The sequence below is a fragment of the Hypanus sabinus genome, chromosome 1 (genome assembly GCF_030144855.1).
Source record: "Hypanus sabinus isolate sHypSab1 chromosome 1, sHypSab1.hap1, whole genome shotgun sequence".
NCBI classification, from domain to species: Eukaryota; Metazoa; Chordata; class Chondrichthyes; order Myliobatiformes; family Dasyatidae; genus Hypanus; species Hypanus sabinus.
The window spans coordinates 154615288-154720058 of record NC_082706.1 but is presented as its reverse complement, the minus strand read 5'-3'; the positions used below and the strand labels follow the sequence as shown (position 1 = coordinate 154720058).

At 40.8% G+C, this 104771-nt stretch overlaps 1 protein-coding gene and 1 long non-coding RNA gene across 3 annotated transcripts; one reads left to right on the top strand and one right to left on the bottom strand.

The window, feature by feature from the left end:
* Positions 1-5574: 5574 nt before the first annotated feature.
* On the bottom strand, positions 5575-50356 carry snx16 (sorting nexin 16). Of its 2 annotated transcripts, none has more exons than XM_059979375.1 (8): positions 50172-50356; positions 40020-40475; positions 17655-17741; positions 14549-14697; positions 12236-12305; positions 10119-10255; positions 9157-9273; positions 5575-6990 (listed from the first exon to the last, which is right to left on the bottom strand). In XM_059979375.1, exons 2-8 carry the CDS (start codon positions 40398-40400, stop codon positions 6885-6887), a joined length of 1047 nt encoding a protein of 348 aa, XP_059835358.1. In that variant the 5' UTR covers positions 40401-40475; positions 50172-50356; the 3' UTR covers positions 5575-6884. The 2 variants fall into 2 exon arrangements, with proteins under 2 accessions (XP_059835358.1, XP_059835351.1); XM_059979368.1 differs by having other exon boundaries at positions 50188-50354.
* A 473-nt stretch (positions 50357-50829) lies between these two features.
* On the top strand, positions 50830-61794 carry LOC132381057 (uncharacterized). Its single transcript, XR_009507914.1, has 3 exons — positions 50830-50933; positions 56377-56530; positions 57086-61794. It is a non-coding gene; the product is annotated as an uncharacterized LOC132381057 (long non-coding RNA).
* The last annotated feature ends 42977 nt before the right edge of the window (positions 61795-104771 follow it).

Genomic DNA, 104771 nt, shown 5'->3' with positions numbered 1-104771 from the left:
GGCCCACAGGTTAAAGTCCTGAACAGAAACAGGGCCAACTTTGAGGGAACTAGTGGTTAACTAAGTGACCCTACTTGCAGTCAAAGGAATAGCCGACAAGTGTGAGGCTTTAAAAAAAAATTATATCAAGAGTACAGGGGAAGCATGTTCCTCTTAGGATGAAGGATCGACATACCAAATTCAAGGAGCTCTGGCTGATGAGAGATGCTGAGGCTCTGGTCAGGAGAAACGAAGGAAGGATACATTGCTTTTAGGCAGCAAGGTGCAAATTAATCCTTCAACAAATATAGAAAGAGCTAAGAGGGAAATCAGAAAGGCGAGGAGGGTATCAGGCAGACAAGGTTGGAGATAATCCCAAGAGGTTCTTCAGTTATATTAACAGCAAATGAATCTAGGTGCTCTTAAAAGATCACTAGGGCTACCTAACTATGTGTGGAATCACTTGAGATGGCTGAGATTTTTAATGCCTATTTCTCTTTAGTGTTTACCAAGGAGAAATATTGTATGCAATGAAATGAGAGAAACAGTAGTGAGGTCTTAGAACATATGCACTTTGAGGAAGGAAGCATTTGCAGCCTTGAAGCTCATTAAGGTGGGCAAATCTTCAGGGTCGGACAGGTACACCACACCACCCCTCCCCAGACTTTATGGGTGGCCAGGGTAGAAATTGTGGAAGCTCTTACTGACATTCCAGAAGACGGGAGGGTGGCTAATGTTGTGCCATTGTTCAAAAAGGATAGCAAAGGCAGAACAGGAAAAACAGGCCAGTGAGCCTGCCCAATTGTAGGGAAATTCCTTGAAGGGATTCTGAGGGACAAGATCTACCATCACTTGGATAGTGAAGCTCTGATCAGGAATAGCCAGCATGCTTTTGTGTTTGAGAGGTTACACCTGGAGTTTTCCAGAGAGGACAGATGAGGGTAGTGGATATTGTCAATATGGACTTTGCATAGCAGGCCTGTCTTGAAGATTAGGTCACATGGAATTCAGGGGAATGAGTGAGGTGGATGCAGAATTGATTTGATGAAAGAATCAGTTTGAAGGTTGATTCTCTGACCAGAGGCCTGTCCTGAACAGTGACTCCTGGGGCACGTGTTGGGACCTCTTATTCATTATATGTAAATTATTTGGATATTAAAGTATAGTTACAAGAAAAAGTTTGTGAACCCATTGCAGTTACCTGGTTTTCTGCATTAATTACTCATAAAATGTGGTCTGATTTTCATCTATGTCACAATAATAGTCAAACACAATCTGCTTAAATAACACAGAATTGTACTTTTCATGTCTCTATTGAACACATTGCTTAATCATTCACAGTCCAGAATGGAAAAAGTATGTGAACTCTTGAATTTAATAACTGGTAGAACCTCCTTTAGCAGGAATAGTCTCTACCAAACATTTTCTGTAGCTGCTGATCAGATTTACACAATGGCAAGGAGGAATTTGGACCATTCCTCTGTACAAAACTGTTTCAGTTGATCAATATTTCTGGGTTGCCTTGCTTGAACGGCCCGCTTCAGGTCATGCCATAGCATCTCACTTGGGTTAAGGTTTGGTCTCTGATTTAGCCATTCCAAAACATGGATCTTCTTTTTAAAGCATTCTATTGTCAACTTACTCTTGTGTTTCGGATCATTGTCCTATTACAGCAACCAACTTCTATTAAACTTCAGGTGATGGGCCTGCTACGCTGACATTCCCCTGTAAAATGTCTTGATACAATTTTGAAGTCATTGTTCCCTCAACGATTGCAAGCTGTCTAGGCCCTGAGGCAGCAAAGCAGATGCTCCTTCCACCATGCTTTGCTGTTGGGATGAGGGATTGGTAGTGGTGTGCACTGTCCTTTTTCCTCCAAACGTAGCGGTGTGCATTTCTGCCAAAAGTTCAACTTTTGTCTCATCTGTCCACAAAATATTGTCCCAGAAGGGTTGTGGTACATCCAGGTGGTCTTTAGCAAATTTGGGATGTGCAGCAATATTTATTTGGGAGAACAGTGTTTCCTCCATGGTGTCTTTCCACGAACACCTTTCTTGTTCAGTGTCTTTCTTGGCACATGAACAGAGACTTTAGAAAGTTCTAGAGATTCCTGCAGGTCTTTTGTATTTACTCTTGGGTTCTTTTTCCACCTACTTCAACATTGCACATTATGCTTTTGGTGTGATCTTTGCAGGATGCTTAGTAGACAATTTCTCTTATTATGGACAAATGAACACTCAGGTCTTTAGAAATGCTTTTGTAGCCTTTTCCAGCTTGATGCTTCTCTACAATTCCTCTTCTAAGAGCCTCTGAAAATTGTTTTGATTGAGGTATGGTGCACAGAAACAGATCTTTCTTAAGAGCAGGTTCTGTCAGCAACCCGACTGTCTTTTTGATAGGATAGGTCACACCTGTAATCTCATTACATTGATTGGAGCACCTGACTCCAAATAGTTTTTGTAGAAGGCATTACCCAAGGTTCACTTTGTTTAAATAGTGTATTGCGTATGACGAGACATAGTACTATTGTTGCATGCTGTTAGGCAAATTGTGTTTGTCTATTATTGTGATTTAGATGAAGATTAGACCACATTTTATGAGTAATTAATGCAGAAAACCAGGTAATTGCGACGTGTCCACAAACTTTTTCTTGCAACTGTACATGGCATGATTAATTAGTTTATTGATAATGCCAAATTAGGGGGACTCATTGAGGTTACAAGATACCCTGACTGGTTAGGAAGATGGGCTGAGGAATAGCAAACAGATTTCAATTTAGTTAAGTGCAGTGATGCATTTTGGATATTCATATCTCTGGAGTGAATGGCAGGGCACTAATGGGTGTTGTGGAGCAGAGGGCACTGTGAGTCACTGAGAGCAGTTGTGTAAGTAAACATGGTGGTGAAAGCAACATTTGGCAGTAGGAACGTTATGTTACAGTTACACGGTATACATCATTGGTAAAGCTGCACTTTGAGCAGTGTACTGTTTTAATCAGCCTATTATAGAAAAAACATTGTCAAAATGGAGAAGATGCAAGAGGGATTGAATAATACTACCTGGATTAGAAGGTCTGCATTATAGTGAGTTGGCTATAACGGATCTTAATAAAATTATCCAGGGTACCAATAAGCTCTTTTCCTCAAGGGTAGGGAATCCAAAGCCAGAGGACACAGATACAAGGGAGAAAATTAAATAAGAAATCTGAGGGGCAACTTCTTTACATAAAGGGTAGCAAGTATCTAGATTGAGCTGCCAGAGAAAGCAGGTATATTTCTAACATTTATGAAATAATTGGTTTGACACATGGAGAGGGAGGGCTTGGAGGGTTATGGGCCAAAACAGGCAACTTGAACTAGTTCACACCGACATCCCTACCAGCACATCAGTCTGGGGCAGAGGCACCCAATACTCCCTCAGCACCAACTCTTCACCTCCTCCCCCCTCCAATTCAACACGCAGACGAACACAGGTTACAACTATCTGCATCACATCCTTGCCCTGCACCTACCATCCACACCTCCATATATCAACTGCTAGCATCCCAATCTTCACCTCTCCTCAGACCCCACCTTCCATCAACTCCCCAGTCATCATGGGCTCACCTTCACTCCTAAGCAGGTGTGAAGAGCTCAGGAAACTCAGACATGGCAAAGCATTTGGAGTAGATGGTGTGAACCCTAAGGTCCTGAGTTGTGTGGAGTTCTCCAGCACATTTTCAATCTGATTCACAGCCTAGAAAGGGTCCTGTGTGGAAAACAACATGTGTGGTTCCAGTAGCCAATCGAAAGTCTTGAATTCCAGTGGCCCTGACCTCACACATCATAAAGACCCCAGAGGCTAGTGCTGGCTGACATCTGATCCCTGGTCAGATCAGCCTTGGATGCCCCTGCCTTTTACTTACCAAGAGCACATTGGAAGTTAATGATGCTGTCATCTATCTGCTGAACAGAACCTACTCCTATTTGGATAAGCAGTGCTGCACTGTGAGGATCATGTCTTTTGATTTTTCAAGTGCCTTCAATACTATACAGCTTTCTTTGCTAGGGGAAAAGCTCTGTTCAATGAAGAATGGCACATCCATTGCATCCTGGATAATGGCCTAACTTAATGGCAGACCAGTTTTTGCAGCTTCAGAGCTGTCAGACATGGCTATAAGCAGCAAAGGGGCTCCACGTGGGACTGTATTGGCTCCTTTCTTGTTTACCCAGTATATCAGAGACTTTAGATAAAACACCAAGTCAGGTCATCTGAAATTCTGACTGCAATTGTTGGGTGTATAAAGGGAAGATGGGATGAAGGACCCTGGTGAAGGACTGTCAAATGGTGCAAACTGAATCATCTGCAGCTCAACCTCAGTAAGAAAAAAGGAGATGGTGATGGACTTTAGGAAGACTAAGCCTGCTTGCTTCCTGTTACTATTGATGGTGAAGACATGGATGTGGTGAGGACTACAAGACCTGGATGACAGACTTGAGTAGAGCACTGACAGAGGCTTTGTTCAAGAGGAGCCAAAATCACCTCCACTTCCTGAAGAGACTGAGGTCCTTTGGAGTATGTAGGCCTCTCCTTCACATGTTCAGCCAGTCTGTTGGCACCAGTACAATCTTCTGTGCTGTGGTGGGCTGGGGCAATGGCATCACAGGCAATTCCTGTATACTGATTAGAAAGGCTGGCTCTGTTATAGAAGTCAAACTGGGGACACTGGAGGTTGTGGTAGAACAAAGGACCCTATGGAAAAATACTGGTAATTCTAGATAATGTTTCTCACCCTCTGCATGCCACCTTGGCTGAACAGATGAGCACATTCAGTAATAGACTAAAATGCACTGCTCCAAAGAGTGCTATGAGGTCTTTCCTATCCTCACCCATTAGGTTCTATAATGAGTATATCTATAGTTAGGGATGACCCCCTCCTGTTAGAACTATTAGACTGTTTGAAGCAACTTTTATTCTATTTCTCTTCTAATATTTATATCTATGCACTTGTAATGTTGCTACTGTAACACCAATTTCCTTTGGGATCAACCAAGTATCAGGAAGGACACTTGTCACCAATGACTAGTTGAACTGAAGGACTCATTTTGGTGCTGTGTTACTCTGAAAGGTCTTTCTTCTTTCATCTCCAGGCTGATTTTACAAGCACCAGATTTTTTTTTTTTAATAAATGCAATGATAATTGTTACAAGTTTTGATCATCTGAAAGAAAATCAGGTTTTCAAAAATCAAACAACTTCAAATTGCCTTAGTACCTTCAACATAACACTAATGTTAATTAGTGAATTAGATTGGCCAAGTATCTCAATAGGCCATAATATTCCTTTCATTTCAGCAGATTATTTATAATATTTACAAGTGGTGGTTTCTGTAACTTTACCTACAATGGCTTTCAAAAATTCTAGGTAATAAGCTTTTTGCATTTCTCTCCACCCTATCATATTCATTTGTAGCCTAGTTACCATAATGATCCAAGATCAAACTATCATCTATAATTAATCTAAACCATCACTTAGCAATGTCTGATAAAATGAAGTTTAAGTAGTATTAAGAGGGTACACCTGAGGTAGTCATGATTATTGAAAGGATTACCAAATATCAAGTGGCAAAAGAATCTTTATTTTTGAAATAAAACAGCATTTTCTTTAATTCAAACATGCAAATTTCAGAAAGCTTTGTTTCTACACAAAATGTTCTTAACATGGTGGGTAGCCACATGATTGCCTGTACTTTAAGTCATGCAGTAAAATCTTCACAAATTTGGCACACAATGTATAACAAAAACATTACCAAGATTTTCAGTGGAAGATTATACCCACAGTCCAGTTAAATATCCATCTTTAATGGTTTTGTAACTTAATCCAAATTACTAGCATAAATTAAAAACACATTCTATTAAAAAAAGGCAGTTCTGACATACTACATTGAATTCTGAAATAAAATCAATTGACAAATGTGGTCACCACTCCTGCAAATCCTGTAAAACAAGGCACTTTGCAGAACCAAGACATGCAGCTTAATGAACCAACATTAGTGAAGCAAAACTCGTTGCTTTGATTTCAACAATAGTTAAAAGGCACCATATATTGAAAGCATCTTCTACCAATGATACTTGGACACTCAAAGACAACATGCACCATGTGACCTGTGAATGTTGTTTCCTTGTCAAAACTTTGCAAACACAGCCATACATTTTGGGATTGTCAAATCAAATCTTTAGATTAATTCTAGCTACTTTGGAAAAGTGACAAATTTGAATGTTTGCTTACAATAAAAATGTAAAATGTTTAACTGAGATAACTAAAAAAAAAATTACATGCTGTGCTTGTGTCCATTCGCTTAAACAAACTGCATTGCTTGAGAACATTTAAGCATTCAGCTTAAATTAGTCTACTCTATAGAGATCCATTAAAATTCAGCACTTTAGCTTTAAAGAAACCCAATATCATTGTATGTAGAACATTCAGACTTGTCTATTTATTTAGTTTTGGAAAGTTACTTTGCCTGCATGTTGCAGGGCAACTATGGCTTGGATTACTTTGCATCACTGTGTAATGCAAGTTATCAAAACTTATTCCTGCATTTTTCCAGATGCAAACTGAATGCAACTTACAGAAAACTCAAATGCTACAAGACAGAATGCATCCACAATAGAACCAATAGCCCAATTTGTAATTAAATTATTGAGCTCTTAATTGCACAAGGTAGCCAAGCAGGGCAGATTAATAAATCTGTTGCATCAAGCAAAAATATTTCAATATTTAATTGTAGAACAGCAAATCCTAAAAACGTATACAGATAACAAATAAGAGACAAAGCCTTTTGCTGTATTCCAGCTACAGCTATTGTTAAAATATATTATCAGCAAGGTTAAACATCAGCATCAACAAATACTAATGCTTGGTGTTCTATTTGTCTTCTTCAGCAGCTTGGGCTTCTTCTACTGATGAAGTTTCAGTTACAGGACTATTCTGGCAGGATATGGATTGTTCTTTATCAGACTCCATCCCTAAACTGAAAAATTATTAAACAAAGTTGAGAGCAGAAACACAAATAGCAGCACCTTCCCCTAAAAGTGGCATTAAATGGAATGAGACAAAGTTCACAGATGTTTTCCTCTCCACATGTACTACTTTGGACCTTTTTTCCATAAACTTACTCCTATTCAGCAACTACATGAAACTTCAAGGCAGAATATTGAGGACAGACTGTATTGGCAGAACCAAAGCTCTTTACAACCAATGAAAAAGACACTTTTGAAATGAGATTGCACTTGTAGGAAATGCAGTAAACAAAAATTCACTACACAGGAATTTCTTTCATGTTAATGTTAAATGGTCATTCCTGGTTTACAACCTCCCCACACATACCAAAATCTAGGCAAAGAGACAAGTATAGTCTGCAAGAAAAATAATACATAAGTGAGCAAAGATTAAGATCAACATTGATTGGGCAAAAGTCATAATGCTTCACAGGGGGCAGCAGTCTGTCAAATCATGAGTTTGGCTTTCATAATGCAATTGAGAATCAGACTGAAAATAGTTTTTCACCAATGGAATTAAGTGAAAAATTCCAAAATAAAATGTGAATTCAAACAACACTCAGGATGACTGTTAAGGGTCTGAACAATCTTAAGCCTCTGAGAATTCACTACCTTTGAACTTTTAGATGACAGCACTTGAAAGACACCGGACCAATCCTTATTCTAAGAACTGACAGAATAGTTCATTTGAATTCACTTTCAGAAGAAGTTACACAGCATGACAAGTTTCCCAGGGGCTCCACAAGGTCAGAAGTGAGCATGTCAAATGTCATCTGGTGAGTCAGATATCAAATCATTTGAATTTCTGAACAGTACAAAATTGCAATTTTGTACTTTGTGGAATTGGTGCATTTAGAAGCGTACAGTACTATACTCTTGGCTGGAAGCACGTCAGAATACACAAGTTACCCTCCTCAAGCAGTAGAGAAGGGAGAGGGAGGAAATCAATATATAACCCTTTCACTACTGGCAACTTGTGCTGTAGGGTGCAGGGGAAGGTGTTCCAGGTAGTATGGCTGTATTATTATTTTTAATATACAAAGTGAAGTCAATTTGTGGATACATCAAGAATTGAGTTAGAGCTGAATTGTGTTATCCTTTACCATTTCCCCCCACTGACCCCACCTCCCCAAATAAATTTCGACAGCAAATTATGTATATAGTGAATTGTGAAATAGTTAAGGTATAGAAAACTGAGTAACATGTTTTTAACAAAATACAGAACAAATTAGAACATTACCATAAAACTGAATTAGTTCCCAACAGTAATCAACGGAAAAGTTAATCCAGTATATTCTATGAACAAAATCAGCAATGCCTTCATACATCCTCCAGGTCTTCATTTTCATTGTAATATTCAAGATTATTGATACCTTCAAATTGTTCATAGTTCCTAACTTGTAGTGAAATAGTTTCATTTTCACTCCCAGACATTTCTGGCATTTCCAAGTCTGAATGCTAGAAACTGCAATGAGCAAATAGTGATGAATTTGCTTACCGCTTACTCCTTGCCAAATATCAGTGCAAAACACTGCTTTTTGAACACAAACACGCATCTGACGCCATTTAAAAATTGATCGCTCTAAGCATGGCGTAGCATCTAACTCCACACACGTGCCCACGACTGCAACTAGTTAGAACCTGTTCAGCAATGGTCTCCTGCCTCAATTAAGCGGTACAGTGTCCCAAATAATTGAAGGAAATCCTAGTAATTTTCTTGATTAGCTTTTGTTCTTCATGAGTTGTCCTAAATAAACGAATGCTCTGATTAACTGATAGCCCAAGTAACCAGAATCCACTGTGTGCCCAGAGTTCTAGCTAAGATGTTCCGAACATCTGAACATCCATAGCTCTTTGAAATTCAAAGATTCATAAGCCCAAGGCATTTTACATCTTATTTCTAAATGGCCAACCTTTTATCCGGACACTACATTCCCTTACCCCAATCTCTGCAAGTAGCAGAATACAGTTTCCAGACCTGTTTCTCCAAACCTTCAGGAATCATCAAGATATTCTATTACAACTTCCAGAGTATTGGGACAGTCTATTTTATCTGTGTGAAAGATTGTTGAATGTCATTTTAAGTGTATATTTCTAAGGAATTAAAACCTAAGGAGGAAGATCAAGCATATTGCTACCTGTTATCCTCTGTTACAGCTTGGTCAGCTTCTATAGCCGAGGATTCAACTTCCCCGCTACATTCACTGTCCTGTCCAGAGGGCCTACGGGTGTTTTCTTGTTCCAAGCTTAATTCCCTAGAAAAGAGAATACAACATTTCAATATAGAAATACTACTTTGAATTTGTGCAACTAGTTCTACTACATATGGTGCATTTTATACTGAGTCTGGCACAATGTGACAAATATAGCAGAAAAGCATAACATCAACTCAAACAAAAAGATCTTGCAAACCAACCAAAATGATTGAAAAGGCTTTTCTCTGAATTTGAGAAGTGTGTACAATGCCACTTGTTCAATTATTGATGCTCAAATAGGGAAAGGAAAAAAGTTTAAGCTTTCACCAAAATAAAAATTAGACAATTGCTGAAGATTCTGCAATTCTTTTCAAAAGCTGTCAAGAATCCACTTGAACTGATACACAATCCAGCATTATTGTACAACAATGGAATGGTCTTCAAAAGGTTCCTCACATTCCAATTGTCATTTTCAGGCATCAATGGCAAGGCCAGCATTTTATTACCCCCCTCATATTCCTTAAGATGGTTATGAACAGCTACAGTTCTCTGCTGAAGGGATCCCTCAATGCTGTTAGGTTTTGGGGTTCAGAACCAGTTAAGACAACAAAGCAACAAACACCTACAATGACACAAAGTGGTATTCTGAGGCTACATGAGGAAGCATTTAAAAAAAAACTAGTTTCTGTAATTGTAAAATTAAGGGAAGGTGAACCATGTTCTTGCACCATTGCCGGAGTTTTTAAACAAAGCCACTGGAACTCTAATGCTAAAGCAGTAGTTTTCATGATTTGATCTTGAAATTCCAGAAACTACATCCAATAACCTGGTTAAGGTTTAAAAAAAATGGCTGTTTATAACATTAAAATTCACAAAAACAAAAGACTCCATTAAAGTTTTAATACCTTACTCTATTTTCTAAAAATTCTATATGAAGATGCTTTTCTTCCAATAATGTCTTCAAAGATTCAACTTCTTTCTGTTTGTCAGCAAGTTCCTTTTGTAGTCTGTAGTTAGTTTCTTCCAAGGTTTCACAAAATGCCTGTGAAGGGGTAAAAAGAAATTTAATATTCTACATTTTTCATTAAATTCTGCTCTTATTACAACTGCAATACAAAATTTGAAAATATGATGAACTGACAATGATTAATCTAGAGGATTAAGGACCTTTTAATGAATGCTATAGACATGAGCTATTCTTAATTGTAGGAGTAAACTGGCCATGCTGACTGTGCTACCCAATGAGCTCACTGCATTAGGACTACAGGCCACGAAAGCACTTCTATCCACAAACTTATCTAGATGGCTTTTAGCATTGCTAATGTGCCCACATCAACCATTTCCTGGCAGCACATTACTTTGCATGAAACTGCCTTCCCTGATACCAGTTTTAAATCGCGCACCTCTGAACTTAAACCTATGCCTTTTATTTCCCCAACCACACCCAGGAGCTGACAGAGGTTAAAAAGCCCCTCTCACTGTGAAAGCACAGGGAGAAGATGCTTTAAACCTCTATCAGGCCTCTCCATTTCCAGGAATAAAGTCTAGTCTACACAACCTCGCTCTCTCTTAACTCAGGACCCCAAGTCCAGGCAACATTCTGGTCAATCTTTTTGCACTCCTTCTAGTTTAACATCTTTCCTATATCAAAGTGATCAAAACTACACAAAATTCCTTAACAATAATCTTAGAAAACTACAGCACAGAAACAGGCCTCTTGGCCCCTCTGGTCCAAGCTGAACCGTTTAAACTGCTTAATCCCACGACCTGCACCTGGACCATAGCCCTCCATACCCTCCCATCCACGTACCTATTCAAACTTCTCTTGAATGTTGAAATTGAAATCACATTCACTACTTGCACTGGCAGCTCATTCCATACTTTGGCCACTGATGTTTCTCCCCTCATGCTTTCCTTAAACATGTCATCTTTCACCCTTTAACCCAAGACCTCTAGTTGTAGTCTCACCCAATTTCAGTGGAAAGAGTCTGCTTGCATTTACCCTTTTAATACCTTCACTTGCCCCATCATTGAGATGCTCCCTCAATCCAAGGGCTCACTTTCAAGGATTCTTCATCTGATGTTTGATATTGTTTATTAGTCCTTTCTTTTTGTATTTGCACAATTCACTGTCTTTTGCACACTGGTTGTATAATCAGTTGGTGCAGTCTTTCATTGATTCTATTATGGTTATTGGAGTTATGAGTATGCCCACAAAAAAACAAATTTCAGGATTGTACTTTGTGACAAATTTACTTTGAACTTTAATGGCAACATTAGCATATGGTCTAAGGAGCACAAATTTGTGTTTCACTGGAGAACATTTTGTAAACTTTAATGGGGAAATCAGCACAAGGGAGCAGATTTAGTAATAGAGCTAAAAAAAAATCATACAATCAAGGTTCCTAAAATTCAAATAGATCAATCTTCTGTATATACACTCCTAGAAAGAATAGAAACAAACAACTTTGTAAATTACAATCCCAATGTTGGTACTCTAATAGGAAGCATCAAATTATATCTAATTTTGAAACCATTCAAGATATTGATTTCAATAGTTTTAAATTTCCATAGAAGACAGCTACAATTTAAGTCTGAAATGTAAACAATTGATATCCATTAACCTCCCCATATTCACATAAAGAGCATGAGCAAAACCAACAAATCTGGAACCCACATTGACAGGTATGCAAATATAAATACAAAATCCTTTTACTCCCAAATTTAACCATGCACTATTTTCAACCAACTTCTGCAGTATTAGTGAAAAATGTCCAAGCACTGTCAATGGAACCAAGATCGAATAACAGTACAGCTCAGTTAACATTTTCAGTAAAACTTCAGTCTTACTTCTCCACTAAAATCTGGCAATGTTTCTGACTTACATAATCCTGTCCAATGTTATATTAGAACCAGTTGTATCAATATCAGTCTCTCCTAACAATCTTCAATGTCTACAAAAAATAAAATGGCATTTGTACAAAGCCCATTCACACACCCTGATCATGAAACAAAAACTTACCCTACTCTCTTCTAAACTGTCAAAGGGACCTGGTGGATCATCTAGACACAAAAACTCCCTCACTGAAGTGCTGGAAGAACAAAAAACAATGTTAATGTATTTTATTAAAGTAGCTTTTACAAGATCTAGTTTTGATAGTATTTGATTTTAACTCTGAACATATCTCAAGGCTACCAGTTCAAATGATCCAAGATGACAATATTGACAATACATCACAATGTATTAGTGTTCCTTCCCTTAGGTCAAAATAATGGGACTCACTACCTGTTCCACCCCTAGAAGCACTGTTCATTTTGCACGGAGTTCTTTTTGTGTCAACATCACTTCCTGCACATAAGCTGTTTATTGGCATGATTTCCTGCACAGGTTAATTTGGATTTTGATTTCGAGCAAACAAGGTAGAAAAAGTAGATGATCAACCATGATCTCAGAATGGCGGTGCAGGCTCGAAGGGCCAAATGGTCTACTTCTGCACCTATTGTCTAAAAACATCTCCATCCACTCTTTATGTGCCCTTGAAACAGCAATATCTGTGAGTCTTAAACTTTAATATTGGTAAATAATTAGTACATGTACATTCAAGGAAGGATGTTTATAGCTATCAAACTATTGCAGCTCCACAAGTTCACTCTAACCCATGGCATAGCTGTTGAATGTTGCATGTGCGTATTACCTTGCTTAACATTGACCGTGAGAATAATCTATAATTTTTTTATGCTAAGGTGCGTGACAATTCTGTACTGAATCTAATATGCATTTTACTTAACTGTCCGCAGTTTCACAAAGTTTTCTCATTAAAACCTTGGAGAGCTTTTGAGCTCAGATGATTTGAGGTGTTTAACACTCTGCCTAGCTTTGCAAGCAACAAACTGTGAGGGCAATAGATTGCACAAGCCCAGAAGTCCCAAACATCAGTGCATAGTGTAATTTCTTCTACATGGAATAGCCAGGGCTCACTAGCTACCACAGGAGTTTTTCTGAAATCCTGATCCAGTAACAAGTCCAAAGCAACTGGAGAACAGGCTTACTGTTTTCTATGCTGAGCACAACATGCAGTTTGAATTATATTTTATTAACTTATTTGCGGTAATATTTTGTTTTAATTGCTGTGTGCAATATATGTATTATGGGTACACTGTGGTCTGAAATGCTGTTTCATTTGGTTGAATATGTGTACTGACAGATGACACAATTTTCGGTATACCAAATGAAGATGGCAATCAGCTTTCCCCTTCAATTAGACGAATGATTGCCTTTGTAACATTAATTGCCAGAAGGTCTATATTACAAAACTGGAAAGAAGTAAATCCTCCTACTACATTTCAGTGGTTCTCCCAAACCATTTCTTATTTGAGTTTGGAAAAAATCAGAAGCACTATCTTTGATTCTTCAATTAAATTTGAAGAAACCTGGGGACCATTTATTCGACATTTTCATATGAATTAATTTGGCCTATTTCAGATCCTTTTCTCTACTTATCCTTGTTCAGGTATGGAGTTCCGGAGTTCTTTTCTTGACACCTTTATATATTTATAAAGTGCTATTATTGCCCATGTTAGTTTAGTTTAGTATTTTTTTTTCAATATATATTTTTTCTCATATATAATTTCAATTTTTTTTTCTTTCTTTTTTCAATGATTATTTTTGTTTTTTTTTTCATATATATTTATATAGACTTGATTGATTTATGTACCTTTTGTCGATTGATGTTTAATAGGATATTATTATCCTATTACTAATGTAATTTCAAGTTTATTGAATTTGTAATCTGTTCATTATTATGTGTTGTTTTTTTTATATATGAAATTTAATAAAAAGATTGAAAAAGAAAGAAAGAAAGAAGAAAGACAGATGACAAACTTTAGCTTCTGCTACCAATTTGCAAGAGCTCATTGTTCAGCCATCTTGCAATGGACCAAGATGTCACTTTCAAGCAATTGTGGCTAAAAGCAGCATGCGCCAGATCATGCACATTTACAGATTGCCTGTTTTTGTGCCTTTATTTGTAAATGTGGTGTAGAAAGAGTGGATGAACAAATTCATTACTGATTTTCTACTTGTCTGTCATTTCCAAATGATTCTGAACATCTTGAAACACTATTGCAAATTGGCAGAACTCCCTGTTAATCCTGGTTTCAGAATTGATTATTCTTTAATCACTTGGCAAAGCAAATTGGCAAATAAGCTGGTTAAATTAAAGCAGAGTTAAGTTATGCCTTTCATCTATTCAGAGGAATAAGTATCATGCCGCAACTTGTCATGTTAAAATCAAAGATCCAATCGTGCACATGAAGTTTAAACTACTTCACATACCTGTTAGCAATATCTTTGTGTGCTACTAGATTTTGCAGAAACGCTTGAAGGCCAAGTTGACGTTCTTCAAGAAAATTAGGGTCATAATTATCCTTGAACCAACGTTTGGGAGGAAGTGCAAGACGAAAACCAGGAAACATCTCCTTCAACTGAAAGAAATTTGAAGAACAATTTTATTTCTCCAAATGCTCTTTAAAGCCCAACTCAATGATCAAGCTTTTGTCATTTATTCCAGATATTGCTGGAGATCCTCTGTCAAACTGTGGTCAATGAAGTAATTTACATATCTTACAAAAAAGGTGATATATATATATATACACACACACACACATACATACACACACACACACACACACACACACACACACACACACACACACATATAATATATCTCCTGTTATAATACTTATGTTGCTTTGGTAAGCAACATTTTGATAATCTATGAAAAATAGTTTATATTAGATGTTAAATCTAGAATTTGCATTGACTACAAAATGAACTTAAAATTAAAAGATAGCTTGTATTTAAATTTCTTGAATCACCTCCATTTCATAAATGCTAGCAACATTCCAACTTTTCTATTAAACAAAATGCCTGAGTGATTTAATAAATGCAGTCACTTAGTAAGACTTTCAGCCGTACAGAAAAATAGTTAACTCTAATTGACAAATTTGGTTTAAAGGCAATGTAGAATCAAACTAACTGGCCAAATGCCACAAGTCTTCAAAATAAATGTTTATGACTGTCAGTTTTTGAAAATTAAATGGCATTTTAAAGCCTTGTAGATACACAAGCTACATGTATTTTTGATAGGAGAAAATAATGCAAGCTCACAGAATAATTGAAATAATGAATAAATACATTTACAACACTATTAGCAATAGTAATAATTTTCAAATAATTTAGTACTGATTGATGCTGAACTTCTTGATATTATGGACAATGTGCTTATAATTCCATTAGTAACTTGGAATTAATCATAATTACATGGATAGTCAATAGATCTTGAAACAGGTGATCACAAAGGTAACCAGCCTTTGCCCATAAATATAAAGGTGCAGTTAAGCTCAAGGTCAGAGTACTTATGAAGATACTGGCAGCTGATTGGTAGATTAAGAATTGCAGTTGTATTTCAAGGGAAGATGGTTTTGTTGTGTTTAAAATCCTTATCTGGTATATTTGCTGCAGGAACACTACTGGCCATTCTTGAAGCAAACCTGAACGTTAACCAGATCTTGCTGCAGGTCAAAATATGCTACTTCGTCATTAGAGATGTTAAAAGACATAAGTGGAATAAATCAGTGAATAACTGCTTTACAAGAAGTATGACAAAGATTTTTGTGCCAAGGACAATTTTACAACTAAAAACCAGGCCACCACTAGGCCACTGGTCTCCACAAGCCAGTCTTCCAAATAGCCAGACTTCCAAATGGCTCTTTTCTCACTTGTACTTAATAGATCTTAGTTCTGCTAGGGATTTAGAATGCAATGAGTTTTAAGGCATTTTGATGACAATGGTAACTACACTTGCTTTCTTTTCCTCTTTCTTTTTACAATATTTCTATTCAGAAGAAAAAACAAGATTTACAGAGTGCAACACATATACATCTCAACATAAATTGTGTACATTCATATATTGTAATAAAATTGATCAAAATGTTATAGCATATCACATAAAGGTATACCACTCTAATCAAAAATTTATATAGGTCATACATCATAAAAGACTTTTTCTATATATTAAAATAAAAATCAACCCCCTACCAACTACCAAAGAAAAAAGCTGATGGATGATAATGGATAATTAGAAAAAAACATTTACTTAAGAAGAGAAGATAAAAATAATCATAAAAGTCTGTGCATTGTTAAACTTTATAAATTGGAAAAGTAATTTAGGAATTTGGAAGTGTGCCACACCTCGATCAAAGGAGATTTCTGAAGACCTCCGGGGAGAAAAAAAAGTTTTGATGCTTAGCAGGCTAGAAAAGGATACTGAGCCATTTCTAAAGAGTTTGGGATCCACCAATCCACAGTCAGGCAGATGGTATACAAATGGAGGAAATTCACTGTTGTTACTCTCCTGAGTAGCAGTTGACCAGCCCAAAAAAAATCTCTCCAAGAGCATGGCATATAATATTCCACGAGGTCACAAAGAACTGCAGCATGGAGTCATAGGCCTCTCTTGCATTGGCTCATGTCAGTGCTTACGAGACTACCATCAGGAAAATACTGAACAATGGTGTGCATGGCAGGATTGCAAAGAGAAAGCCACTATCCTCCAAAAAGAACATTGCTGCCTGTCTAAAGTTTGCCAAGGACCACATGGATAAGCCAGAGGGCTATAGGAAGAATGTTCTGTGGATATAAGAATCCAAAATATAACATTTTAGCTTAACTGAGAAGTGTTATGTTTGGTGAAGATGAACCTGTGGCAGTGTCATATTTTAGCCTGGTTTGCTGCCTTGGAACAGGATAGCTTACCATCATCAATGGAATTACAAATTCTGAATTATACTAGCAAATTCTACAGGAAAATGTCAGGGTATCTGTCCGTGAACTGAAGGTCAAGAGAAAATGGGTTATGCAGCAAGACAATGACCACACCCCCTCCCCCCCACCAACAAATGGTTAAAGCAGAAGAAATTTCATGTTTGGAATGGCCAAATCAAAGTCCTGACCTTAATCCTACAGACATGTTGTGGAAGGAGCTAAAATTCCTCCAAGCCTATGTGCAGGACTGATCAAGTTACCAGAAACATATGGCTGAAGTTATTGTATTGGGGGGGGGGGGGGGGGTGTCACACCAGTTACCAAAAGTTCACACACTTTTCCAGTAAATATGTAATACTGGATAATTTTCTCAACAAACAAGTATAATGTTCTGTGTTATTGGTTTAATTGAGTTCTCTCTTTAGTTTTAGGACGTGTGAAGATCTGATCACATTTTAGGTCATTTTTATGCAGAATTATGAAGTTTTACATGGTTCACAAAATTTCTAGAACCACTGCAAGTACATGCACTTACTCAGCTGCTAATGAACTTAAGAATCATCTATATTTCCATTTTATTGATAGCAGATAAAAACAGGAAAATAATTGTACAAACCTTATCATTTAGCCGTGAAAAGTCTGTGTATCTCCTGAAAACCACCCAGCTTTCTTCCGGATGATTTTTCACAAGTATTTTATAAACCTATAACACAAGTGTAATGCATTACACCTCAGTATTTAATAACATGTCAAACACCAAGTCATCTTAAAATCATTGCTAAACAAAATTAAACAAGTCTAATTCACTCGAGTGTAAGTAAAATATAGGAATGAAATTATATCACCAAGCACCATCCCCTACAAGGTGGGTATCTGGATTTTGAACAAATGCTTAGACTTATTTATTTATTTATCTGTCTATCTATCTATCTATTTATTTATTTATTATCTTTATTTCTTTTATAGGCATCAAATATATTGGTTACTCAAAGAGAAAAAGCAAATCATTTTTTATTAAAAGATCAAAATTTGGGTTTTGTAGTAAGACAGAGCTAAAACAGTCCAATCCTGTTCCTACATCTTATGGTCTTATTAGCAGAGGGGCAAAAATCTTTGTACAAGTATAAAATATCCTCAAATGTATCTTCCATTTTCACCAAAGGTACTTTCAAAATTATGACTTATTTAATCAAAATCCAATTTTCTGTATAAGTATTTAGCAACACTAGAGAGAAAAAATTTTAATTTTAGTTTAGGGAAATAAAACAAGCTTAGACAGTTAAAATATTCTAAGTACAAAACTTTCAAAGACTGAGCATGTCCCAACTCATGCATAGCAGCTGAAATACATTCCAACTGCTGTGCAAGATAAACACATTACACAATGATACTTCACATTCAAGCAGAATTAAGAATTTTTTTTCTCTTCTAGTGTATTCTCTTATGTTATGAATGCACCACAGCTCTGAGGGGCCGAAGGGGCAGGGGAACCCCCTCCTTTGTGAGAATCGCAAGAGCATTATTGGGTTGGCTCAGAGGACCCAGGAAATGAGAGAGACCTGGCCATTGTCTCCTGGAGAACACGTTTGTGGATTGGGGACTATGCTACGTGCAAGCCCTCGGGCAAAGTGGGCTGGGTGAGAGAGGGATTGCATCATCCCAACCTGATTGACATCTGAGACCCCATGAGGAACTATAAAAGAGGGTCTGGGGGAACAACCCCTTTCAGACGCACCAGAAGAAATGCTAGCGATCCTGTAATAGCGGGAAGCCATTTGAAGGAAGCCACGTGCGTTCGGTTCCCTTGCCTGGGGGCTGGTGGCTGGTACCACGGAAAACGACTTGGAACTAACAACAGGGAACCAACTCCCCCGACGCAACGGATTGGCCTCATAAAAGTCCCGGGCAAGTTTAAAACCCAAAAGCTGCAGCTTGAAAGGCCAGTGACTTTTATCTTTCCATCGGACAATACAATATCCCCTAGACAAACGACAGAGCTATTGCTTAATTGATGATTATTATTATACCCGCGTTTTTAGATTGAGTATTGACAATGTATTTTATCTGAATGTCTGTATTAATCTTATTTTTGTGCCCCTTTATAAATAAAGACTTTTAAAAATAGTACCATCAGACTTCAATGGGCCTCTCTATCTTTGCTGGTAAGTGACCCAGTTACAGGGATCGTAACACTTAAAGAGTAATTTGTCTCTCCAAAAATTAAAAAAAAATCCTTATCAGATAACAGGGTTGGATTAAAATGCCAAAATCTGTTTATTTTGGAGACACCCAGAAGATTTAAAGATAAAAACACAGGAGCATAATCTGAAACAGCAATTGCTTTATATTCACAGGATCGAACCAATGGAATCAATTGACTCTCAACAAAAAAATAAAACAATCCTGGAATACGTGTGATGAACATGAGAAAAAAGAGTACTCTTTATCTGTTGGATACAAAAAGTGCCAAACATCAACAATATCACATTTCATCAGAAAAGATTGGATAAAGGATCTAGATCTACTAAAAGTCAATGTTTAAAAGATAAGCGATCTAAAACAGGGTCTAGACCAGGGGTCAGCAACCTTTACCACTGAAAGAGCCACTTGGACCCGTTTCCCACAGAAAAGAAAACACTGGGAGCCGCAAAACCCGTTTGACATTTAAAATGAAATAACACTGCATACAACGTTTTGTTTTGCCTTTATGCTACGTATAAACAAACTATAATGTGTTGCATTTATGAAATTGATGAACTCCTGCAGAGAAAACGAAATTACATTTCTGCATGCAACAAAAACATTTTGAACTCCGAAAAAAAGACGTTGGGTTGAAAGTTACTTTTAAGTAAAATATTCAATGTCTATTTGAGTCCTTCTTGTATTTATGAAAAACGCCGAACTTAAATTTTCCGCCAGCAGCAAACCAAAAATAACGTCAGCCAGCTGTCATCCTGAAAAATGAAAGGACTATTTCACTGAACAATGAAAAAATATGAATATAAGTAAAATAATAGGCAATTAAAATATTTATCATACTTGGTTAATGGGATTTCTGCTCCTGGACCTCAGCGCACAGCGTCTGCACATCAGGGCTGTATGATGTCACCTTCATCTTTACACAGGATCGCAAGCTGTCATCTGTGAGGTTTTCAATATCACTCCATTTGTGTTTCTGAGCAAGAACGGCCTTCTGACGGGCAACATCTTCAAGGTCTGCTGTCAAGCGTCTAAACTTGGACACCCATATGTCTTTGTCGGCTATGTCGGCCAGTTCCATCTCAAGATCAGGTTGACTCACACCTGCCAATGCAGTCGTATTCAGTAGGGAAGGATCGATGCTTAAGGGAGTGACCGGGAAGGATAATGTGTTTTTTTCCTCTCTGAACTCACAGAAGCGTTTCCCAAACGATGTTTGCATTGCGATGATTGCAGAATGTAAATACTCCGAAATTATCATGTCGTGACCTTGTTTGAACTCTCTCAAATTGGGGAAGTGAGACAAAGTGCCTTTCTGTAAATCTCTGGCAAGCACTGTCAACTTGCGCTCGAATGCCAAAACATCCTCCAACATGTGCAGGGCTGTACGTCCTTTCCCCTGAAGAGCTGTGTTCAGCGTGTTCAGGTGTGCTGTCATGTCTACCATGAAGTGTAGCTTTTCCAGCCACTCTGGCTGTTCCAGCTCAGGAAAGGTGAGCCCTTTGCTGCGCAGGAAAGTTTTCACTTCTTCCAGACACGCGACAAAGCGTTTCAGCACCTTCCGTCTGGACAGCCAGCGATAAAAACACGTTGTAGCGGTGTCAGTAAACTGCAGTCAAAGATAGCTTTATTCGAACTAAACAGCCTTGCTTTTAAGCCTCCCTCAACCCAGCCCCCATGGACGCAGATGCTGCAAAAGACGCGTACTCACAAACCCCCGTAGGCTATCTCCCTTAGCCGGAATGCTGGCTAATTGTGAGCCGTTTCGGATGTGGCAGGAAATGTGTCGCTACACTTAGGTTGTACAAGATCACCATAATTACATTTCAAAAGCTAACAAACTAACATAAAATACATTTTAATTAAATACTGACCAATTATTTCCCAAAGCCACAGGGAGCCGCAGCACAGAGGTGAAAGAGCCACAAATGGCTCGGGAGCCGCAGGTTGCCGACCCCCGGTCTAGACAATAATTGAAGTCTCCTCATAAAACCAGAGAATACAGACTTAAATCTGGTAAAAGTGAAAAAGAATGTTCAAAAAAAAAACCTGGATCATCTATATTCAGGGCATCCAAATTAGCAAAAACCATGAATTTATTATCTAATTTCCCTGAGACTGTAACAAAACTCCCATTGGTATCAGACACTACATTATGTTGAACGAAAGAAACTGAATTGTCACTAGGAATCGAAACTCCTCTGGCCTTAGCCTGAAAGGAGGAATGAAAAGATAAGCCCTTCCAACAGCTGAAAAAAAGTAAATTATCGAATTACGAACAGGTTTCTTGTAAAAAAAAATTGAGACATTCAATTTCTTAATATAATTAAATATCTTATTACATTTCACAGGATAGTTTAATCCTTTCACATTAAAACTAAGTAAATTAATAGCATGATCAATATTAATTAATTTAATAGCCATGTGACAAATTGTAGAGGTTACAAGGCTACAGCTTGAGGTTAAATACTTTATCATGGTAAATGAGTACTCTGCTCACAAGAGACTGCAGGTGCTTGAATCTGGAGTAACAAGACAAGCTGTTGCAGGAACTCAAAGTGGCCATGGAGCATCTGTGGGAGGCAAAGGAATAATGTTTTGGGCTGAGGTCCTGCATCAAGGGTGGTTGGGAGAGAGGGAGGGAAAGGAGAAATGAGGAGAAAAAGAAACAGATGCAGGTTGCCTGACATTGGAGAATTAATATTAAGCTATTGGTTTGTAGACTACTCAGGCAGAATACAGGGGCTGCTTCGTTCGGACTTTGGACATTCTACTTTATCTTTAGTCACTGCATTTTGCCAGTATCATTTTGACATACACAAGGAAAGGGAGGAAACAACAACAAAGGTGGTTACAAGGGGCAGAAGAACAGCTACAGGATTGCTTTCAGTCAGTTTACTTGGCCATGTTCAAGAACTCAAAAGGATCTGAATGAATACACCACAGATGTCACAGAATTTATCAAGACCCTCATGGATGAGCATGTACCACAAAATCATTTGGTCTTCCCCAACCAGAAGCCCTGGATGAACCAAGAGATCCGCATTCTCCTGAGGACCAGATCAGTGGTGTACAGATCATGTAACTAGGAAAGTACAAGAGAATTTTGTGTGCCTGTTGACTTCCTCTAGTATTTGTCGTGGGGGTCGTCTATTGTGTCTGATACTCCTGATGCGGCCTCCTCCACACTTTTGACACTTGTCATAAATTGGGGGACCACTTCACTGATCGTCTCCGCTCCATCTGCCAAAAGTGGAACTTCCTGGTGGTCAAACATTTTAATTCCGATTCCCATTCCAACATATTGGTCATGGCCTCTTACAGCAAGATGAGGGCACCATCAGGGTGAAGGACCAATATCTGATATTCCATCTTGGTAGCCCCCCACCTGATGGCCTGAGTATAGATGGCTCCTTCCAGTACAGCCGATCCTCTTTATATGCGGATTCACAATGTGGATTCACAGTTATGCGAGGAGTCGATTTCTACCATCTTCTCCTTATATGCGTCCAAAACTCAGTTATGCGAGAAGCACCACTTTCCCACCAACACAAGTCATGTGCGCATGCCTCACAGTCTCACTCCCACCAGTCTTGCACTGGATTTGGCAACATGTGGATGTGTGATTTGCGCTCTGAAACTTTTGGTGTTTTTACCTATTGTACAGTGATTTTGTGCTTGAAATATTTAACTATTCCTCCTAAGCGTCCAAAGCCATTAGCCAAGCGGCAGAGAACCACTTAAACACTTGAAAAAATGTTGGATATTATAAACAAGGTGGCGTCAGGTGAAGATAACACAGCTTTGGGGTGCTACTTTGCAGAAAGCCCAGAAAGGCTTTACTACTGACCTCAACAATATATCAACATACAGAATTATAATGCATACTTTCTGAGATTTGAGCCATTAGTTAATTGGGACAGCCACTTACTTGGGACAACTCTTAAAGAATAAAATCTTAAATGAGAAAATAGCTGGGATTCCCTTTATTATGCCACTTAATTGGGGCAGGAGATAATTGCCAAATAGTTTTTAAACTAGCGTCAGTCACATGCTCTTGCACGGCTGTTAGATAACAGTGCTTCGAACAAACTGTGTCTGTGCATGTTCAAAAGCAGGGATTTTTGGTACTGATAGTTGGCAATGAATAAGCAGTCCAAGACAATTCAGAACTGATTTTCCTGTGGTTTCAAAACGGAAAATAAAATTTACCAAAGTACATGCACGTCACCAAATACAACCCAGAGATTCTTTTTCTGCAGGCATACTTAGCAAATCTTATAGAACAGTGACTATAAATATCAGGAACTGTTAACTGTAAGCAAACTGTAAATGTAGATATAAATGAATATAAATAATGAGCAAGAAATAACAAAAAGGAATCCATAAATGAGTGTAGCTATCTCCTTTAAGAACCTGATGGTTGACGGGTAGTAACTGTTCCTGAATCCTGTGATGTGGGTTCTGATGAGTACCTTCTACCTGATGGGAGCAGCAAGAAAAGAGCATGGCCTGGGTGGATGAAGATCTTTGATGATGACACTAACATTCCATGTAGATGTGTTCAACGGTTGGAGGGTTTTACCTGTAATGTATTGGGACAAATCCACTACAATTTCTAGGATTTTCTGCTCAAAGGCATTGATGTTGCCATACCAGGTCGTAATGCAACCACTCAGCACACTTTCTACCACACATCTGAAGTTTGCCAAGATTTCAATGATATGCCAAACACCACAGAGGAAGCAGAAGTGCTATTGGGCTTTCTCCACGATATTTATATGATGGGTCCAGGACAGGTCCCCTGAGATAGTGACACCCAAGAATTTAAACTTAATGACCCTCTTCACCCTGTTCACTGGCTAATAGAACTCTAGTTTCCTTCTGAAGTCTACAATCAGTTCCTTGGTCTTACTAAAATAGAGCGAGAGGCTTTCAGTGTCCCTCCTGTATGCTAATTCATTACCCCCTTCGATACAGCCTACAATAGTGGTGCCACTTACTGTGTTGGAGCTGAACTGAGCCACAGTCATAAGTGTTGAGCGAGTAGAGCAGGGAATTAAGTACACATCCCTGCGGTGCCCCTGTGCTGATGGAGATTGTGGATGAGATTTTTTTTTGCCAATTTCAACTGACTGGTGTCTATAAGTGAGGAAATCCAGGATCCAATTGCACAAGGGGCATTGAGGCCTACGTCTTGGATTTTACAGATTCATTTTGAGGGGATGGTGTTAAATGTTGAGCTGTGATTGATAAAGAGCATCCTGATGTTGCAGGGTTGGATAAAGAGCCAATGAGATCACATCTGCTATAGACCTGTTGCTTCAGTAGGCCAACTGGAGCAGATCCAAATCACCATTCAGACAAGAGTTCTATGCTTCAACACCAGCCTCTCATCACTGTGGATGCAATTTTCACTGGGTGAGAGACATTTAGACAGGTTACCACACGCTTCTTGTGCACTGGTACAACTGAAGCCTGCTTGAAGCAGGTGGGTATCTCACACTGCTAGAGCAAGAGGTTGAAATTATCTGCGAGTACAACAGCCAGTTGATCAGCACAGGTACTCCATCCGGACAGGATGCTTCAAGCTTGGAGATGCTAGAAACGGTCAAGAGTGAAACTAAAATTTTCACTACTTCAAGTTGGGAACTACAAAGAATAAGGTATTGACAATCAGCTTGAATGTTACAGTGAAAACGAAGGTCTGGAGGATGCAATTGTCAACAGCATTGTATGAAGGCAATCCATTATTTGCACTGGGTATCCATGCCGATTTTGCTCATTTACAGTCAAAAGAAAGCGACTTGGATGAAGTATGAGGAACTAATATAGTTTACGGAACCGTAGTAGCATTGGTAGTATTCTAATTTGTTCTATATTTCATTTAAATATCGAATTTCTTACTCGGTTGGTCTTTTTTTAAAAAAAAACCTTTTAAACTATTTCCACTAAAACTTCAGCAAGTTGGAGCGACCACTTAATTAGCCGCAAATGTACTGGTCCCAATTAACTGGAATCTACCTTAATCCAAATGTACTATTGCCAACATGAATGCAATCAAATGACCAATTATTGCATTTGTTCACAGCTAATTTCAGAATAGAAACCACAGCAAACTTCAACCAGTTAAGCAGTACATGGAGTTCTTACACATTTGATTCCAGCATGTGGGCCACAGTGAAGACTTTTACGTACCTACAAAGTCTGGTTTGAATGAACTGAGCAATCCAACTTTTCCAACTCACTTTCATATCTATTTTTAAGAGCATCTTTATTTGCAACAAATCTTTGACTCTTGCTTTCATTTATGTCAGTAACAAAAAATATTAAGGTTCTTTTAATATTCAGTCCTAACATTCAAATGGAAACAGCAACTGAAAGTGTGCAAAAATTAGAAGCAAAATTTTCAACTTTAGCTTTTACTACCATTCTATGTTTGGCTCGTCTGCATCTCATCTCCATAGCCTCCTTCCATCATTTACCCACTTAAATTTAAAACCTATAAAAGAACACAAGATTAGGAGCAGCACCAGAACCTTCACCCCATCAAGTTTGTTCTACTATTCAACTGTGCTTGATTTTTGTTTTCAACCCCATTATTCTACCTTCTCCATGCATCAGAATCAGGTTTTTGAAGTTCTTCAGTTTTTGAAGAACCCTCTCCAATAACAATTCCACACATTTCATATCCTGACACCTGGAACATCTACTCAAAGTGCTAATGTCTTTCACAGTGAAGACTGATTCAGTTTGTCTGCCTTGTCCCACATTACTACCCCTCCAGCATTAATTTCCATGGTCCGATATCCATGTAAAGGCTCTTCCTCTTCAAATATCTCAAGAAACTTTTGGTAGCCTCTAATTATTACTGGCTAGCTTACTTTCATAATCCACCTTTACTTTCTTAATGACTTTAGCTGCTTTCTGTTGGTTTTTAAAAGGTTCCAAAACCTCCAACTTCCCACTAATTTTTGTTAGTGTCTTGTAAGACCACAAGACATAGTAGAATTAGGCCTTGGCCCAACAGGTCTGCTCCACCACTTAATAATGGTTTTTTTGTTGCCCTCTTTGACTTCCCTTGGTTAGCCACAGTTGTGTCATCTTGCTGCTAGAATACTCTTCCTCTTTGGGATGTACTATATTCTATGCCTTCCGAATTGCTTCCAGAAATTCCAGCCATTGCTGCACTACTGTGTAGTGCACTACAGTCTTCTTTTCCCAGTCAATTTCAGCCAACTCCTCTCTCGTGCCTCTAATTCCCTTTATTCTACTGTAATACTGATACATCTCACTAACTTCTCAAATTTCAGGATGAATTTAATCATATTATGATCACTTTCTCAAAAGGGTTCTTTTACCTTAAGCTCTCTAATCAATTCCAGTTTGTTGCACTACACCCAATCTAGAATAGCCGATCTCCTAATGGGCTCAACCACAAGCTGCTCTAGAAAGCCATCTCATAAGCATTTTAGAAATTACCCCTCCTGGAATCCTGGAATTTTCTCCAATCTACATATTGAAATCCCCCATGACTATTGTAATATTGGCCTTTTGACATGTATTTTCTAACTCGCGCTGTAATTTGCAGACCACATCCTTACTTCTGTTTGAAAGTCTGCATACAACTCCCATCAGGGTCTTTCTACCCTTGCAATCCCTTAACACTATCCACAGTGATTCAAAAGTGACTGACTGACTGACTCACACACACACACACACACCCCCCCCCCCTACCTTTGTAAGTGTTCTGAATAGTGGGAAGTTCATATCTACAGATGCGCTGGACTGTCTGCACCACTCTCTCCATACCAGGCAGTGATGCAGCCAGTCAGGACGCTCTCAATCGTGCCCCTGTAGAAAGTTCTCAGGAACTGGGGCCCATCCCAAACTTCAACTGTCTGCCTTTTTCCACCACACAGCTGGTATGTAGCGACCACATGAAATCCTTAGTGCTGTGTTTGCCGAGGAACTTAAAGCTATTCACCCTTTCAACCCCAGATCCATTGATGTCAAGAGAGATTAGCCTGTCACCATTCCTCCTGTAGTTCTCAACCAACTCCTTTATTTTCACAACATTGAAGTAGAGGTTGTTTTCTTGACACCACTGTGTCAGGGTGATGACTTCTCTGTAGGCTGTCTCATTATTTGAGATTAGGCCAGTGTAGTATCATCAGCAAATTTAATTAGCAGATTGAGAGCTGTGTGTAGCGACACTGTCATGGGTAGGCAGAGTACAAGAGGAGGCATAGGACACAGCCCTGAAGGGCACCTGTGTTGAGGGTCAGGAGGTGAGGGAGCCCACTCTTAGCACCTGCTGGCAATCTGACAGCAAGTCCAGAATCCAGCTACACAAGGTAGGGTGAAGGCAATGCAAAAAGTTAATCTACCTCATTCCGTACACAGCGCGCTTTCAAAAATAGCACCTTGAGTCCTGAAGTCACCCTTTTCAATTTTGTCTGCCTTTTATGTGGCAACTTATCCTGGTGACTGGAATTTTGCACTTACTACATATTGCCTCTGTTAGTAAACTAGCTATGCCATCTTCAGCATCACCATCCATCTTTCCTACGATACATCTTGCATTTAAATATAAGCAGCTCAGGACACTAGCTGCACCATGCTCAACCTTTTGATTCCTAACGCTGTCTGAGGTCTTACCAAAATTTGTCTCCACAACCTCTCAACTAACTGTTCTGGCACTCTGGTTCCCATCCCTCTGCAACTCTAGTTTAAACCCCACTGTACAGCATTAATAAACAGCTAGGATATTAGACCCCCTCCAGTTTAGGTACAAATCATCCCTACTGTACAGATTCCACCTTCCCTGGAAGAGAGCCCAATGATCCAAAAATCTTTGCTCTCTCTCTTACACCAACTCCTTAGCCAACACATTAAACTGTATAATCTTCCTCATTCTGGCATCACTACCAGATGGCACAGGTAGCAATTCTGAGATCACAACCCTGGAGGTCCTGCGATTTAACTTAGCACCCAACTCCCCATGACTTCTGAAGGTTCACCCTTCAATTTAAGAAGGTGAGGACTTGATCAGAGATGTCCCAGACCATGGCACCCAGGAAGCAACATACCATCAGGAATCTCATACTTGCCTACAGAACCTCCCATCCATTCTTCTAACTAATAAATCCTATCACCAGTGTGCCTCTTCTTCCCTGTCCCTTCCAAGTGACAGTCAGTCAGACTCAGTGCTAGAGACCCGACCACTGTGACTTTCCGCTGTTAGGTTAACACCTCCAATAGTATCCAACGAGATATACCTGTTGTTGAGGGGCGTGACCACAGTGATACTCTGCACTGGCTCCTTAACCCCTTTCCTGTCACTTAGTTTCCTGCAACTTGGGCGTCACTACCTTTCTACCGTAAATTCTGGACTATAAGCCGCTACTTTTTTCCCACGCTTTGAACACTGCGGCCTAAACTACAGTGCGGCTAATGCACGTTTTTCTTTCATGCTGCCAAAAACATTTTGCCTCAACAGTAGACCAATAAAATTGATGAGTAGTTCACAGAGGTCCAATGAAATTGTACAATAAATCAAGTGCACTTTCACAATTAAATTATTGTAAATCAGTCATTTGTACTCACCCTCATCAACATGGAAAACACTCGAAGAAAAGCATATGATGCAGCTTTTAAGTTAAAGGCGATCAATCTGGCGGTTGAAGAAGGAAATCGAGCTGCTGTACATAATCTTGGCATAAATGAATCGATGGTGAGATGGTGGAGACGCCAGCATGAAGAACCGAGTCAATGCAAAAAGACGACAAAAGCTTTCAGAGGTAATCATAGCAGATGGCCCGAACTTGAAAACTTTCTTGAAGACTGGGTTAACACACAGAGAGCAGGCGGCCGCGGTGTTTCCACCGTGCAGATCAGACTGAAAGCTAAAGCAATTGCCACCAAAATGAAAATCAAAGATTTTAGAGGTGGGCCATCGTGGTGTTTTAGATTTATGAGATGAAAAGGCCTGTCCGTCAGGGTACGCACGACTCTGTGTCAGCAGCTCCCTCCCGACCACGAGGAAAAGCTTGCTAACTTCCGCACATTCACTCAAACAAAGATAGCGGAGAATTCCATCGGGTCAGATGATATCATAAATATGGATGAAGTACCTTTGACGTTTGACCTGCCTCTCACTTGGACTGTTAATAAAAAAGGTAACTCGTCCATCACACTGAAAACAAGTGGCCATGAGAGAACGCATTTTACTTGTTCTGAGCTGCACAGCATCCGGACTAAAGCTTCCACCGATGGTGATTTTTTAAGCGGCTGACAATGGAAGTTCAGTGAAAGCTGCCATCAAGAGTACAAACTCAATTCCAGCTGTGATTCCTGGAAGCACCACGAAGTATTTGCAGCCACTGGACATCAGCGTGAACCGGGCATTTAAAGTGGCGTTGCGCGTTGAGTGGGAGGCTTGGATGACGAGTGGCGAGAAATCCTTTACCAAAACAGGACGCATGCGAAGAGCATCTTTAACTCAAGTCTGCCAGTGGATCCTAAATGCGTGGAGCCATGTCACAACATCCACCATCACCAGCGGGTTTCGAAAGGCTGGACTGCTGCGTGATGAACAGGACCGCGTGCGCTCAAGTGAGAGTGACAACGAAGAGACTGAAGTGAGTGACGAGATCCTGAGGTTTTATTCAATTCGGACACCGAAGGACTTTGATGGTTTTAGTGCGCAGGAGGAAGATGAAGGCGGCGATCAATAACTTTTCCTGGTAGGCTGCAGTATATATTTTTTTACCAGTCGTTAGGAGATACTGGAATGTTGTTCGTGCACTGTTCAGTAAAAAAGTATACGCAACGTAATTTGTGTGTTACCGATACGTATGTATATTTAAAAGTAGCTGTGTTACAGGCACTGTTCGAAAAAAAGCATTTTGCAATATGTATTTGTTTGTTACCATACGATTTAATTAAAAGTTAAAAAATCCTCACGTGTAATATCTGTGTAAATATCTCATATTACAACGTGGGACGCCTGCGGCTTAAAATCCGGTGCGGCTTGTACAAGTACAAAATTGATTTTCTTTCTAAAATTAGTGCGTGCGGCTTTTAATCAGGTGCGCTCTGTAGTCCAGAATCTACGGTACATGTCCTATGTATCACCTCGAGCATCCTCAATGATGTAGAGTTCATCCAGTTCTAACTCCTTAACGGGAATAATTGGACGCTGCAGCTGGATACTCTTCCCACAGTTGTAGACGTCAGGGACACTAGAGGTCTCCCTGCCTTGCCATGTCCCAACAAGATTCAACTATCCTATGTGGCATCTCTACTGGCGTAACTGAACAGATATTGGTGGGGGAGGGGGGGGTGGAGAGAGGAGGAAGGGGGAGGAAAGAAAATATAACTAGAGCTTTTTTTGTCTCTGCTTTCTCTGACTGAAGTTTCTCTTCGTTGGTGTGAAGATCACCAATGACTAATCTGCGTATGAAATTGATTACAGAAACATAGAAAACCTACAGCACAATATAGGCCCTTCAGCCCACAATGCTCTGCCAGAAAAAAAAGATGTCAGCCGCTGCTCATTGGACTTGCTGCACACTTGGAGACTGTGTTACTTGAAAAATAAGACAGGTCGTCAAAGGCAATCTAGGATCTCTCCCCCTATCCTGAGGCCGCCGTCACTTCCTGCTTCCCTGTGGGCCACCATCTTCTTGTGTGCACCGATCAATTAGCCAATTTAAAAAGGCACTAATTAGTTATAAAACAGACTTTGCAATTAACAAAAAAAAGCTAGCACTTGTCACAGATGACCAAAGTGAAACCATCAAGATTTGGATTTGCACATTTGAATACTAATATGCAGACTCCAGTTGATTTCAATTTGTCAATGTGTTAACACAGATAGTGGTTATTTTCTTGATAATCTTCTTGTCTTTGTGATGCAAGTTTCCAACAAAACCAGCACAATTGGCCAACTGGTCAGTGCATACAAGAAAATGGCGGCCCACAGGTAAGCAGGAAGTGGCGGCAGCCTCAGGATAGGGGGAGAGATCCAAGATTGCCATTGACAACTTGCCTCATTTTCCAAGCAACACAGTCTCCGAGAATGCAGCAAGTCCTGTGAGCAGCAGCTGACATCTATTTGTTTTCCCCTGGCAGAGCATTGTGGGCTGAAGGGCCTGTATCGTACTATAGGTTTTCTATGTTTCTCTAATCAATTTCATATGCACAATGGTCACTGGTCAAAGCTGCAGCGACCTGCTGCTCCCTTTTCTACTCGAGCAGCAGACCCAAATCCCTTCCTCTCAAAACTTCTGATGTCCATATTGGACGATAGTCAAAACTCTACTCTTCCATTGGGAATAAAGATGCAAATATACTATAACAATAAAAATTCAGCTTAATTGAATATAACAGTGCTTGGTATTGGCAGTGATTCACTTCCATTTTTCTGCTCATACTGCAGAACACTTCCATATATTAGGCTCTTCCACCATTCACAATATTTTCAAAACACTGTACAGTAAACGCCGTCCAACATACCTGCTTGTCATTTTCTTCCTTCCAGGCAGAAAATTTTCACTAAGTTGCTGATAAGAATAAAAATACCCCAATAAGTTGATCTATGAAGTAGATTTGCCTCAGCCTTCCACACCACATTGTATACATTTACAATGGCACACACTGCAGTGATAAATGCATAGAAAACAAAACACAGATCATCTAATAAATAAACTCTTCTTGTGCTTCAAGTTGAACTTGAAGCCTGAAAAGAGCTTATTTATCACATACGCCGGGAAGCACTAGATTCTTTATCTGGCCATCTGTATTATCAATAGTTGGGAAATTCAGTGTACATGGAGACTTTTGTATCTGTTAACTAAATGTCACTAAAATAATATTTACTTCATCACATTTAAGTATATTTGCTCATTCCAGTATTTATCGAATATAAAGCGCTGTTAATAATCATTTCTGACATACATAGGAGTTTGATTAATCCAACCAAATATCACAAAATTAACTTGCTCAATTGTTTCAAAACAGTGAAATCCTGCTATATTTCTGTTGAGAAAGCACCAAGGTTAAAACACACAAAATAAAGTTCAAAATACTTCTTTTAAAAACACTAACAACTTCCTCCCAACATATCAGGGGTTTATAATCTAAGCATACAATGCTCTTTTACCAAGTGCTTGTTTTCATAAGTCAATCTGCAAATAAATCTGATCATCCCCTTCTATCAGCAGAGGCAACTCAAATACACAATTCAAACTGTGTCTACACCAGTCTGCCTAACAAGTGAAAAACAAGTACAACACTAAATAATACTTGAACAAGGTAGATAATAATGCGATATCTATTACTCAAATTTGAGATCCAATTGTCAATTGTTTGCGTAATACATCGTCTCACAGTAACACATTTAACATTTGTTTATTTCAATCAGCATGTTAGTTTCCTAAAGTCAATTGTCTGGGCTGAGTGCATGCATTTTGTTGTTTGTAAACTAATATACAAAAGCCAATTCTGAGTGACTGAGTAAGCTCCATGTAGTATGACATTACAGCTTACCTACAGCCACCATGTTGAGGGCCTAAATAAACCCACGAATTTGCTATTTACTTAGCTACTAACTGGCACTTTCAATTTAAAAGAATCAAATCTAAGTTATGCTTCAGTAGTTCCTTTATGATAATTGTGTCAAATAACTTGTGCAGTGGTACTTGCACCTGATAAACCCTCCCCCACCGCTTGATCTTTCTCTGAGCACCTACCAGCCTTCTTCTTACCCTCCCACCACCTTCTTTATGGGGCCCCTGCCTCCTCCTTCAGTCCTGACGAAGGGCCTCGGCCCGAAACTTTGACTGCTTATTTCCACGGATGCCGCCCGACCTGCTGAGCTCCTCCAGCTTGTTTGTACGTGTTGATAAACTGCACTAGTAGCTTGCACTGTTTGTCTCAGAAAGAGAACATGCACACACATTTTCACAGCATCTCAATGCTCAGGTCCTGAAATTCAAACTCAATGTGCAACTTTATTATAAGGGTATTACAAGGGTACAGCGGTGTTAGAAAGTTTGTGAACCCTACAGAATTTTCTATTTCTTAAAAATATGACCTAAATTGTGATTTTAAAACCTAAATTCAGATCTTCATGCAAGCCTTAAGACTAGATAAAAACCTAATAAATCTTGTTTATTTATTTATTGAGCAAAATGATCCAGTATTACATGCATTTGCTGGAATAAGTATGTGAATCTCAGGGGCAATGCCTTCTACAAAAGCTATTTGGAGTTTGGTGTTCCAATCAATGAGCTGAGATTGGAGGTGCGGGTTGTAGAGGTGCCCTGTTCGAAAAAAATACAAAGTCAGATTACTGACAGAGCCTACAAAATAGAGAAAACTCAGTACTGCTAAGTACTTCACTACCAGATGAAGTGAGCAGTAGCACTCATATCAACAGTGATGAAATGCTTTGAGAAATTATGACCAGACTGAACTCCTGCCTCAGCAAGGACCTGGACTCATTGCAATTTGCCTATTGTCATAATAGGCCAACGACAGACGCAATCTCCTTGACAGACCACCTAGACAACACAAACATCTACGTCAGGATGCTGTTCATCAACTATAGCTCAGCATTTAATACCATCATTCCCACAATCCTGATTGAGAAGTTGCAGAACCTGGACCTCTGTACCTCCTCTGTAATTGGATCCTCGACTTCCTAACTGGAAGACCACAATCTGTGTGGATTGGTGACAACATATCCTCTTCACTGAAGATCAACCCTGGAGCACCTCAGGGGTGTGCGCTTAGCCCACTGCTCTACTCTGTATACATATGATTGTGTGGCTAGGCATAGCTCAAATACCATCTTCAAATCTGCTGACCATACAACCATTGTTGGTAGAATCTCAGGTGGTGACAAGAGGATGTATAAGAATGAGATAGACCAACTAGTGGGATTGTGCCACAGCAACAACCTGGCACTCAATGTCAGTAAGCCGAAAGAGCTAATTGTGGACTTCAGGAAGGGTAAGACAAAGGAACACACGCCAATCCTCAAAGGGATCAGAAGTAGAGAGAGTGAGCAGCTTCAAGTTCTTGGGTGTCAAGATCTCTGAGGATCTTACCTGATCACAACATATCGATGTACTCATAAAGAAGGCAAGACAGCGGCTATACTTTATTAGGAGTTTGAAGAGATTTGGCATGTCAAAAAATACACTCAAAAACTTCTGTACAGTAGTTGTACCGTGGAAAGCATTCCAATAGGCTGCATCACTGTCTGGTATGGAAGGGCTACTGCACAGGACTGAAAGAAGCTGCAGAAGGTTGTAAGTCTTGTCAGCTCCATCGTGGGCACTAGTCTATAAAGTACCCAGGACACCTTTAGGGAGCAGTGTCCCTTATTAAAGACCTCCATCACCCAGGGCAAGCTCTTTTCTCACTGTTACCATCAGGTTGGAGATGCAGAAGCCTGAAGGCACACACACAGCGATTCAGGAACAGCTTCTTCCCCTCAGCCAACCGATTCTTGAATGGACTTCAAAGCTTTGGACACTACCTTACTTTCTTTAATAACAGAATTTCTGTTTTTGCAAATTTTTTAAATAATCTATTCAATATACATAATTGATTTACTTGTTTACTTATTACTATGTTTTATTATTTTTTTCTCTGCTAGATTATGTACAGGTGGCCCCCGTTTTTCAAACATTCGCTTTACGACACCTTGCTGTTATGAAAGACCTACATTAGTTACCCATTTTCGCTATCAGAAGGTGTTTTCACTGTTACGAAAAAAGGCAGAGCATGCCCTGAGCAGCCAAGCTCTTCGCCCGGATCTGCATTCTAGCCGCCATTGTTTAAACACGTGCCTCTGAGCATCTGTGCTTTATGTCGATTTATTTTGTGCATCAGTTAGCAAGATGAGTTTTAGGGTATCAGAAAAGCCTAAAAGAGCTCTTAAGTGTGTTACACTTTGCATAAAACTAGACATAATTAAGCGTTTCGATCGTGGTGAATGAAGTAAGGACATTATCTGTACGTTGAACCATTCGCACTATTTATATGCGGAGAGAAAGAATCTTGAAAGCTGCCGATGTTACTGCTGGCTCTGCTCGTAGCAAAGTGGTCTTCCTTTGTCGGCATCCAATAATTGCTTGAGTGGATTGATGGGTGTACAAAGCGTCGTGTTCCATTAAGTTATCTTATACTTAAGGAGAAATCAGTCAGTCTTTTTAATAAACTGAAACAGCAAGCACTGGACGATGGTGATAAAAGTGTTGTGAAAGTGGAATTTAAAGGTAGTCATAGGTGGTTTGATCAGTTTCTGAGGTGAGGCAGCTTCATAGCTTAAAGTTTACTGGAGAGAGTGCTTCGGTTGATATGGAAGCTGCCGAAAAGTTCCCAGCAGAACCGAAGAAAACAATTACAGAAGGCGGTCATTTGTGTAAGTGTTTAACTGTGACGAAACTGCAATTTATTGGAAAAAACTGCCGAGCACCCCAACCTCTGACGACTCAGCCTAACACATCATCATCAGTGTACTCGTTGTTTTCCCGATTCCGGTAAGTGAAACTATACTGTACATACATTATTTCTACTTTATATTGGCTGTGTATTTTGAGTTATTTGGCATGATTTGGCAGCTTCATAGCTTAAAGGTTACTGCTGAGACTGCTTCCGCCACGTAGTGAGATTATATGTTATGCTAGACAGTGCTGCAATGATTGCAGAGAAGTATTTCTACTTTATATAGGCTATGCATTTATCATATCATTCCTGCTTTTACTATGTTACTGTTATTTTAGGTTGTGTGTGTTATTTGGCATTTTTTTAAAGTTATTTTTTGGGTCTGGGAACACTCACAAATTTTTCCCATACAAATAAATGGTAATTGCTTATTCACTTTATGACATTCTGGCTCATAGGAATTTCATAGGAACACTCTACCTTCGGGTAGTGGGGGCCTGTATTACATTGAACTGCTGCTGCTAAGTTAACAAATTTCATGCCACATGCTGGTGATAATAAACCTGATTCTGATTCTCTCCCTAGGAGTGGGCATCCTACAAGGATTACGCCAATAGCACAATGTGCACTGCTGAAGGAAGTGAAAAGAACCCAAAGATAACAGCAAAAGACCTGCATAAAAACTCCAGAACTGGCTAAAGTCTCTATTCATATGCCCACTATAAGAAAAACACTGAACAAGAATGGTGTTCATGGAAGGACACCATGGAGGAAACAGCTCCTCGCCAAAAAAAAAATTGTTGTATGGCTCAAGTTTGCAAAAGATCTGAATGTTTTGCAATGCTTCTGGGACAATATTCTGTGGACAGATGAGAAAAAAAGCTGTAAAACTTTTTGGCAGAAATGCACACTGCTATATTTGGAAGAAAAGGCAACTGCACACCAACTATGAAGCATGGTGGAAGGAGCAACATGGTTTGGGGCTGCTTTGCTGCCTCAGGGACTGGACAGCTTGCAATCGTTGGCAGAACAATGAATTCAAAATTGTATTAAGACATTTTTGCTGGACAATATCAGGGCAGCAGTCCATCACCTAAAGCTTAATAGAAGTTGGATAATAAGAGTAAATCAACAATGTTTTAAAAAAAAGGAAATTAGTGTTTTGAAATGGCTAAGTCAAAGTCCTGACCTTAATCCTACATAAGTGTTGAGGAAGGACTTGAAGCAAGCAGTTACCAGAGTTGAAGCAGCTTTGTAGGGAGGAATAGCCTAAAATTCCTCCAAGCTTATGCACAGGACTGATCAAGTTATTGGAAACATATGGTTGAAGTTATTGCTGTACTGGGTGAGGAAGGGGGTTACATTAGTTACTGAAAGCAAAGATTCACATACTTTTTCCAACAAATACATGTAATATTGGCTCATTTTTCTCAATAAATAAGTATGATTCCAGTTATTTTTAATTGGGTTTGCTTCATCTAGTTTTAGGACGTCATCTGATTTCATTTTAGGCCATATTTATGCAGAATAAGGTAATTCTAAAGGGTTCACAGACTCTCTAGCCCCGCTGTACAAAGATTACTAAAACCCAAGCAGCCTACATCTTGAAGCCTGTAGATTTTTAGAACTCCACCACACGCAAAAATTCTCTTCAAAGCACTGCTGTCTTCTTGCCAGGTTTCCAAATCAAACCATCAGCAAAAATAACAAATTCAAGAAAAAAAAAGATACAAGTGTGTTCATACGTCTGCAGAACAAGTTTCCAGCTGCTATCAGATGCACTATTTTTAAAATCCTTCTCCCTTACACCTCCCCAGAGATCAAAACAGGTGGGGAGCTTTGGGGACCTGCTGTACATTTTAAGTCAAATCAGTAGGAAACCAGAGCTATGGTAACGATTGTGAGCCAACCAATTAAAAACAAGTTTTGTGAACAAGTGGGTGATACAATAACATATCATATAAGCACCCAAACCAGGATATGAAAGCTTAAATATTACAGTAAGCATTTTCAATTTATGCACCTAATTCAGAAATGTGTAATTAACTCACTCCCCCCTTGGACTATGCAAATACTGACATATCCAACAATCCCATTTGCACTCATTAGGATGTATCTTTCTATGACATGCCTATTTAAATGCCTGTGTTGATGTCAAATAAATAATTACAGTGGATTTTGGTTAATTGGAACACCAGGACCAGTATACTTTGGCCCAATTAAGCAGCTGTCCTAATTAGCTGAAGTTTCTTGGAAATATTTAAAATGGTATAAAACCAGCTACCATTTAACTGAGTAACAAATTATGCATTTAAATGAAATACAGAACAAATTAGAACACTACCAATACCTCTACAGTACTGCAGAAGTCTTTGCTCCCACTAGTTATTGACAGAGGAATTCAGTCATGATCATTTGATTAACTGTAAATGAACAAAATCAGTGCAGACTCCTAGTGGAGATAATGGACTGCCTTTATACAATGATATAGACAAAAGCATCCTCCAAATTTTCACTTTCATTGTAACATTCAAGAAGATTGTCAATACCTTTAATTCCTCACTTGAACCATTGAAATCATTTCATCTTCACTCCCAGCTGTTTCTAGCAGCTTCAAGCCTGTATGCTTGAAACCACAGTAAGCAAAACAGTTCCAAATATCTTATTGCTTGTGAAAAAAAATCACTTTTTTGAACAGAAACACACACAACTGATGATATATAAAAAAACTAATCGCTCTTAGCACGATGTACTGTGTTTAATGGCTGCACAGATGCACGCAACTAACAGTAGTTAGAAACTGTTTGGTAACATTTTCCTGCCTCAAATAAGCAGCTTAATGTCCAAAGTAAACCAGAGAATCCCGGTTATTTGCTGATTTAGTTTGTTCTTCAAGAGTTGTCAAATAAACAGCTGCCCAAATTAACCAGAATCCATTGTATTTTCAAATCTACCACTCCCAGCAGAGAGCTCCAAATATCAACCACAGTAAAATCATTCCCCCAACTCCCTTCACAGAAGTCCAATGTTGCTGAACCAATGATTTGTAAACTTTCAATACAACATCTCAGCTTTTATATTCTATGCCTGACCTGTAACCATTTGGCCACTTGTAGGGAAATAGAGTATGGATTTGAAACCCAAGGTCCCCCAGTTCATCTCGGACCATACCTTTTGTGCTGTAATGTTGTCCCCTTACAATTTCCTCAAATGCATCACCTTACAGCTGTCAGATTAAATTTCATCCACAAATTCTCCTCTTTGATCTATTTGATTTTTTTAGCCAGCTGTAGCCTCAGACAATCTTCCTTATCCATAAACATCCACAGTCAAATGCATCACAGAACATCGAACAAAGGCCTTTCCACCCATGATATTGTGCCAACCTATATAAAGCTACTTCACTATCAATCTAATTCTTTCCTCCTACACAATCCATAACCCTCCATTTATTTTACATCCATGTACACATCATAAGAGTCTCTTACTGTAAAGGTTTCTACTGTATTACCCTCTACCACATCCCCAGTTGTGTTCAGGTACCTAGCGCACAGTACAAAAGACATCTCCCCTAAACTTTACTGCACTAACCATATACTGACATCCACCAGTATTGGTTAATGCCACCCTGGGGAAAAAGGCACTGGTTATTCATTCTATGAATCTCAACTTTACACACCTCTATCAACCTGCCTCTCAACATCCTTCACCCCAAAGAGAAAATCCCTAGCTTATTCCTCATAATATGTGCTCATGAATCCAGGCAGTATCTTGGTATATCTCCTCTGTACCTCTTCTAAAGATTCAACATCCTTCCTATAACGAGGCAACCAGAACACAATACTCCAAGTCTAACCAAAGTTTTATAGACTGCAACATTAGCCCGGAGCTCTTTAAAAAAAATCAATGCCCCAACTAATGAAGACTAGCACATCATACATCTTCTTAATGACCTATTGATTTGAGTGGCAACTTTGAAGGATCTATGGATTTGGACCCCACATTGCTAAGAATCCCCTCAAAGCCAGGCTGACTATTCCTAATAAGAATATACTTCTCCAAATGCTTGTAAATGCTGTCTTCCAGAGTCCTCTGCTTAAGTTTGCCCACTACTGATGCAAGCCATATTGGTCTATGATACCCAGGATTATCCCCATTATCTTTCTTGAACAACATTGTGGTACTACTCCTGTATTCAGGAAGGACACAAAGATCACCAAATCCCCTCCAATCGCTTCCTTTACTTTCTTTAGTCACCTGGGGTGTATCCTGTCCTGGCCCAGGAACTTGCACATCCTAATGTTTTTCAGAATCTTACCGTGAATTTTGCTCTTTCTTCCATAACTTCATATCCTAACATAGTAGGTGTGGGAGGTCTGTCTTCCCAATTTGCTGAATCAGTTGTTCTGTCAGATTCCACAGGTCTGGACAAATATTCAACTGCTGGGTTTGATCCATTGAATCTAGTTCTTAATGAAGGACTGTTATTTATCAAGTTTGTAGAAGCCAAGTGCTCAGAAGTGACAGCTTTTCTAAATCCACCAGAATGTAAACTGTCCGCTTGACCTTTTGATGAGTTGGAACTGGTGGATGCACTGTCCAAAGACTGAAGTGAAGAACTCCTCCGACTTCTATTTGCAGGTGTTCCAGCAGAGGGATTCCCCAGAGGTAAGGGTACAGGTACAAATGATGTCGTCATCCTTTAACCAAGCAGTATTCTGTAAACAGTTTCTCTCTACCAGGCATCAGAAGGCAAATCAAAGTGGCCTCTGAACTATATAAAAAAAGAGAAAAAAAATCATAAATTTAAGTATAATGTCCATTATACAAAGACCCTTATAAAAAGCTTTGATAAATTTATATAATTCTCATATTGAAAAAAATCAACTTAGTTTTGTACATGACATATCAAATTTATTAGCATTTTTATCTCAAAGCACTATAAAAATGTTAAATAATGTCAAAATGTTCATAATTTTTTTACATGTAGTATTTTGCCATTTTTTGATAAAAGCAACAATGGCTCTTCTACAATAATGAAACACAAGGACACTTAAACACAAGGATGTTTAAACCCAAAGATCAATGATCTGGGAGATTACACTCTGCGATGCTCAATATGTAGAAGGTAGTCTGGGGTCAAGCATTTTCACTTTCAAATACTATTCATGTTTATAAATGCCACAATGGAATAAAAAAGTTAACATGCACATTATCATTGATCTTAACCAAAAAAAAAACACACCTTCAGTCCACATTTTCTATACACTTACACGAATCTCAACATTAATTCCAATTGCTTAATTACAGACACCATCAATTCTATCACTAATCTACAAGCTCGAGTAATTTATACTCACCAATTAACCTACCAACCGATACATGCTTTAGCGCATAGGAAAAACTTGTGTAATCAGTTAAAACTGGCAAACTCCACAAGACAGCACAAGATGAGGTTTGAACCCAGCTGGGCAGTGGCTCGACTAGCTACATTACTGCGCCACCCACATACTCTACACATACAGATGGCTGCAAAAACCTTAAGTTATCAGGTGAAAGTACTTTACAAATGAAATCTAGTTTAATGATTAAATAAAGAGCACTGAACTTATGTAGCAAGTAATAAAATATTACATTGCTTTCAACTATTGCTTATCCCAACATAAATTGGGAAAGATCATTCACCAGGGAAAAAGTTAAACGGGATGCATTGTTTATAGCCTTGTGATAAGGTCAACAATTATTACAATTCACAAATTGAATTGATGTGACCAAAAACAGCCTGTACTTTAGTCAAAAACAGCATGCTTGATATACTCAGATCAGGCAACATCTGCTGCAGGCCAACTTTACCACAAACTCATTCCTCTATTCACAGATGCTATCTGAACAATTTGTAGCACCTGCACTGTTATTGTTAACAAAGTCAAGCGTTAATCTAGCACACAAATCAGTTAAGGAAATATAAAGGGGTGCAATTCAAGGTGACAAGGGACCACCTCAGAGACACTAAATAACATGAAAAAATCCACTACAATTTTAATTGCACAATTCTCTTTCTGCATTACCTGTCCTTATTTTCAGGATATACTCAGATCAGACAACATTATAGGTCAAGACCCTACAACAGGTAGTAGAGGGAAAACAGTCAGCATGAAAAGGTGGAGGGAATAGGGGAAACAGGTGATAAGTGGATCCATATGGGGGTGGGAATGACATGAGGGCATAAGTCAGAGGGAGAAGAGCAGAAGTTAGAAGGGAGATGGTAGAGGAGTGACAAAGGGCTTAGGATGTAATCTGAGAGGAGAGAACAGTGCACAAGATGAAGAGAAGGACATAGGGAAGGGAATCAGGAAGTATAGGACATGGGGGAGGGGCAGCAGTTGAACCAGGAAGAGAGAGAAGAAAATAATGGAGGAAAAGGGGACAGGTCAGTAGCTATTTGGCGTTCTGGAGACTATACTACATGAATACAAAATGCTGTTCCTCTAATTCACTTTTAACCTTGACCTGGCAGTGGAAGCAGCCATGGATAGACATCAGTATGGGAATGGGAGGTGGCAGTAACAAGGCTAGTAATGGGGATACCCGGCTGTCACAGTGAATGGACTGAAGGTGCTCAGTGAAACAGTCCCCTAATCAGTTCTGCACATTGGTGAATGTCAGTAATATTGTTTAAACTGGTTTAACAGGTGGACTACTTTGGGGGCACGGCTAGTTGACTTTGCACCTCCGAGTATTCTGAGCGGAAGGCCAGCAAACTGGCTTTGGGAATCTGCAAACAATAACTGCATTCCCTTATTGGGCAAGAGAGGGAAGGGCAAGCAACCTCCCAAATAGACAATCAAGTCAACTTGAGTTATTCAGCAAGACTTCCCCAGCCACTTTAGAGCACAAGAAAAAACTAACATCAAGACAAATGATTAGGAAGTCTTGCGCAGGATCTCAATCAGTTCTGTCTGAGGAATTGAGTATATATAAAAAAATCACTTTGAACCTATGTAACTTCTGGCTAAAAGAATAATTGGGACTGAATAGGAATCTTTGTACTGAAGTAAACTGTCTTCAGCAGTTAGCTATATATAAAAAAAAGCTTATACTAGTTCTCCTTTGGCATGCAGAGAGAGACATTGAGAGTTAATAACATTATACATTGTAGAGGAGGAGGACTCACCGATAAGGACAGGAATGAACATCTGTCTGTAACTAAGTCAGGGCATTGTAAAGGGAATAACTGATAAGGACTGGGCAGTCCATCCATCTGTAATCAAAACCTTGATTTAACGAACTCTCTTATCCGTAACTAAGTTTTGCACCAACAGACTCGGTGGGAGTACCAGTTCTAATAACATCTGCAGCAGTAATGAATGAGACTTACTATGTACAAATATATGGCTGTAACCTGACTAAGGGGTCCACTTGTTGGATGGTGGCAGTACTTACGTGCCTTCCCTTTGACAACTGGGTCTCAAACTCTGCAGGAGGGTGCACAATAAACTGCTGTAACTATAAGAAGCTGGTCTCTCGAGTTTTATTCAGATTCTACTTTAACATGTCAACCATTCAGTTACCTCCACAAATTCTGCTTAATGCAGAGTTCTTCCAGAAGTTTATTTTTTGCTCTGGCATTTGCAGTCTCGTGTCTCTGAATAAAAGTTCAGTTAAATCAATGGCTCTTTGGCAAAGATACTACCATAAAGGTCACTAACACAAGCCCAAATCTCCAGCACCCTTGAATTTTATCTTGCAGTGATCCTGGACTTTTTTTATTTCCCTTTCCTACTTCTCACCAATTCCGAATTTCTCTACTCGTCAACAGCTCTCAGGATCAGAATGAAGTAGTATGGAAACAGGTCCTTCAGCCCAACTTATCCATCAAGGTATTTGCCAGTGTTTGGGCTATATCACTGTCAACTATTTTCTTAATCCAATTATCAGTTTAAGTGTCTGCTAAAAGATGTAACTGCACCTGCCTCAATTGTTTCCCTTTCCAGCTCAATTAACTCACCATCCTCTGCATAGAAAAAAAGATTTTCCTTGGGTCTTTCCTCTCTCACCTCGAATCTACGTCCTCTAGTTTTAGACTTCACTACCCTGGGAAAGTTGACAATGCACCTTGCCTACAATACAAATGATTTTATACAAATTTAAAGCAATTGGTAGAGGAATTGGAAACAGGAAGTTGAGGTAGAAACCCTCACACTAAACACATTTTTAGATGTGTATATGAAAAGACATCCTACAATTCCTTGTAGAGACACGAGAGACTGCAAATGCTGGAACTCAGCAGTATAATACAGAATACTGGAGGATACAGTGGGTCAGGCAACATCCATGAACAGAAATGTAAGTTCATGTTCGAATCCTGATGAAGCATCTCATCCGGAAACATTTATCGTCCATTTCCCTTCATCAATGTTGCCAATCCACTCAATTCCTCCAGCAATGTGCATGTTTCTTTTAACTATAATCACATGGGAACTGTATCCAGGAAGCACTCCAGTCTCTGTAATGCCCACCAGACCAACAGGTTTCCAGCTGCTTCTGTGGCCTAGTCAAATGCACATACAGTCTGCCCTCCTTATCTGCGGGGGATTGGTTCCAAAATTTGCAGATGCTCAAGTCCCTTATTCAACCTCTCTATGTGGTGGACCTTAGGACCCAGTGGAACCCCGACCTTTTTAACCTGCTTCAGCGCAGTGGACATTAGGACCCGGCGTTTCTGCAGTGTTTCTGTTCACGAAAATAATCACGAACATGATTGAAAATAAAGTGGAAATAATAAAGCGATCAGAAAGAGGTGAAACACCATCGGTCGTTGGAAAAGCGTTAGGCTACATCGGTCAACTATTGGAACAATTTTAAAGGGTAAAGTGAGAAAGGCTCTGCCCCGATGAAAGCTACAATTATTACTAAGCAACACAGTGATTTAATTATTGGGCTTTGGGGTTTTGGGATTTTAGTCCTCCACATCAACCTGGCACTGTGGAGAGTGCACGCGGCAGCGGTCTGTCACTCAATCGAACTCGGGAAATTCCATTCCCGAGTCCAGCGCTGAAACATACGTTAAGTGTTTTATATGCATATAAGGGTAAAATATATATTAAGACAAACGTTTGACTAAATGACGCTAAATAATACTGGATGTACCTGTTCCAACTTACTTAATAAGAGAACTTCCGATTTTTTCGATCCCGATCCACGATAACCCACGCACATCCTCCTGTACATTTTAAATCTCTAAATTACTTAATACAATGTAAATGCTATGCAAAATGGCTGTTATACTGCATTGTTTAGGGAATAATGACAAGAAAAAGTCTGTACATGCTTGAACAACAAGTGCTGGAAGAGCACTTCCAGGTTTTCGCGATTCGCAGTTGGTTGAATTAGTGCATGCGGAATTTGAAATAAGCAAGGCCAACTGTACGCATAAATGAAATTCATGAGGTTACAACTGAAGTATCTGAAGGGGTTATTCAAGTTCTGCCTGTACTTCAACAATAGACAAAAGACAGTAGGTGCAGGAGTAGGCCATTCGGCCCTTCTAGCCAGCACCACCATTCACTGTGATCATGGCTGATCATACACGATCAGTACCCCATTCCTGCCCTCTCCCCATATCCCTTGACCACGCTATCTACAAGAGCTCTAACTCTCTCTTGAATGCATCCAGAGACTTGGCCTCCACTGCCTTCTGTGGCAGAGCATTCCACATATGTTTCTCCGCATTTCTGTTCTAAATGGCCTACCCCTTATTTTTAAACTGTGGCCTCTAGTTCTGGACTCACACATCAGCAGGAACATGCTTCCTGCCTCCAGCGTGTCCTATCCCTTAATAATCTTATATGTTTCAATCAGATCCCCTCTCATCCTTCTAAATTCCAGTGTATACAAGCCCAGTCGTTCCAATCTTTCAACATATGACAGTCCCGCCATTCCGGGAATTAACCTTGTGAAACTACGCTGCACTCCCTCAATAGCAAGAATGTCCTTCGTCAAATTTGGAGACCAAAACTGCACACAATACTCCAGGTGGGGTCTCACCAGGGCCCTGTACAGCTGCAGAAGGACCTCTTTACACCTGTACTCAATTCCTCTTGTTATAAAGGCCAACATGCCATTAGCTTTCTTCACTGCCTGCTGTACCTGCATGCTTGCTTTCATTGACTGATGTACAAGAACACCTAGATCTAGTTGTACTTCCCCTTTTCCTAACTTCACTCCATTTTAGATAGTAATCTGCCTTCCTGTTCTTGCCACCAAAGTGGATAACCTCACATTTATCCACATTAAACTGCACCTGCCATACATTTGCCCACTCACCCAACCTGTCCAAGTCACCCTGCATTCTTATAACATCCTCCTGACATTTCACACTGCCAACCAGCTTTGTGTCATTGGCAAATTTGCTAATGTTACTTTTAATCCCTTCATCTAAATCATTAATGTATACTGTAAACAGCTGCGGTCCCAGCACCGAACCTTGCGGTACCCCACTGGTCACAGCCTGCCACTCCGAAAGGGACCCGTTAATCACTTATCTTTGTTTGCTGTCAGCCAGCCAATTTTCAATCCATGTCAGTACTCTGCCCCCAATACCACGTGCCCTAATTTTGACCACTAATCTCCTATGTGGGACTTTATCAAAAGCTTTCTGGAAGTCTAGGTACTGGCTCTCCCTTGTCCACTTTCATAGTTACATCCTCAAAAAACTCCAGAAGAGTCAAAAACTTCTTGGAGGGATCTACTTTTTGGTGTATTCTTGGCCTAATCCAGGCAACACATAATACAAGTGTCTCTCAATGCGAACTGCCCAACCTTTAAGAGGATATTTTTGCTCATGCATTCTTGGCAAGCGTAAAACATGCCCATTGGTGTTTGGAAGCCTTGAGTAACATTGAACATTCCATAACTAAGAGCCTTGACAAAGTATTGAAGGCTTAAACAGGGTTAAGGTCTGTTTTGCAACTAGCAGACATTTGGCTGAATGGCATGCTTCATACATTTTCAATAAACATTTACAAACTAATGTCTGCCAGCTATAAAAGAAATCTGCCCTATTCAAACCTTGCACTTTCTTTGTCTCTAGTACACCAGCAGCTCTCCTTCTCAAATACTCTATTCTCCTTCTTCACATCTGTTGACCCCTCTCCCCACAGGGAAATAATCCTGCTTCCATTTGACACTGAGCTTGAAAGTAAATCAAGCTCCACAACTCCATTTGTTCAAAGGTTAATTTATTATCAAAGTATACAACTCTGAAATTCTGCCTCAAGATAGCCACAAAACCAAAAACAGAAAAGAATGGCAGCAGTCAACACCCCCCCCCCAAACCCCAAATCCCATCTCCACAATACAAAACCAGAAACATCCAACAAAATATAAAAAACTACAAGACTGAAAAAAGTCTAGAGTTCAAGCCCATATCCAAAATGCAGAAAATCTGGGTAACATTCTCTGGGCACAGCAGCAAGGTCCTCCCTCTCTAGCAGCAGAGCGATCCCACCAGCTATCAAAAGGCAGGCAGCTGGCACTCACCTTCTATATTTGCCTCAATGTTTCAATCTCCCTCATCACTTTAATCAAACACTGGAAGTTTCAATCAGAGAAATGGAGTCGAACACGGCACTCACCCTGTCCCACTGGCTTCTCACGATGAGGTTCACACACACTGCCTGTCTCTGGGAATCCTCGCGGAGAATGCAGAGTACTGAAAACACCCAAATGATCTCCAAACTGCAAATCACAGGTCCCAACAGTTCCAGAATCAAATTCAAGAGGAAAAACAGAAGACAAAGGCAAAATATATGGTTTCATGGTCTATCCAGATGTTGTACAAAGATACCCTCTTGACCAGAATCAAAACTTTTTGAACATTTTTCCTCCCCCTCTGGAAAAGCTTCAGAATCAGAATCCTTCAACCCTGCCAACAAGAATCAAAAATTCAGGCAACCAACCTCATTAGAATGCTGAGGTCCATCGAGGCATTGATTAGTCTGCACTAGTGGGAACCGCTGAATCCCCACACAGCTTTTAAGTCAAACTACCCTTTTCCTTTGTAGATTTTCAATGGGTGCGAAATCAGTGCCCCATTTCTATTCTTCTGTGAAGCAACATTCAGAATCAACTACAATGGCTTTTCTTTCCATTTCCTCAAATGCCTCACAGGATATCTTTGACAATTTTTATATCTACTTGTTTTTGGCTGGTTATTCAGGTATCATTTCAGTTGCTGCAAAACCACTAACCAACACCCTCTCATTAGTGACAGACAAGAAATCTCCACATTACAATCAAGGATAACAAATTCTTTGAAGTTATTATTTTCCTTTCTGAACCAAGTAGTTCAGAATTTTGCTCTAGACAAATTCATGCTTCAAGATTGTCCACTTGCTCACCGAATTCTTATCCAAGCTTTGGTTCAAAGATGCACTATTTATAACATCAACATGCACATCTTTGTCAACATTCACTGTACAAACTATATTGCATCCCATCAAGTTGACTATTCCAATATGATCCATGCTAACCTTCCACCATTCACTCATGCCTGAGATTAGTTAAAATTCCAACACAAACAGTTCAGTTCACTCAATTCTGTTCTCCCTAAATTTATATTTTCAGTTCAGCAAGTGCAAGTCTTGAAGTTTACTTATTTTGAAAAGTAATGACTTGAATTATCTAGACCCTCCCCAACTGTATCTTTGTAAAATAAAACATAAAAGCCCCAACATTCACATTTGGGCCTTCTGCTGTTGAAGTCCAAAGCTTTGGAAGAAAATATAAAAATCATCCACAATATGAAGCTCATCTCCTGATCAGCCTTTTAGTCATGAATCAGTGAGAAAACTTTGTAAAAATCATGTTAACACTCATTTCGAGAGGACTAGAATACAAAAGCAAGAATGTAATGCTTAAGCTTTAAGGCACTGGCATGGTCTCACTTGGAACACTGGGGGTAGTTTTGGGCCCCTTATAAAAGAAAGGATGTGCCAACATTGGAGAGGGTACAGAGGAGATTCATGTGAATGATTCTGCAAATGAAATGAGGAGCATTTGATGGCTGGAGCCATTACTCGCCAGAAATTAAAATGTGGGGTGGAGAGGGAGAGTCTCATTGAAACCTTTTAAATGTTGAAAGGCCAAGATACTATTTCAAATAGTGGGGGGGGGGGGGGGGGGTCTATGACCAGAGGATACAGCCTCAGAGTAGAGGGACATCCATTTAGAATGAAGCGGAGGAATTTCTTTAGCCAAAGAACTGTGAATATGGAATTTATTGCTACAGATGACTGTGAAGGATGTCATTGAGTAAACTTAATGCGGAAAATGATAGGCTCAATTAGTCGGTGTGTGAAAGGTTACTGAGAGAAGGCAAGAGAATGTAGTCAAGAGGGAAAATAAATCAACCATGAAGAAACGGTGGAGAAGACTCACAGGGCCGAATGGCCCAATTCCATTCCTTTGCCTTATAGAGTAAAATCATTACTACACTAAAGAAATTTGTATTGTGACAGCAAATATTAGCAGTTGAAAAGCACAAGTATGAAGACATGCCAGAAAATACTGGAAATACTCAAGTCTTTGCTCTGTTGAGACACCAACAATGTTAACTAACACACTTCACCACAGAGCTGCTACCTAATGAGTACTTCTGCCATGTCCTGTTTTAATTACAAAGCTCCATACTTAGGCAGGTGTAAACAGAACCACCAAGAAAATAATAATGGAAATCAGATTTTTTAAAAAGTCTCAATTGAGAATAGATTATAAGAATGGGAAGTTATGAATGCATTATCCAATGTTATTTTTTTCTGGGGAACTAGGACGAAATCTATGGCTTGGTTTTAAGTACCTCAATAGATGGTAGATCTAACAGAACAGGATTGAAAACTTTCAAGATCTTTGACACGACATCTTGACCCAGGTATAAACGAAGTGGTAAACAAGATGACATTATTTATCCCTTTGCACCAAGCTACCTGTATTATCTGAAGTTCAAATACGTCAATACACGCCATCTTTTAAACCCATAATGCTTTTGTGAAGTCTGAGGTCGGGAAAACTCGGGGAAAAAACACGCACTTTGTTGGGGACCAAATCTTTTCATGAGTACCCGAAAATACCAAACTAAATTTGTAAGATTACACGTGTTAACACGCCATACAAGCAGATTCCCCACGTCGAACGTGTGAAGTGCGATGCACCCCACAACCCGGCGAGTTTCTCACTCTGGTAGAGGGACCCTCTAGTCCAGCGTGTCGCTGGAGTAACAGAGTGCTATACGGGGCTGGCATCATCTCCCGGCCCGAGGGGCCGGCGGCCGCGGCGCGAGCCGTGGAACGGGGCGTGACCAACGGCCCAAACAAACGGCATCACGCGGCGTGACCAACGGCCCATCACGCGCTCCGCCCGGGGCGGCGGCGGCTAACTCCAGCCTCGGACCACCGACCCCTCTTACACTTACTAGCGCCCGCAATTACCTCCCGCCGCGTCAGCACAACCGCCAGGTCTGCGTCGGCTGGCTTGCGAGTCCATTCATCATGGGCCCTGCCTCCTGCTCATTCGTTACAAATTAATAAACTGTGCCAGGGAGGTGTGCGAGCGAGTCACCGCCCACTACCGGCCCATTGGACGCAGGGAGCAAGGTTATTTATCAACCCTCCAGTATTTTCCTGGAATCTCTTGGATTAAAATTATGCTCCCAGACGTGACTGCTAGCGCTCTTTGAAGTCTATCATGAGGACTTTTTTTTATTATTAGCGATTATTCAGAGATAGTTGGAAAGAATTGGCTGGGCGTGGTGTGGCATGCAGAAGATCATGTGATTAAACCTCCAGGCACATATCCAATCACTCGTGGTAAATTAAATTAACTACCGAATCTCCTTAACAGCAAACATATAGCCATGTGTTGTATAAATGTACTGCTACGAAGCAGTGCAGGAAGTATGTGAGTTTACTAAAACCAACGACACTGGCTTTTGAAGTAACTGACATGTCTTTATTACGCTTTGCACGATTATCCTCTTGCCGCTTCAATTAATCCTTTCTTCCGTGTACATGGGTCGAGGTAACCACCTTCCGCCGGATCACCTGATTAATCGTGAATTCACACCCCAGACTTTCACCTGCACTGATAATGCCCTCAAAACCTGCCTATTATGACCGTGATAGCGCCCTTGTCTCCATCAATACCCACTGTTCATCTCAACTACTTAAAAGGGGACGTACGTATTTTTGACATTCTTTTGAAGAGTTTTCTTCCGAATAGAAATATTAAATTAATTAGTTGCTAATTTGCACTTATAACCTTTAGTTTTGGATTTCTCTATATTTTAAAACATTTTCCCTTCATCGGGATAAATCCTATTATTCAATAATTTAAAGGATCAAATTAGAGCTAATACCAGGGTGCCATGAAATTCCTCGCTCCAATGAAGTTCACAGAGTAAACAGTAATAGTAATAATAAATATGGCAGTAAATATAGTGATGGAAGACCAACAAATCTTGGATAGACAAAATGGCATATTTTGCATATCTTTCCCCATTATCCCAAATAAAATCATTTTAGTCATCCTTCATCTGGACTTGTAGAATTCAGATGGAGCATCTTGCACCAAAAAAATTAAGTGCCCATTTTCTTCCACAGGTGTTGTTGCCTGAGCAGCTGAATTCCTCCAACATTTTGTGTGTTGTTCAAAATTCCACTCTCTGCAGTCTCTTAAGTCTCCAATTTGTTGTTTTTACTGTGTAAAACTGATAAGACCTCTAATGCATCTAGCATCAAAGAAATTTCCTTTTTGGTCTCTGTTGTAGGGTCAAATAGGAAATAGTCGAAGCACTATTTGGGTCTTGCTTGCTAGATATGTACCCTCACAGCCTGAATCCATATAAAAATTACTTGACTCACAATCTGCCCCATTATGGCCCTTGCACCTTATTATCTACCTGCACTGTACTTTTTTTTATAACTTTAACTGTGGTACTGCAATCTGTTATTGTTTGTCCCAGTCAAATGATGTGTATGGTTGGCAAGCAGAACAAAGTTTTTCACTCTATCTTAGTGCATGTGAAAATAATAAACCAATTACAAGTTTCACTGTATTACAAGTGTTTTCATGGAGACTAATCTCCAAGGCTTTATGGAATGCCAGTGATGTAAGCCAAGTTTATCATATTATCTTTCTTATCCCAGTTTCTGTCCCTGGACTTCCTCAGTTCATCACAACAATGGCTGATACAGATACAGTTCTTCATAGATAATGTATGGGGCCCTTTTTACAAAACTTAATACAAAACACAAAACTCACTCAATATTGGAACCAGACCTCCAGAATTTTGCACTGATTGTCATCAAAAAGTGCATAAAACTGATAAAATGATTGATTACTAAAAGTGAAGAGAGAAATTTCTGCTGTTTGTAGGAATGAATGCATATCATGTATGCATATCAGATTCTTGAATTTAAAAATACGGGAGCTTATTTTGATATTGGGATATCTGTAAGTCAGGCATTCTTAACCTGTGGACAGCTTGTAACAGGCTGTATAGAAACCAACTCCAGGGATGAAGCTAGCAGTAGCTGCAATCTGGAACTTTAGTTTTATAAGAACACACAATAGCCTTCTTTTACTCTAAATTAATCCTCTAGCTGCACACACAATACCAGAATTAGTAAAAAAGTAATATATTCTGAAGATGCAAAATATCAGGGAAGAACAGGGTGTGTTCCCCTTGAACATTATTGTAATCATAAAAAAGTTTCTCCCATCATCTGATCCTGGTCCCAGAGGAGCTGCAATACCCCTCTCAAAAATGTGCAGAATATGTCCTGAGATCATGGGCTTCTGAATTTTTCTATGGCAAGTTCATGGTAATATTAACTTGCCTTCATAATCATTTTACCCATGTTAACAGTGCAGTTTAACTTCTCAATCAAAATATTTATGTTTGTTGAGTATTGAATAAGAAGTATTGCACAGGAGAGCAGAAGATTCCTTAACCATCCTTACCTCCACCCCTACATCCTCATTCTCACAGCACTTATTACAATATTCCTGTTACATCTTCTGTCTAAGTGGGCAGACAATGCTGCTGCACTGCCATACGCAACTGTTGGTGCTCATGTTTCTATATGACCTCGGAGCAGAATGAGACCATTAGAGTTTCTCTGCCATTCCATCATGGCTGATTTATTATCCTCCCAACCTCGTCCTCCTGCCTTTTCCCCGTAACCTTTGATGCCCTGATTAATCAAGAAACAATCAATTTCTGCCTTAAATATATACCCAGTGATTTGGCATGCACATCCATCTGTGGTAAAGAATTCCACAGATTCACCACCCTCTGGCTGGCCAATTAAATCTTTCCTTATCCCTGTTCTGAATGGATGTCCCTCAATTCTGAGGCTGTGCCCTCAGGTAGTCCTAGGCTCCCACACTATAGGGAACATCCTCTCTATATCTATCCACACCTTGCGATATTTGATAAGTTTCAATGAGATTCCCCCACCCATTCATCTAAACTCCAGTGAGTACAGACACGGAACCATCAAACATGCCGCACATGTTAACCCTTTAATTCCCAGGACAATTGTCATGAATTTCCTCTGGACTCTCTCCAATGGCAGCACATCCTTTCTCTTAGATAAGGGGTACAAATCTAATCACAAAACTCCCAAGTGCGATCTGACCAATGCCTTGTAAAGCCTCAGCATAACATCATTGATTTTGTATTCTAGATCTTTCAAAATGATTGCATTGCCTTCCTTACCGCAGACTCAACCTGCAAATTAAGTCCATCTGCACCTCAGAATTTTCTGTCAAAGTGTATGACCAGCAGCCAGCCAAAAAAGACTCCCTTTATTCCCGCATTTTACCTCCTGGCCATCAGCCAATCCACTCTCCATGCCAGTGTCTTTCCCGTAATATCACAAACTCTTATTTTGTTAAGCAGCCTCATGAGTGGCACCTTGTCAAAAGTCTTCTGAAACTCCAAATAAACAACATCCACTGACACACCTTTGTCTTTCCCACCTGTTATTTCTTCAAAGAATTTGAATAGATTTGTTAGACAAGATTTCCCCTTTTGAAAACCATGCTAACTTTAGCCTATTTTATCATGTGCCTCCAAGGATTCTGAAATACAAAGCTAAATAAGAGACTCCAACACCTTTCCAACCACTGAGGTCAGACTAACTGGCCATCATTTCCTTTCTTCTGCCTCCCTTCTTAAAGAGTGGAATGATATTTGCAATTTTCCAGTCCTTGGGAACCATTCCAGAATCTAGTGATTCTTGAAATATCATTCACTATTTCTTGAGCTTCCTCTTTCAGAACCCTACTGTCACCAGGTGTGCTAGCAAAGTTGGAACCCAAGTGTGGAGGAAAGATAGACTTCAATGGCAACAAGAGTTTATTCACAAGAATTAAAGCAATATTGGTGGCTCAGCCCAGCGAAAACTCAAGATGTAACAATCTCAGAACTTTGATTAGTGTAAATCAGGCCTTCACTTTAATAATACAAGTAACATGGAATCCCCATGCTTTTCAAAATAAACCCAGTAAGTTTAAACAGAAAGCACCAGGAGACTGCATTACAAAGAAAAAAAAACACAAGGACCTCTAAATGATTAATGACTCTTATTCAACAACAATTAACTAATTCAAGTGCTTTTTAAAACTTCAGAGCCCAACAGTCTCAGGCTCCCTGCACAAGCTTGAAGAGCTCATTACACCTGTGGTGTAGTCTGTCTGGTCCAAGTGACTTACCTACCTACAGACTTTTCAGCTTCCCAAACACCTTCTCCTCAGTAACAGCAATGACACTCACTTCTGCCCCCTGACATTCTCACATTACTGGCATTCTACTAATGCATTTCACAGTGAAGGCTGACACAAAATACTTATATTTCTCTTCTATTTCTTTGTTCCCCCACTACTACCTCTCCTGTGTCATTTTCCAGTGGTCTGATATCCATTTTCATCTCTCTTTACTCCTAAAATATCTGAAAAAACCTTTTGTATCCTCTTTTATATTATTGTCTAGATTACCACTATATATTTTTCTCTTTATGGCCAGTTACGTTACCATTTTTTTATTTTTAAAAGCTTTCCAATCTTTTACCTTTCCACAATTTTTGTGATATTATATAGCTCTTTTGCTTTGATGCTGTTTTTAACTTCCCTTGTCAGTTATGGTTGCCTCATCCTTCCTTTAGAATACTTCCTTATCTTTGAGATATATTTTTCCTGTGCCTTCTGAATTTTCCCCCAGAGACACCAGTCATTGCTGTTCTGCTGTCATTCCTGCTAGTGCCCCTTGTAATCAACTTTGACCAGTTCTTCCTTTGTGCCTCTGTAATTCACTTTACTCAAGCTATAGGACTGATACATATGATTTTAGCTTTTCCTTCTCAAGGATTTAGTGATCACTGTCTACGAAAGGTTCATTTACCTTAGGCTTCCTAATCAAATCTAGATCATTACATAACACCCAATCCAGAATTGCAGTTCCCCTAGTGGGCTCAACCACAAGCTGTTCTAAAAAGTGCTTTCATAGACATTCTACATATTCTCTCTCTTGCTATCCAGCACCAACCAGATTTTACCTACATACTGAAATCCCTCATGATTATTGCAACATTGCCCTTTTTACATGACTTTCCTATCTCCCATTGCAATTTGTACCCCACATTGTTTTCAGAGGCCTGTATATAACTTCCATCAGGGTCTTTTTACACTAGCATTTTCTGAACTGTACCCATAATGATTCTACATCTTCCAATCCTATGTCACCTCTTTCTAAGGATTTGATTTCATTTTTTACCAACAGAGCCACAACAACCCCTCTGCCTTCCTGCCTGTCCTTTTGATACAATGTATACCTTTGGATGTTGAGCTCTCTACTAAGATCTTCTTTCAGCCACGACTCAGTAATGCCCACAACATCATACCTGCCAATCTCTATGCGACAAGACCAGCTACTTTATTCCATATAACATGTGCATTCAAATATAACACCTTCAGTCCTGTATTCATCACCCCTTTTGATTTTGGCTCCCTGTTACACTTTGTCTCATCCCACTGACTTTAATTTAGCTGTATCATCTGCCTGTCCTTCCTCACTGTCTCACTACACACTGCATCTACTGTCATCAACTGTAAGCAACTGTCCCGTCCTCAGCCCTATCACTCCAGTTCCTACCCCCTGCCCAATTAGTTTAAACCCTCCCCAACAGCTCTAGCAAACCTGCCCGCAAGGATATTGGTCCCCCTCAGATTCAGGTGTAACCCGTTGTTTTTGTACAGGGCATATTTTCCCCAGAAGAGATCCCAGTTATCCAGAAATGTGAATCCCTGTCCCCTGCACCAATTCTTCAGCCACGCATTAATCTGAAAATCATCCAATTCTTATTCTTACCCTCACTGGCAGCAATCAAGAGATTACTACCCTGGGGTTCCTGCTTTTCAGCTTACTGCCTAACTCTCTATATTCTCTCTTTAGGACTTCCTCCCTTTTCCTACCTACGTTGTTGGTATCAATAAGAACCATGACTTTTGGCTGTTCACCCTTCCCCTTTAGAATGCCGTGGACCTGATCTGAGACATCCCTGACCCTGGCTCCAGGGATGCAACTTACTATCTGGTTGTCTCTTTCATGTCCACAGAATCTGCTTTCCGTTCACTACTGCAGAAGTGGCAATTAAACACAGGATCTGTTACAACAAAGGCAAGGCTGCACTTCACAATAAAGGAGGAGAAGAAGACATTTTGCAGCTATTACTGGCTGGTAACTTGTGAAACACATATGTGACAAGTAAGGTATGAAGCAAAATGGAACATAGCTTCTTACTTAAACAATGGCACATTTGCATGAGTAATCTGAGCAATGTAATTTTTGTAACTTAAAAGTTCATATTAACTTCAGAAGCAAGAATTCCTGAAAAGGTCAAATAAAATACCAAGCATACTCAACAGATTAGTCAGAGTGCATGGAGAGAGAAAAACAAAGTTAACATTTCAGGATCAGTCATCAAAGCAGGTTCCAGATGCTGCACTTTTTATTTTGGATATCCACAATAGTTTAATTGTTTTCTGACAGAATCAGAATTAGGTTTAATATCATCAGCATACATCATGAAATTTGTTAACTTTGTGGCAGTAATACAATGCAATACATGATACTAGAGAAAAAAAGAGAAAACTGAATGACAGTAAGTATATATATGGTATATTAAATAGTTAAAATAAATAAGTAGTGTAAAATAGGAAAGAAAATAAGTAGTGGGGTAGTGTTTATGGATTCAATGTCCATTTATAAATCAATGGCAGAGGGGAAGAAGCTGTTCCTGAATCATTGTGTGTGTGTGCCTTCAGGCTTCTGTATCTCCTTCCTGATGATAGCAATGAGAAGAGGGCACGTCCTGGGTGGTGGAAGTCCTTGACGATGGGTGCCACCTTTCTGAGGCACAGTTCCTTGAAGATGTTCTGGATACTACAGAGGCTAATGCCCAGGTTGGAGCTAACTAATTGTACAACTGTCTGTAGCTTACTCTAATTCTGTGCACTAACCCCCACCACCCATACCAGACAGAGATGCAGCTGGTTAGAATGCTCTCTACGGTACATCTGTAGAAATTTGTGAGTGTTTTTGGTGACGTATCAAATCTCCTCTAACTTCTAATAAAATATAGCTGCTGTCTTGCCCTCTTTAAGGCTGCATCGATATGTTGGATTCAGGTTAGGTCCTCAGAGGTACTGACACCCGGGAACTTGAAAATGTTCACTCTGTCCACATAGAAACATAGAAAACCTACAGCACAATACAGGCCCTACATCCCACAAAGTTGTGCAGATTGTGTCCCAATCTCAGAAATTACAAGACTTACCCATAGCCCTCTATTTTACTAAGCTCCGTGTACCTATCTAAAAGCCTCTTAAAAGACCCTATCGTATCCGCCTCCACCACCATTTCTGGCAGCCCATTCCACGCACTCACCTCTCTGGGTAAAAAACTTAACCCTGACATCTCCTCTGTACCTATTCCCCAGCACCTTAAACCTGTGTCTTCTTATGGCAACCATTTCAGCCCTGGGACAAAGCCTCTGACTATCCACATGATCAATGCCCCTCATCATCTTGTACACCTCTATCAGGTCACCTCTCAAATCTTCTGATCTCTGTATGAGGACTGGTGTGTGATCCTTCATCTTACCCTTTCTGAAATCCACAACCAGTTCCTTGGTCTTACTGATATTGAGTGCAAGGTTATTGCTACGGCACCACTCAACTCGCTGGTATATCTCACTCCTGTATGCCCTCTTATCACCATCTGAGATTCTGTCAAATCTGGTTGTATCATCAATAATTTTATGGGTGATACTTGAGCTGTGGCTTACTACACAGTCATGGGTATAGCGAGAGTAGAGCAGTGGGCTAAGCACACATCTCTGAGGTGTAACAATATTGATTGTCAGTGAGATGAAGTTATTTGCAATCCACACAGATTGTGGTCTTCTAGTTAGCACATTGAGGATGCAGTTGCAAAGGGAGCTACAGAGGCCCAGGTTCTGGGGTTTTTGATCAGAATTGTAGGGATAATGGTGTTAACAGCTGAGCAGTAGTCAGTAAGTAGCATCCTGACATAGGCATTTGTATTTGACAGGTATTTGTATACATATTTGGATTTGACAATCCAATGAAGTGAATGAAAGTTCAGGACAAGTCCCAGGTTTAACCTAACTAAAGACTACCAACAAAAAAATATTAAATTATTAATAGATCTATTAGTAGTAGTGAAGTAATTACCTACATTCATTTAAAACTAGTACTAGTTTTAAATATTATTAAACAATGGCAAAAAAAATTACATGATGTGAGAGGCCATAAGACATAGGAGCAGAATTAGGCCATTTGGCCCAATGAGTTTGCTCTGAGAACAACTAGTTAATTCATTAGAGTTCAAAGTAAATTTACATAGCCTTCATGTACTTTGGTCAGAAAGACTTTTTAAACCATATTTGAAGTATTTTATTCACCTTCCTAGAAATGTTTTGCCATTATGGAGGTCAGAGTAGGTTACTTGCTTCAGGAGTTTGTGTCATGCATGTAGTTGATATGAGAAAGAGACTGCTGCAGGAGCATTTCTAGGAACAAAAAGTGTAGTCAATGTTTTGGGTCAAGACCCTATAACAAGCCTAAGTATGTAAAGGGGAGATAGCCATTATAAAAACGGCAAGGGGGAAGAGTGAGGTAGTGTGACATACCAAAACAAGTTGAGCATTACCAGAGCCTTGATGTTGAGATTGTTGGCTTGCTGAAATTTGTATGTAATTGTGCTGCAGTCAGAAGATGGTGACGTTGAATTGCTTGACCTACATGGATTTTCAAAAGATCCATACTAGATTCACTGGCAGCTGTTCAGCTGTGCTTTTAGGTGCCCATAATTAGTTGACCACTTCTCCAATACATAAGAATGGATGGGATGGGAATCATTGGTGTTCAAAAGATTGTGCAACTAAGGCTGAAATTGAGCTCTTCCAACAATTTCACACTGTGGTCAAGGGCTGTGCTGGCATATTGGATGTAATGATGTATTTAATTGTTCATATTTGTCCTCTTTGAGAAGTGGCTCCTGTGATACAGAAAGTAACTGACCAGAACTTAAGTCTTATCATGGGTCCTGGAATTTTTTTAACGATAGTGTTGTGTGCTGACGACAAGATTATGATGGATGTTTGTCTCTCAGATGCTTAATGTGAGGCCTATCACTGACATGTTTTATTGAAGGATCTTGCCCTCTGCACATATATGCAAGCATTGTATGTATTGAAAGTTAACAACAGGTTGGATTGACCTTCATTGTGAAGAAGAGGCACTATGATTTCCTGCTCCACTTCAAAAGGAATACACATACAAAATGCTTAAGCTCCTGTTCAATGCTTTCTGGAAGATTGTGAATGGAAAAGGCGGGGTTAGTATTTAAATCCAAATTTCGCACTATTTGTTAGTATTGAGAAGACTTGAGCACAAAATTATGAACATTCTTCTCTGGAGGTGAATAAACAGTTAACGTTTTGGGCCTGTGTGTGTTGTTCAAGATGCCCAACATCTGCAGAATCTATTGTGTTTATGAGCGTTCTTCTACACTTGTTGCACATTGATGTGCTATATGGACAACCAATTTCTAACAATACTGGACAATGTTATTGGAAGCGTACTTAACTTGGCCAGTTGGCCATAAACTTTCAATTCATTCGTGTTACACTAATACAGAGGTTCCCAACCTGGGGTCCATGGATCCCTTGCTTAATGGAATTTGCACAAGGCATAAAAAAAGGTTAGGAACCCCTGCTCTGATATATTTTGCTTACCTTACAAATCCCAAAACTTGGCTGTTAAAGGCACTGTCATCGTGTTTTTAAAAACTTAATTTTAGATTTTAAAATATAGTCATTTCCAGTGTGAGGATCTCACTAATCCTTGCTATATTTCACTTAATTCTTGAGAGGTAATGCTGCAGATTATATTCTGTAACTAATTGGTAAGAGAAGTTAGGAATTTATTTATTTTGCAGAACAATTTATTCAGAAGAATATTTTAGCTTGTGCTGGCGAAAGCTCTTAATTAACTTTCATATTAATGATGTTCCTGCTGTTCCACTCAACTGAATTCTGTGATTGATATTGTGCATGCATTTGTTAAAGAATTTTTATATTTAGATGCAGTATTTTTCATTCAGTAGAAGTGAGTGAAACATAAATTTGCAGTTAAATTCTGCATTTATGTTATATTTGACAATAAAGTATGAAAATATTCCTATTTAGATTGATAAGGTCAATAAAACCATGCATGTGTCATTGAACAAGGAAGCCCAACTAGACTGTAATGAACTGGAATATTTTCTTCTGCACCTGAATCTAACTTTCATTTCTCATCAATTTTTTTGCAATATAGTTGTGAGAGGAAGAAAATAACTAACATTTCCAGTTTCTCAAAACTACCATATCTGTGCAGATTATTTGGAGATAATCTATTTTTAAGTTCTGAAACAGACTGCTTGGCAGAAAGACGAGTGAATTCCTCTAGTCTGTTTCCACACCATGGTAAGTTCAGATAAAATGAAATTGGAGGAACATCATAAACTTACGTGTCCAAGCAATGTTTCTGCTGGAAATGATGGATTATGAAAGTACAATATGTTTAAACAACCTATTTCATGTAACCAGTTGTATTCTGAATGAATCTTCTTTGTATAATGATTTGTGAAAATATTGTGTTTCTGTTTGATCTTTATAAGTTTTATAACCACAGTGGTTTGAAAGAAATTTGAGCTTAGAAAAGTAATTGTACATTCCTTGGGGGCACACAATGGTAAGGGATTTGGAAGATGACTGAAAATAACTCTATGGTGACTTATCTCCATAACTGACCTGTTCTGTTCACATGAATACTGGATACAGGATTCTTTATTAGAGGCATACATGGGAAATAATTTAAGATGCACTATGTATACTCACTTTCTTTTCAAAGAAGACTACCACCTGACATCACACAAATCTGATAATTCAAGTATTATTTAATCGAAGTAGAAACAGAACGAAAGTATAAATCTGTAAGTAATAGCTATCAAGGTAACACATGGAAGTTATTTTTGATAATCAGTGTGTCAATAGAAGCTGTGTTTAGTGATCAATAAAGCAAATGTTAGCGATATGCTTACTCGTTCTGTGGCAGCATCTTACACTCGATGGCCACTTTATCAGGCACACTTGCTCTTTAATGCAAATATCTAATCAGCCAATCAAGTGGCAACAACTCAATGCATAAATCATGCAGACATGGTCAAGAGGTTCAGCTGTTCAGACCAAACATCAGGATGGGGAAAAAATATGATCTAAGAAATTTTGCCTGTGGAATGATTGTTGGTGCTGGATGGGGTGGTTTGTATATCTCAGAAACTAGTGATCTCTTGGGATTTTCACCTGTAAGGGTTTCGAGAGTTTATAGAGGATGGTGCTGTGGTGAACTACATATACCAGTCTGGACACGCCCCCTGCTGACTGCTCCTGTGGCTCCTCCCACAGACCCCGGTATAAAGGTGATTGAGGCCTCAGCCCGGCCTCATTCTCAAGGATGTAGTATAGTGGTCAACTACTGCTTGTTCTTTCTTCTAGTCAATAAAAGCCGATATCTCGACTTCACGTCTCAGAGAGAGTTATTGATGATGCATCAATTTTATTGACTGGAAGTTTTAAAACATGGAAAGTGTTTTACGTCCCAAAAGATTGGATTTGGACCCCCAAGACCCTAAAGCAGCTCTTGCCTTTGAACTCTGGCTTGCATGCTTCCAATCATACTTGGAGGAGGTTAGTGGAACTGAACCCGCTGTTATGCACCGAATTCTCCTCTCAAGGGTCACTCCGAACGTTTACTCACTTATCAAAGGCCTGCCAACCTACGAAGGGGCACAGGACACCCTCAAAAGATAGTACCTGCGGCTGGTGAACACCATCTATACAAGACATTGCTTAGCTACACGATGACAGCCTGTAGAGTCGAGCGCTGAGTTTCTCCGAGCCCTACAGACACTCGTGCTGACTTGCGATTGCAAAACACTCATGGCGGAACAGCATGCGGAGCTGCTAGTACGAGACGCCTTTGTTACAGGAATCAGTTCAGTGTATGTGCGCCAGCGGCTGATGGAAAATGCCGATCTTACCTAATGCTCGGCGATCGAGACGGCCGACACGCTGGTGGCTGCTCTGCACAACGCTGACGCTGTCCAGCCGCTCAATCCCCTGCCGGTTCCATGGACACCTCAGATCCTGCCACCGCTGGTTCTCGCAAGCTAATTCGCCAACGCTGCTGCCAGTCGCGAATCCACGAACTCCCCAAACCTGACCACAGCTGCTGCCAGTCGCAAGCCTGCGCAGTGTTACTTCTGTGGACTTGAAAAGCACCCCCAAAAATGCTGCCTGGCCCGAGAAGCGATGTGCTCCAGCTGCGGGAAGAAGGGCCATTTCGCCAAGGTCTGTAAGTCTAAGCCACGAGCGGGGTCAGGCAGCACTGCGTCTGAGGCATGGGGGCCACCATCTTGCCTGCCAGCCTTGTGCAAGGCATGGGGGCCGCCATCTTGCATGCCCGGATGGGGGCGGCCATCTTTGTTGGTGCCAACATGCCCCGCCCCCTACCCACTGGTGCTTACCGGGCACCAAGACGGCAGTTCCACTCTGGCCTCCGTAACCCTCGACCAAAGCGCCCCACACCAGCTTGCAAGGTCAATGATGGACATCCTGGTGGAGGGGCACAGGACTAGCTGCCTGTTTGACACAGGCAGCACTGAGAGTTTTTTTGACCCAGACACAGTGCAACGCTGCGGACTCGTGACATGGCCGGTAAGCCAGAGGGTCACCTTGGCTTCTGGGTCGTATTCCACAGACATCCGGGTGAGTTGTGTAGCGACATTGGTGGTGCAGGGCACAGAATATCGGAACTTTGCGCTACTGGTCATGCCTCAACTGTGCGTGCCTGTGCTATTGGGGCTGGACTTCCAGAGCCACCTTGAAAGTGTGACTATGGCATATGACGGGCTCCTCCCACCACTCACTGTCAGGAATCCTCAGTTTTGTGGGACCTCACCATATACCCCACTACTGACCACACACACACACACACACACACACACTCACACACACACACACACACACACACACACACACACACACACACACACACACACACACACACACACACACACACACACACACACACACACACACACACACACACACCCCGAACCACACGTCCCGCACAGCGCCATGCCGACAGCTGCGCTACCGACACCACTTGCAGCCTCTCCACCCTCAAGATCCCTCCCCCACCACTGTTTGCCAACCTGACCCCCGACTGTAAACCTGTGGCAACTAAAAGCAGGAGGTACAGCGCGGGGGACAGGGCCTTCATTCAGTTGGAGGTGCAGCGGCTGCTCAGGGAGGGGATCATTGAGCCAAGCACAAGACCTTGGAGGGCCCAGGTGGTTGTTGTTCGGACCGGGCAGAAAAATAGGATGGTCGTGGACTATAGTCAAACCATCAATAGGTTCACGCAGCTTGACGCGTACCCCCTACCCCGCATCGCGGATATGGTCAACCAGATAGCTCAGTACAAGGTGTACTCGACAATAGATCTGAAATCCGCTTATCATCCGCTCCCCATCCGCCCAAAGGACCACCCCTACACCGCTTTCGAGGTGGGCGACAGGCTCTATCACTTCCTGCATGTCCCGTTCGGTGTCACAAACGGTGTCTCTGTCTTCCAGAGGGAAATGGACTGGATGGTGGACCAGTGCCAACTGAAGGCCACATTTCCCTATCTGGATAACATCACCATCTGTGGTCACGACTGGCCAGATCACAACGCCAACCTCCAATGATTTTTCCAAGTGGCCAAAGCCCTGAACCTTACTTATAATAGGGACAAGTGTGTGTTCGGAACCACCCGTCTTGCTATCCTTGGGTATGTCGTGGAGAACGGGGTCATTGGCCCTGATCCCGACCGTATGGCCCCCTGTTAGAACTCCCTCTTCCCACCACTCTCAAAGCCCTCAGACGGTGCCTGGGCTTCTTTTCCTATTATGCCCAATGGGTCCCCCATTACGCAGACAAGGCCTGCCCCCTGGTCAAGTCCACCGCATTTCCCCTCTCTGCCGAGGCCTGTGCGGCCTTCAGCTGCATTAAAGGGGACATTGCCAAAGCAACGATGCATACGGTGGACGAGACCATTCCCTTCCAAGTAGAGAGTGACGCCTCCGATTTCGCGCTTGCTGCTACCCTCAATCAGGAAGGCAGGCCAGTAGCATTCTTTTCTTGTACCCTTCAAGGCTCTGAAATTCGGCATTCCGCGGTGGAGAAAGAAGCCCAGGCCATAGTGGAAGCTATTAGGCACTAGAGGCACTATCTCGCCGGCAAAAGGTTCACCTTGCTGACTGACCAGTGTTCAGTTGCGTTCATGTTCAGCAACCAATAGCGGGGCAAAATCAAAAATGATAAAATTTTGCGGTGGAGAATAGAACTCTCCACCTACAACTATGATATCCTGTACCGGCCTGGAAGGCTCAATGAGCCCCCTGATGCCCTATTCCAGGGAGCGTGTGCCAGCGCACAGCTCAACCAGCTATACGCCCTCCATGCACATCTTTGCCATCCGGGGGTCACCCGATTTTACCATTTCGTGAAAGCCTGGAACCTGCCGTACTCCCTTGAGGACATCAGGACGATGACCAGGGACTGCCAAGTCTGCGCTGAGTGCAATCCGCACTTCTACCGTCCTGAAAAGGCGCAACTTATCAAGGCCACCCGCCCCTTTGAGCGACTGAGTGTTGACTTTAAGGGCCTCCTTCCCTCCACCGATCGCGATGTCTACTTTCTCAATATTATCGACGAGTACTCGCCGTTCCACTTTGCCATCTCCTGCCCCAACACTACTACCACGTCCATCATAAAAGCCCTGCACCAGCTCTTCACTCCGTTCGGATATCCCTGCTATATCCACAGTGATAGAGGGTCCTCCCTTATGAGTGACAAGCTGCACCAGTACCTGCTGGGTAGGGGCATTGCTACTAGTCGGACCACAAGTTATAATCCCCGGGGTAATGGACAGATGGAGAGGGAGAATGCCACAGTGTGGAAGGCCACACTTTTAGCTCTTAAGTCAAAAGAGTTGCCGGTCTCTCGATGGCAGGAGGCCCTCCCCGAGGCACTCCACTCTATCCACTCCCTGTTATGTATGTCCACCAATGCCACCCCTCACGAGCGCCTATTCTCTTTTCCCAGGAAGTCTGCCACTGGGACCACCCTACCAGCTTGGCTGACGTCCCCAGGGCCAAAGCTGCTCCGGAAACACGTGAGGAGTAATAAATACTCCCCGCTGGTTGAGAGGGTTCACCTTCTACATGCGAACCCCCAGTATGCTTACATGGTCTTACCTGATGGGCGGGAGGACACGGTCTCCGTCCACGACCTGGCACCCGTAGGAGCTGCAGACCACTACCCCAAACTCTCCACGGTAACTATGAACCCTGTACCCAAGGTGACACCGCGCACACCAAGCCCTACACAGTCTCCTCATGACACTCCTATACCGGGCGTCTCGTACGTGCATATACCAGGCACCTTGTACACGCATGAGGGATCACTGATGCCTAGTGGGCTGACACCTCCAGTTAGGCCGGAACCAGCACAACGACCATCTCCGGTGCAATCACCACCGGCACCTGTGCAATCACAGCCAGTGCTACATAGATCGCAGCGACAGATTCGACCACCTGATAGACTTAACCTGTAAATATACTTGTAAGAAACTTCACCCCATGGGGACTCTCTTTTAAAACAAAGGGGGGTGAATGTGGTGAACTACATATACCTGTCTGGACATGCCCCCTGCTGACTGCTCCTGTGGCTCCTCCCACAGACCCCGGTATAAAGGCGATTGAGGCCTGAGCCCGGCCTCATTCTCAAGGATGTAGTATGGTGGTCAACTACTGCTTGTTCTTTCTTCTAGTCGATAAAAGCCGATATCTCGACTTCACGTCTCAGAGAGAGTTATTGATGGTGCATCAGGTGCAAAAACAAAAAAAAAATCCACTGTAAATGAGAGGACTGGCAGGTCAATATTCTAGAGTTCTGTTGTTATAGACGCAACAGAGCGAGAGGGGTTAAAGAGGGTGGGGTAGCATTACTTGTTACTGAAATGTTACTGCAGTGCTAAGTCAGGACAGTCTGGAGAACTGGTCCAATGAGACATTATGGGCGGAAATGAGGAAGAAGAAAGGTAAGATCACATTATTGGGGCTATCTTATAGACAACCCAAAAGTCTGAGGGAGTGAGAGGAACAAATTTGTAGAGAGATTGCAGACTGTTACAAGAAACCTAAGGTTGTTATAGCAAGCAATTTTAACTTACCACATATTGACAAAGACTCCCAGATTGTAAAAGGACTAAATTGAATAGAATTTGTCAAATATGTTCAGGAAAGTTTCCTTAATCAGTACATAGAAGTCAAGAGAGTGTGCTTGATCTGCTGTTTGGGAATGAATCAGGGCAGAAGACAGAAATTTGTGTAGGGGAATAGAACAAGGTAAAATATTCTTCTGAATAAATTGTTCTGCAAAATAAATAAATTCCTAACTTCTCTTAACAGTTAGTTACAGAATATAATCTGCAGCATTAAGTGAAATAGAGCAATGATTAGTGAGATCTTACATCTTACGATCATAATGCCATTAGTTTCAAAGGAAGTATGGAAAGAGATAGGTGTGGTCCAATGGTTGAGATTCCCAATTCTTCATTTTAGATGGTATCAGAAAGGATCTGGCAAATGTAGTTTGGGACAGGCTGTTTTCTGTCAAAGGTGAACCTGATAAGTGGGAGGCTTTCCAAAGTGAAATTTTGGGACGATGAAGCTTGTATGGATGGGCCTGTCGGAATAAAAAGTAAAAATAACAAGTTCAGGAAACCTTGGTTTTCAAGAGATATTGAGGCCCTGGTTAAGTAAAAAAAGGAGGTGCATAGCAGGTATAGGCAGGCGGGAACCAACAGGGTGCTTATGGAGTATAAGAAATGTAAGAAAACACTTAAGAAAAAAAATCAGAGAGCTAAAAGAGGACATGAGGTTGCCCAAACAAGGTGAAGTTGAACCCTAAGGGATTATACAGATATGTTAAGTTCAAAAGTATTGCAAGGGACAAAATTGGTCCTCTTGACGATCAGAATGGTAATTTATGTGTGCTGCTAAAAGAGATGGGGGAAATCTAGGGGACATGGCCTCAAGATTCAAGGGAGTACATTTAGGACGGAGATGCGGAGGAACTACTTTTCCCAGAGGTGATGAATCTGTAGAATTCTCTGCCCAATGAAGCTGTGAAGGCTATCTCAGTAGATATATTTAAGACAAGGTTGCATAGTAGGGGAATTAAGGGATATTGGAGAAAGGCAGGTAGGTGGAGACGAGTCCATGGCCAGATCAGCCATGATCTTATTGAATGGCAGAGCAGACTCGACAGGCCAGATAGTCTATTCCTGCTCCTATTTCTTATGTTCTTATCTTGGAGCTCATCAGCCTGGGAAGGCAGTCTATCTAAGAGAGGGAAAACTCTGATTTCAAACCTCCGCTGCCTTGCGGCCAGACCCACTCATGGGAAAGGCTTCGGGAGTAAACCCTGAGGACAAATCCAGAGCTGGAGTCAATAAGGCAGTCCGATGTTGTCTTCAACCTCATTCTGGCAACTCCTGCGACGACACTGGTGTCAAACTGTATCAGCCCTTGCCCTTCCCTTGGACAACATCGGTGGCCTGGAGAGGGAGACTTGCTGCATGGGCAACAGCCAGTCTTCCATACAACTCTGCCCAGGCCTGCGCCCTGGAGAAGACTTTCCAGGCACAGATCAATGGTCTCGCAAGATGAATGGATGCCATACATATGATTTTTTTTTACATCTGAACTTACTCAGGATATGGACATAGAGTCTATTGAAGTGAGGCAAAGCCGTAACGAGGTCATGGACCCCAGACAGATTACAGAGCAGGAGGTATTTGCTGTCTTAAAGCACATAACGGTGGATAAATCCCCAGTGCCTGACAAGGTGTTTCCTTAGACCTTGTGGGAGCTAAGTGCAGAAATTGCAGTCCCCTAGCAAAGATATTTCAGTTATGCTTAGGGACAGCTGAGGCGCTGGAGAGTTGAAGGATAGCTAAAGTTGTTCCACTGTTTAAGAAAGGCTCTTAAACTATAAGCCAGGAAATTATAGGCTGGTGAGCCTGACATCAGTAGTGGGAAAGGTATTGGAAGGTATTCTACGGAACCGGATATGTGAGTATTTGAACAGACAGGGACTGATTAGGGATAATCGGCATGGGATTGTGCATGGTAAGTCATGTCTAACCAATTTTATAGAGATTTTTGAGGAAGTTACCAGGAGAGTTGATGAAGGCAAGTCAGTGGATATTTTCTACAAGGATTTCAGCAAGCCATTTGACAAGTTTGCACAAGGAAGGTTCAGTCTCTTGGTATTCAAGATGAGGTGGTAAATTGGATTAGACATTTGTTTTCTGGGAGAAGCCAGAGAGTGGTTATAGATGGCTGCCTCTGTGACTGGAGGCCTGTGACTAATGGAGTGCCGCAGGGATCGGTGCTAGGTCTGTTTTTTTGCTCATCCACTGTATATCAATGATCTGGATGATAATGTGGTTAACTGAATCAATAAACTTGTGGATGACACGGAGATTGGGGTGTCATGGACAGTGAGGAAGACTATCAGAGCTTGCAGCAGGATCTGGTTCAGCTAGAAAAATCAGCTGAAAAATAGGAGATGGAATTTAATGCAGTCAAGTACAAGATGTTGCACTTTGGTAGGACCAACCAGGGTAGTTCTTACACAGTGAACACTTCAGCATTGAGGAATAGAGTAGACCAAAGGGAACTGGGAATACAGATCCAGAATTCATTGAAGGTGGCAGCACAGGTAAATAAGGTCTTAAAGAAAGCTTTTGGCACACTGGACTTCATAAATCAAAGTATTGAGAATAGGAGATGGGATGTTATGTTGAAGTTGTATAAGAAGTTGAGGCCTAATTTGGAGTATAGTACTATATGCAGTTTTTGTCACCTACCTACAGGAAATATGTAAATAAGGTTGAAAGAGTACAGGAAAATTTACAAGCATGTTGCTGGGACTTGAGGACCTGAATTATATGGAAAGATTGAATAGGTTAGGACTTTATTCCTTGAAATGTAGAAGACTGAAGGGAGATTTGATATGGGGTATACAGAATTATGAGGGCTATAGAGAGGGTAAATGCAAGCAGGCTCTTTCCACTGAGGTTGGGTGGGTCTACAACTAGAGGTCTAGGGCTAAGAGTGAAAGGTGAGAAATTTAAGGGGAACATGAGAGGAAACTTCTTTATCCAGAAGATCATGAGAGTGTGGAGCGAGCTGCCAGCGCAAGTGGTGCATGCAAGCTCGATATCAATATTTAAGAGAAGTTTGGATAGGTACATGGATAGTAGGGGTATGGATGGGTCCCACTGCAGATTGATGGGATGAAGCAATTTAAATGGTTGGCATGGACTAAACGTGGCTGACAGGCCTGTTTCTGTGCTGTATGTTTCTGTGACTCTATAACTCTGTAGTTGTTAGAGAAGAAAGGTGCTCAGAACTGTCAGACCCAGTTCCTGCAGTCCCAGAGTCAACTCCTGCAGCCATGATGGAGGAAGCCCCAGAACCTGAGATTGTTTCACAAGTCTCACCTGTCAAGTAGAGTAACACCTTTTGTCAGCAATTATATTACAGATGACAGCAGAAAAATATGTTACACATCTGTGTTGAGTTGCTTTCTATATTGAGTTGGAGTTTATGGCTATGCAGGGTATAAGCCTGCTTAGCTATAAACTAACTGTTGTGTATTGAATATTTTAGTAATATTGTAAATGTATTGTTTGATTAAGCAGTCTTTGTGATTTATGTAATTCATTACGGCTTATGTGTAAAAGTACATGTCATGATGCCACCATGTCATGTGTGCGCACCTCCCTAAAATAAAGAGTGAAGTAAACATGCTATTTCTGGGTCCATGTTTTTCTTTCAATTATTTTTATATTTTGGAGTTATAAAACATAGCCATGCCCACAATCAAATCAATGTTCACCCACTGCACTATAGTTGTTCAATATGTCAATTTATTTCTAGGTTCAGGGAACTTCAGTTTGCAAATGTGACAGTCATCAGAACAGTGAATTAAATGTCCGTCAGCAGTTGAATGTGTATATTCAGGCCTCAGCTGCCTCTGGATACAGAAAGTCAATCAAAAACTGAGCAAGCCCTTGGTTGCAGCAGATGGCCAGATTTCACATTAATGAATTATAGTCAGTGGTACATGAAAGGGGTCAGGAAGGCACTCAGAGTATATCCCCATGATCATGGTTGTAACTGTGTGTACATACACCAGTTGATAACATAATAGAAGATTACATATGTCCCTCCAATTATTTTATATTAAAAATATACTTTATTCCTAACCAATGTGGAGACACTGAACATCAGACAAAGCCTAGAAGTAGAAATGTGGAATGCAGCAACAACAACACCCAAAATTCATGAACTTCATTAATTTTGTTATGGTGTGCACCCATTGTTGTAATGGGAAATTGGATTTACTTTTATACTTATTGATAATCATTTTGTTTTGCAGTCAAGACTTAGTCTGTAACTTCATTATGTCTTCCTGTAGGATTCATTCTCTTACAACAGTGTAAATTTACTGGTAATTTCCTCAACTGAGAATGCAAAAGTTGTACCAAATTTATGCTCAGGTATGATCAGGTTTGGCTGGTATATACACTCAGAGAACACAGTATCTAATAAACGGACCCAGAATATCCATTCTGATATTTGTGGTCTTCTGCTACTATGGCCCATCCACTTCGACATGCTGTGTATTCAGAGATGCTCTTCTGCACAGCACTCAAATAACTCATGGTTATTTGAGTGAGTTACTGTTTCCTTCCTGTCAGGTCTGGCCATTGTCCTCTAACCTATCTCATTAACAAAGCATTTTTGCCCACAGAACTGCCACTCATTGGATCTTTCTTGTTTTCGCACCATTCTCTGTAAACTCTAGAGACAGTTGTGTGTAAAAATCGCAAGAGATCAGCAGCTTCTGAGATACTCAAACCACTTTGTCTGGCACCAAAAATCATTCCATGTTCAAAGTCACTTAGATCATATTTTTTTCCATTCTGATATTTGGTCTGAACAACTGAACCCTTTGACCAGGTGTGCATGGCTTTATGCATTGTGTTGTTGCCACATGATTGGCTGATTTAGATATTTGCATTAATGAGTAGGTGTAGCTAATAAAGTGGCCACTGCATGTTTATTTTAACAACGCACCAATACCTTTCATGATTTCTCATTAAACAATAAATCCATGAAGTGTTTCAGAGGCTGTTAAACAGGAGCCAATCCCTCCATATCCAGTGTGTTAGGAACCAAATCTGTGGCTCTTCTCCATGAAGTCTTTGTGTACTGAGCTTTAGTGCATCACTCAGCATGAAGTCCTGAAGCCACAGCATACACTTACAGATATCTCATTACACTGGTCCATCCTCCAACAGTTGGCAAATTTTTACAGTTCTATGAATACCACTGAGAGTATCAATTAGTTAGGAAATGTTATATCTCCCAGATGTAATAGTCCCAAACAATCTCCCAGATGTAATAGTGGCCAAAGGAACTAGGGTAAAGGATGAACTGAAGGAAATTTATATTAGGCAAGAAACGGTGTTGGATAGACTGTTGAGTCTGAAGGCTGATAAGTCCCCGGGACCTGATGGTCTGCATCCCAGGGTACTTAAAGAGGAGGCTCTAGAAATCGTGGACACATTGGTAATCATTTTCCAATGTTCTATAGATTCAGGAACAGTTCCTGCTGATTGGAGAGTGGCTAATGTTGTCCCACTTTTCAAGAAAGGTGGGAGAGAGAAAACAAGAATTATAGACCAATTAGCCTGACGTCAGTGGTGGGAAAGATGCTGGAGTCAATTATAAAAGAGGAAATTATGACACATTTGGATAGCAGTAGAAGGATCAGTCCGAGTCAGCATGGATTTATGAAGGGAAAATCATGCTTGACTAATCTTCTGGAGTTTTTTGAGGATGTAACTATGAAAATGGACAAGGGAGAGCCAGTGGATGTAGTGTACCTGGACTTCCAGAAAGCTTTTGATAAAGTCCCATATAGGAGATTAGTGGGCAAAATTAGGGCACATGGTCTTGGGGGCAAAGTACTGACATGAATTGAAAATTGGCTGGCTGACAGGAAACAAAGAGCAGCGATTAACGGGTCCCTTTCGGAATGGCAGGCTATGACCAGTGGGGTACCGCAAGGTTTGGTGCTGGGACCGTAGCTGTTTACAATATACATTAATAATTTAGATGAAGGGATTAAAAGTAACATTAGCAAATTTGCTGATGACACAAAGCTGGGTGGCAGTGTGAAATGTCAGAAGGATGTTATGAGAATGCAGGGTGACTTGGACAGGTTGGGTGAGTGGGCAAATGTATGGCAGATGCAGTTTAATGTGGATAAATGTGAGGTTATCCACTTTGGTGGCAAGAACAGGAAGGCAGATTACTATCTAAATGGAGTCAAGTTAGGAAAAGGGGAAGTACAACGAGATCTAGGTGTTCTTGTATATCAGTCAATGAAAGCAAGCATGCAGGTACAGCAGGCAGTGAAGAAAGCTAATGGCATGTTGGCCTTTATAACAAGAGGAATTGAGTACAGGAGTAAAGAGGTCATTCTGCAGCTGTACAGGGCCCTGGTGAGACCCCACCTGGAGTATTGTGTGCAGTTTTGGTCTCCAAATTTGAGGAAGGACATTCTTGCTATTGAGGGAGTGCAGCATAGGTTCACAAGGTTAATTCCCGGAATGGCGGGACTGTCATATGTTAGAGCAACTGGGCTTGTACACATTGGAATTTAGAAGGATGAGAGGGGATCTGATTGAAACATATAAGATTATTAAGGGATTGGACACGCTGGAGGCAGGAAGCATGTTCCCGCTGATGGGTGAGTCCAGAACTAGAGGCCACAGTTTAAGAATAAGGGGTAGGCCATTTAGAACAGAGATGCGGAGAAACACTTTCACCCAGAGAGTGGTGGATATGTGGAATGCTCTGCCCCAGAAGGCAGTGGAGGCCAAGTCTCTGGATGCATTCAAGAGAGAGTTAGTTAGAGCTCTTATAGATAGTGGGGTCAAGGGATATGGGGAGAGGGCAGGAACAGGGTACTGATTGTGTATGATCAGCCATGATCACAGTGAATGGCGGTGCTGGCTAGAAGGGCTGAATGGCCTACTCCTGCACCTACTGTCTATTTTCTATTGTATAGCCCCAGATTTACCCTAGATTTGGAGGTGGTGGTTAGCTCTGAGGTATCTGGGAAAGCAGTTTGATCTTGACATGTGAATTAAAGTAAATGATTTTAATTCCTGGCTCCGGTGTGATCAGACCCCATTAGCAGGAAGCAGTTGTTATCTGGCTGGCCTGGGTGGAACTTCAGACAGCAGAACTGAACAATCATAGATTGTATTCACTTAAAACTAGGTGTGCAAAGCAAGGATTTGGGCTAGCTGCCAGGAACTTCATGTGCAAATAAGGCTCAAAGAGAGTAGAACCTTTCATTACTTAAGGATTTTTCAAAGCAATTTTCAGACAATTAAGTAATTAAACACCTTTGAAAATAATCACATTCTACCAGTCACATCACTGTTCATTGTTAGTATCTCATAAATTGCAGGCTACAATATTACCCACCCTCCCACCACAGAAAAGGATGTGGAAATTGAGGTGAATGGAGCCGAGACTTATTTTTGGCAGTCATGGGAGATATGGAGAAAATGTAGGAAAATGGGAGCTAAGGATTAAATTGAGAAGAACAAAGGTTTGAGTCAAAGGAATAGGCTACTCTTTAATGTTACTCACCCCATAATAGATGAGCAATCTATTCACAATATACTAGCAGAGATAAAAATTTCTCTGAATTTTGGTGAATATAGTACTTGATTTGATTCACTAATTATTGGATAAATTATTTAGCCTAGTTTGTCATCAGTTTACTTACATTATAAGAATGTGTACAGACTTAATTAAAGATCAGGTTTTTCTCATACTGATTTATTTTTCTGTGAGGAAAGATTTACAAACATTTGAACCATTTTCAGTTTGACAGCTTTCACATTACAGAGAAAATAATTTCTGGGATCAGCAGAGGAATCATATGAAACAGGAGGTGGCAGTATTTAGCTTTAAGAGCTGGATTAGTGGCTCTTTGGAATACTGAGTGATTTCTGACCAGACTACCGAAATCAGTTATGAAAGATGTTTACATAATTTTTCTATTGCTTGGACTAGTCCTCTGAATTAATTGATCACAGCTCTTGTTATAAGCTTGCAAATTGATTAAATACTAGCTGTGCAACTGACAACAAATAAAGATACTTTATTAATTTAATTCCTTAAAACTGAGTTACGTAGAACTCAAAGTTTTTGGAGCTAGAAGTCAAATTTCAAGATTTCCCAAAACATGTAACTTTCTTAAATTGAAATTGAGGTTTAAGATATTATAAAACTTGTAGTGCTCCTGTAATTTTAGGCATTCAATACCAAATCTAATTACTGGCAGAGGATACTTGTTTATGATATAGCAAGATATATTGAGATTAAACTTAACCTCTGTCGTGAGAGAAAAAAATAACAGCAGTTAGGAAACTATTTTACATTTACACTGTTTTCACTTCCATTGACTTCAAAGCTAAATAAATCAGATACTGTATAAAATAGGTAACTGATTTTACTACTGCCTGCCTTTTGTCGAGTGATGTAATGTAAAATCACTCCCAGGTATTTGAATAATTCAGAATCAGAATCAGAATCAGGTTTATTATCACCAGCACGTGACATGAAATTTGTTTCCTTAGCAACTCCAGTTCAATGCGATTCATAATCTAGCAGAGAGAAAAAATAAAACATAATAATAAATATACAAGTAAATCAATTACATATGTTGAATAGATTATTAAAAAATGTGCAAAAACAGAAATACTCTATATTTAAAAAAGTGAGGTAGTGACCAAAGCTTCGAAGTCCATTCAAGAATTGGATGGCAGAGGGGAAGAAGCTGTTCCTGAATTGTTGAGTGTGTGCCTTCAGGTTTCTGTATCTCCTACCTGATGGTAACAGTTAGAAAAGGGCATGCCCTGGGTGCTGGAGGTCTTTAATAACGGATGCTGCCTAAAGATGTCCTGGGTACTTTGTAGGCTGGTGCCCAAGTTGGAGCTGACTAGATTTACAACCTTCTGCAGCTTCTTTTGGTCCTGTGCAGTAGTCACTCCATACCAGACAGTGATGCAGCCCATCAGAATGCTCTCCACGGTACAACTATAGAAGTTTTTGAGTGTATTTGTTGACATGCCAAATCGCTTCAAACTACTAATGAAGTATAGCCGCTACCTTGCCTTCTTTCTGATTACATCAATGTGTTGGGACCAGGTTAGATCCTCAGAGATCTTGACACCCAGGAACTTGAAGCTGCTCACTCTCTCCACTTCTGATCTTGTATGAAATGTATATATAAAAGAAAACCATGAAAATTATATTTTGAAAAATTTTGAAGAAAATATTCTTCACCAATGAAGAACAATTTACCACTTTTTGTTTGAATAACAAGTTTTAACAAACTCAATTTCATGCGATTGAATTCGTGGGTTAAAATATTACAGATAATTTTTTGTACCTGCAGAATTTCAAGAGCATCAGAAACAAAGATTTCTCCAAGCAGCAAGGCTTTGTCTTTATTTAGAATATCACATCTAGAATTTGGTAATTGTGAAAAGAGTGAATAAGTAAAAGGACAACTGGTTGGACTGACAAAGGACTCGTTCCCATTTTTCTCCTATTGTCCATTGGAATCTGTGTCATACTGTTTCCCACAATAGGAATTTCTTGTTATTCGGATTGAGAGCATTTGTTTAGCTGCTTTTGCTACCTCTTTCAGCTTCATCTATGTTTAGCCATTTATTTCTTCCAACTAACTGACCCATCTCCGACATCTCTTAGTTCAAGTTCTTAAAAGTGTTGTTGTCACCCATATCCATGCACAACATCTTGTTCGGTACTGTGCTTCTACAAAGTATCCACCTCCCAGCCGATATTTAATTTTTGTATTCATCAAAGCCAGAAATAACATCTATGTAACCTCCTTTATTTTACTGAATATATCAAAGTAAATCAACTTCCTCCACTGTTATTCAGTAGGACAGCCCTTGTTTATTTCATATGTATCTATCCAGTTTCAGGCAGTGAATCACTTCCAGTAGTTTCTCTTTTTGCTTCCACACTATTACTTTGTGATTAAGTCAAAGATTTATCCTTGGACCTTGTTTAATATGGCATAAGACCGTAAGACTTCAGAGTTAAGCGATTAGGAACAGTTAGGGAACAGAGTTAGGCGATTCAGCCCCTCAAATCTTCTTTGCTATTTGATCATGTCAATCACAATTTATTTTCTCTCTAAACCCTATTCTTCTGCCTTCTCCTCCTTACCTTTGACACTCTAATTAAGAACTTATGAACCTCTCCTTTAAATCTACCCAATCATTTGGCCACAGCCCTCTGTAGTAATCAATTTCATGGCTTCACCACCATCTGGCTCAAGAAATTTCTCTGCTTTAAATGGACGTCCTTCTTCTGAGGTTGTGTCCTCTGGTCCTAGACTCTCCCACTATTAAAAGCATCCTCTCTATTGCACTGAATGGTGTAAGGGGAACCTACCACAAGCCATATCTTTGTTTCATACCTGCTCCACACCCACTTTCCATTGAGATTGCTATCTACATGACAGCTTTGTCCATTCATCACTCCCCAATGATCTCCCTCCTGGCAATTATACCTCCAAAGGGATCATATTCCATCTGGGTAGCCTCCACCCTGATGGCATGAACGTCAATTTCTCTAATGCAGTAATTTTTCCCCTCTCTCCTCTCTTTTTCTATTCCCCACTGGTTACCTTCTTACCCTTTTTCTTCTCCTTACTTGCCCCTCTGGTTCCCCTCCTCCTTCCCTTTCTTTCATAGTCCACTGACCTATTCCATTCATTCCTCTTCAGCCCTTTACCTTTTGCACCTAACCCCTCCTAGCTTACTACTTCATCCCCCCCTCCCCCACTTTCCCTCTCACCTGGTCTTATCTATCACTTGCTAACTCCTTCCCCTCCTGTTACTTTCTTCTCCTGGCTTCTGCTGTCTGATGAAACTAGATGCTGCCTGATTTGCTGAGTCCCCCCATCATTTTATGTGTGAGTCGCATATGTGAATCTTTGCCTCACCAGTAAGAACTCACGATTATCACCGGTGCCACGTACTAGCCAAAGTTGGAATAGCAGGGAGCTAGAATGAATATGTGGTTTGAGCGGTGGTGCAGGATAGAGGGTTTCAGATTCCTGGGGCATTGGAACCGCTTCTGGGGGAGGTGGGACCAGTACCATCCGGACCGTATACATCTGGGCAGGGCCAGGATCAATATCCTAGGGAGATTGTTTGTTAGTGCTGTTGGGGAGGCTTTAAACTAATATGGCAGTGGGAACCCACACAGAAAAGAAGAGGGAAGTGATGCAGAGACCAAAGCTAAAATTAGTGAAGAAAATAGTGAGAGCAGAGTGCATAAAAGTAAAAAGCAAAAATTGCATAGGTCACTAGATTCTATAAGGATAATGGGTATAAGGGCATTTTATCTAAATGCCTTGTATTAGAAACAAGGTTAGTAAACATGGCACAGATCAATACCAAGGCATGTGACTTAGTGGCCATTACAAAAATCTGGTTGCAAGGTGGAGATGACTAGAAACTAAATATCCAAGGGTATCAGGTAATATGGAAAGATAGGCAGGAAGGCAGAGGAGGTGGGGTGGCGCTCTTGATAAGGGGTGAGATCAGGGTGATTGTGAGAGACGATATAAGATCTACAGAGCAGAATGTGGAGTCCATCTGGATAGAGATTAAGAATAGTAAAGGGAAAAAAATCACTGGTGGGAGTTGTCTATAGGCCACCTAATAAACATATTGCAGTAGCAAAGGCAATTAACCAAGAAATAACTGGGGCTTGTAAGAACGGAATGGCAGTTGTCATGGGGGAGTTTAACTTCCACGTAGATTGGGTGAATCAGGTTGGTCAAGGATGTCTTGAGCAGGACTTCATAGAATGCATCCGTGATGGCTTTGCTGAGCAGAATGTTAGTGAATCTACAAGGGAAAATACTATCTTAGTACCTTAGTCCTGTGCAATCAGACAGATTATTGACGATCTTGTAGTCAGGGATCCTCTTGGAAAGAATGATCATAGTATGATTGAATTTCACATTCAGATAGAGGATGAAATAGTTAGATCTAAAACTAGTGTATTATGCTTGAACAAGGAAGACTACAACAGGATGAGGGAGGAGTTGGCTCATGTGGATTGGGAGCACAGGCTATTTGGTAGGACAGTTGAGGAACAGTAGAATAATTTCAAAAAGATTTTTCACAGTGCTCAACAAAAGTATATTCTTGTCAAAAGTAGGGACAGTAAGTGTGGGGTGAGCCAGCCTTGGATAACTAAGGAAATAAAAGATAGTATCAAATTAAAAGTTCATGTGTACAAAGTTGTAAAGAGTAGTGGGCGACTGGAGGATTGGGAAAACTTTAAAAAGCAACAGAGAACAACTAAACAAGAAATAAGGAAAAGGAATATAGAGTATGAAAGTAAATTAGCACAAAATATAAAAACAGATACCAAAAGTTTTTATAAATACATAAAGTGGAAGAGGGTGGCTAAAGTCAATGTAGGTCCCTTGGAAGGCGAGAAGGGGAAATTGATATTGGGTGATAAAGAAATGGCTGAGATATTGAATGACTAGTTTATGTCGGTCTTCACAGTGGAGGACATGTCTAATATGCCAAAGAAGGATGTTATGGATGAAATGGGAGGTGAAGACCTCCATAAAAGCACTGTCACTAAAGAGATAGTGATGAACAAACTAGAGGCCCTGGTCCTGGTGGAATGCATTGTAGGGTTCTAAAGGAATTGGCAGAAGTTTAGTAGACGCGTTGGTAATCATTTATTAAAACTCTCTGGACTCTGCCCAGGTCCCGGCAGATTGGAAGACAACAAATGTCATGTCACTTTTTTGCAAAAGATGGGCAACTATAGGCCAGTTAGCTTAACATTTGTAGTTGGGGAAATGCTTTAAGCTGTCATTGAGGAAGAAATAGCAAAACATTTAGAAAGGAGTGGTTCCATTAGACAGATGCAGCAAGGATTCAGAAAGGGCAGGTCCTGATTGAGAAACTTACTGGAGTTCTTTCAGGACTTAATGACTGCAGTGGATAGAGAGGAAAAGGCGGATGTTGTATATTTGGATTTCCAGAAGGCGTTCAGTAAGGTGCCGCACAAGAGGTTTATAAGATACAGATGCATGGAGTTGGAGGAAGTGTATTGGCATGGATAGTGGATTGGTTAACCAATAGAAGGTAGAGAGTAGGTATAAATGGGTGTCTCTCCGGTTGTCAGTCTGTGGTGAGTGGGGTGCTGCAGGGGTCAGTGCTAGGACTGCAGCTGTTTACCATTTACATTGATGATTTGGAAGAGAGGACTGAGTGTAGTGTAGCAAAATTTGCTGATGGCACTAAACTGAGTGGAAAATCAAATTGTACAGAGGATGTGGAGATTCTGCAGAGGGATATAGATAGGTTAAGTGAGTGGGCCATGATCTGGCAGATGGAATACAATGTTGGTAAATGTAAGATCATCCACTTTGGAAGGAATAATAGAAGAGCAGGTTATTATTTAAATGGTGAAGGATTGCAGCATGCTGTTGTGCAGAGGGACTTGGGAGTGCTTGTTCATGAATTGCAAAACGTTGGTTTGCAGGTACAACAGGCTGCGCCTGGAGTCCTGTGTGCAGTTCTGGTCTCCATATTTGAGGAAGGATATACTGGCTTTGGATGCAGTGTAGAGGAGATTCACCAGGTTGATTCCAGGGATGAAGGGGTTAACCTATGAGGAGAGATTGAGTTGCCTGGGACTATACTCTCTGGAATTCAGAAGAATGAGAGGGGATCTTAGAAACATACGAAATTTTGAAAGGGATAGATTAGATAAAAATAGGAAAGTTGTTTCCGTTGGTAGGTGAGACTAGAACTCGGGAACATTGCCTCAAGATTCAGGGAAGAAGGTTTAGGACGGAGATGAGGAGAAACTGTTTTTCCCAGAGAGTGGTGAATCTGTGGAATTCTCTTCCCAGGAAGCAGTTGAGGCTTCTTCACTAAATATATTTAAGATACAGTTAGATAGGTTTTTACATAGTAGGAGAATTAAGTGTTATGGGGAAAAGCAGGTAGATGGAGCTGAGTTTACAGGCAGATCAGCCATGATCTTATTGAATTACGGGGCAGGCTTGATGGGCCGGACAGCCTACTCCTGCTGCTATTTCTTATGTAACTGTTTAGGCCCCTAGATAGAAATGAGAGAGGAGACATATGTTACTTAACAGTTGGAGGGGCAAAGTGGTTTGCATATCTCACTGCTCTCTGCAATAAAAAATCTTTCCTCACATTTCCCCTTGTATTTTTTATTCCAAATTATAAAATTGTGGCTTTAATCCCTGAATTATCTGCTAACAGGAGCACCTCCCCTCCATTTTGATATTTGTGATATTTCTGTACACTTCTGTCAAATCTCTTCTCAACTTCACTTGTTTAAAGGAAACAATCCTGGCTTCTTCATTATGGCTGAAATTTCTTACCCTGGGAACCATGTTGATGAATCTTTTTTGCATTCCCTCTTGGAACTCACATCCTTCCTAAATCTGAAAAACAGAATTGCATGCAATTCACTTGTCATAACCTAATCAGATTGTTGTACAAATTCAACATAATTTACATATTTGTACCCTGTATCAATATTTATGATCACAGTATTCTACTTACATTAATAACCACTTGCACAACACAGGAGTGTGCCCCTTTAAGTAGTGCTGGAGCTCTCTGTCTCAGAGGCTGATGTTAGACTGTCTTTAAAGAGAGTGAACCCCCGCAAGGCAGAAGGTCCCAATGGAGTACCTGGTAAGGCTCAGAAAACCTGTGCCAACCAACTGGCGGGAGTATTCAAGGACATTTTTAACCTCTCAGTGCTACGGGCAGAAGCTCCCACTTGCTTCAAAAGCATATACCAGTGCCTAAGAAGAATAATGTGGGCTGCCTTAATGACTATTGTCGGGTAGCACTCACATTGACAGTGATGAAATGCTTCGAGAGGTTGGTTATGACTAGCCTGAACTCCTGCCTCATTAAGGACCTGAACCCATTGCAATTTGCCTATCACCACAATAGGTCAACATTAGACGCAATCTCAATGGCTCTCCAAATGGCTTCAGACCACCTAGACAAAACAAACACCTATGTCAGGATGCTGTTCATCGACTATGGCTCAGCATTTAATACCACCATTCCCACAATCTTGATTGAGAAGTTGCAGAACCTGGGCCTCTGTACCTCCTCTGTAATTGGATCATTGACTTCCTAACTGGAAGACTACAGGCTGTGTGGATTGGTGAAAACATATCCTCCTCACTGACGGTCAACACTGGAGCACCTCAGTGCTTAGCCCACTGCTCTGCTCTCTATACACGTGACTGTGTGGCTAGGCATAGCTCAAGTACTGTCTACAAATCTGCTGACAATACAACCATTGCTGGTAGAGTCTCAGGTGGTGATGAGAGGGCATACAGGAGTGAGGTATACCAACTAGAGAAATGGTGCACAGCAACAATCTGGCACTTAATGTCAGTAAGATGAAAGAGCTGATTGTGGACTTCAGGAAGGGTAAAATGAAGGAACACATACTAATCCTCACAGAGGGATCAGAAGTGGAGAGAGTGAGCAGCTTCAAGTTCCTCGGTGTCACGATCTCTGAGGATCTAACCTGGTCCCAACATACCCCAACATGAAGAAGGCAAGACAGCAGCTATACTTTATTAGGAGTTTGAAGAGATTTGGCATGTTAACAAATACACTCAAACACTTCTATAGTTGTACCGTGAAGAGCATTCTGAAAGGCTGCATCACTGTCTGGTATGGAGGGGCTACTGCACAGGACCGAAAGAAGCTCCAGAAGGTTGTAAATCTAGTCAGCTCTATTTTGGGCACTAACATACAAAGTACCCAGGACATCTTTAGGGAGCGGTGCCTCAGAAAGGCATCGTCCATTATAAAGGCCCTCCAGCCCCTAGGCTAGGGCATGCCCTTTTCTCACTGTTACCATTAGGTGGGAGATACAGAAGCCTGAAGGCACACACTCAGCGATTCAGGAACAGCTTCTTCCACCCTGCCATCTGATTCCAAAATGGAACATTGCATCTTTGGACACTACCTCACTTTTTTAATATACAGTATTTATGTTTTTGCACATTTTTTAAAATCTATCCAGTATACGTAATTGATTCACTTGTTTATTTATTACTATGTTTTATTTTATTTATTATTATTTTCTCTCTCTGCTAGATGATGTATTGCATTGAACTGCTGCTGCTAAGTTAACAAATTTCACGTCACATGTCAGTGATAATAAACCTGATTCTGATTCTGATTCTCTCTTTCCAATCATATAATATTCTAATTTATGGGTGATCTCATGTAACAAAACAAGTGAAAAATACTGTGTGTATAATAATGAAAAAATATATAAACATTAAGTCCTACAGTTGCTGGAAATATGAAATACAAACAGAGAATGTGAAAATATTCTGTAGGATAGACTAACATCTGTAAGAGAGAGAAAAAGTTAAATTTTCAGATAAATAAGTTATCCTTCATTTGATCCTAATTAGCACAACAGTCATGTTATAAGGTCTGAAATTTAAATAATTTATTTGCTCTCAAAGAGCATTTTTTGTTCTGATATTTATCCTACTATTCCATATTTAGCTTGAGAAGTACGGATGAACATAGAGAAAGATAGGGCTCTTAGAATCCCCAACTCCCACTAGAAATTGTTTTTTACTTGGTATTGCCTTATTTTTTTTTGTTCCAACTATACCAAGCTTCACAAAGCAAAAAAAAAAGCAGCAATTTTGATTTTTTCATAGATTTCAGAATGTGGGAGACATTCTCTGAAGACAAATATGATGGAAAGTGTGCTTTAACCATTTGTCCTGAAAAGGTATCTCTATATTTTCTAAGCTAAGTTAACATGCTGAGAAAATTCATTTTCCAGTAAGAGTTTAGATGAAGAACCTGAATAATTCCAGTTTTGTTACAACTTTTTCTAGAATCCTTGTGGCAATTTCATCCTCATGAAAATACCACAATTCCGGAGATGAAAATAATATGCAAAAGACGAGAATATAACCAAATTACACACACAAAATGCTGGTGGAATGCAACAGGCCAGGCAGCATCTAAGGCAAGAAGTACAGTTGACATTTCGGGCCGAGACCCTTCATCAGGACTAACTGAAAGAAGAGATAGTAAGAGATTTAAAAGTGGGAGGGGGAGATGGAGATCCGAAATGATAGGAGAAGACAGGAGGGGGAGGGATGAAGCTAAGAGCTCGAAAGTTGATTGGCAAAAGGGATATGGAGCTGGAGAAGGGAAAGGATCATGGGACATGAAGCCTAGGGAGAAAGAAAGGGGAAGGGAAGCACCAGAGGGAGATGGAGAGCAGGCAAAGGGTGATTGTGAGAGGGGCAGAGAGAGTAAAAAGAGAGAAAAGAAAAATAAGGAATAATAGATAGATAGATAAGGGATGGGGTAAGAAGGAGAAGAGGGGCATTAACAGAAGTTAGAGAAATCAATATTCATGTCATCAGGTTGGAGGCTACCCAGCCAGTATATAAGGTATTGTTCCTCCAACCTGAGTGTGGCTTCATCTTGACAGTAGAGGAGGCCATTGATAGACATATCAGAATGGGAATGGGACGTGGAATTAAAATGTGTGGCCACTGGGAGATCCTACTTTCTCTGGCGGACAGAGCATAGGTGTTCAGCGCAACGGTCTCCCAGTCTGCGTCGGGTCTCACCAATATATAAAAGGCCACACCGGGAGCACCGGACGCAGTATACCACACCAGCCGACTCACAGGTGAAGTGTCGCCTCACCTGGAAGGACTGTCTGGGGACCTGAATGGTGGTGAGGGAGGAAGTGTAAGGACAGGTGTAGCACTTGTTCTGCTTACAAGGATAAGTGTTAGGGAGGGAGATCGGTGGGAAAGGATAGGGGACGAATGGACAAGGGAGTCGAATAGGAAGTGATCCCCAAGGAAAGCAGAAAGGGGGGGAGGGAAAGAGGTGCTTGGTGGTGGGATCCCATTGGAGGTGGCAGAAGTTATGGAGAATTATACGTTGGACCTGGAGGCTGGTGGGGTGGTAGGTGAGGACAAAGGGAACCCTATCCCTAGTGGGGTGGCGGGAGGATGGGGTGAGAGCAGATTTGCGTGAATGGGAGAGATGCGTTTGAGAGCAGAGTTGATGGTGGAGGAAGGGAAGCCCCCTTTCTTTAAAAAAGGAAGACATCTCCTTTGTCCTGGAATGAAAAGCCTTATCCTGAGAGCAGATGCGGTGGAGATGGAGGAATTGTGAGAAGGGGATGGCATTTTTGCATGTGACAGGGTGGGAAGAGGAATAGTCCAGGTAGCTGTGATAGTCCGTAGGCTTATTGTAGATAATGAAATCAAATCAAATTTGAGATTTTTCTTGAAAATAAGCCAATTAAAATATTGAACTGGTTGGTAGATCACTAAATATTATGCTTCACGAGAAAAATGGGTGGATCTTTAACCTGATGAAGGGTCTCGGCTCGAAACGTCGACAGCGCTTCTCCCTATAGATGCTACCTGGCCTGCTGCGTTCCACCAGCATTTTGTGTGTGTTGTTTGAATTTCCAGCATCTGCAGATTTCCTCGTGTTTGTGGATCTTTAACATTTGGGTTGTGTGTTGCTGCTTTGGATTAAAATATACATAACTACTCAAAAGCAGTCACAAAGGAAAAATTCAATTAAAATGAAACTACACAGGCTAATTCAAATTATATATTCAACTTGTAGCCAAATCTATACGTTTAACAAGCAGTGCAAGTGAAAGATGTCATTGAAGCAGGTAGGAAAATTGATGTATGTGTCTACAATAATATAATAGATATAATGAAGCAAGCCAATCAATACATTAACCCTCTTGATTTTGAAAATAAGCTTAATTAAATAAAAATATATGGCTGCTTTGTAAGTGCAAATCCTGAAGGATATTATACAATTGAAATTCAAAACACATCTACGTTTTTCTTTGGCCATGATGGCTGCAGTGACCTAAGAGACATGATTTAACACTGATGTTTGAACTGTTTCATGTGATTTCTCCACTGGGGATCTGAAGAACTTCATAGGCACACGAAGTGATTGCTGAAATCTGTTGGAAGTCAGAATTCATGGTGGGGGGGGGAGCATACAATCAAAATTATCCTTCAGATGCTCTCATAGATCATAATGCACTTGTTTGTTGAAGCAAAATCTATATTTACTGGTACAACCTGGACTCCTCTATAAAACAGTTTATGTCTCTTTTGGGGATGGCCTACATGCAGGAGAACTTGTTGAGCAGTAGTAGAAGTCCAGTTGTAAATTCCTTTTATAAGTAGATAAACAGCAACAATTATTTACAATTTTTACACCGTAAGAACTGATGGGAAAACATTTTGACTAAGATCAAGGTTCATGTTCATAGCATACAAGGATAAAGTCTAGAACAAGGAGACAAGGAAGGTTTTGTAATGCTAAGTATGTTACCTAGTGGCTGCTTGGCTGATTTTGTTCTGCAGTTCATGCTGCCTTGTTGGGCTCCACAACGAGTAGACAGACATAGTGTTGGTATATCATGACTGACACACTGCTGAATGAAAGGCTACACTCCAGCCTTCAGTCCAGAATATTTCATTTATGGTCAGATCCTTGGACTCACTTTACGCCGCATGCTGTCGGAGCCGTGCTGCCAGAATAATCAAGGACACGGCCCACCCAGCCAACACACTTTTTGTCCCTCTTCCCTCCAGGAGAAGGTTCAGGAGCTTGAAGATTCGTATGGCCAGATTTGGGAACAGCTTCTTTCCAACCGTGATAAGACTGCTGAACAGATCCTGATCCCAATCTGGGCCGTACCTTCCAAATATCCAGACCTGACTTGCACTACCTTACTTTCCCTTTTCTATTTTCTCATTATGATTTATAATTTAAATTTTTATTATATTTACTTTGATTTGTATTCCAAGGAGCGCGAAGTGCAGCATCCAATATTGTTGTGATGATTGTACGCTCTAGTATCAATTGTTTGGTGACAATAAAGTAAAGTAAAGATCTGCTGGTTGATGAAACAATGACTATTGCCAGAGAAACCAGCTGGACCTGGCTAGTAGCACACCATAGCAGTAAAATTATCCCTTGATAATTACTCCTTAATTTCACTGAAACAAATACAATTATTAAGAGACAACAGCTTTGTATGGTTGATGCTGGTGTGTGTAGAACCAAGGACATCAGTCTCCATATGTAAAAGATAAATTATTGTCTTACAGCAGAGAAACAGACCTAAGTTCTTGATAAGATATTTTGTATTTTACATCAGTCTTAATTTATTCTCCCTATATTCCCAACATCTCCTCCAGGTTCCATCACTGATCTACACAATAGGACCTATTTGCCATGGTTGGTAAAACATGTCTTTGGAAAGAGGAGAAAGCCCACAAAGTCAAAAGCAGAGTGAGAAGAATGATCAAATTTCACACAAACTCAGGATTAAACCCAGGTCACTGGTGTTGTGAGGCAGTTGCTTTACCTGCTCTACCACCCAGTCAGAGCAACTGTACAATCGGCAGATTTCTTTACCAAGTTACAGAGATATTTTTTCCCCATTCTCTGGTCAAGAGAACCATGGAGCTCAGTTGCTGAATAAATTCAGTTAATGATCTGTTGACTTCTGGATATTAAGCGAATCAGTGTATGGAGATTGGACAAAAAGTAGTTCTGAAGAACTAGACATGATATTATTGAATGTTGGAACAGGTTTGAGGGGTTGAATGGCCTACTCCTGCTTCTATTCCATATGTACAGACTTCCAAGAAGAAACACTGGCAGTCATGGAAGTAACTTCCAGTGGGATATTATAAAATCTGCTTATTCACATTCTCACTGATGTATGTAATCATTGTTGAGTAAGGGAGTTAAAGGTTGAATCTACAATAGCAGATTAAAATACCATAGTTGAGGTAGTCTTGTTAACAAGTCTCTCACCGAAAGCCAGTCCTGGGTGAGGTGACAAAATCACTGAGATCATCTGGTTATGCGTACTAAAAATATGGTTTGCAAACAATGAATGCTGTGTTACTGATGACAGTTGTCTTGCACTCTGAATTTTAATGGAAGCCATCTAATTAGATTTTTTCTTGGCTTGAACTACTAGTTTAAACAAGAAACTAAAAAAAAGAGTAACTTGGAAGAAGGTACAGTAGAATATATATTGTGGTAAACTATATATACCTGCCTGGACATGCCCCTCTGCTGACTGCTCCTGTGGCTCCTCCCACAGACCCCTGTATAAAGACAATTGGGGCACTGCTCCTCCCTCAGTCTCCGAGATCTCGTGCTCCCTTTCTGCTGCTAATAAAAGCCTATCATTCACTTCCAGTCTCCGAGAGTTATTGATGGTGCATCATATATCTTAATTGAGCCAGGGCTTCTAAGTTAAATTTCAATTCATACTATTCATAGAATGATGAGTTACCAATTTATCCCGGAGTGTATGAATTCTGTGGCGAACAGACAATAGGGTTAAACAATGTGTATATGGAAGCATTTCACTGAAGAAGCTTACTGAGATTTAGTGTCTGAAAAGTACTTCCCTGTTTTGATATTTCAGATATCATATTAAAGTTTATAATTTGTGCATATACTGTTTTACAGTGCAACCAATTCAATTACATGTTCAACATAAAATAAATTTATGCTCGGAGATTTCAGACGGTGTGAAAAATTGAAAGATGAGGACATTGCACAGTTTTAAATGCACTGAAAGAAAGCAGCAGTGAGACCAAAGTGGTCTGTTAAATCTTTTGTTTTTGCTTCATGGTTTTGGGAAGTTGAAGGCATACCCTAATCTTGGTTGAAAGTTCTTAATAAATGATCCATTCACGCTTAGCAGGTTTCAGATAATAGCGCATTTACCATCTTAAGTAGATTGATAGATGACATTTCTTTGGGCTTTATGGCAATGTGCTAATCTGTAAAAAATTTTCTCCTACATAGTCACTATCTTGAGCTGTGAAATATGGTTTCCCTCAATGTGTTCTCATTATTCAGTGTAACTCACAATCCCACTCTAAACCTCAGTCAGTACTCAATATGTGACCATGCGACTGATGACTGAATCAATTCATGCACAGGTACATTTGGAGAGGGCGTGGTGGAAAGGTGCTCATTAAGGACAGGGTGGGGTGAATCAACATGTTAGTTCTAAAGGCATACAGAAAAGGCAATGGCACCGGCTAGCATCTCAGCTGTAGAACAGAAGACGTGCACTGCAGAACTAGATGCATCTCCAGGTAACATTTCAAAATTGTATCTACCCATCAATATTGAAAATACCCTTCACATTTCATGTTCACAAAACAGGACAAATTCAATTAGGTATCTCTCAATGTCATCAAGAAATCCAGCCTAAAAAATATGAATCAAGGGATACCCTCTGCAGGTTCAGATCATATCTAGTACAAAGGAAAATGGTTGTGATAGTTGAAAGTCAGCATCTCAGCACCAGGATATCACAGCAGCTTTGGACAGTGTTTTGGGGCACAAACATCTATAGCTGCTTTTTTCATGATCTTCCTTCATCTGCAAGGTCAGAAGCAGCGATGTTTGCCGATGATTGCACAACGTTCACTATCATTTGTGTCTGCTCAAATAGTGAAGCAGTCCACATCCAAATGCACCAAGACCTGGACAATGTGCAGGCCTGGGTTGACAGCTAGCAAGTAATACTTGCACCACACAAGTGTCAGACATCCAAAAAGAGTAAGTCAAGCTATCATCCGACATTTAATGGCATATCATCACTAAATTCTCCCCACCATTTGTATCCTGATGATAACCACTGACAGACTGGACTGGAGTAACCATAATCATAATGTGGTTGCAAGAGCAAGTCAGATGCTAGAAATCCTATGTTGAGTAACTCACCTCCCAACTCCTAAAGCTTGTCCACCATCTGCAAAACTCAAGTCAGGGGAGTGATGGAATATCTCCACCAGCCTCAATGAGTCCATTTTCAACAACACTCAGGAAGATCAATGTCATGCAGGATATAGCAGCCCACTTGATAGGCACCCTATGCACTACCATTAACTCAAAGTTCAAGGAAGTTTAGTATCAAAGTACATACGTATATATCACTATATACTGTCCTGAGATTCATTTTCTTGTGGGCTGCACGTAAGAAAGTTAGGCTACCTATGTGCCAAAGATAACAAATTGTACAGATACAAACAAGGCAAAATGATAATAAATAAATAATTTAAAAATATTAAGAATTTAAGTGGTAGAATCCTTAAAAGTCCATAGGTTGTGGAATCAGCTTAGTGTTGGGATGAGTGAAGTTATCCACTCTGGTTCAGGAGCCTGATGGTGGAGGGGTAATGAATGTTCTTGAACCTGGTTGTGTGGGACCTAGGCTTTTGTACCTCCTACCTGATGGTTGCTGAGAGAAGAGAGCATGGTCTGGATGGTGGGGATCATTGACAATGGATGCTGCCTTCCTGCAGCAGCATTTCTTGTAGACGTACTCAGTGGAGCAGATGGCTTTCCTTGTGATGGACTACTTTTGTAGGTTTTTCTGTTCAAGACTATTGGTGTTTCCATACCAAGCCAAGACGTAACAAGTCAGCATACTCTCCACTGTGCACCTAAAGAAAATTGCCAAATTTTTATATCACATGCTGAATCTTCACAAACTTCAAAGAAAGTAGAGGCACTAATGTGTCTTCTTTTTAATGGACCCTGGACAGATCCTCTGAAATGATAAAGCTGAGAAATTTAAAGTTACTGACCCTCTCCACCTTTGATCTCCTGATGAGGACTGGAACACGGATCCCTATCGTCAATAATCAGCTGTCTGATTTAGCTGAAAATGAGTGAGAGGATGTTGATGTGGCATCATTCAGCCAGATTTTCAGTCTCCTTACGATATGTTGATTCATCAGAACCTTTAATTTGGCCAACAACGGTAGTGTCATCAGCAAACTTAAATCTGGTATTGGAGCTGTATTTAGCCTCACAGTCATAGTGCAAAGCAATTAGAGCAGGGGCTAAGCACTCACCCTTGTAGTGCACCTGTGCTAATGGAGATTGTAGAGGAAACTGGGATCTGAAAGTGAGGAAATCAGGATCCAATTGTACAAGGAAGTATTGAGGCCAAGGTCTTGGAGCTTATTGATTAGTTCTGAGGGATGATAGTATTGAATACAGATCTGTAGTCAATGAAAAGCATCCCAATGAAAGCATCTTCACTGTCCAGATATTCCAGGGTAGAGTGAAAGAGCCAATGAAACGACACCTTCTGTTGACCCATTGTGACAGTAGGCAAATTGGAGTGGATCCAAGTCATTCTTCAGGCAGGAATTGATATGTTTTACCACCAGCCTCTCAAAGTACTTTATCATAGTGGATGTTCAGTAGATGCTACTAGACGTTAGTCATTGAGCCAGGTTACCACATACTTCTTGCTCAACAATATAAATGAAGCCAGCTTGAATCAGATTGGGTGCCATAGACTGTCAAAGCAAGAGGTTAGAGAAGAGGTTGAAGATATCAGTAAACACTCCAGCCAGTTGATTAGCACAGTCTTCAGTACACGGCCAGATGTACCACCTGGACCAGAAGCTTTCTGTGCTTTCCACCTCCTGAAGGATGCTTTCATGTCAGCCTTAGAGACTAAAATCGCAGGTTGAATGGGGGGCCATGGGAGTTTGTGAAGTTGCCTCTACGTTGTCAGTCAAAGTGAGCAGAAAATGTATTGATCTCATCAGGAGCAAAAACTTGTTGTCATGTAATGTCACTTGGTCTTAAATTGCAGGAGGTGATAGTATTCAAGCCCTTCCACAGCTGTCAGGCATCCTATGATTTACGTTTGGTGCAGAATTGCCACTTAGCATGTGAGTGGCCTTCTGAAGGTTGTACCTGGACCTCTTGTATTTTCCTTGCTTGCCAGACCTGGACAGCAGTGATCTAGCTTTCAGCAGATTCCAAATCTCTTGGCTCATCCAGGACTTCCGGTTGGGAAGCCTCCAAATGATTTTGTGGGGACACGCTCGTCCATGAGTGTCTTTATCAAGTCTGTGACAACCTTGGCATATTCATTCAGATCCTTAGATGGTTCAGTCCACCAACCTGAAACAACCCCGTAATTTCTAAGCAAAACCACTCTAACGTTGACACACATTAGCAATAATTTGTACATCTAAAGACAGAAGAGCACTTTATTAAGTTTCCTTAGACAGCAACTTCGAAACCCCCAACTTATCAGCTGGAATGACAACTGGAGCAGAAGCACAGAAACACCGTTACCTGGAAGTTGCCAACCAAGCCACACACCATCCTTATTTGAAAATATTTCACTGTGTCAGAAACAGAATCAGGTTTGGTATCATGGACGTACATGTGTCATGAAATTTGTTGCTTGTGGCAGCATTACATTGTGGTATATAATAACAAAATACCGATAAATTACAATAAAAAATAATAAAATATTCATTAAATTAGTAAAAGAGAGCATAAAAAGAAAAAAAATATATTGAGGTAATGTACATGGGTTCATTATCCATTAAGAAAACAAGGGTGGATGGGAAGAAGGCTGTTCCTAAAGCATTGAGTGTGTATCTTCAGGCTCCTGTACCTTCTTTTTCATGGGAGCAATGAGAAGTGGGCATGTCCTGGGTGATGGGGGTCCTTACTGATGAATGCCATTATTTTGTGGCATTGCCTTTTGAAGATGTTCTTGATGCTGGGGAGGTGAGTGCCCATGATGGGCTGCCGGAGTTTGCAGCTTCTTCCAGTCCAGTGCAATCGCCTCTCTGTCCCAAACAGTGATGCAGCCAATTGGAATGCTCGCTAAGGTACACCTGTAGAAATCTGTGAGAGTCATAGCAAGTCTCCTCAGAATCTTAAAGAAATATGGACACTGCAGTTACATCAATCTGTTTTGCACAAGACAGATCTTCAGAGATGTGGACACCCAGGAACTTGAAACTGCTCACACATTTCACTGCTGATCCCTTGGTGAGGGCTGGTGTGTGCTCCCTTGACTTCTCCTTCCTGAAGTTCACAATCAATTCCTTGGTCTTACTATCGTTGAGTGCAAGACCATTCAACCAACTATCTGACTCTGTCACCATTGTCACCATCTGAAGTTCTGACAACAATAGTTGTGCCATTGGCAGATTGACAAAACACATTTGAGCTTTGCCTAGCCACACAGTGACGGGTGTAGAGAGAGTAGACCAGTGGGCTAAGCATACATCCCTGAGCTGCACCAGTGTTGATAGACAGCAAGGAAGAGATGTTATTTCCTTTCCATACTGACGGTGGTCTCCTGGTGAGGAAGTCAAGGATCCAGTTGCAGAGGGAGATATGCAGGCCCATGATTTGTTGATTAGTCCTGAGGGAATGATGGTGTTGAAAGCTGAGCAAAGTTGAACAAACAGCAGCCTGATGTAGGTATTGCTCTTATCCAGGTGATCCAAGGCTGTGCTGAAAGCCAGTGAAAATGCATCCACTATAGACCATTGTGGTGATAGACAAATTGCATCAGGTCCAGGTCCTTGCTTAGACAGAAGTTGATTCTGCCTATGACCAACTTCTGAAAACACTTCATCACAGTAGTTATGAGTGCAACTAAGTGATAGTTGGTGAGGCTGCTCAGCCTGCTCTTCTTGGGTATGATTGTTGCTCTTTTGAGCCAGATGGGAACCTTCACCTGCTAGCAGTGATAAAATCGAAGATGTCCTTGAACTCCCTCGCCAGTTTGTTGGTGCAGGTTTTCAGTACCCTACAAGTACATCGTTAGGTCTTACCTCCTTCCAAGAGTTCACCCTCTCGAAAAATCATCTGCTTTGGCCACCATGACAGAGATCACAGGGTCACCAGATGCTATTGGCATTTGCACAGCTTAGCTTTATTTTCTCTTTCAAAGCACGCAAAACAGGTGTTGAACTCATCTGGGAGTGAAACATCACAGCCATTCATGATGTTAGGTTTTGCTCTGTAGGAAGTAATGGCCTACAAAGTTTACCAGAGCTGACATGCATCTGAATCTGTCTTTAACTTCAATTGGAATTGTTTGCTCAGCTCTTAAAATATCATTCCATAGGTCATGCCTGGACTTCCTGTATAGTTCTGGATCACTGATCTTGAATGCCACTGATCTAGCCCTCAGCAGACTATGATTCTTCTGATTCATCCACGGATTTTGATTTGTGTATATCCAGTTTGTTCTCAAATGCACAGACTCATCCATACCTGTCTTGATGACAACTGTTGCTGGGTCATAATCCTGGAACTCACTCTTTAGCTGCATTGTGCGTAGGCCCACACCTTGAGGAATCAGAATCAGAATCAGGTTTATTATCGCCGGCATGTGACATCAAATTTGTTAACTTAGCAGCAGCAGTTCAATGCAATACATAATCTAGCAGAGAAAAAACAAGAAGAAATAACATTTAAAAAAATAATAAATAAACAAGAAAATCAATTACGTATATTGAATAGATTTTAAAAAACATGCAAAAACAGAAATACTGTATGTTAAAAAAAAGTGAGGTAGTGTCCTAGGGTTCAATTTCCATTTAGGAATCAGATGACAGAGGGGAAGAAGCTGTTCCTGAATCACTGAGTGTGTGTCTTCAGGCTTCTGTACCTCCCACCTGATGGTAACAGTGAGAAAAGGGCATGCCCTGGATGCTGGAGGTCCTTAATAATGTACGCTGCCTTTCTGACATTGCTCCTTAAAGATGTCCAGGGTACTTTGTAGGCTGGTGACCAAGATAGAGCTGACTAGATTTACAACCCTCTGCAGCTTCTTTCGGTCCTGAGCAGTGGCCCCTCCATACCAGACAGTGATGCAGCCTGTCGGAATGCTCTCCACGGTACAACTATAGAAGTTTTTGAGTGTATTTGTTGACATGCCAAATCTCTTCAAACTCCTAATAAAGTATAGCCGCTGACTTGCCTTCTTTATGTTGGGAAATGTTGGGACCAGGTTAGATCTTCAGAGATCTTGATCCCCAGAAACTTGAAGCTGTGCAGCAACTCAAAGAAGCTGCTTAGTACCATTTCTTAATTGCTAAAGGAATGAGCTGCTGGCTCAGACTGTGGAGCCCATATCATATTTTTGACAAATGCAGCCCTAACAGCTGATTTCTTAAGGTGAAGTGAGAAGGACTAAACTTTAACATCAAGGGAACATTTGACTGAGATTGACAACAAGAAATTTCATGAAATTGAATTAATCCACCATTCCATTCAGCAGAAGTTGTGATTGCTGGTACAGTTATTTGTGGAAACTAGGAGCAGACTTAAAAATTGAGTGAGGTCTTTTGAGACTTTCTGTAGAGTTTGAGTTAGTTTGGGTTATTAGGCAGTTAGTAAGGATCAAAGAGAGGCCATTGTTGGAGTGGGACAGAGTTAGAGTTGTGAACTGAGGCTTTGGTTCAAGAGGCTTCAGCGAAGACAGGGTGAGGCTAGGTTGAGATTTTTTTCAGGTTTCTCTTTTTTAATAGAGCTGAGCTAGAGTAGTGAGAATGGATCCAGGTCAGTGGTTTGCTCCTCGTGCAAGATGTGGGAGATTTGGGAGACATCCAGTCTCCCTGATTGCTACAACTTTTTATTAAACAAAATATACTTTATTCAAAAATAAAATTATATACAATAACCATTCAAAGACTTTCAATTCTTTACAGTTAGTACCATTAGTGTCTTTATATTTTCAAAATTCAGAAGTTTTGCCACTGACGTGGCACTTCGTTCTTTCATATTTACATTCAGGGGGTATACCCCCAACACCCCACCCCTCAACTCCCACGGGAGAAGAACCCTAGACTGTGGTCCTTCCCCACCGGGCCCTTGCGGTGGCTGCACCAAGTTTGAGTGCGTCCCTCAGCACGTATTCCTGCAGCCAAGAATGTGCCAGTCGGCAGCATTCCCCCACAGACATCTCCATGTGCTGGTAGACCATCAAGTTTCGGGCCGACCAAAGAGCGTCTTTCACCGAGTTGATGATCTGCCAGCAGCACCGGATGTTGGTCTTGGTGTGCGTCCCCGGGAACAGCCCGTAGATCAGAGAGTCTTCTGTTACGCAGCTGCTGGGGATGAACCTCAACACTGCCCCTTCCATCCTCCTCCACACCTTCTCTGTGAACCCACCGTGTGCAAAGAGGTTGGTCACCGACTCTTCCTTACTGCAGTCCTCCTGTGGGCAGAGGGGTGTGGAGACAACGTTTCGGGCGTACAGGAGGGATCGGACTGGGAGGGCCCCTCTCACCGCCAGCCAGGCGAGGTCTTGGTGCCTGTTGGTGAGGTCTGGCGATGAGGCATTTTGCCAGATGAACTGGACGGTCTGCTCAGGGAACCACCCCACTGTGTCCATCATGTCCTTCTCCTGCAGTGCCTGCAGGACCTTATGTGCTGACCACTGCCTGATGGCCCTGTGGTCAAAGGCGTTAACCTGAAAGAACTTCTCTACGAAGGACAGGTATGGTGCCAATGACCAGCTGACAGGGGTGTTGCACAGTAAAGGGGCCAGACCCATCCTTCGTAGCCAGGGCGACAGGTAGAACCTGGGCACATAGTGGTACTTGGTGCCCACGTACCTGGGATCCACACACAACCTGATGCAGCCACACACAAAGCCTGGTCATCAGGGTGAGGGTGACATTGGGGACGTTTTTGCCCCCTTTGTCCAGGGACTTGTGCATGGTGGTCCGTCTGTCCCGCTCCATCTTGGATCTCCAGACGAATCTGAACATGGCTTGGGTGATTTCCGAGCTGAAAGAGCTGGGGACTGGCCACACCTGCACCAAGTACAGCAGCCCTGAGAGCACCTCACACCTGATGACCAGGTTCTTGCCCGCTATCGATAGGGAGTGCCCTCCCCACAGCCCCAATTTCCTTTCCACCTTGGTAATCTGCTCCCGCCAGTTCTTGTTGCACGCCTTGGCCCCTCCGAACCAGATCCCCAACACCTTCGCATGATCAGCCCTGATGGTGAAGGGGACGCTGGATCGGTCGGGCTGGTTGCTGAAGAGCATGGCTTCGCTCTTCGTGCGGTTGACCCTGGCCCCCGACGCCTGCTCTAACTGTTCACAGATGCTTATCAGCCTGCGAACTGACCTCGGATCAGAGCAGAAGACGGTGACGTCGTCCATGTACAGGGAGGTTTTGACTTGGGTCCCTCCACTGCCTGGCAGCGTCACCCCTCTTATGCCCTCATCCCTCCTGATGGCTTCGGCAAAGGGTTCTCTGCAGCACACGAACAAGACAGGGGAGAGAGGGCAGCCCTGCCTGACTCCAGACCTGATGGGGAAGCCGTCTGTTTCCCACCTGTTGACCTGGATTGCGCTTCAGATGTCCATGTAGAGCAGTTTGATCCAATTCCGGATTCCCTCCCCAAATCCCATTTTGGAGAGTCCATCCGCCATGTACGTGTGCGATATCCTGCCGAAGGCTTTCTCCTGGTCCAAGCTGACCTGGCAGGCGTCCACCCCCCTGTCCTGCACGTAGGCGATGGTGTCCCTCAGCAGCGTGAGGCTGTCTGAGATCTTCCTGCCCGGTACAGCACAGGTTTGGTCCTGGTCTGATTGCTACAACTGTGGAAAGTGCAGCTCCTTGCAGACTGTGTTAGGGAACAGGAGCGGCAGCTGAATGGTCTACAGCTTATTTGGAAGAATCAGGAAATGATAGGAGCTACAGGGAGGTAGTCACATTTAAGTTGCAGGAGGCAGATAGCTGGGTGATTGGCAGGAGAAGGAAAGGGAAAAGGCAGATACTGCAGAGTTACCCAGTGGGATTCCCCTCAATAACAAGTTTACTGCTTTGGATGCATTGAGGGGGATGACCTTCCGGAGGAAAGCCACAGCAACCAGGTCTCTGGCACTGAGTCTGGCTCTGAAGAGAAGCAGGGAGAAGAGGAGAATGGTGCTGATAGAGGACTCAGTAGTTAGTAGAACTCACAGGAGATATTGTGATGTGAAAGAGCCTCTCAGATGGAATGTTGCCTCCCAGATGCCAGGGTCAGGGTTATCTCAGATCAGGTCCACAGCATTCTAAAGGGGAAGGGTGAACAGCCAGAAGTTGTGGCACATATAGTTACAAACAATATAGGTAAGAAAGGGGATGAGGTCCTGAAGAGGGAATTTAAGGAAGTCTGTGGGAAGCTGGAAAGCAGGACACTAGACGTGGTAATCTCTGGATTGCTGCCTGTAAAGAGCTTCCAGGCCTGGGCAGGGAGCCGGAGAGCATTTGGCACCAAGGTTTCCAGAGCACCTTAATTGGTTAATAGTTGTTCATCTAGTATCGTTAATTACTTAACCTTGTTTATTTTGATAGGCTTGGGGATTCCGGGTCACCTGTACTATTTAAGCAGAATGTTTTTGTCTTCTGGTGTCACTCATCATGCCACCGACGGGTATAAAATGATAAGAGGCAAGGTTAGGATAGGTAGCCAAAGAAATTTAATCAGGACAAAAATGGCGAATAGGTGGGGCATAATTTTAAGTTGATCGGAGGGAAGTATGGGGGGGACTGGTGTATGAGAGGTAGGTTTTTTTGCACAGAGCGTGGTTAGCGCCTGGAACATGCTGCCAGGGATGTTGGTGGAGGCAGATATATTAATATATTAATATAAAGAGACTCTCAATAAGCACATGGATGAAAGGAAAATGTAGGGCTATGTGGAAGGGAGGGGTTAGATTGATCTTCAAGTCAGTTGAAAGGTTAGCACCACATTGCTGTATTGTTTAATGTTGTGTGTTCTAAATCTGAAGTTAATTGATATCAGGAGGAAACATTCCAAGGTTTGGAACCTTACTCACCTGTGGTTATTGGAGATTAAGTATCTTAGCACCACAACATCTCAAAACATGCCTACAGTCAGATTAGCAAAACTGCTGCTTGATTTACACTTTCCTCCTTTAGAGAAATGGAGATATTAACAATGTTCAATTTTACTTGGAGCTTCTATGGCAAATAAAGCTTAGCCCTTTTCAACCTTTGAATCCCTTGACTCTGCAGATGATAGCAATCTTATTCCACATAAAAACCTATAAGAACAAAAACTAAACTCAAAGCAGTCAGTCAGCAAATTAGATTGAAAGTGAACCACAGTTATACAGACATTTTGATCTTTATCATTGCCTCTCCATCAACAGTATTTCCCATTGTCTTTGGTAACACCATCAATGATCATGATGGAAAAATCAGAATATTCTCAGTAGTGATGACAAAGCTGGAAACATCTTAGGTGATTAAATGCAAGAGCTCCTCAGTTCAGGAATTACCTAATTTACAGATATCCAACCTTATACAAATTCTCCCATTTTGAAAGTGGTTTACAAGCAAGTAATAATAATGAAATGTTAGCAGTATTTATTAATGACTGGATGCAATGTATATTCAATTAGTTTAATTTTGCGCAGTGTTGGGTTGTTTATTCAATGCAATTAATTATAGCAAGTATGTACAGATCTATACAATATAGGTTTCTATAGAAAATGAACATTTATGAGATGGAGAAATCAGCATATGGAGAGTTCTCAGGAATTGAACACTTATGTAACCTGGGGACTGTCTGTATAGCCTAGAAAACAACAAAATACAGAAGTAAAACCAAAATTAAAATTTACAAGAGCCCCATACTTTTCACACTGTGTCAGCAACATGCTCAACCTGTCATTTGTTCATAAATGTAGCTTCAGAACAATCCCCATTTTGTCTGCCCAGAACAATTTCAGACCAAGATCTATTTATACAGTGCAGCCAAGTACCATTATTATCAGGAAGGTGACTTACTCAGATGCTTCTTCAGATGGAAGTTAATTCATTCGCTAAACTAAACAGAGAAGTGAAGGGAAGTAAGAACAAATTTGCCCAAAAACGACATGAAGAAAGGCAGTGAAAATGTCAGCTGAGAAACCCAAGGTAAAACTGGGGAACCACTGAAGGATTTGCCAGAGGCAAATAGGTGTAGAGAGCTTTGTTGCTGCTTTAAATACCAGAGGTCCAATGGGTAGTAAGTAAATATGCAACAGCAGCAGTGTTGGGTGGCCTATGGGCTAGTAAAAGCTACATTAAAACTATTTGATTGTAAACTTGGTGGCTGAATCTTGCAGTGTTCCCAAATGAAAATACATAGTTCAATGCCAAAGTGAATATAAAAATTTGGAATGCACATTATAAGCAATTATTCATGTGCTCAGTGATCTAAACAGTACAAACATCATTTGAAGATGCCAGTGAGAGTAAGTAACTTTAATCTAGCAATTATTCAAACCGCTAAGTGGCACTCACTATGAGAGCCATGGTTTAGTGCAAGAAAGGAGTTTGGGGAAAAAAGATGGAGGATAGCAAGAGAAGGCAATGCACATTGTAAGATAAAAAAGTTCCCTGGGGAGCTGTCGGTGCACGAACCAACTTAAATGTATGAATTGAACACAAGCAGTTCCAAAAGACTAACCCTCTGCTATCACACCTTGAAGCATTTACAAGTATTTGTTGGTCTGCGTTGGAGGCTGATGTTTCACCTTAGGCACTGCAGTCAAATTTATTGTTTTTGATGACTGTTTGTGGTGGATCCATGGGATCAGTCAAATAATAAAAAAACAATCTATTTCTCATTAGTAAATGAGCATTTTCCCAATGTTTTAATGATCAACTGACATTTGGTTGTCAGAATTAGATGAAGAAGATTTAAACATTTTGTGTGTCTGTCATTGAGAGCTTAATTCATCTACTGATGATACAATTGGCTTTATTGATTAATTCTTTATGTTGTATGAGGTGTATCGGGTGTCCATGGAGGGGTAGGTGAAGAGGCTTCTCATGTCTAATTTGAGGCATCTCACCGCTTCGACAGGTGGGTTGAACCAGGTGAGGGTAGCCAGTGGGCCTCATAGTCAGTGAGATGTGGACATGTCTGTCTTAGAATGCAAAGTCAGCTCTGGTGAACCGAGCAGATGAGATTCCCAGTGAAATCCAACAGCCAAGAAGGTGGTTCTACAATGCTTTGTGGAGTGCGAAAGGCATGAGGAGGCACAGAATAAATCATGGTTATCCACTCCAAGCAAGGACAAGCCCAGATATGATGATTATTCATACCTCTAGACACCAGGTTGAGATGTGGAATTGCTCCAGTGCAAATGCTTTTCCACTTTGAAAACTCTCCTGCACAATGCCATTGTCAGATATGACAGATAACCGCCATATGATGTGTAATTTGTAGAATTATACTTTGAAAAGTCCATACCTTTAGAGTTACTCATCAGAGATTACTAATTATTTTAACATATTTGATGAAGTGTGTAGGCTGTTCATCCTTGAGGGACAATCACTAAATCTATTATGTAACTGCATTTACAGTTGATAATACCAAAATAATTTATCAACAGGGTAGCAAAGTGAAGTTTAAAAAAAACAAAATGACAAAATGCTTGGAAAATAAATGCTTGTTCTGGCAGCATGGTATATTATTATTCAAAAGAGGAATGTGAACTATGGTAGTAAATATTTGAAACAATAAATAGAAAAAAACTGATTTACTGTTACTGCTGTACATATGTAGATATTTAATATTATTCTATCTCATTCATTTCTATGATTTTCAGTGTTAATAGGGCAGTAGTCTTGTTTCACAATTTTAGAATCAATACAAACTGAACTGCATGAATATATGATTAGTGATGGCCATTGCTGCATGGAGTCTTGTAGATCCACAATTATTGATTCAACTATGGAAAAAACTCAAATAGCAAGCTGGTCAAATCGTTTGTTCTAAGTGCTTTCCTTTCTTCTGCAAATTCAGTATGGTCTGACTCATTCTTAACATTGCCTTTCATAATATTATTGTTTCTAATGTAATTACTTCTTGGTTAATAATGATACCCTATTCTTGTTTGTTTTAATGCTTTCTCTAATTTCCTTCAATGATGAATGTAGAGTGCCTAGTTTTAAAAGGGAAATACTCCATTGAACACCATAAGTCCTATGGTCAGCACTTCAGTCCATTGTAATACCTGAGTATCCATCAGCTTCCTTGCCAAATGTCTATCCTAAATGAATAATAAATAATAATAATAATAAATAATAAATTGTATCCAGAGACACTCTGGAGACAATGTCTACAGACACAATCGAGAGACATCAGGTTTTCAAAGATTCAGACAGCTTGAAGTTTGCAAGACTAGCAAATAGATAAACAGTAAGAGAGATGGGTGGTAAATTATACCTCATATCTTCCATTTCCCCTGGCATCCATTCAAAATAAATATAATCTTGCAGATCCCTACTGTCCCTTTATTCCATTTTACCATTTTTTTATTCACTGCAGACATCTTGCCTATTTGGTTGTTAAAACTATTTTTGTCCTATCTGAATTATTGGTCAGGAAGGTCCAGAAACTTAAGCGAGAAAGAAATTAACACTGTGAAATAAATATTTTGGAGAAATTAATAGTACTGAAAACAAATAGACAATAGATGCAGAAGTAGACCATTTGGCCCTTCGAGCCTGCACCGCCATTTTGAGATCATGGCTGAACAACTACTATCAATATCAGGTTCCTGCCTTGTCCCAATATCCCTTGATTCCCCTATCCATAAGATACCTATCTAGCGCCTTCTTGAAAGCATCCAGGGAATTGGCCTCCACTACCTTCCGAGGCAGTGCATTCTAGACCCCCACAACTCTCTGGGAGAAGAAGTTTTTCCTTAACTCTGTCCTAAATGACCTACCCCTTATTCTCAAACCATGCCCTCTGGTACTGGACTCTCCCAGCATCTGGAACATATTTCCTGCCTCTATCTTGTCCAATCCCTTAATAATCTTAAATGTTTCAATCAGATCCCCTATCAATCTCCTTAATTCCAGCGTGTACAAGCCCAGTCTCTCTAACCTCTCTGCGTAAGACAGTCCAGACATCCCAGGAATTAACCTCGTGAATCTACGCTGCACTTCCTCTACAGCCAGGATGTCCTTCCTTAACCCTGGAGACCAAAACTGTACACAATACTCCAGGCGTGGTCTCACCAGGGCTTTGTACAAATGCAAGAGGATTTCCTTGCTCTTGTACTCAATTCCTTTTGTAATAAAGGCCAGCATTCCATTAGCCTTCTTCACTGCCTGCTGCACTTGCTCATTCACCTTCAGTGACTGATGAACAAGGACTCCTAGATCTCTTTGTATTTCTCCCTTACCTAACTCTACACCATTCAGATAATAATCTGCCTTCCTGTTCTTACTCCCAAAGTGGATAACCTCACACTTATTCACATTAAACGCCATCTGCCAAGTATCTGCCCACTCACCCAGCCTATCCAAGTCACCCTGAATTCTCCTAACATCCTCATCACATGTCACACTGCCACCCAGCTTAGTATCATCAGCAAATTTGCTGATGTTATTTTCAATGCCTTCATCCAAATCGTTGACGTAAATGGTAAACAGCTGTGGGCCCAATACTGAGCCCTGTGGAACCCCACTAGTCACTACCTGCCATTCCGAGAAACACCCATTCACCGCTACCCTTTGCTTTCTATCTGTCAACTAGTTTTCTATCCATGTCAATGTCTTCCCCCCGATGCCCTGAGCTTTGATTTTACCCACCAATCTCCTATGTGGGACCTTATCAAATGCCTTCTGAAAATCGAGGTACACTACATCCACTTGATCTCCCCCGTCTAACTTCCTGGTTACATCCTCGAAAAACTCCAAAAGATTAGTCAAGCATGATTTACCCTTGGTAAATCCATGCTGGCTCGGCCCAATCCTATCACTGCTATCTAGATATGCCACCATTTCATCCTTAGTCTAACATCTTCCCCACCACCAATGTCAGGCTGACAGGTCGATTGTTTTTTCCCTCCCTCCTTTCTTAAAAAGTGGGATAACATTAGCCATTCTCCAATCCTCAGGAACTGATCCTGAATCTAAGGAACATTGGAAAATGATTACCAATGCATCTGCAATTTCCAGGGCCACCTCCTTTAGTACCCTAGGATGCAGACCATCTGGACCTGGGGATTTGTCAGCCTTCAGTCCCATCAGTCTTCTCATCACCGTTTCCTTCCTAATGTCAATCTGTTTCATTTCCTCTGTTACCCTATGTCCTTGGCCCATCCATACATCTGGGAGATTGCTTGTGTCTTCCTTAGTGAAAACAGAACTAAAGTACTCATTAAATTCTTCTGCCATTTCCCTGTTTCCCATAACAATTTCACCCAATTCATTCTTCAAGGGCCCAACATTGTCTTAACTATCTTCTTTCTCTTCACATACCTAAAAAAGCTTTTGCTATCTTCCTTTATATTCCTGGCTAGCTTGCGTTCATACCTCATTTTCTCTCCCCGTATTGCCTTTTTAGTTAAGTTCTGTTGTTCCTTAAAAACTTCCCAATCATCTGTCCTCCCACTCACCTTAGCTCTGTCATATTTCCTTTATTTTAATGCTATGCAATCTCTGACTTCCTTTGTCAACCACTGTGGCCCCTTTCCCCCCTTTGAATCCTTCCTTCTCTGGGGGATGAACTGATTTTGCACCTTGTGCATTATTCCCAAGAATACCTGCCATTGCTGTTCCACTGTCTTTTCTGCTAGGCTATCCGTTCAGTCAACTTTGGCCAGCTCCTCCCTCATGGCTCCATAGTTTCCCCTGTTCAACTACAACACTGACACCTCCGAGCTGCCCTTATCCTTCTCAAATTGCAGATAAAAGCTTATCATATTGTGATCACTACCTCCTAACGGCTCCTTTACTGCAAGATTGCTTATCAAATCCTGTTCATTACATAACACTAAATCCAGAATAGTCTTGTCCCTGGTCGGTTCTCGTACAAGCTGTTCCAAGAATGCATCCCGTAGGCACTCTACAAACTCCCTATCCTGTGGTCCTGCACCAACCTGATTCTTCCAGTTCACCTGCATGTTGAAATCCCCCATAACTACTGCAACATTACCTTTGCCACATGCCAATGTTAACTCCCCATTCAACTTGCACCCAATATCCATGCTACTGTTTGGTGGCCTGTAGACAACACCCATTTGGGTCCTTTTGTCCTTACTGTTCCTCAGTTCTATCCACACAGATTCTACTTCTCCTGACCCTATGTCCCCCCTTGCAAAGG

Coding starts and splice junctions, on each gene's coding strand:
- snx16 (XM_059979375.1), bottom strand. CDS start 40,400: ATGACGACATCATTTGTACCTGTACCCTTACCTCTGGGGAATCCCTCT. Junction 14,698..17,654: donor TTTCACGGCTAAATGATAAG/GTTTGTACAATT, acceptor AATTTCTTTCAG/TTGAAGGAGATGTTTCCTGG. Junction 10,256..12,235: donor ACAGTTTAGAAGAGAGTAGG/GTAAGTTTTTGT, acceptor ACCCCTTCACAG/GCATTTTGTGAAACCTTGGA.